Here is a 112072-nt window from a genome sequence, read left to right on the forward strand (position 1 = left end):
TTAGTCAATTTCTGATAGCAAAATTGATCTAAATAAGCAGACACCCATTACATCCAGGGTGTCCCCTGCTGGAGGCAATTTGTTTCTGCATCCAGATACCCCTACACTGGTCAAAAGTGATTACTGATGCATTTAAATAGGAATAAACAGAGGATTGTGTCTGAAAACAAAATTATTCCAACAGTGTAATTCTGAGCCAGGCCTTATGTCAGAACTGTGTTGTTAATGTCTAATATGTATGTATAGTGTATGTTCAATGTATGTTTGTGCAACATTTCAGACTTCTAGACTGTTAAAATAATCTGTTATTCTGTCTCTTTGTCTGTCTTTGTGTGGTGAAGGTCACTATGCATGAGTAATTCACTGTGTGCCCTCTCTCTATGCATTTATATATTAATCATGTAAGATGCTTTTGATACAATGATCATGTGCTAATATTGTTTTAAAACTATGATTACTTTAAATACATGTATCTCAACTGCTTAAACTTAGTAAGATTCTATAATCACAAAAATATACTGTATGTTTCATATTTTCTGTTTTATAGTTTGTGTGCACATTGCAACATCTGCGTCTCCAATTCTATCTCTGTAAGTCATAACAAGGCAGGAGGTTTTGTTGAATGTTTTGGGGAACAGGCCAGGTCAAGGACACAGTGTGCTGGGGAGAGGAGGTAACTATCTTCTCTGCCCGGTGACATGGCGTGTCCCTAGATTGATTAAAACTGACGAATCAGCGGATCAAGAAGGCGGCACTTCATGGAAGAAAAAGAAAAAAGTTGATAGATATGCATCAAAAAATGGAAAATAAAGCAGTATTTTTTTGATCTTCTTCACTGAGATTATAGTTAAGTTCAAATATGTGAGTATCACCTCCAATCTGCAGTACAATCATGTGTCAAAGTGTGATCATGTTAAAGAGACTAAACACTGTACGTGTTCGTGACTTTATGACAGATGGTAGCCAAAAGGTCAAAGACACACATGGGGCTCGCTGCAGAGAGATCAATCCAGTAAGATACCCCTGTGTGTCTATGATGGATCCCCTCAGGAGACACGGCACCAAAGGCTTTTTTTGAACTCAGCAAGCTACAAAGACAGACCCACCTACTTCCAGTCCTGATTCCATGAAGGCAGACAGCACCATGCATATAGCGACCTACACTTCATTCATTCACTTACAGGCTCCCAGGAATCCATTCAGTGCTGCACACTGGGGACAAAACAAATTTAACATCCAACTAAACACATTTTAGTCAATAAACCTCTGCTGACTGTGTAATCTGTAAAGTGACAGACAACAGTGTATTAGGCATGAAACTAGATAATCACACAATGAGGAAAAAGTCACAACAGCCACAGGGGAGGCATGGTTTTCCACACCTTCTCACCAGATGAGGTGATGACATCACATGTGCAAAACTGGTGGATTTTTGTGTAGTTAAAACTTATAATCACATTATTCTGCTGGTTTCAGCTGTATCGTTAAATCTCTTGGTGAAATGCATTTAAAAATGAGATTAACTCCTACCGGACATCCGTAACACCGACTCTCTCCCCCTATTCAAATTTCAGACTCAAAACTCATCTGTTCAAATTAGCTTACTCCGTATGTTTGCATCTCACTTGTTTTTTTCTTTGTTATATAGTTTTTTGTGACTGCACCGCACCTTTGTTTTGTTTTATTTCTTGTATCTACATTCCGTTTCCGTTGCGTTTTCATTCCGTTTTGTCTTGTTCAAATTATTATACCGTGTCCTTGAGTGTTATTATTATAAATACGGTACAAATTACAGCAAGATTTTGAGTATGACTGCAGACCCATTGTTTGACCAATGTGAACACCATATTAAAACACTTGATATCTAGTATTTAAATTTGTGCCTATCTATGTTGGTAGCATTTGAATGAAGACCCGTGGAGATAAAGTAAAAAACTGAAAAATAAAGTAACAGACTTCTGAATTGGCCACAGGTTGCACTGAGGAAAAATTCTGTCACAATGCAGTGTTTGTGCAGAAAATCTTATCAGTAGGACGTATGGGTGATTTAATCTAGAAAAGTTTGATTAAAGTGGGTTTTGCTTATTACAATCAATGTATCATGAATGAATTTCATGCATCAACAAGAGTCATGACCCTAAATTGTGCAAACAAAATTTTTGTACGAATTCATGGAGCCAATTATGAGAGATTGGCAGAATATCCTAAAACAAACCCAGCATCTGATCACGGACACCGAGTTACAATCACATAAGCCAATTCTGATTCATGAGCATTTATAAGAAATTGAACTTTAAGTGACACGTCTAAAATTGTTTACCGTTTACTTCAAAGCGGATCAACATTAAAAAATTTAAAAAATTGATGATTGTGACAAAATTTCATGACCGTTGCCCAATGGTTTCAGACAAGTTCTCAGAAATAAAATTTTGAAAAAATTGAGAAAAATTCCCCAAACCTGATTGTTATATCGCCATGTTGAGGTCAATGAGTGTGCCTGAGTAGTGGGTGGAACTTGCAACCAATCTGTCAATTTTTGATGACATTTGGTCATGCTGAACACATAAGCTGAGAAACAGAAAAAGGAGGGCTCTTGCAGCATCACTTACTGCTTTAAATACTGTAAACCAACTGTCATATATGTGAAATTGCATTGTGTGCCAAGATCATTTGTTCATGTGGAGAAATGCCTCAAAAAGGAATACAACGTGGCAAACGTCTAACCTCCGAGACTTGAGCCAAGCAGTTTCTTCTCGATTCAAATGAAGCAGCGTTTCATCTGACAGAGAAATCACCCAGGAGCCCCACTGCCTGACTCCCGCCTCTCACTGGATGTTCTATGATCTACTCTTTACTTAATGAGGTGTCATGTACAGTTTATATAAAAGGTATGACCTTATTAAACTGTGAGTGAAAGGGTGAAGCAATAGCTGGGGAAAGATAAATGGCAAGGCTGTATGGAAACTCATTTTGCCTGTAACATCCATGGGACAAGAGGCCCTCACTCTGATTGTTCTGAGATGTATTACTGACATTTGTGACTCTATTCAAATGGTGCTTTAGAATAAAACAAAGGTCATATTAAGAATTTGAATATTACATTTACTGGTTTTATTAAGGCTGTTTGAAAAACAAACTCCGTCAGAAAAATACCTCACACTTCATTCAAGATCTGCAGATTCACTCTGAAATGATTAGAAAAATACAGAAACAAATGGATCAAGTCAATATTTCTTGGACTGGAATCACTTACAGCAAAGAGCCTGAAAAATGCATTCACGAACCCATTATGGAACTTTATTGTAAAAGCAGTAGGTAAGAGATTATTTCCCAAAGAGCCAGGCTGCTCTTTAAATCAAACCGCCTTCCTGAGACCGCTCCAAGCTTTCCAAACCCTGTTCTTGTTATTCTTTTCCTTTAACTTGATTTCTGACAGCCAATTCAATTAGGCCGGATATGTGTGGGTGTAAAAAAAAGGCAACATGACAAACTCAGAAGATGGATGGCAACCTTTGCTTCACCATTAAAATCACAATTGCGTGGTATTGAAGCTCAATCCATTGGCGAATTACCAGCAGCAGCAAAATGAACACAGCGCATGACAGGGTCATGACTAATCACCCTCTGCAGTTCAGTTGTTTTTAGAAAAGGATCTGCAAGCTAGATTGTCATTTTCAGCTGCCAGTGGTGGAGGCCACATTTGGAATATTCACCACTGTTGATAGAAACTTGTCTTACAAAAAAATTAGCTAAAAAATTATTTGTTTTAATTGAGTTTTGTTTCATATTCCAAAGACAAGGCACGGTGACTCATCAGCCACCTGACCTTAACGGCAGTCTGCAGGGACGTGATGTCTGGCCGAGCCCCTGTCGGAGTCATCTGGCGCCAGGGAGGAGCTGACCTGTTGGTAGATGAAGGAGTAGAGGCTGACGTCAGGGCGCCGACCGAGGCAGCTCTTGCACACCGAGCTATAGTACTGCCCTAGGAGATTATACACCTCCCCTGTGAGGGAGACAAGAAGATTGTGTGTTATCTAGTCTCTACCATGGACTCATATCACAGCAAGCACAATGTGGACTTTGCAGTAAGTTTTCAGGAACAATAATTATCCATATCATTATCTCATGAGATCACACACAACAAAATCCTAAGAGGACATTTTCCACAACATAATTAACCATGTCATTATTTCATTATTATCACACCCTTGGCAGTGAAATCAATTGCAAAACAGCAGGAAGCAGACACTGTGGTTGTTTTCCTTACCAACACTGATATTCCTCTGAATTAGGAAAGAGTGCATCTTGTAGACATCTGTCATGAGCTGGCTGTCACCAAAGGTGAAATAGGCCACATCTCGACCCGCCTCAGCAGCTGCCAGCATCTGGAGCAGAGCTGCAGGAAAAGAAGCCTCTGTTAAACCTCAACAGTGAGAGGAGCAGAAAATATGCAGTACAAATGTCCTTTTAATGCTTTTTGGAAGTTTAGTTCACATATCTTAATTCTCTTGGAAAAAATACAGAAAAGTTTAAATACACAGTGGTCTGAACAGTAGCTGATGTTACCATTTAACGTGTGCAGCACCAGCCTTTGTAGCATGTACAGCAAAAGGCAAGTGATCGGGGGAATAGGTCTAACCCCCACTGAGAACTCTGGATTAGATACAAAGAGAGGCCAGGTCTGGCCCCAGAGAGCTGTGAATATTTTAAGAGACTGGAAATATGTCTGCTGATTAATGAAGGTTGGGACAGTGGCAAATTAACGAGCATAACTGAATCAACATTTTCTGAGGGGGGCTAAGCTGGATATGTCTCCACTTCAGCAGTTTCTTACCCCTTCTCCGTTTCAACTGTTTTTCCTGAGAATTATCTGACAATTAAAAAAATAGGTGGCCATCTGAGGCCACAGAAGGTAAACCCAGGAGGGGAACAGCAACTGAATTACAAAGCTCTTCCCAGGAGGCATGTCATTAAGCAGACAGTAGGCGATTGTGCCTATAGAGAGCTGTACCTTGCTACAGCTAATTAACAAATATGTATGTATATTTTCCAAGCACAGTGACTCCAAGTCAGGTAGAAAGTAAGAAGCAGAGCTTTTAGCATAAACTCCCCCGAAGCTCCCTACTCAGTGGCAGTGATACAAGGCTGAGACAGAAAGCTGTAACGGATTGATGGACTCGAGCAGACGATCAATTTCACTATTAATGAAACATATTAACTTTGTCATTTGATCAATAGAAGGAAGGCGACGAATAGGCCTTAACTAAATGAACGCATTCCCGCAAGACAAATGGATGCCCACACTGATCTGCTGACGCCTTTCAAGCTTAAATTTATTCTGTCATATCCAAGAAGAGAGTCCGCTTGGACTGCCAAGTGCGCAAAGATGATCAGAGCATATTTTTTCACAACATCTTCTGACGGGAGTGTTACGTCAGTGCTTACCTTTCAGACGTGTGTCACCTCCAAAAACCCCACATCCCCAGTTCCCTGTAGCCACTGCCGCAAGGTTTTGGCTTTGTTCTTCAGGGCGAGCAAAACCACAGTATGCCTAAATGGAGGTAGAGCAATGAAAAACGTATTAGAAATGGGAATGTAAATATAAAGCATAACAGAATTTAATATGATTGGACAAGTGTTCTGCAGCAGACACAAGGACATAAGTACACTGTAAAACATTTCCTAAGTTTGGTATCATTCTCTGCATAATGAACACTTAATAGTTTAGCATAAAGTGAGCAGGACACTGATATTTTGGACATTTTTTTGTTGCATTACTGTTATTCAAAGGAAAATAATTGCACTTTGGGATTTATTCAAGAAGTAGTTTGCATGCTATGAACACTGCATATTTGTGAGGGCTTTAATCATAGGGTCTAACTGGCTTAAATCTTAAAAAATAGACAGCTGGAGAAAGCATTCTGACAGGAGATATTACAAACTGACATGAGATGGTGATTAAAACCACCCAGAACATCACTTGTACCCATTTTGTTGAGCAAACCTGTTGTACAATGGCAATAAATTAACCATAAATATTTCAAATAAAGTGGCAGAGAATAAATGAAATGCAGGGTAATTTTAGATAAGCAAAGCCCTTCCATCATCAAAACTGTGAGTGAACCAGTTTCTTGGGGTGACATTAAATCAAGTCGTCAGCCACATGAGGCCGGGCCGTTCGAGTAAGTTGGGAATGATATGTCATTTGGTACATAAAGGCTGAATCAGCTCTGATGAGCCTCAGGTCTTGGGATCACCTTATTGTTCCAGATCACTGGTATGTTTTATAAGAACCAGACCTAGAGAACGTCTCCATACGATCAAACATAAATGGAAAACAGCAAAGTAATTCCATTTGCCTGCAGGCTTGTGTAGGCGACATCATTCATTGCATGAACACATAAAGGTTGGTTGGCCTGACTGAACATGCATTTTTAACACTGTGTCATTTGGCAACATTGTGTCGTTTTATAACTATTAATTAAATGACAATGGTGTGAAATTGTCATTGGTTTTACATAGGAACAATTGCACATTATGGACTAAATCCATGTGCATTAACAAGAGCATCTGACATGACAACAGGTCAGGTGGGCTGTATGTCACATGACAAATCATTTCTAAAAGCAGGAGATGTTAAATGAAAGATCTGAAGGAGCTCTGGACATTAATTCGCCCACCCCCCACCTGACCAGTCATAAATTTTTCCTGTGAAAGGGCAGATGTGACAGTTAGCTGAACAATATCTGAAACGGATTGCAAAGGATTGATCTATATGTTGTGCATTCTTCACACCCTTGTCAGAGCTGTCAGACTCCTTCATGCTTCCTGACTTGACATCATCAACATCTTGATTTTTTTTATTACAAATGGACATCTCTGACTGTGAAGACTGCACACACACACATACAAGTATTCCTATTTAAAAAAAAATGTGTGATGTAAATGTAATAATTGTGATTTATCGCCCTGAGGTCAATTGTATTCATTAAAATTAATTCTAGGCCTAATGGACAGTGTAATGAAAAAGATTAAGCTTATTCTCTACAAATATGACAATCCATCAGTCTTTATTACATACATAAGGCACTGATCTATAATTTAAATATTTACCAAGAGAAAAGAAAACATGAGTCAATGTCCCCTCAGCTGACATTTGTTTTGAGACTGTTTCCCAATTATCAACCAAATAGACTGACACTAGAGCGATTAAATCTGAAATGGCAAATTAAGTGAAAAAATAACATTACTGCAGTGATGCACTATGGGAAGATCAAAGTGTAACATCAAAGAACAGATAGATTGCCCCCACACTTCCCCTGTCATCAATTATACAAACTTTGTCTAAAAAAAAACCCAAAAGTACTTTGAGCAGCACTCACCATACATTTACTAATACCCATTTTCCAAAGAGCTGATATGTTTTGTTTTGTTCTCAAGTGTTTTTTTCCCAAAGGCAAACCTCAGTATTCATGTTTTGTGACATGCAGAGCAAACTCACTTGACAGAAAGAAAAGTGAAAGCAACACTCAAAGAGAGCAAGCAGGAAATGATTTATAAAAATTTAAGATAACCTTGTTGAGTTCTCTGTTTAGTTTCTCTGGCTGAAACTGCTCTAGAAAGCTCTTGAACTGCAGCGCATCGATGGCCACAATCTCTGTGCATCTTCTCTGCCAGTCATCTCTGGAACAAATCAAAATAAATTATTTTGCACCATTTCATGTACAAACAAGGTTTGGTCAAAGTGGGGCAATCTATTCTTGTCACTACCTTCATGACAAAATAGGAAGTTCAAAGTTCTACAAAATAAATAAAATAAAACCTGACAGTTATTGTGCTTTATGTCCGTTTTTTTCTGTTATGTCATGAAAAGACTGAAAGTCTGAATTTTACATCTGAAACAACCCTAATGGTGGTGCTATTGGATCCCTCTTTTAAAGACCATGAAGGTCTGTACAAAATTTGATCGCTGCCCATTAATAGCCTGACGGACCAAAATTACCCTCGAATGACCTAGCATTGCTAAAAATGGTTGTTAAGACGAGGTTAAACAAAGAATTTAGTTATTACTTAAGCATTTTAAGGTCCTTTTAACAACTAGGTGCAGTAAATACCTTGGAGTTGTGTCCTGATGGCTGCCATCCCACTGGTAGGTCTGAGCATACCCTGAGTATTTACTGTACTGCTGTGTACCTGGTAATAACAAACAATAACAATAGTTGCACACCACTGTAAAGCATTACACATTACACACATATCTGAAAGGCAGGTAAGATTACACTGTTAACAGGCACACATCTAGTTTAGTGCAATCTAATGATGCCAACTTTTTAAAATGCATGGTTTAGAGTAATAATTGTCATGTAGCTAAGATCAATGTGTTTTTGATTCAACTGAGATTTACAAACTGCCATTCATAAATGGATAAACTATGCTAAAGGAATGTGTTGCAGATTAAATACTGCAAAACCAACAACCGGCTTTTAAGGAACCAAATAAATGCATTTTAATATAGAAACAATAAATAACAAAAATACAACGGGTAACTCTAAACGTTGCATTAGCATCCAACAGCACAAATTGGTTTAACATTCATTGTAATAACACAAAGGTTTTTATGGGGTTCGTTTGTCGTGATCCTGCCTGATACGATGGGATGAAACAGTAGCAGCTGTCTCCTGACAAGAGGAAGGTCAAGTTATTACCCCCCCTTGAAACAACGTGAGAAGCAGCGGCTGACCGCCAGCCCACAGGGGAACACTCAACACCAGTTAAAGGGGGGAGCGGAGGGTGGGGAGGCAACAGCACAGTCAAATAAATGAGGCCACAAATTAACTTCCCATTCATTAGCGCTCATTAGTACCTGGCTGTCGAGAGCACTCGCTGAGATGCTTCATGCTGCAAAGTGACTAAACCAAGTGATTAGTAGTGGGGCCTTGGTCGGCAGGTATTAGGAGGTGCACATGTGGGGGAGGGACTCTCTTGAGCACTCCACTTGACAGACATTTCACTAATAATCAGCCTGCCTTTCACTTTTTTAACTAACAAGCACAATCACTGCCCGGATAAGACACTGAAGTGCCTAATCTAGTTCACCAGTCATTGTCATGCTATTAAAACTAACACATATGAGCAAAAAGCATTGTGGGCAATTTAACACACCTAGCCTAATATTTACTTTGTGGTCTGCAAAGTTAAACTGAGCATTTTTATGGTGTTTAGCATCATTCATGGACATAATAATTCTATATTCTTGTGGTTCATACCATTTCTGGATAATGAACTGGCATAAATCATAGATAACTGCACAGTGAAATATCTTCACTCAGAAGATAACACAATGTTTAGTGTAACAAACCTAAAGTGGAAATGGTAAATATTCTGCTGAAAGCTTTAAAGTTTGACGAAAGCATTACTGAAGCCAATTGGCCAATAAATTATGCCCCTTTTATTTGAGTTAAGTCTGATGAGATGCATAAAATGAGTTGGAAAAATCAACACTAAATAAAACAGTTCCATTATATATATATATATCTATATAGATATAGATATATATATATATCTATATCTATATATATATATGTATATAAACACTAAGTAGCTACAGCAGAAAGCATGCAACAATATGGTCAATACTTAAGTTTAATTTAAAAAAGAAAGTAGAAAAAAAGGACTTTAAGCATATTTAAAAATATTCTAGCCATGTCAGAAATAAAATATAGAAATATTGGCATTTTTTGCCACACAGCTTTCTTTTTTTATAATTAATTGCAAGCCACTTGGCAACACAGTAATTAGATTATTATATAAGTAGATACCTAATTTATTGATAGGATATTTCAATATATATCAAGTTCATTACAGTGCTACACTGACACATGGCTCATCTCAGCCACCACGCTAATGGGGTAATGTTATAACTAGCCGGGACTCGATTAAAAAAAATAATCTAATTAATTAGAGGCTTTGTAATTAATTAATTGAAATTAATAGCATTTTAATCGCATATAAATATTTGACCTGAGAACAGTGAGAAGTAATTTTTTTCACATGGATTTTTAGTATACCATTGAATAATGACTGAATACATAAGCTTAAGCAACAAAAATTATTTATTTTAATAATAATTAATATATTATTATTTTTGTTGAAGTCCAACAGACCAGTGCAAATTTTGCCATTAAGTGTAGCAACAGCATATTTAGAAATATAGTACATTTCAGAAATTCAGGTAGCCTATAGGTAGGTAGACCTTCTGTAAACTATAATACTTAGTTTTTTTAAGTAAAACACAATCCATGCTAGCTACCACACTAGCCGCTAGCTGCTATATGTTTTGCATTGAGGTGATACTTGAGGCTCGATGTGCTGCGGTGATATGCAAATTCCTTGTTGCATAGCAACACAACCATGCTCTTTATCGACGCTTCCATCCGTTCGTTTTTTGTAACAAAATTTCCCATCCACAGGGCCAACCAAAGCTCTCATCAGCTTCTTTGTTCATGTTCACTGTGGTTTGTTGTTGTCTGAACTCATGAACGCTAGTTGGTGCTCCAGTATAATCCGTCCGCCTGAAACTCATCCAGTGAGAAACGTTCCGCGGTGCAAAAATAAGTGTGATTAAAATGCGTCAATTTTTTTAACGCATTAATTTTTGTGTCATTAATTAATCTTAATTAACGCGTTAAAGTCCCAGCCCTAGTTATAACGCTTTAAAGACTTGGAACACGGTCATGAATTACTTTTAGTATGATTGTTTTGGCCACATATAACAGTGCAGCACTGCTGGGCTACCACACAACCTAATTCACCACGTAAAGTTAGCTGTGGAAGCTGTATGAATATTTTACTCATAAAATTATGGTTAACTGGTAAATTTGCAAATTTCTGTTATGTTATAACATTATTATCACATTACTTGCAGCTATTATATTAGAATTAAATTACATAGGGGAAATATGGTAAACATGTAAATGTAATGTAAATAAAACTTTGATACATTAAGTCATCCATGAAGATTATTTCTGCCCCAGTCTGGTTGTATAAAAATTAAAACAACAACCCGCACAATCTCACATTACTTCACCAAATCATCTGCATGCACCTGACCTTTACTGGTTCTCCAAGCATATCAAACTCTATGATCAAGCATATTTGCGTTTGAAAGAAACAACCTTCAGGAACAATATGAATCATGATTTAGATTTATTTTTTTTGTCATTCACAAATTATTTGGAGTGGGAAGGAGATCAATCTTGGCCAGAGAAAGAAAAAAGATGTGTCTGGTTATTAGAAATTTTATCTAAATAACAAATAGCTTGCATGAAAAACAGCAGATATAATTCACAATGTTCCTGAAGGTTGTTCCTTTCATGTGTAAATACATCAAAACAAAGTGTCTTATATTTGTGGTGGACCAGAGAGTGTAAAAGGTCAGAAGCGCATCTCATTGCCATGTCAAGACAAAAGTGGGCAATTGAGGAAGTTTTATTATTGTCAAGCATGGGAACACACAAGGATTACAATAAAAAGAAATCATAGCTGTCTAAATTTTTAGCAAGATTTTATGCAGAGTCAAGAAGAATGTCTCTTTATCCTGACTGTGTCAAGCTTGCAGCACATTTATGGTCAATACTTCTATCAATGAATCAAAGGACTTCTCCTTGATACAGTTTATACTTTTGACCGCCCTGATGGCAGCCACAGATCTAGCAATCAAGAAAAATTAAATTAGGCCTGGGCACTTTTGCAAATTTCAGTGCAGAGGTAAGATCCATTAGCTTCCCTACTGTATGCCAAAACATATCACTGGGGGATATGATTTACCACATGGCCACAATGCAGCTAAGGCTTACACTTGGCTTTTACAACGGGAACAAGAGATACAGGCAGGGTTTAATAAAGATGATGGAATGGAAGAGTCCATTAGCAGAGCGGGTCTTGGGCAGGTCTTCCAGCTATAATTAATTCTGGGCCCGGGTAATAAAGTTAAGTGGGGTAAGTGGAGGCGAGGGAGAGATGGCCAGCAAGAAGTCTGAAGGTGACTCCGCCAAAGCGAGTAGACCTGATGCAGCGGTATGATTGCTGATCAGGAGGGCGGAGGCCCTGCTGCCTCCCTTCCTGTTCTCGTCCAAGCCACTTCATAAAGCAATGTTGAGGCTATTTATGGGTGGTTAGCATTTGCGTCATTACAGTGGATCACGTCATGGAATTGCATTTATTAAAATGTACAGCTTTAATAGTCATAAAAACGTTAAATACATTTAGTTTTAAAAGTGAAGCCAATGCAGTAGCGCCTTTATCCTACATTGTTAATGGCTAGCAGGGGGTGCTTCCACTGGTTGCAAAAAGAAGTCTGGTCACATAGAAGCCTATGAGAAATTGATCCTACTTATGAATCAATTTATTACATCAGAAAACAATTTCCTAATGAGTTTATGGTCCAAATGGCTCATTTCAAGTCGTCCTCAATACAGTAAGATGTTCATTTTTGCGAATGACAAATTGTTTCAGAATAACATTGAGATTTAAGTAGCCATCTGTGTGTTTTCATAAACTATCACTGTCCTATACAACATTTGTTTTATAACCTCTCCATCAAATGCAATCAAGCAGCTACAGAAGTCTAGACAAACAGCGTCAGACAAATAAAAAAAGACACAAAAACAGACCGACAGGAGCCATCAGCCACCTGCTGAGTCTGAGTAGGGCTCTTGTTACTGGGTTTACCAGCTGCCCCAACCATGTTTGTTGCGACCACTCAGTCAGAGGGAATTAGTCAACAGAAAGACACCAACAGAGCAATCAGGACAGCCCAATCTAAAACTCCAGATTGATGCAACTCTCTTCTTCACAGCCAATCAAAATAAAAGGTGTGACAAGGACAGATGCAGAAAAAGGGGCCAGAGCCTGAATGGGGTAAATTGAAGGTGTGTACTTCATGCTGTGTGTGATTATAAACACCTATGATGTCTCTTCTGTCAAATTACAGGTCAAGCATGAGAAAAGTCAACCCAGGGGCATTATTGATCTGATCTGGATCAACGGATTAAATCATGAATAATTGATAGTGGGATGAATTCAGTAAAATAATTTTTAAACAAGGTGAGGTTTTTGATCACTGACCTGTGATGATCAGACATTCATTATGATCCAGCGCTTCAGTGAAGAGGCGAGAAACAATAAGCTCCGGGTTGATCAGAAAACGGATTTCCTCTTGGACTAGACCAGAACTGGTGACTCCTCCTCCCACAAACTGATTGGCAAAATCCACCTGCAAATCAAGACAGATGACTGATGATGATGAAGAAGAACCCATGCAGCATTTACTGAATTTTGTAGCCATGTGCACATGTTCTTATAACTTAACATTTTATGTGAATTTTCCCAAACTTGGACAACAGAAGGAAAACACTTCATGAAAGGGTCTCAGCCCTTTTTTTCTTTTATTTGTGACAAAGTCCCTGACAAGCTGAATGGGAAGGCGGCTTGAGGTGCTTGCATTACTCAGACATGTGTCCCCCATGCCAAAACGAGTTCTCCCCAGGAGCAGCACTTAGGTCTGCTGCTGCCAGTAGCAAATATCAAAACAAGAGAGCAGTCCTGCAGTCCAAAGTAAACATCTCCCTCCAGTCATAACATGCTGCTACATTGACTGCTGACTGATGCCTGTGATATATCTGGCTGCTTGTGTTCTTTGTGGGCACATCTATGGGTGACACTGATTTACTTGTTTATTTGTGGTCTGTTTATGATTCTAAAGAAAATATGCACCTCATCGTTTCAGCTCAGACACAGACGTGACAACTCATTGTTTTAGTTAGAGAGCAGCCATGTGGAACATATAATCCATTTTCCGGAGTGACAGTTGTTGCTCATTGGCCTATAGACAGCCCGGACCAGCCCCAGCACAACCCCCAAGAAGAAGCTGCAATGGGGTGAGCAGCAGTCTGAGAGTAGATCTCCCCAAACTGGTCACTCAACTCTGGGACAGCAGGCTAGCCTCCAAAGTCTGCTTTGACAGGCTGTCAGCAAACCACCACCTCCACCCCCCACCCCAGCAGAGCATCCATCAATCCGGGCCCGCAGCTTGCCCCGGAGTTGGTCATGTGTGCACATCAACTGTCAGCTTGTGGCAACTGGAAGCAAACAAAAGGTGAAAGGCAGAGCGGGCCATTCTGACAGTGTACAGGAAGCATGGCCGACACAGAGAGCAGAGGAGGATCAGAGGCCTCGACCCCAGTCCCAGCACACCCTCCCTCCGACGTGTCACAGGCTCCCTCAAAGGCCTTTTCAGCAGCCGTAAGCATTCTGGGTGAAAGACTCCACAATGTGGTGGCTCAGTGACTGACTACAACAGAAGGGGGAAAAGAGGATGGGGAAGCAACCACAAAAAGGACTCTCTCTCTCAAACTAAGAGATCTTTCAAGCAAAAGAAAATTATTCTGCTGGGTAAAGTTCCTCTAAATCACACCATCATGTTGTCTATCCACAAGTGAACACTAGTGGTATACTTTTTCTCCTCCGTGTCTTACCTGAAGCATTCCATGACCATCATCCTCAATGGTCCCTTCACACGTGATGTGGAGCTTTGTGAGCTGAGTCTGTGAGCTGAAACACAAAGAATTTATCGTTTTGCGGTTATACAGACTACAGCTTAGTCTATTGGATTTAACAGAAACAACTGACATATTACTTCTGATAAATTTGGATTACAGTGTCAATTAACAATACCTTTTCCAATTCAGAGGTTTATCCAAGCTTTTTCTTGTGAATGTTACAAGTCCAGTGGGTGCTGAAAAACAAGAAAGGGAATTTTTTAGATTGCATCTTATTTTAACAGAATATTTTAAAAATGAAATATATACACCTACTTTGCTCTGTGACACTTTTGAAATAGCACATTAGGGTTTTCAGCTTCTCAATCTTCCTTGAAGATACCCCCTCAAACAGCCTGAAGGCAAGAACAGATTATGAGTAGGGGTGCACGATATATCGGACAATATTTGCCTTGTTGACTCTCATCGGCCTATTGATAAATAATATTACATTCCACAATAACATTGGCCGATGTTTATCTGATGAGTCACATACATTTTACGCTGGCTGAATGTTGTGTTGGTTATGTGCAGTTCAGTTATTTTTTATAATGAAGATTTCTTTGTTTTCCCAGACACAAAGGGAGTAATAAATAACTTCAAAAGCAAAATAAACAACAGAAAAAACATCATTATTGACACCAGTTATAGACAAATTGTAATTCTGTCTTGATACTAAGTGCATGTTATGTTCTTCTTAAACTATTTTAAGCAAGCTATGTGCTATTAGAGGCAACCACCAACTCTTTCAGTCCACCAACTAAAGCCAAGACCAGGAAAAAGACTCTCCAGCGCTGTCGAAACACAAAACCTCCACTTTAGCCATGTGAGTTCAGTCATGCTTTAACTTTTGATATGAATTAGTTCAGCTCTCACTCAGCTTCCCTTTCAGTCACTAGCCGATTATGTAGGAGTTCCTTCGCTGTTACGACAATGGAGTTGCCCGAGGCTTGCCATCACAGAGTCACACTCATGTGCCACTTCATAGCACTCACACAAAAAATGAACAGAGAGAGAAACAGGGCTTCCTCCTTGGGGGTACATTAAGAAGCCCTGTGTCCCTTTTAAGCAACTAAGTCCTGAGGAGGCAAAGGGTCAATCCCTTAAAATAACACACAAACACACACACAAACTGGTGGTGGTGAGGCGCAGAGGGTGGGTTTGGATGCACTTTCAGCATTAAGCATCTCCGTCTCAAGCAAACTCTATAAAAGAACCCCATAGCCTGCCTCACATGCCATAATAAAGAAAATGAAATTTCATGTGAGTTAAATGAAATAACGACAAAAGCTTGATGCACTGAGAGCCCTTTAGGGGCTGAAAAGCTCATTCAACCAAGTCCGCTCCTGCATTCATTTCTATTTTTTGTCAGTGTGGCCTCCAGAAACAATCGTGTATCATGTAGTCCTCGGGGCAAATGTCTTTGACATCAGCTAGCCACTGGTGGAGCGGGGCTTTTAGTAACAAATTGCAATATGGCCTTTGAGGAATAGAGAATTAAAACAGAATTATATAACATCAATATACCCCCCACCGAGGTGAAAAAAAGCTATGATGTAACTCAGGAAAGAGGCATAAGTGATTACAGTATGTATACTGGCTAGATTTCTGCATCATCAGCACAATAAAAACATTTAAAAAGCAGGGAAGTCCATCCTGGAAGCACTTTTTGAGCTCAATGCACATCCTGGTAAAATAATAGAGTTAGTCTCTGAAGAATACTTTGAATGACAGCGCCAATCAAACCAGGAAAAAACAATCTTAATATTCAGCTTTACCTCAATGCAAATTCGATTTCTGCATTGAGATAAAAGAACATCTGAAGATAAACAACTTAACGTTTTTTATTTTATCTACCCTCTATTTCTGTGAAACAAAAATGCAGGAAAAGGAGTTTGGAAATGACAGACCTAAATAAAGAGTAATCAAATACAAATAAATTAATGATAAGGAGCACAGATTTCAAAGCTTCCTCGTCCCAAATTGGTTGTTCGGAACAATTGTTAGCAGCAGGTTAAAGAGATGACACTGGCTTTCTTCTTTCAAACCACAGCAAAACCCTTTGTGTGAATGAAATGCTGATGCAACTGAACTCGGTTACAGCCTTCTGCAAAACAGCCAATGGCCTTCTCCATTGTCAAAAGCAGCCATCTGAGTCAATGTTAATCTAATTCCCTCCTCCATTTAGGTAATTACACTGTGATGCCAACAGAGATGGGGGACATGACTGAGCAGTGATCGGCAGACTGTTTTTGCATTACACCACCCAGACAATCGACATAGTGAAAGCTTGCAGGGATAAAAAAAAAAAAAAAAAAAAACCTTTCTGCCCACCTCTTTGTCATATTTGATGCATTAAGGTTCGGCCTTGAACTATGCATAAAGAAAGGTACGGATGCCATAGAAAAGAAAGGATTACGAATACTGTAGTGTGAAGTTGTAGTAAGTATTGCAGGCTAAAGAGAAAGTCTGCCCTACACATTTGAAAGGTAAAATCTTCTGATCAGTGTGTAAATATGTCAGAGTGATCACTGTTTCTGATCAAAATACTTGTATGTTATAAGATAGTGTTACCTGCTGTGTAATTAAATCTACGTACAATGTAAAGCCTCACCAGAAGATAAAATGATTAATGAAGAAAACGTATACAGTAGTGCCCCCTCATGGAAATCTAACTAGTTTTCACAGCAGCATCATTTCCAACCTGATTATGTAACTAACTACCATAGCCTTACATTACCTGAAAAAGTTGATGTCTGGGTAGTTCCAGTACTCAGTCCTTCTGGAGTTTCGTCGGGGGAACGTGCAGAAGAAGGCGTTGGCGAGCAGACATGCCACCTGCTCCTGAGACATGGTGATGGAGTGGTTCATGCCTCTCTTGAGGAGGGGTATCGGCTAGAGGAGGAACAGAGGTACAACTGAGGAAGGTCATAATAATTTGTTTTGTCAATTTGCCAAACGAGACATTGAAGTATGTTGCATGAATGTACTAATTTTGCACTACTCTATGCTTCTTGAATCAGTCATTATAATCACAATCAATGTCCATCTTTGCTCACAAGTGATCCGTACTACTTACAAAGACTATGTGCTTATGAAAAAAAGCAGTGCGTCTATGCAAGCAATTCTGTAATAACAATAGGGTAAGCTTGTTGCATTAAGACTATAGACGAACAGGTAGTGATAGCAAACTACTCAATATTCTATCTATTAAAAACATATATTCTAATGCAGTTCTGTTAGAAAACAACAACAAAACAAAAAAAATCAACTTTTACAGTACATCACATACAACTTTCTATGCTACTCATGCAGACTAAAGTTTAACTTTGATGGCCTACAGCACCGAGTTTGCTACACTCCTCACTGCATGCAATTTTCTTGGGTAATGATTTTAATGTGTGGGTAATCCAACTAGAAAATAAAATAAAATACAGATGTAAAACTGGGTATCCGGATTTGGGTATTGGCTGAAACCAAGTACCAATCTGATAACAGTGTTTAATGTGTAAGGCTTAAGGTAGAAATGTAACAAATAAACAGATATACATTATTGTTAGTTATTATTAAAATAATAGATGGTGTACCAGCAACTTAAAAAAAAATTAACAGGAATTACAATTCAAGTGTTAACCTTTATACATTAGATACTGATTTTGATCAATTTGTTGCTGCATTTTCGAGTATATAAATCCTCCCATTAGCACTAATAGCTAATCCAGCTATCTGAGTCCCTATTGGCCAGATGTGTGATATTGGTATCACTGCTTTCCTAAAAATTAGACAATTTACATTTTTGCCACATTAATTCACACATGCAAAAACATTTTAAGTGACTTTTTTGGCCACAAACACATCTCGCTCTTCATCATTCAAACGGCAAATCACCAGACGACCAAGAGGACAATAAAACATCGGACAAATGACCATCAATATCTACGTGCCTTGACCTCACCATTTTTACTACCATTTCACAAGATATTTATCATGTCGTGACCTTTGGGATCAACCTGCTGCGGTGATCTACTGTGTCACAGACCAGTGAGTCAGTGTCTGTTGGTTAGTGATGGCTGTTACCTTGGTGCAGAGCTCAGATGCTCTCAGTGCTAATTGCACCATGTCTGGCAGCAGGGAGCCAAACAGATGTTCAGCAGCATCAGGCTCCAGGACCTTGGAGAGAGCAAGAGATCTGTTTATGTTTGTTGTTTTGCCACAAAACTCAGCTGTGACATTATTAGCTGTTTGGGCTGATTAGGACGGATAGAGGACAGATCAAATTACCAGCTCTGATCCATATCAAAACATAGAGGACTTATGTAAAATATTACGGGGAAACAAACATTAATAAATGAAGATGATGGTGCAATACATCATACATACATACACAGTGCAATACAAAATGAAGCAATACATATAAATGGCACCTTCTTTGTAAAAAAAAAAAAAGAAAGAAAGAAAATTCCTATCCTATACTATCTAGGTTTTAATACTGTGCATGTAGATGCAAATCAGCTAGTGGAAAATAAATAACTCACAATTGCCTCATATTGGACATTTAAAAGGGATTGTGAAAAATATGGCTTCATATCATTAAAATACATCTGGCTTTAGCTGGACAGTTTGTCGATAATAATAATACAAGAAACAAATATTTAAATAACGTACCAATCATCAATGACTCGACAACACTGCTTAAGTGCACTAATGTATCTTAGACAATATATACTACCCATATTTACACCCATATTGGCTTCAAAATGTCAGAATGATCAATCACAGAGCAATTTCATCAAGGTTGCACTGCCATGCCAGCTGATTAAACAGTCTTCCTGGAAGAGATGCAAATCGCCCAGCGTTTGAAATAGAAAGGACAGTGTGTTCTCAGGACAAGGAGCCTTGACTTGTGATTTCGCAAAAGGACATTTATATTATAGCAAAGGAAGCCTGACTAAACACTGTCATAAGTAATGACCTGGGTGACATCATAAACTGCTCCTATGGGTGTAATAAATGACGGCAGTTGACAGGGTGAGATGGTGGATATAGCTGAGGTAGTATAAGCCAAGCTCTTTAAATCAGCGGAAGACAGTGCATCAAATCAACTGAACTAACACTCTGTATGACTTGATACAGGTCTGTACATCACACCAAACTGACAAAGTAATCAAGCAAGATGCGAGGGTGTGGGCTGTGAAAAACCAGAGCTCCCATACAGATTTAACACAACTCCTGATGTTCCTCTTTCTATTCCCCACCGGTCTGGGCAATAAAGCAATCTGCTTGACTGCGTCTGTGGATGTGTGACCATGTAAAAATAAAACGCTTGCATGCTCATAACCGTAAATACAACACTGGTTGGGCTGGAGAAAGAGAAATTGACAAAACCAATGCTGTCTGTCAACAGCTTTTCAGTTATTCATAAGATGTGCGTGCCGAGATGAATATTCAATGAGGGCGCCTGGCCCGTCACTCTATGCCATTCATGTCGACTTTTCTCTGACACTCAAAATAAGCCTGCTCTAGTGTCTCCAATCTGGCCTCTTCAAAAGAAAAGTAACAAAGTGAAAAATGGGGTACATCACATTGCATTCTTTGCCATTACCCATTTTGCTTGTGTGTTGCACTGGAAATACGATGTGGGATCCTTTGTGATGGTTTTTAAAACACCAACATTATATTCTATGGGCTATATGAGCTATTTTCTATCAATATGTTAGAGATATTGTACATGTAGCCTAATTGCTACTGCCCATTTCGATGACAAAAACACAGATTTATTATTCAGTCAAGCTGTGAATAAATTCTGTGAGAGCAATATCTTTGTTAGGAGAAACTGTGTATGCAAACTTTACAACAAATAGAGGATAAATAAAGAAGAAAATGTAAAAAATAAAAAAAAGAAAGAAAAGAAAGGTATTTTGTGTGAGCTACAATGACATTTATGGCTTAAAAAAGTAACATACAATTATCTAATTTGCAATACAATTGTGGCCATTTTCACATACTAATCAACAAAACAGTGAATGAATAAATGTTATAAATGTCTATAATTACCTAAAAAAATTTAGCACCACATTCCAAATCCAACTTAAATTTGATAGATGTAATGGCGCTGGACATTTTTTAGTCTGGCAAAATCAAATTGTGCAATCCCAGAAGACCTGACACAATTCAAATCCAACCACCACAATAAAACTTGGCTTCCAGCTAAAGCCTCTCAACATGTTCAGATTTTATCTAATACAGTTCCCATTCAAACATGATTTATGACATACATATGGCTCACAATGGATTCAACAGTATAAGGCCGGAGTTAAGCGTTGTCTGGGATGTAATGTCAGCCGTTTTCATTTCTGACAAGTTACTAAACATGACCTTTTGGCAAACGATTAAATTATTTCTCAAGAGTCCCACTTTGCCTCTCAAGGGCTTCAGCATTCTCCTGCGAGAAATCCATTACTATACTTGTATAGAATGACAGCAACACATTTGACATGCTGGCATTCATGAAAAAAGCGCTACATGTACTTCTTTCCTGAAATATGAGATATAATAAAAACATGTAGCTGAGGTATTCTAGAATATGTCACGCATATTGAGTGGTCTCCTACTATAAGGAAAATAAAGCCTATTATTTGTATTGTCTTACAGGTTCAGGACTTCTTATATCAAACAGCCATGTCACAACACGGCCCATCTCTCCAAATGGAAGATTCCCATCCCCTTGAGCCAGACAGTAGTACAGCCCCCCTTGATTCTCTACAAAGGATGACGCAGATTGCATCAACACAAAAGATGATGGATGGCCTCCAAACAAGGCTGGAGAAGACACTGACAACTAATAAACCAACAGAGCTCTGGCCATCATGATGCAACTCAGGCCTATACTTGGCCCATAATGAAAATGAGTTAGCTGGGGACAATAAAAAATAAATAAAAACGGCATAAACACCCTAAAATACATCCTTATAATAATCTGAACTTCAGACCTCCAAACGGCCAGACGTCCAGACAGCACAAGAAAATAAATATGAACAAATGAATCACGTTCTATTGAGCAAGTCTTTTGACTTTTAACGTAATGCATGAACATATTAAAACTTTATACGCAAGTACTTTCGACACAAGTATTTACTCTAAATCACCCTAGATGACAGGCTCATTATATTTTGTATGAAGTTATGACAGGGTTTTTTAGAATAGTAGAGAAACAAACACAAGAAAAAATGTGTGCACAATTGGCTTATCTATAGCTATCAATCCCCAGTACCACAAAATAAATAAAATACTGATTACACCAAGCTTTATTTAATTTGGTGTGAAATGAGAAGCACCAACACTGGTTTATGATGCCTTCTGCTTGACAATTATGTGTCATGATTGGACATTTAAGGTGTAATTAATAAACTGCTAACCCTCTGACATCTTCAACATGTGTGCCCATGTCTTTCTGTCTGTCTGCATGCCAGTATTAATTCAATTATTCTGAGAACATATATACTGAGGAATGTACTACTTTAAGGATCAGTGATATTAATTAAATCAAAGATTTAATCAAGATTAAATCAATAATCCCAACAGCTATGTATATTGTTTACCTTAGTGCAGTATAACCGTAATGCGGTGAAGTCCCATTTCTTGGCTTGTGAGGAACTGTATTTCAACATTGCATTCTGTAAGAAACAAATTAAATAATTATAGAAAATTGAGAAGCAAAAGTCAGTCAGAATTAATACATATGCACAGTCAAACAACAAACAAATTGAAAAAATAGGGAAAAAAATTCAGAAACTGAGTGCCATTCAGTTTCTGGTCTTATGACGCCATCTTATGGCATAGTCTGGTAACAACAACTACAGTACACTGTGCCCCTCATGCTAAGAAGGAAAATACATTAGGTCTTGCAAATAAAATAACATAGGTGTTAAACTTGCCTTCAACTCAAATGGACTTGTAAAACTGTTGTTTAAAGTTTCCTCGATCAGCTCCCAACGACTCTTATTCTGCAGTTCTAGTGTTTCCTGTGGAGGTGCAAGTTTAATTAGTGTGAATTCACTTCAGCTTTTCACATGCATACCTGAGACATGACAAATGAGGATGGATGGATGGATAGTAACTAATGACTGTATTCATTACCAATTAATGTGGCATAAAATGTCAGGAAAATAGTGAAAAATGGCAATATCACTTCACATAAAATGTTTTCTTTTAATGTCTCGTTTTGTTTAACTACGAGGCCAAAATGCAAACATATTACCTTTTATATTACATAAAACAAAGAAAAGCGGGAAATCTTGCAGCAACCAGAGTAATTTGAGTTTTTTTGCTTAACAAATTAGTAAAAAGATGAAATGAAGTTGAATTATATATCACTGTGTTCTTCATATCGTCCTCTTTGGTAACAATTATAGAATAAATATGCCTTCGGTCAGTCATATAATGTAATTGCACTAATTACATGACCCATACTAAATCACAATTGTACAATCGAAATGCATCATTTATATATCCATTACTACAATTGTTTTTAAACTAGCAGATCTGTAAATACTTGGACCGTCACCTCATCCAGTACAGGAAACAGGCTGCTACTGGAACAGGGCATCTTGACATGGACATCATCCCAGGTATCCTTAAACCTAGCTGGATAGGGAACAGGAACTTTTCCATTCTGAAGAAGGTCTGTCTGTCAATGGGAGTGAATAAAAAGAAGTCATTATAACATGTAATTCCTGTGTGTAAATTAAACAATAATTGATTGACAATAAAATATAGATATGTGAAAAATTCAAAGAATAATCATCATATTAAAGATCATGTTTTATGTCAACACTTTGGCAATGCAAACCTACAAATGACTCTGACATAACTGGGATATAAAAAATAATATATTTAAATTATATTACATTTTTCTGAAGTAACCACCTTAAGTTCTGTGAATAGAATTTAAAAAATCCTCAAACCCTTATCATCACAGTGTGCTGGTCAACAAGGTCCTTCAGCCGAGGAAGTGGTGCACCACATTCAGGCATTCTCTTTAGTTCACTGATTGGTGTCCCCAGCCATTTGACGTCAGACTTGCCCCCACCAGAGGTAGTTTCCTTGTCTGCATCTCGTCTCCCTGGAGATTTATCAAACCTGCCCTGTCTCACAGGTAAACCTGACGATGATGACGTCCCAGAAAAGAAGTCTGTTATTTTGGTATTGTGTTTGACAGAGCCCTCTGAGTTTGCTGGACATGTATTCACTTCTTCTTTCTCAAATTCATCATAATTGCAGGATAGTGTCTGCGTAAGCTCACTCCCCGCAGAATCTTTTGAGGCTGGTGACACAGGGTTGACTTCAACTAGGTCTTGTGGTGTCAAAGGTTGTGTTTCTTCATCAGAGTCAGAGATAGCAGGCTTTTCAGCATTTTGGCATTCCAGAACCTGAGCCGAGGTACTTTGAAATCCATTGTCATCATCGGCCATCTCTACATCCTCTTGGGTTTCGTTAACTTCATCTGTACTTGAGGTTTTTTGGGGCTTAACCAACCATCGACTAAGAGTATTTCTGGATTTCTCCGTCTGTCTGGAGATGATTTTTTGTTGGGGGCCTTTCTTCTTTACACCTCGCAAACCACCTGCTCCAGTCTTCGGCCGTATATCCATTTTCGTGTCTGTGTTGTTTTGCCTCCTTTCTTGATCTACTGCGTCATTTTTTCTGCTCTGAATATGAAAAGATGGGGCTGAAGAATTAAAAAACAAACACAGTTTTACAAACGGAAATACTGAAATCAGTGTCAATGACATATACTCTGCCAGAAAAACATTGTCTACCTTGGAGAGAAGATGAAGGGGACGTTGTTGGGGCACTGATTTCGACCCTGACTCTCTTTGCTAATGGTTCAAAGTCTGTCAGAGCAGTCATTCTACAAAAGCAGAAAGCAACACACAAGACATGCTCATATTATTGTGAGACAGAGGTGCATCTTGGCAGTTTAATAAACATTAAAATACACTAAATGTATACTCACAATACAACTTGAGCTGACACCACGATTGAGGTGTTTTTTGATTTTATCCAGACTTGTTTCTTGGGCAGTCCTTTCTTCAATAAGTGAGCAAATCTTAAAATATGGTATGCAGCCATACATGCCAATATCTATTTCAAGAGAGCACACATGTTTACCGATATTTTAGTTAGTTCACTTAAAGGCAAACTTCTCCGAGTATCCAATGATAAAGGAAAATGTTGTTTTGCCTGCGGTCGTAATAAGTGGTTGTCTAACGACGCCTGGTTGACAGATTGTCAACAAACCAAGCGTTAGCTAGCTTACATGCTAACTATCTTTGACTAAAACGGGTCATGAAAACAACCGGAAAACTAATTTAGAATAGCGTCGGAGCTACTGAGCAGGTATTTTGTAGAGTAGCTAAGAAAGTTGGTTGTTTTGTTGACGTTAAAACGCAAAATGGTACTTTTAACTTTAACGAATTGGTACTTTGCTAAACCGTTGTTCAACACAAAACACTTCCGCGCGCGAGTGACGTAGAACATTCTAAAATAACGCGATATTTCCAAGGCAGTTCTCGTCGAAGTTTCTGACGGCCAAAATTGTTTGTTTTTGTGTTTTGTTTTGTTTTTGCTGTAGAAAGGTTAATTCTCTTATTTTCACAGTGTTGATGATAAAAATGATAAATGTTAAATACTTCATCCACCTAAATTGTATTTAAGTGGACTTATAATATTACTCCATTTCTACATTTAGGCCTACACATTTTCGTCAATATTGAGCAGAACCGCAGAACATATTCTAAAAACTACCATTTTTTTTAGTTTTGACAAATTATGTAACATTTGTTATATACCACAGTGTTGCAATCAAACGTGGATTTTATTTTTTTCTCATTTTAGTTCACATTTATTTTCCTGTATATAATCAGATTTTTATGGGGGGATATGACTGGTTACACCAACTGACATTGGGTTCGATGACGCCATTGACGCAGTTATGCATGAAATAGTAACTGATTCAAGGAACAAAACTTTTTTTTATTGTAGAATGTAGACTGACTGTGTCTTTATATTTACCCGAGAAATAGAGGATGTGAAAAAGTCTAAATGACCAGAATAAAGTTGAAATATCATGTCAAGAAAAAAGTCTTAATGACAAGAATAAAGTTAACTAAAGATATTTGCAGATTCGTTGGTCCCATGTCAATAAAGCAGGTAGACTGCAAGCTGAAACCTGATTTTCATCAAAAAAGAGAGATAACCACAATATTTAGAGGTGTAGTAGTACTAAAATCCCCCTACACATAAATGAGAAATTCTTGGTAGTAGCTACTACAATTATTTTATTGGGAAACTCTGCTTTTATGTGATTTTTTTTTTTTACATAAAAGCAGAGTTTCCCAATATAATAATTATAGATTAATGTGATTTTTTTAGACATATATTAGACGTGTTGAAGCAAATGTCTACTTTACTGAACTCCACAAGTTGACTTTATTCTCAATATTGTATTTCAACTTTATTCTCATAATTTCGATTTAATTCTCTTCCGTAGAGAAATGACAGGGCGACAGAAGACTGAAAATCACACAATTGAGACAATAATGCAGTAAAACACTAAATACAGCATATAAAGTCTATCGTATCGCGTAACAGTTAACTGTCCTCAAACTGCCCTTACAGATATTTACAGTATTAGTATTAGTAGTCGCTCCACCTATCCATTTTGTTTGCTTCTCAACCGGTGTAGCATACCTGTCGTTGCCTCCACCCACCATGACGCACCTGAACTGAAGGAGGAAACAGGCACAAAGCTTGCATTGATAATAGTCGACATTACGGAAGGTTAATTGGGATATAATCGTATAATCGCTACTTTAAGCAGGATCATGGTCAGGAAACACACTTTATTCGCTGTTTTATTGCTGTGTTACGTTTCTGGGATTGGCAGCAAAGGTGAGACGCGGATGATGTTGTGTAGTATTTCGATTGAGCAGGAAAATACGGACGATTTGGGATTTTTTTGTCTTAGAATTCACAACAACTCTGCTTGTTGTCTGTGGAACTGTGTTTCTGTTTAAAAGCACTTAAAGGGTCATAAGAATACAGTAACTCCTTAGAAATATGTCTCAATAATTCTCAGTTAATTTTGCATTTTTGTATGGGGTTGAATTATTTGTGATTGCTCTGTGTCCTGATAATAAATACCATTAGTTAACCACAGATAAAACTCCCCAATATTTAATGTTTTCCTGTGTATTCACTTTTTCATCCAGAAATTATAGATGGGTTTACATCAAAACTCTCCAAGTACTCCATTGTAAATCCTCAGTTAGTCCACAGATGGACAAGGAGCATCAACAAACCACCACAGTCACAAGAGGTAGATAACAGTCCTGATTAAATCTTTTTTAATGTATATTTAAATATGACAGCATCAAGAAAGCTTTCCTTTTTTTTGCTTTCCAACCATTCCAGAAATATGTGGAGGAGACAGTATCATATGCGATCACCATAAACAACAGAAAACACCTCCTTCATCTAAAAAAGAACAGGTATGCACAGAATTATGAAATCCCTTTTTTATTGTAAGTCTTAGTTAGTGCTTCAACTGAAATACCCCATGTGTTTTCTCCTTCTTGTCAGAGACTTTTTACACCCAAACTTTGTACAGTATTCATATGATGCCACTGGTAACCATGAGTCATCATATCCAGAACAGCACGTGAGTTGGCACTTGATAATTTTTGGGGCCTGTTCCAAAAAGTGGGTTTACCTAATAAACCTGGCATATTTGGGTTTGGCTTTTTGATTTTGGTTCTATAAAGCAAATCAATAAGTTATTGTGGCAAAATTTACACCTTGAAACTATACTGAGTTTGCTTTATAAACAGAATCAACAGAAAACGAGTCAGACAAGCTTGGCTTATTTGGTAAACTCACTTCATGGAACTGGCCCCAGGTTTGTTATAGGTTAGCTTGAACTTCACCTCTTAAACCAAATCTTCCTTTTCCTTTCCTAGGTGCATTGTTATTACCATGGAGAGGTGGAGGGACATGAGGATTCAGTGGTAGTGCTCAGCACATGCTCTGGCCTCAGGTATGAACATTTCTCTTGCTGTTGCTAGTTTCTTCTTCAAATTAGTTCTGGGATCTGATTCAATATTGAAATGTATTGACTCATGATAATAATGTTTACATGATAATGTTTTTATTGTTTTCCAAATTAATGAGCCAGAGCAGCATATGCCCTTTTATTGAAGTTCTGAACTTAAATAAGTTGTCAAATTTGTTCACTTATAATGCGGAAGTGTATTGGGTTTATTGGTTCAAGGGTTTTATTAGTCAAACATTACAGAATAGATACATGCACCTCTGTTACTCAGTAATTAAGGGCTATGAGGTAATTTGGCAATGTGCAATTATAGTGCTACACCCAGGCTTTGGCACAGTTCATCTATTGTTGTATCTGCAATGCTCTACTTCTCTGTAGGGGTGTGATCCTTCTTGGAAATGAGACCCTTGGCCTTGAGCCTGTGCCACAGTCTGCCACCAACGAACATCTTCTGTACCAGCTGAAGGACGTCCAGTCTGGGCCCAGCACTTGTGGGGTGGTCAGTGAGGCTGCATCAACCCAAAGCCATGAACCCTTTGAGGCTGGCCAATCACTGACTTCACTGCTGCGGGTTAGGATGCCCACCACCTTCTCCTGAACTTGTGTTTGTAGTGTGAGCATGTTTTGAAATGGAAAGTGGTTCTAAATGACTGCTTTTTTCCTTCTGCACTGTTTGTTGTTTAAACAGAGGAAGCGCAATTTACCTCAAACCAGTTATGTGGAGCTGGCGCTTGTTGTCGATAACCTCCGGGTGAGTGAATATATCTGTTTATGGATTCTGTATATGGTATGTATTGGCTCCAATGGGTTTGCTTTTTTAGAATTTACTTTCAGCCTTGTAACTTTTAGTTAATGTCCTTTTCCATTTAAATGTTAAAATATAATGCCAAACCCATTGATTCATAACTGTTAAGGAAATCATCTTTTGTAATTGTATTTACAGTACAATTTTAAGGAACAAAATGAGACAGCGGTACGAGAAGAAATGGTGGAAATGGCTAATCTACTGGACGGGGTAAGATTTCTAGGATGCTTGTGTCTAATTTGAATATTGTTTTGTGTCGTGGATTGCCTTAGAACCTTCTGCTTTTATTATCTGTTGTATTCTAGTATTACAAGCAGCTGAATATCCGTGTGGTGCTGGTGGCCCTGACGGTTTTTAAGGATAGTAATCCCTTTGATGTGGAAGGCTCAGCAGGACAGGTGCTAGGGCGGTTTGTCAAGTGGCGGAAGAGTACTCTGTTGCCAAAGATCAGGCATGACGTCGGCCAACTCATTGTGTAAGTAATGTGTGCTCTTTGCCTTTTCTTAATGATGACATTGGCTTACATTGATGTCCACATAGTCTGTATTGTTCTGAAATGCAGAGTTAGATTTGTGACTAATCTCTTGGTAAACTTGTTTCCCAGCGGTCGGCCCAAATCGTACGATGGAGGTGTATTGGGTATGGCCTTTGTGGGCACAGTCTGCTCTGTAGCATCCTCTGGAGGAATCAACGTGGTTAGTTTAACTCTTTGAACCTTTTTAACTTCTATCAACCAGCTGACATCTTTGGCAGCAGGAGCTTTTTAGCAGAATCTGACACTGTCTGCATTATTAATGGCTGCCGAACTAAGTAGTCAAACAGGTTAGACTTGAACACAGTCTTAAATTCCTCAAGGTGTTTTTAATATCCTTTAAAGTTACAATGAAAAAACTAATGACTTTTTAAAGATAGGTTAATTGTACCATATGCTAGTTTGAGAATTTCTATACAAAGCAATTGCACAATTCAACCAAATAATAGAATTGAACATTTTTGCTCTTTTTTGCTCTTTTCCCTTCTAATAAAAGCAGTTTCTTTACGCAACCATCTGACTTATATCCATTTGGTTTACACTTACACTGCAAACGTCCTTTAATGTCAGATCTGTTAACCCTATATATTAAATCAGTAGATAAATAAAATGAGTCAAGATGTGACTTAAAAATAATTTTGTTTTAGGGAAAGTTTAGCCAAAGCTCTATTTTTAAATATTTATTATATTGATGAATAATTTATCACTGATTTTAATCTGTGTTCACAGTTTAGTAAAAACAACCTAGTTTATGTCTCCACTGTGGTGGCCCATGAGATGGGCCATAACCTGGGCATGAATCACGACAATGGGCGCTGCACCTGCAATGGAAAAAGCTGCATCATGGCAGCCTCTGTAAGGTAACCCATCTTTTAATTCAATTATGATTATATTATACTGTATATATTAATTTTTGCCCTTTACAACAGCCTTGGTGTCTTACACAGGTTGTTTTTTACCAGCTGCTGCAGCATGTGGCTGGTATTGTTTTCACCTTGTGAGTCTGTGTTATCATGGCAAAATATATCATGGCCTTGAGAAACAAGCTGTAGTGGGAATTACTACAGAATTAGTACTTTGCCACGTGTTTATTTATCTGTCTGTGGACAGATTTTGTCAAAATGATAGTGCAGTATGCTTCCGTATGATGTTGATATATTGTACTGAAAACCACAGTTGCATACACACTCAGTCCATTAATCAAGGGATAAAACTTGTCATTCAGGATTTAACACTGTGGCCTAATGATTGTCATATGCACAAATGGTGCTGATATTGTTTGGTAGGCAGCTCTAGATGTCCACGAAAGCTGTTTTTTTTTATCATCTTTTGGGTTTTTGTTGACCCCATACTTAAGTTATATAATCCTTTATTTTTTCATGCTTTTTGAATAGGCTCTTAAAATGCTACATGCCATAGAAAGAACTACTAATCCATAAAAAAAAATGTTATCTGCTCTATGGTCAAAGGTTGTTTTGTAATGTGAGTCCTGTCCAAGTGGATATTTCCATTAATGGTTTTTCCTGCTACCCCGTAGTGGTTCCACCGATTTTAGCCGCTGCAGTGGAGAAGACTTTGAGAAGCTGGTTCTTCGTGGGGGAGGCATGTGTCTGAAAAACCCGCCAGACCCATCAGACGTGGTTGGTGTTGCTGAGTGTGGCAATGGCCGGCTGGACAAAGGAGAGCAGTGTGACTGTGGCAAACCAGAGGTAGAATACTGTCAATAACACAATCAGACTAGGAGGCCAGCATCCTCCCCATAAATCAAAAATAACTATTTGGTGTTTGCTTGCAGCTTTACAGGAAAGAGTGCATGCATGTCACATTACAATTATTCATCATTATTCATCTCATTCATCTGAGAACAAAAAGTATCTAGTGGAGTAAAATTCTCATACGTAATTTGATGCTGAACATTTTTCTTTGTAGGAATGCAACAATAAATGCTGTGATTCTGCAACTTGCAAATTTACACGTGGGGCCACCTGTGCTCAGGGGGACTGCTGCGACAACTGTCAGGTCAGCATTTTGTTGGACTTAAGGCCAGAGTCAAGTAGCTTATGATTTCACTCAATAGAGGCAGTAAATTGTACTTGTTGGTCTTCTTATAATCTTCTCTGTAATTGTTTTTTGTTTTAGCTCAAAGTTTCTGGAACACCATGCAGGAACTCTGCAAACACCTGTGATCTTTCTGAATACTGTGATGGTAAGACTGCATTCTGTCCCGAGGACTTCTATATTATGGACGGCCTGCCCTGCCAAGACCGTCAAGAGGCTGCGTACTGCTATGAGGGACGATGCCAGTCATATGATTTTCAGTGCAAACATCTCTTTGCACCAGGTAGTGCTTCATACAAAGACTTTTGCAGCTAATTAAACCATGAGTTTGTGACATTTTGCCCCTAATTTTCAAACAGTTTGTGTGAAACACTAACTATGGATAATAAGATATTAAATCACTTCACTGAATTCATTAATGTGTTATCTTGGATATATGTCTTTTTGTGCAGATCCAGCAACAAAGGCAGCAGATCTTTGTTTCAGGAATGCAAATACTAGGGGAGACAAATTTGGAAACTGCGGAGTCGACAGTAAACAAAACGCCCTCAAATGTTCTGTAGCGTAAGAACTCAGTTTTATATATACTGGTGGTGATAGATTCGCTTCAATTATTTAAGGTATGAGCAATTGTGGCACCTGACTGTGTTCCCTTGAACCTGCACTGCAGAAATTCCATGTGTGGAAAGTTGCAATGTGCCAACGTGGACAGCAACAACCCTCCTCCTGGTGCCCAAGTCAGTGTCGAGGATGTTCAAGGGTCAAAGTGCATAAATGCACATTTCAACCTTGGTTCGGATGTGCTAGATCCCGCCTACGTCAACCCTGGCAGCCCTTGTGACAAAGGAAAAGTAAGCAGACAAACTATTTTAAGAAGAGTACGTGCCATAGAGAAGGAATGTAACCTGGAACAACAAACAATCACACTTGTTCCAGGAAAGTACTGTCATTGTGAAAGTGGAAATAATGATGCCTAATGGCTAGAGCTGGGTTTTGTTTAAAATATGCAATACCAGTAACAACACCGGTTCCTGAACGATACTTTTTTTACCAAATTCATGTTATTATTTTAACCAAGGTCCGTAGGTGTTAAAGTTTGCTATTGAATCACAAAACATTTTTCTCTCTTTAATGACTCATTTCGATTGCATCAATAAGTTATATATTTAATAAAATATATATAAGAATTTAAGTTATTATTATTAAGTTATTATTATAATTCTTCCCTCTCAGACCTGCCTGGAATTCCAGTGTGTGAATGCCTCTGCTCTGTTGCCTCTGCTCTTGGACTGTGATGCCCAAACCACCTGCAACAGCAGAGGGGTGAGTCGGCATTTATTTAGACTTTCTCACTCAGTTAACAACAACAAATAATGACAAGTCTGACTTTACTGTTAAATTGTTTCCTTCAGGTATGTAATGACCAAGGACACTGCCACTGTAAAGACGGATGGGCACCACCTAACTGTGACAAGTCTGGGCGAGGTGGCAGCGTAGACAGTGGTCCTGCTCAGATAGGTGAGTGATTACTTTTATTAATTTACTTTTCAAGAAAAAGCACACGGAAAGTCAAAGGCACTCTACTACAGTTCACATGATGCCACCAGCTTTACAAGGGCCAATGTATGGAAATAAGGTTCTCAAAATGCACCACTAAATACACTGTAATTGAATGCAGTCGTCCTTGTTAGGCTTCATATTACTCATATATTATTCATACTGTCTTCTGCTGGCATGGCTGGAGGCAGTGTTTCCTTTTATCTGTTGTTGTAGAGCCCACATGTAAATGTGTTTTGGCCTTTGATTGTTTGAATTATATAAAAAATTCCCTCAACTGTGCGTCATCAGACACAGTGTGTTCATTCACTGTTAAATATCACCATAAATACACCAATCATCAACAACGTATATATTGTTTATTTTGTCACTATTTGTATAAATGTACATTAGTTTTCTTGTTTATTTGTGCACTTTTACTTTAAGTAATTGCTCCATTTATTCTGTGCGTAACTGTTTGTCTTTTTGTCTATTCAAGTACCTTTGAGACCATTGTAAAACCCAATCATCATCTCCTCAGGCTTTAATGCCTCTCATGATGAACTTGTGTTGTCAGATATCACCCTGGACGGCTGCTGTGTCTTGACTTAACTTTGCTCTTTTTCTTGTTTTTATTTTGTTTCATTTGTTACTTATTTTTGATTAACCCTATAATGCAATATTATAGAGATACACTTTTGCACATCAGACCATTGGTGTACAGCACTTTCATCAAGTTCAACAAACAATGAGGAATGTCAATTCCTGGGATTACCTGTTGCCATATCTGGAAAATGGAGGAGACAAAGGAAAAGAGGGGCGTGGGCCTGGGGGCTTTGTGAGGCTGAGGAAACAGGAAGATTACTCTGCAGAGGAAGATGGTTTGCACACTTTGTTGAACTCCTGGCTGAAGATGTACAAAAGGATAAGACCCCCTGCCTGCTGGTTATATCGATGGCAGATGTGTGGAAATATTTCACGAGGATTAACCCACGAAGGGAATCTGGACCTGATGGCATTATCAGTCAAAATAATCTCAATTAGATATTTTTTCTGAATCGTGCAGCCCTAGACTATGGGTAAGCATTCTAAACTATTGTGCACTCAAAGCTCATGAATAAGTGTCCTGATGGGCAGGCCTCAGGTGGTGCAGATTTGGGTATGGGAATCACCACATCCTCCAACTTGACTTTCAACACCAGTGCCTCAGAAGGCTGCATGCTCAGCCCTCTCCTGCCCACGACTACATGGCCACTACCAACACCATTATTAAGTTTCTGATGACACGACCGCCAGTCTGTTTACCAACCCCATCGAGACAGCCTGCTAAGAGGAGGTCAGAGCCCTGACTTCTTGGCACAATCAACATCTCAAAGTCAGCAAAAACTAAGGAGCTGATTGTGGACTACAGGAAGCGACAGGTAGTGAGAACCTGACCTGGGTTTTACCGCACAGGCACAATAACGAAGACTGCAAGACCGCAGTCTCACTCTGCAGAAAGAAGGTGGTGAAAACTGCTCAATACATCACCAGAACGGAGCTACCATCCATGGAGTACCTCTACACCCAGCACAGTAGTAAGAATTGAAAAAACAGAATAATTACAGACCCAAAACACCTCAACCAAAAACTGTTCTACCTGCTGCCATCAGAAGGTCCTGCACCACCAGGCTCAGTTACAGCATCTTCCCTCAGGCCACAAATCTCTTATCACTTCGACTTAACCATTATATTTTCACTTTACATTTATATACTTTTACTCACTGTTTTAATTACACCTCTGTATATAAATATAGTTATACTCCAGATATGCATATACATGTACTACATTCATGTTTACACCCCTATTCTAAATATATTCAAAGTTGCACTGTTTTATGTCTTATATCTCATTTTTACTTGTGTGATTTTCTTTTTTTAAAATGCATATAAACACTGTTGGAGTGAGCCAGAGAGCAAAGATTGCTTTTGTCATTGTTGTGCGCTTGATAATAAATAACTTAGACTAGAAAGAACCAGATATTTTTGCTGCTATATTAACATTCTCTATATGGTAAAGTTGTCTTTTCTCCCCTCCGATCCAAAATCACTGATGTAATTGTAGGGAGTCTGCTAGAAATACATGTTGACTTATAAAACTTTTTTTTTTTTTTTACTGCAGATTACTCCCTCAGAAACGGCCTTTTGATCTTCTTCCTGTTGGTGGTTCCTCTTCTGGTCCTTGTCATTCTGGTGCTGCTCTTCTTCTTCAGGAGAGACTCTCTGGACCTGTGTCTAAAAAGACGCCGCCACAAGTAAAAAAAAATTACAACACATTTAAAATAAACTCATAGATCATTTAAAGGTTGCAGTGCAATGTTCTGCATTTTATTGCAAATATTATTTCTTCTCATAAGTGTTTTGCTTTCCCAGGTCAGACAATGCTCGCAATGGAAATACAAATGGGCAGTCAAACAGCAGTGTTCCAACAACTTCCTCAACCCAGCCTCCAGCGCAGGCAACTTCTGATGTGGTGAATATTATTTGTTTTTCTTCTAATAGTCACTGCAGGGAAATCAGCTCAATTGAAATAAATGTTTCCACACCATGAAAATTGTCACAAGACAATCAAAAGGTACATTTTGTTTTCAGCACTACAGATTTTAAGTTGTTTCTTCTTCTAATTCCAGTCTGGATATCCAGCAGCCACCTCAATTCCAATTTCTGGGTATGTACTTTGTCATTAAATTAATCCATATTGCCCTCTCACACAAGTGGAAATTGAAGTTTTCAATGCACAAGCTAACCTGTTAGACCAGTTTAACGGCATGCACTCAACCTCTCAGTTTCAGGTATGGAGAACTGGATTACTGGAATGCTGAAGCAGGCACTGCCCATGCACAACCAGAAGCCCCTCAACAAGGCCCCGGAGTGCCCAAACCAATCCCACCCAAGCAGACATAGAGTTGATTCTCTTTTTATATCAAGTATTTTCATTTGTTTTGTGTATGCATGGAGTTTACTACAGATCAACACCGTATAATATAATATATGGGAACAGTTTCAAAACACTGTGACAACTTTAACTTGTTTCTAGCCCCTTATTTTTATTTTTTAAGGTTGACTGTAGTAATGTGGTGGTGGATGAGGCTGTTAGACATGTAAATATTTATTGAAAGATGTTTGTTTTATTGGTTTCCTGTGTGTCACTCATTGGAAATACATGCACATAAAATATATTTTTTAAGTATAATCAAATGTTTTGTATTATAATGTATTAAAATATCGATTTATATTGATGAATGTTCATTGTAATAAAGAAATGTATCAAGCAATAGGTTTTCATGCTCTTATTGTAAGCAAATGTGGGGGCAAGTCATTGTTTTGCAAGTATCTGTACTCAAGTCAAGACAGGCAAGTCCTGAGTCCTGTTCCTAGTCTTAAATTATTAGGGACTGAGCACTAACGGTGCGAGGACCCTATTGAAATTGGTCCGTTTCTTATCATTCTTTGGAATATACATAAATCTCCGATGAAATTTACATATTCTAGTGGTCGCGGGAATGGGCGTGGCAAAATGACTCAACAGCGCCCCCTTGAAAGTCAAGAAAATTCAGCCCCTCGCACAGGAATGTCATATCGGCATGAAATTTGGTACATACATGTATCATGGCAAGACGCACCAAAAAGTCTCAAGAACCCATACCCTAAAACGTACAGGAAGTCGGCCATCTTGGATCGAAAATGGCGTTTCCTGCTGTTTTGGCCCATTTCCACCCTGCATACTTTAACAAACTCCTCCTACAGAATCAGCGGATGAAGAAGGCGGCACTTTCCTGGAAGAAATCTACCTTCATTATATAATAAATATTGTTAGTTTTGGAACTGGGTTTTTTTTTTCCAGGGGAAGAGACCTGGTTCAGACTTCATGACCTGTAACCAGTCTGTGTGTATCAGGGACAGCTAAAAAGTGAACCCAGAGCTCTGTAACTTCACATTTCTTGACGTATTGTAATAAACTTTTGTTAAACTGAGAGCTTGGATATCTGCTGCTCATCATTCCCCATCAATGACTGCGCAGAAATAATTGGTGAGGATTTTTTGTTGTTGGAATCAGATTATTCAATTTTCAGGGTTTCCTCATGCAATTTTTCTAACACTTGGTACAATTATTGTCAATGTCCTCCTGAGGATAACCCTTTAAGGTTTTATTGATCGGGCCGAGGTGGCACTGTGGTGGCAGTCTAATTTCATATTTGGTACCGTGACCACACTATAACACTTAAGGCAATGAAATTCATAGGGGTGGTGTAGACTGGCCCCTGTAACGCACACACCCTGACGGCAGCATGCCCCGACACACGTGTACTGCGAGGGCCCGTTCAGTACTGCTTGCAGTCCTAGTTAAACTTGAATCCTTAACAAGTCATAATGTGCTATTCACCAAATGTAATACCATTTTAACAAAAAGGTAGAATGAAACAACATCTTTAAGGCAGTGGTTGTGCTTTTTGCATTGCACAGAGTTAATACAATTTTTTGTAAATGACCCTGAAGTGAAACTTTCTTTTCCTGTTTCTCCTTCATGTTTAAGTTTTGACATTTTAGACACATATCGGTGTTTAGCTGCTCTCCCTGAATAAATATTGAATGACTTTAATAACCGCCATTTATGCTCTGGTTTTATTGATAATGATTTTGGTTATTACCAAGAAAACCATGGAAAATGGCTAGATATCAGCTCTTAAATTAAACTCTTATGAGCTATTTTTGTTGTTATCATTATATTTGCCCAAACAAATGTACCTTTAGTTGTACCAGGCATTAAGATCAACAAGAAATTGGAGAAAACAATGGTGGTCTAATATATTTTTTCCCATGAGTGTATATGTTTGTTGTTCTCGCATCGCTTCGTGGGGATTTTATTTTGAAAGGATTTTTGGCCGGAAGTCACGTGTTTTCTTCATGTTTTGACGATGCATGATGCGGAAAACAGTTGTCAACTGCATCAACATGTAAAATGCCGAATTTTAAAGCAGCTCTCCGGTAGCACATGGCAGCAGAAGAAGCCGGAGGTGTCGGCCAGGCTTCGGCCTGTCTGTGTGTCCTCTGCGGGCTGCCTGCTGCTGGGAAGTCCACGCTGGCCCGTGAGGTCTTCCGTACCGCTGCACAGCACGGATGGAGAGCCGGTGTTGTGGTGTATGATGACCTGATCCCCGAGCATGCTTTTCAGACCAGAGTGGTGGAAGAAGGGGCCGATCTTCAAAAAATGGTAAACACAGTTTACCAATATTAGCCCGTATCTTGTAGCAAAGTCAAGCATAATCTGTATCCAAAAACTAGTAGTATATATCAATGTAAATTATTTAAGTGGACTTTCCCTATTATTGTAATCTTGAATTGCAAATATAATGTTAATAACATTGGGATGAAGAGTAACAACTGTTTGTTATTGTGGGAATAATTGATAAGCATTGCAGCAAAGTTCAGATTTTCAGATTCATTTTTGCAATTTTTGTACATTATATTCACCATCATGTGCACTATTATGTTTAACGTTATGGGCTATAGGATGTTCACTAGCGTGTGCAACATTGCATGTGCAATTTTGCTTCTTATGTGCAGTACATTTAAGATAAACTTGATATTTACACTCATATTTTTATATTCACATAACTGATTCCCTTATCTGATTATCTGTTGTTGGCACCACAATTTCCTTTGGGATAATAAAGTTCTATCTTATCTTAATATAATGCGATTATTTTATGTTTATGTAAAGAGGGAAAATGAATATTATTTCCATCATTGGACATGAGAGAGAAAAGTATTATTTAAAGTAAAAGTGCCACAAATCACAGGTTGCAGCTTTTCATGTGACTATTAGTTTTTATGATATTTAACAGAATATTTTTGGGTTTTAGTGATTTAAATGCATGCTTGAAATATGAAGTTGAATTTACAAGTTTTTACTAACTGGTTGACTTCTTTTTCTTCCCTTAAGCAAACTGAATGGAAGTCACACAGACAAGCAGTTTTGCGAAGCATTGAGCAGTTCTTGGAGAAACCTAAAGTTTTGGCGGAGCTTCCGAGCAGCTGTCAGATCAACAAGGCTGCATGGGAACGATGCATTCGAGCGCTACTGCAGCCTGAAGTTTTGGACCACTCACAGGCTGATCAGGCGCCTCTTCTCTTTCTACTGGATGACAACTTTTACTATCCAAGCATGAGATATGAGGTGTATCAACTTGCAAGAAAATGTAAGCACTCTAGTTCTCCATCTAAGGCCAAAAACTTGAATGTTCAACTAAGGACTTCAAGACTGCAAAAAAGTGATAGTTGTGGCGTTAATCAGTGTCCCTTTGGTTCAATTAATTTGTCAGTTTTCTTTTTAGGTTCTCTGGGTTTCTGCCAGGTGTATCTGCAGTGTGATTTGGAGTCCTGCATGAGCAGAAACCAGAGCAGGTCTGAACCCATTCCCACTGAGGTGATGTTGGAGATGGTGAAGCGTTTGGAGTCTCCAAATCCACAGAAGAACTCGTGGGAGACAAACAGCATTATGCTCAACGCCACAGATGATTTCACCAAATGTGACATGTAAGACAGCAGAATAATTAGTTATTAACACCCATTACTATTTATAGATGCATTTATGTGTTGCTACTGTCTTTTTCTCTTCCTGTCTGGCTTGACCTCAGCCAGAGGGTGATGGAGTTGATCTCATCTGCAGTGAGCAACCCGCTCAGCCCAGCTGAGGACAACACTGAACAAAAGGTGTGTCAACATGGCTCCCATCAACTCTATTAATAGTAGTAAATATGCAGCTGCAGAATGTATTTGTGACGTGGTGTCATACTGTGCAGGAGGCAGACCGCGTAAAATGTGCGACAAGTGTGGTTCACCAGACCGACCAGGCCTGTCGGCGCCATATATCTGAAGCCATGAAGACTGCCAGAGGTCAGTTGTGAGCTACAATAATGCAACAGATGTGACATTTTTACTCATTGTCATATGCTCAGCTTAATGATCATTTTGTCACCTTAACTTTAGACAATCAAGTACCCCCTGTGCAGATGAGGGCTTTGGCCGCCCAGTTGAATGAGTCCAAAGCAACATTTCTTCACAATCTGCGGAGACAGTTGCTCCAGGAAACATCTTTCATCCAAGAGGACATTGATGTGGAACGTGTGGTGAAAAGAGCAGTGGACATTTTTGATTGTGAGAAAAAGGAAATCCTGTCAAGAATCACGAATGAAAATAAATGACTTGAATCTTTTCTCTAAAGGCAGATTTAATCGCATTCAAAGTCACTGAAGAATGTGTGACTGACACTGTATTAAAAATAATAATGTAAATAAATTTTTTGCTGGTCATTGTGACATTAAGTGAAACAAAGAAAATGTATGTATCCCATTATTTTGTCTTGTAATTAAAATATTATTTTTTAAAGCCAAACTTTCCTCAAAACTTATTTAGAACACAAGATACAGTGATACACTCATGGTAATCTAAACAGTCTCTGCAATTATAGTGTCAGTATACAAATAATATAGAAAGAAAAACTAAAGAGATGAGCTCAGTGATCTAAAATTTTCACTTTCTGTCCATAATTAGATAATTACATACAAACTAGTTAATCAGTCTTTACTTGAGACCAAGATTTACACAAGTCAAAAGCTATTAAATAAAATAAAAAATAAAATTACTTCACATTACTTCTTCAGAGTTTAAAGTGTCTTCACATCTGCTACTATACACATACAAAGTGGCTACATTTTTTTAACAAAATTATACGTGACAATATAAAATTAAACTAATTTTACTGAGCCAGAAAACTTTGGTGTGTAATTACTATCATACAGATAGTGGGCAAATGACAGTATAACAGCCACACTTCACAGCTGCTGCATTAGCAAAGAAGGACAGTTGTAACAATGCCTTAACTAATACTGACTGTAAGAAAAAAACTTTCATTTTTATGTTTACTGCAGAGCTGTTGTATTGCAATATGGTTCTGATGTTTTGTTCACCCTTTGTATGTATCAATTTAAAAAAAAAGCTCAAATGGAAATGGAAAGCACCTGTAAATTAACAATAGTAAACGATTAAAAGAAAATAGTAAACTGTACATAACAAACGTATAAAATGTAAATAAGTCACGTTTAGATGCTGTGCAAGCAATATACTGAAACACAAAGATCTCTATTTGCCCCATTGTTGCTTGGAATCACTTTTTATGTTGTCCACGAGCAAAATGGCATGAAAAGTCGTATTTGTCCGTGCAAATGTAACCACAGACGTTGCACTGGAAAGGATGTTCGTAGCCATGGCAGCCCATGTGAATTGTGTAGATGATGTTGTCCAGAAAGTGAATATCACAGTGCTGGCATTTATGGAACTGCTGTTGGTCTGATGTGGTCAGGACAGGTGCAGGTGTGCTCGGCTGGCTGTTGCTAACACTCGCTGTGAGAGTATTAACGCTGTTCTCAAAGCCGAGGCCGGGAACAGGACTGCAGCTGCTGTGGCCTGAGGTGGGAGATTCATCTTTAGGTGGTGAAGTCTGCACTCCATTTGAACACAGTGCCATGTGTTCACTAGAGACCTGCTGTATGAGGATGGGCTTCTCGTCTTTTAAGGACTCCGTGTCTGGCGATCCCGGAGTCTGAGACTCAGGATGTAGGTCGGCTAACTGGCCAGCAAGAGTAGACAGCTGGTCCAGTGGGTTATTAAAAGTCAACCCATTAGCACCTCTGTTGCGGCTGTCGTTATCATCCAATTTGGGAAGGTTCTTATACTCGCTGCTATTCAAATGGTGGTGGAGTTTGTGAGACAGGTCACTGAGATAATCTGACTTTGGCATCACCATGGAGGGAGGGTTGAAGTTGATGAGGAGTCGCCTGCTGAAGCCCAGCGAGCCTGTCCTCTTCTGCAGGGAGCTCAACATTCTCTTGTTGGCGAAAGGAGAGCGGACGACCCTCGTGGGCAGGAGCTTGTGGCGACGGCGACGGTGGTGCGACAGGTTGCTGCGGTCGCTGCATCGGAAGGTGCAGAGGTCACACTTGTACGGTTTCTCTCCTGTGTGCGAGCGCATGTGGGCTTCCAAGTGGCGCTCGTAGGCTGAAGCAAACGGGCACAATTGACAGCGATGAGGCTTTTCCCCTAGTCGACAATAAGGAAAGGAAATAATTATTGCAGTTATAATATTGATATGACAAAGCATACCTAAATGTGAAAGAGTAAACAGCTATTAGGCAACAAGTACAATGTACAATGTGTGCTGCACAAGGCGTTATACAAAATAGGGCATGGTAATATAGACAAAAAAAACATCCTCAATCAGCTTAATGGATTTTTGTAAGTATATGCATATTCTGAATATGATGCCAAATAAATGGTTATAAAGTTGCGTCATTGCAAAATACAATGGAGACCACGGACTGTTGGGCAATTGAAGTAATATATAAAGCAAGAATGGGAAAGAATTTCACTTTCAAAACTTAAACAATTAGTGTCCTCAGTTCCTAAATGCTTACAAAGTGTTGTTAAAAGAAAAGGTGGTGTAACACAGTGGTATAAATGCCCCTGTCCCAACTTTTTTCAAATATGTTGCAGGTATTAAATCCAGAATGAGTGTATAATTACAATAAACAATAATGTTTGAACATGAAATATGTTGTCTTTGGATAGTTAATCGAATACATGTCAAAACGAATTTGCGAATGATCACACTCTTTGTTTCTTTTATGTTTAAGACAGTGTCGGATTGGGTTTGGTTTGTATTACACCTCTACTGTTCATCCTTTATTGTCTAATATGTATGTGGGGAAACTGGCATGTAGCTGATAGGGAATGGCAGTTGATTGGGATTGTTTCCAGTAAATGAAGTGCTTTTTATAAATGTTTCATTTGGCTGGGAATCACCTTCTATTCTCTGTCCCTATAGGATTACCTGCAGTGTTTAGGCATGGTGTTGCCCTAATGAGTGAATGATATGTCTGTGCAGTGTAAACCCTGACCTGTGTGGATGCGGATGTGCTCTATTAGCCGAGCCATGCCCTTGTTGGCATAGCTGCAGTAGCTGCACTTGTACTTTCCATCGCAGGTCCTCTCCAGGCCGTCCATCTGAACTTCTTGCCCATCCTCCATTGGCAGGCTCACCTCCACAGACGGAGGGTCCAGACCATTCTGCTCACTCCTGGGGGCAACTAAAACCAAACGCATAATGACTTTAAGATTAGCCTCTTTACTTATGAAAGATGTATAATTTATTGTACTGCAATCCCACCGGCTTGAAACGGCTCCCCTGACTCTTTCTCTCCACAAACAGAGCCTGAGATCATGTTGACATGCTGGGTTTGCTGTGTCAGGTATTCTTGGAATTCCTTCACAAAATCCACGGGCTCTGTCTTTATCTCTTCCATTTCCCCTTTTCTGTATTGAACCTGAAAAGATCCAGATGAGAAAAATTAGTTTAGTTTAGCTTTTTGAATTTCGAACATGTGCGAGTAATACAACAAAGTAAACTGAAAAACAAACAAATCCAATGAGAATAATCAAAACAACAATAGCAATAGTCAAAACAAAAGTAATAATGTGACACATGTCCGAAAAGGGGTAGGATGAAGCATATGCTTATTTAAACCGACCCCTTCTCCACTACTCAATTAACAATTTTCCCCCTAAACATACATATTTACATCATACATATTTACAAAAAAAAGAAAATAAATAGATTAGAAATTGATGGCTTAAAGCTGATAACCTACAGTCAGTTAGCTAACGTAGCCGCTTTAAAGTATGTTTATGGTCAGTTAGCTAGCTCATAGCTATGAACAACAATGCTAGCGTTGCCTAGCTAGTTCAACTCGTTCAGCAATTTTCACTTATATTAACAATGGTTATCTGACGCCAACCATTAAAGCAGTTCAAACCGTACCTTTCAACACCAAAGTAACATCGCTAAGCAAAGACAAGTGTGAAAATTAAGCCCTAGTGATAATGTATCGCTCTGGAATTGTTGCCAGGTTAACACTTCCGTTTCTGCTGTGTTCCGTGTCCCTTAAACGCAACTGCTGCCTTCTCAACTATTGGAAAAGAAAAATACATGAATCAATTTAGCACATACAAACGAGCATGGGTGTACAATGAAACGACTCTTTCTATGGCGTGGTTATTTTGGGTATATATCATATCCATACTTGTAAGTGGAAAGGCAGTGCTCCCTATTTTACTGTATTCATTTCAAATTTTGAAGACTACTTTATGTCGCTTAAATGTATGGCTAAATGAATTTTTAAAAAGCTGTTATTATTTTTTGACACTTCTACGACTCCCAACAACTTGAATTTATATTGTGCTTATTCAATAGTGTTATCATTAACGCTCATAGGTATCATAATCATAGGTATCGAGTATCATTTTTACGAGGGACAGTTGAAGGCGGCATCGCTCTGTCCTCTGTAAGCAAGGAGAGTAGCAGGAGGAAAAGACAGATATCAAACGGCGTCAGATGGAGATGGAGCGCTCTCACGCCCCGCCCCCACTGGAGGGGAAAACTGTTTAATAATAATGTAATATTTTATACAGTCTATGTGTTATATGCTTAAAGCTATAATGTATTATCTTTGTATTCCAGGACATGCAACGCCAATCCAAGGTTTACTATGATCTTATCAAGGAGACTCGTTTATTCAAAACAAACTCAATGGTGAGTGACTCCGTGTCTCCTCCTCCTTCTACACTCCTTATACGTATGAGTTCATCTTACCGAGCATTTGTGTAACAAATCATGGCTGCAGCGTTGGCGAGGGTTTGCTCAAGGGTGAGACAAATTTTTATTGTCGCATTTATTGACATTTGTCGAGTTTTGGCCCTCATTTTTACATACTTCCAACTGTATAAATCCTTCGTCGTTTAATTTCGTAACGTAACCCGGCTGGCTCCTGTTGTAGGTATTGGATAACAGGCAGCTAATAACACTAGCATGATAACACAAACGCACTTAGTGCACCACAAAATCTACAGTAGCTGAAATAGCCAGTTAACATAACACAAGTGGTTTGCATTTACCGTAGATTGATATTTCCTTGTTTGCAATGGTTTGATATTTTACTCCACTACTTTTAGCTGTTAGCTTTAGTTACTTTTCAGTTCAAAATTTAACATGAAAAACATGATCAACTTAAAATGATCAAGCATTTTTACAAATTAAACCACATTAACAGTATATTAAGTAGTCAAAGTGATCCCTACCTTGTCAAAAGTAAAATGGTACTTACATAAATGCATCGTGTGATATTAGTATTTTTACTTAAGTAAGTGATCTGAATACTTCTTCCAACTCTTTTATATTACTTTATTAATGTTAGCATCTGTTTTAGCTGTTTCTATTTTCTCTTTCCTGCACATTGTCTTGATGTTTTGATGTCTTGTGCAAATAAACAAACTTGTCTTAATTATAGGCATGCAAACAGATTGCTCGGCCATCATGTGGAGCCTATCAGACAAGTTGGAGATGCCGCTCAGCCCATGCTGCCACAGACATGACCTCAGACCAGGCGGCTGGGGTGTTCTCTTTTCCTCCCCTACAAACGTATTCAGAGGAGGAGAGCATGATGAGGGAAGCAGGTGAGCTGGACGTCTTGTAACATATGCCCTACTGCTGCTGCTGACAGCTGGAGACAACAACAAAAAAATCCCAAAACACTAAACACATGTCTTGTTCTTTGACAGTTAAAAAATATGCACAAGAGCGAATTGCTCCATTTGTGTCAAAAATGGATGAAGATTCTGTCATGGATGAGGAAGTGCTCAAATCTCTCTTTGAGCAGGGTGTAAGTTATTCTTTTAATTGTAATTTTGCAAAAGTTTAGTTCTGCAACTCTTGATTTCGATTTTTTTCCTTGACAGCTCATGGGCATTGAGATTGACCCAGAATACAACGGTACTGGGTCCACATTCTTCACCTCCATCCTGGTCATTGAGGAGCTGGCGAAGGTGGACCCCTCTGTGGCTGTGCTCTGTGACATTCAGAACACACTGATCAACACACTGTTTGCCAATTTGGGGACAGCAGCTCAGAAGGAGCAGTACCTCAGCCGACTGTCAACTGACATGGTGAGCAATCTGACATTTTCGTCTCACAGTGTCATAGATACTAAATGGTAAGTTGAAGAAGAAGACAGCTTTGACAGAAAGATGTTGATGTGTGTCCTGTCACACAGATCGGAAGCTTCTGCCTCTCTGAAGCAGAGTCGGGGAGCGATGCCTTTGCCCTGAAAACACGTGCTGAAAAACACAAGGACTATTACATCATCAATGGATCCAAGATGTGGATCAGCAATGCAGAGCATGCAGGTGTTTTCCTGGTGATGGCTAATGTAGATCCTTCTGCTGTGAGTAGCTTTTTTGACATTGTCATGCTTTATTAAATAGTGAACTAGGATCCACTGCAACAAGGACTCGTGTTATACTCTCTACCAATCAGCCACTGGGACACTCGCTGCTCACTGCTCTTTCTATTCATGTTTACTCCTCTTTCCTCTTATTAGCTTAAACAAATTACCCACAAGTTAAACAACCAGCTGCTGAATAACATTATGTAAATTTCCCGGGTTCTCTAACTCAGTCCCTACAATAACTATACCTCTGTCATACCTCAAATGTAAAAACAAACTCACTTTTCATTGACAGGGGTACAAAGGCATCACCTGCTTTATCGTGGACCGGGACACAGAGGGGCTTGAGATTTGCAAGAAGGAGAACAAGCTTGGCCTGCGTGCATCCTCGACCTGCCCGCTCAACTTTGACAATGTGAAGGTACTCCCAAACATGTTGTACAGGTTTTCTATGGGGGGGTGAATGAAGTACTTGAAACCGTTTGCCTTTCAGGTTAATAGGATGCCAACTCTACTCACTAACAGGTGACACGTTTCAAAACATTAAAGTTTGTTGTTTTAATGTGTCACCTTTTTAAAAAAAAAAAAAAAAAAAAAAAAAAAAGTTTTGTTTATAGCACAATGAAATGAAATGTAATGTGTTAATGTGATGGGAAATTCATTCACATGATAAAAGAAATTGACAGGTCTTGCATCATCTGACAGCATTTGTTTAGTTTCAGTCACACGTTTGTGTTAACCCACAGTAGGTTTCGGGAGAGTGTGTGTATGTTTTTACTTTGAAATAAATGGCTCTATTGTTGATTCCATTATACGATATCACTCCCTTTGATGACGGTCACAACTTCCTCTTACCTCAAATCCCAATTTGGCCTGGTTCCAGGGATGGGGACGGTGTCACAAGGGATGTTTTATTAGTTTGATCTGGGAGTGACCATGTACTGTATAAAAGAATATCACAACAGATTCTGGACGCTTCAACCTACAACACTCTGTGGTGTGGGTTGATCAAGTCTTAATAAACCAGAAATACCACTCTCCTGTTGTCAAGTTCTCAGTTCTTCTGTGTATACTACACGTACTCTACGTAAATACGCGTATGCAATATACTGGAAAAGCTTGGAAATGCACCTTGGAAGTGTTTGAAAAGTGGTAACAGGAAACCTGCTTGTACTGCACCAGATCAATGTGAAACAACTGCATACTGTGGTATTACTGACTCTCTGCTTTTCACTGAAGGTACCAGAGAAGAACATTTTGGGACAGATTGGTCACGGCTACAAGTACGCTATCGGAATGTTGAACGAGGGCAGGATTGGAATCGCTGCTCAGGTAAAGCACTTTTATTTAAAAGTAGATGTTTAAAACACGGTAAATGTGCTTTTTTTCAAGACTGCATAAATGAAAATGTTTCATGTGCTGACTTTGTGTGTTTCAGATGCTCGGGCTGGCACAGGGTTGCTTCGACAACACTATTCCTTACACCAGACAGAGAGTGCAGTTTGGGAAACGCATCTTTGACTTCCAGGTGAAGATCCACAAAAGACTCAACTCTTTTAACATGTGATTACTGACATTATTCTGGTGGCCAGTGTTTTGTTCAGTGGGTTCTCATGCCATCATGGTGCTCTTTTTTTATTTCAGGGCATGCAGCACCAAATCGCCCACGTAGCAACACAGATTGAAGCGGCTCGGCTGCTGACGTACAACGCTGCTCGTCTGAAGGAAGCTGGGAGACCTTTCATTAAAGAGGCCTGCATGGCTAAATACTTCAGTGCTGAGGTGAGCCTCCTGATTCACTAACTACACTTCAACACTAGGATGGTGTTGCTGAGGGATGTGGAGCTGTTTATGTGTATTTTCTAGGATATACACTCTAGACATTGTTAATGTGGTAAATGACTGATTAAAAGCTGGAAACGGCTGATTTTTTTCTTATGGAATATCTATTATAATTTGTCAGCAACCATCACTCCTGTGTTCCAGTGGCACATTTTGTTGATCCACATTTATAGTGTTGAAAGGCTGATTGATCATTAAAACACCTGAGCATTATGTTAGCACAGCTGGAAACTGTTATGTGCTGATTTGAGAAGCATTAAAATGATCCTTCCTCAGGCTAGTTGAGTATCTGGAGGTAAAGTTTGAGATTTGTACAGGATAAAATTATTATTTCTACCCTTGTCAGTGTCTTCACTGTATTTCCGATTCATTTTGTAACTCATTTCATGAATTCTACAGTTTGCTTTATTGAAAACAACACAGACATTTTCTGGATGACCCCAAACTTTTGAGCATTAGTGTATATATGTAAAGTCTGTGTTGCGATTTCTATGATCTCCACTCACCTATTCCTGGTTGTATTAAAGTAATTATAATATCTGTTGTGTTTTATCATCCACAGGTTGCAACCTTAACCACATCTAAATGCATCGAATGGATGGGAGGGGTAGGCTTCACCAAAGACTATCCCATAGAGAAGTACTACAGAGACTGTAAAATTGGTATGTACCTGCAGTTTTATAAAAGGCTTATTTTAGAGCAACTGTGTGGAATTGTTCAGAAACACTACAAACATATTCTGTAGTTCAGTGAGTTCAAATAACTGTATTCATTCGTCAGACTGAATGCATGGACAGTAGGTTCTTGTGGATACGCTATGCATACAGTTTGTGCTCCTGTAATTGCATGTCTTTGCTTGCATTGCTGGCAGCTCTACAAGTTTGCATACATAACATGTTCCCACAGCTGAGTACTTAAAGACACTCCATTTCCAAAAGAGTTACATGCCCCCACTTATCTTGATTCATAGTGCAGCCCTGTTGTTTCTCTGACTAATACAATGGAGAAAAGGACACAACTCATGAGGACTGCAGGAAGGTCAGGTGTAGCTGTTTGTGATTGGACCAAAGTGGGGCGGAGAGAGTGGCTGTAATCTGACTCTGCAGGAATCCCCCCCCCCATCTGACTCCTCAGAGTTCCATTATACCAACACACAGCCAAGGAAGCTGCCAGGGCAAAATGTCACTTTTCCTGTCATCAACAAAATTTTGGCTCCACAGTTCTTCAGCTGTAGCACCGGCTGCATAATAAGCACCTTTTGTCTCCTAATAGCGAAAGCTGCAGGCTGCAGGGGAATTTTTAAAAATGACTTGTTTTGTACAGCAGGAATTTATCCTCTTCTTCTGTTTTGTCTCTGTGTGCAGGTACCATTTATGAGGGCACAACAAATGTCCAGCTATCCACTATGGCCAAGTTCATAGATAAGGAGTATGATCACTGAAACCATCTGACTGGAGCCTGAAGGATTGCACTTTGCTGTGTCACACTCCATATTGTTCTTCCCTAAATGACTCTGGGGGATGCAATGCTGTCGATCTGTTTTAGTTATTTCTCCTCAATGTCACCAACTTTTACTGTAATTTATTCCCATTACAGTTGTTACTGATGTTGTTACGTTTCACCAGCTTAGGGGTTAAAGTTCCTCTGGTGCAATGGTGTTTATTTTCCCCCATTTGTTGTCTATTTAACCTTTTTCGAAGGTATAGGAATAAGACTTTGTATATGAAATAACACTTTCCTCTTGTCCATGTCTCTTGTTTTAGAGTGCTGCAGGGATGGTTAGACTAAACCATGTCCCCACCGCATCCTCTGTAGTCCCATTAAATCACTTGTTAGTAACCACCTTTTTACAAAAAAAATAATGAAAGGGGTATTCACTGGTGTAGCACATAAGTTAAAAACTCTTAAGTTTGTGTTAATTACGGACCTTATTCCAGGCCTCTAACTCAAAAACTAATTCAAAAAACATTTGCTTCAAGACGAGGGAACCAAAAGTGCAAAAACATTAACTTGTTTCCAGGTTTTAGGACTCATTCCTGCAGGCCTCAGTTGAGAAATGTTGATGAATCATGTCAGAATAACAGAAGTGATCTATGTGTTTCAATAGGATCATATTTTACATATACTAATTAGGCATTTCTTTGAATGTTTCTGTGCCTTCAGGTAATGGTGTGTCTTCTTGGCAGGATACTCTCAAATTGTAAAGTTTTACTCACTAATATGCTCCATAAATACTGTACAGTCCCTTGTAGGGAAAGAACGTGATTTTACATAAAATATGAAGATACATCTATTGATAACTTTGACGATGTCAATAAATGTAAAGTATGCTGTTTCAATCATCTTTCTTTGCTGGTTAATACCAAGTTCTGCCACTAGATGACAGCATTCTCCAGAGTGACAACAGCGCTGCAATCCCAGGCAGGTTTTCACTGAGAGAACAGTCAATTACCACGTCATTTAACAGCCTGTCACCTCTAATGATATTTTATATCAATTTAATTATGCAGGTGCTTCACATGAAAAGAGCCTGCCTTGCATAATTGACTCACAGCTAATTTTTCAGGTGAGATTGATCACGTTTCCACGGCCAATGTGCCGTGTAAAATGAGGTCTATTGTTTCACACAACACAGACAAGCTGAGTCCAAATATACTGACCTGTAACAGCCAATAGATGTTTTGACTGCTTGAAGAAATCAATCTTGAATGCGTTTGTCTGACAAAAAGCCATGTATCACTTAAATTACTTAATATTTATTAACAGGGATGGAAGCTGTCAGATTCTTAGCAGCTGCAATGATAGAGACACTATAAATCCTAAATATTTACACCATCAGATTCCCATTAAGTTATCCGTTATATTTTTTTACACCCTTGTCATACAAGATTATGTCATTTTTCATTACATTGATCATACTTAATTTAAATAGGAAATAACAGATCTCTTTGTCTTTGATGTCCCAGAAATTACAGGGAGGAGAGCAGAAAACAATAAATTGGTTTATAAAAGAAAATTGGACAAATATTTAAAATAAAAAATAAATTATGTTGACAAAGTAACTGATAATTTGTGCCATTTTCATTTTATTTCCCACTTGAAATAAAACTAAATGTTGTCAAACCTAATTCTGATTGGCCATAGGATTTTATTTATTAATTTATGAGAAATATTCACTGTCACCTGTTGACACAGGTTTAAGATTTAAAGAAGAATAATTTAGGCATAAATCCTCACTGATTAAACAAATAATCTTACACAAGTAGAATCTCTTTATGTGATGTAATTAAAAACATGAACACAACTGGTTCACAAAAAAGACAGACAGAGAGCAAAATGTGACTAACAAGATCAGCAACATGTGTTACCCAGACATTTTAAAAATCATTCAAATTAAAAAATTGGCCTGCGTTTGCATCATTGATCGAGCATTCGTCTCCCCCTCTCTGATCCACTCTGACTTGTTCCGTCTATTGTTCAAGCCCCTTTTTAATGAACATAATCTGATGAAAACACAGCTATCTGCTTTTCACTTTGCACTGGCAAACGCAGCTCAACTGGCCTCTTTCTCCACCCCCATCTTTAACACAGCTATGAGACCTCTAATTATGCAGGGATTCAAGTAGCTTTTCACAAAACACAGTGTTGTCCTTTAGAGCTGGAGAGTGCTCTGTGAGCTAAAAGGACAGGCTGCATGTTTGCAGGTTGAGCAAATCCAATTGGTCTGATTAGTCCTCTGCATGTGCTTCAAGTTTTGGTGTAAATGATGAATCTTAAATGCATTTTTGGACATATATTTTAATAAGTGTGGGACAAATGTTACCTCAAAGATAAAGAGTAACAGGCATACATTTTTGTATGTGTTTGCTTTAGGATTACACATACAAATTCTGAAAAACAGACCATTGATTTGATTAAAAAAATCCTGAATATATCATCATCCTTACATTTTAGACACTCATAATAACCTTAATCTTACAGTAAAAGCAGTTTGAGGGCTCACAAATTTAAACTCAGTCTCCCTATTGTTCATGTGTTTTTATCTTCTGCCAATTATCATCTAATCTGACCACACTTGATCACATGAATGTCTTATTACACAAACAAATATAATTTGTTGCACCCAAGCAGCAGTGATAATATAATATGTGACTGAAACAATACTTGTGTCATCCTCATGCATTGCATCACCTGCTGCCCCTGTGGCTTATTGTAAAGGTCTTTATCACAGTGGTAAGCATTCAATTTGAGGTCTGCCTGAAGCACTTCCTGACTAATAAAATTACAGTGAAGTCAATGAGCTCTGGTGCAGGAGAAATGCAGGTATTGCTTTCCAGCAGGTAGAACAGAGGCTATTTAAAATAACAGCAGGTCACAGAGTTCAACAACAGCTTTGACACATGCAAAGTCATCTATGATCTTGTTTAATATTCTTTCTTGTGCTGTAAGTAATAAATATTATACATTAAAAGTCGAAATCTCCTATTTTCTATTAGAGTTTGTTATGTTTTGGGTGGCTTACATTAGTGCGTAATATATGCGTAATTTGCGTAATTTCTGTGCCAAGGCCAAGCTGCTTACAGCTCGACGTTAAAAGGGTGATAATCTCTGCATCGTTTATTTAATTTACTGACAGGTGATTGCGGCTCGTGCACGCCCCCCAAAACCCTGAGACATTCTCCTCTTTAATCTAATTGGATGATAAGTGGGTGCGTACTGTTGAGCCCGAAGCCAAAACGCTTGCGCGGCCTTTTTTTCCTCTATTCTCGTCACAGCTCCTCGCGGTTTCATCTCAAATCCCATTTGCTCTTGTACCTGCCCAATAGCAGAGACCGAGCGCGTTTTAACTCGGATGGCATATTTTTTATTTCATCATTACAATCCGGCGCGAGTTTGACGCAGTGATCTCTGAGCTCTCACTCTGCTTATTCTCAGGACAGGAGCTGATCTTTCTCTCTCTCTCTCGCATAGTTTTAACTATAAAATCTTCTTTTTCAGGTGCTTTTTTTTTTCTCTCTGATAAGTTTTGATGGTGATCCACATCGGACAGTAAAGCGGTGATGGCAGACTCTGACGCGCAGGAGACTCGCCAACCTGCAAAAGACTCGCCTTTCTCCATCAAGAACCTGCTCAACATTGAAGACAAACCCACAAAGCCGAAAAGCTTCCTCGGCTCTTCCAAAGGAGTGTTTGAAGGCAGTTTCTTCTCTCGGCTGGGTGACCTGTCTTTCCCTCGGTTTGAGCTGCCCACACAGAGAATTGGACTATCAGCGCAGTATTTGGAGAGAGCGTCCACCTGGTGGTACCCATACACACTCGGGACACATCTGAGGACTGGAGGTAAATATTATTAACTTTGGAAATGTTTTTGGGAATTTAGGTTAATTTTACAGCAAAAGACAAATTATGAGAGGGTACCATATGAGTTATATGGGATTTAAAATAATGCCTTTATTAATGGAATTATGTCCTTAAACAATATATATAATATCAGTTTTATAACAAAAGGAAAAACGCTGATTCCATCAATCAACTGACTGTCGAGGATTAATTAAAAATACTTGTTATTGCAGACCACACGTTTATTGGCTTTAAAGGGTCACAATTGAATAGAGTATATCTTTTTTTCTGTAGGGTCTGAGAAGGCCAGTCTGAGGGAAGCATCACCGGCACCGGACAGGCGCTCCCCGGATCTCCAAAAAAGTGACCAAGATGCCAAAGATGAGAGCGCAGACGACGATATCGCGCTGGATGAAAGTGACTCGGAGGAGCAAAAGAAAGAAATAGACCAGGAGGACGACTGGAGGAGGAAAACAGACGAGCTGGACTCCGACAGGAAGCCCTGTCGGAAGAAGAAGACGCGCACGGTGTTTTCCAGGAGTCAGGTCTTCCAGCTGGAGTCCACCTTCGACATAAAGCGCTACCTGAGCAGCTCGGAGAGGGCAGGCCTGGCCGCGTCCCTGCACCTGACAGAGACGCAGGTGAAAATCTGGTTTCAGAACCGGAGGAATAAGTGGAAAAGGCAACTGGCTGCGGAGCTGGAGGCGGCCAACCTGAGCCACGCGGCGGCGCAGAGGATTGTGCGGGTTCCCATACTTTACCATGAGAACGGAGCCCCAGAACCGAACGGGGGCCCCGCTGCAAACTCACCGAGCAGCCAGTCTCTCCTGGCGTTTCAACACCACATGTACTATTCCCACCCAGTCCCACTGCTGAGGCCTGTTTAACACTGACTGTGTACATATGTTTTTAAATGAGAGTGATCTTCATTGGAAAAAATAACATTTTGTATATTTTGTAGATTCAACAGACACAATGTAAGGTCATGTTATTATTATTATTATTATTATTATTATTATTATTGTTGTTATTATTATTATTATTATTATTATTATATCCTTTATCCTGCTGAAGCGTCCTTAAGCACGTCCCTATTACGGCACAAGAGGGACAATCGAAAATTATTATTATTATTATTATTATTATTATTATTATTATTATTATTATTATTATCATCATCATTATAAATCTTGGTAAAAATTGTTACTAAGCCTTAAAAGTGGGTGAATATATTTTAAGGTATTTAATTTGAAAAAAAGAAGAAGAAGAAAGAACTTGTTTTGAACAGGGTTGACTGTCCATATGTATTTTACAGAGATTTGTGTCAGTGTTTGTAGAAAAAAAACATGGGAAATTTAATATTTTAATATTTTCCAATCTTGTGCAATAATGTTGGCTTCACATTAGGGCTACCAGCCATTGTCACCTATAGTTCACTTTTACATAAGAAGAAAAAATCTCTTTGTAATAGTGAAGACAATCATGTGATCCTTAAAAAAATCCCCGAAAAGCTGCAGGTGATATCATTTGTTTTTATGACGCAATGTCTTGCCGGTAATTTCAAAGCCATGCAAAGAGCCAAAAATAGCCTCTGTTTTGTGTATGTTTTTCTCTGATATTGTTATTAAATTCTGTACATTATATGGTCTTACACTCAGTAAAGATTTCGTTGCAAAAAAATGCATCTGTTTTTAATATAATTGTGATGTACAGTGGAGTCGTGTCCTAAAGATCTTTTTTTAAGATCATTTTTAAACATTTGTGAGGGTGGAGTGATGTTTTTTATCTTCTTTTTTTTAAACGAGGCATTAAGGGACGTTTAGTTTCTGCAAAAATAATCTCTCCAAGGTAAAATAGGCCTACTAAAATTTGACAATTTTACCTGTTAATCCAGGATGGCTATCATCTTCAATCTAATGATTTTGCGCAATGATAACCGAATTTTAAACAACCTCTGAGACACCATTATTCTGAAATTCCCCTATTGGTTTTACGTCAACAAAATAAACTACTATTTTGATCAGCACACTAACACTTTAATGTCGAGCTGCAGGACTGCTGTTTTGGTGCATACTTTTCTCAAATAACCAATCATTGTGCAGATAAAATTAGTTATCTTACACAAACAGAAGATAAAACAAGATGAAACATTAATTATCCAGAGGAAAAATAAAGATGCAAAAATAAGTGTAAAATAATAATAAGGTGCACATAGGAGTTTATAGGAGTCAGTCATTAGCCTACATTGTTATTACAAATTACAAATTTCTTTTTTGTTGAAGTCTGAGAAGAAGACTGAAATAGCGAATGACAAGTTGGCCTAAGAGACTGTTATTCACTCCATTAGATTTGACCATTCAGTGTATTAGCTGGACCTCAACCACAACAACTATGAAGGAAGTCAAATATACTACAGATGTATAATACAATTGCCTTTAGCATCATAGATGAGCCCATGTATTGCACCCTTGCTTGTATAAAACTCAGCTAGTTATAGAAATCACTATTACGTTAGTGCTGTAAGGATTTCCTAATTGGTAGTAGGCTATGATAATACTAGGTTAATGTATCTTGATTTGTAATATGGTGCATCAAAGTGTTTTTATGATACCAAAATCAGAATCAGCTTTATTGGCCAAGTATGTATACAACCTGTATGCAGCATGCAAGGAATTTGACTCCCGTTTTACAATGCCCTCAGACGTACTAAAATAGAACAGAGAGAATAAACAGAGCAATACGTTTAAGAGGAAAGTGCATAAGTAAACAATAATCAAAGATGTACATGCATACAAATAATGACCAAATAAATGATCATTATGATATGTGCAAGTAGTGAATGGTAGTGGATATTAAATAATTAAATGTAAGACACATAATTACACTGTAAAAAAAAACCTGTTGTTTTTATGGTAAAAACCGGCAGCTGTGGTTGCCAGAACTTTATCGTAATAAATACGGTGCAACTTTTTCTAATATTAGTACTGTTGATTTCACGTTTAAGATTGCCATTTTAGTCCATATTTTACCATTTTAAAAAAATCCATCAAAAGAAACGCTGTTCTGCCACATAATTGACAAGAAAATACTTTATAAATGCCTCATGAATTAAAGATTTTACCATTAAATATTACAGTATATTTTGCTAGAAATATGGTGTTTAGTACATTTAACAGTGAGAAAAAGTATTTTTTACAAAAAATAAGTACAAAAATGATGGCTTGTAATATATATTACAGTATATGTTTTGCTACAAACACGGTGCCAAGTGTATTTTGCAGTGGGGTAATGTATTTTTAAAAAAGTAAAAAAAATACTGTTTTGGCTGATACATTTACGGTGTTTCATTGTTACTGAAACTGAATTAACCTATTTATCATTTTACGGTCTTTTACTGTCATGGTTTAGCAGTTTTTCACCGTAAAATCTACAGACATTTTTTACAGTGTACTCAGCGTCAAACAGAAAATGGTTTATGAGGACGAAAGCGAGAGCGAGATGGAGAGAGAGAGAGAGAGAGAGAGAGAGAGCAATTAATAAAGACTGAAGACCCAGGTCACGTGATCTACCCTGAGACAACGGAAATATCCTTTTAGGTTAAATCAACCAATCACATCACAGGCGGGAACTTGAACATTCGTCTCAACCAATCAGCATCCTCCGGAGCATCGGCAGCGCTTAGCTAGAGGTTAGCTTCACAAGCAGCCACATTGCTTTGCAGCAGTTTACACATTATATCATTTATATATTTTACAATTGTTAGGCTCGTTAAAGGAAAGAACCAATTGCGTCTAAAGGACACCACACTGATGAGGTAAGTAAAGTGAGAAGGCTAAAAGCAGGGCTTGTAACTTACGTTGTCCTAAGCGTTACAAGCTAGCGTTAGCAAACACCGGTGGCTGTGGAAGTGGGCTCAGTGTAATTGCTGGATGTAACGGAAGAAGTCCTGTTTTCAGTGTGGGACAAGAATAAATGCAATTGCTAACACACAAAATAAACCTAGTGTTCCATCAGCCCTCGCAACAGAAAAGCATGTTATATAGCTAGAATAAGTAACTTACTCGGTGCGGCTAGTTAGCGAGCTTAAGCTACAACCGCTGTCACTAAGCTAAGCTAACAACAAGCTGGGAAGCTATTGATCCAGTAGTAAGCCAGTTTTTAGTGTCTGATATATATACGTTAATTTGGAAAGATGATTTTCACACACGTTTTATAACATGATTGTAGGGCAATGTGTTGGAATATAAGTTTTTCGTATCAGATAGTAAAGGACCAACCTGCCATTATTTACATCATAAAACGACTTTTGTTAAGCTTAAAGCAATCCTTTTATAATCACACACCTTTAATATCGTCACCCTGTTAAAATAATCGCCTAACCATTTTTTTCAAGTTTTGCAGGAAACACAAAAAACTTCACCAAAAGTATAACATATGACATTTATTGATAATTTCACTCAAAAAGGATGTAACAAAGGATGGCTATTGGCATAGTAATAACACTGTGTGTAAATATGTAACTTAAGTGAAATAAATGACTTGGGCAATTTTTTTAACATGCCTTTGGGACTTAAGCAAGATATGGTAACAGTTTATTTTGAAGGTGTCTACATAGAGTCACACAAGCCTGTCAGAAACATGACATGACAAGTATCATGAGCATTAATGTTACTTCAAAGTGTCATTAATGTTCATTACACATCCCATGTCATGTTTATGACACGCTCATGTCACTCTTATGTAGACACCTTAGAGTAAAGTGTTACCAATATTGGTGTCAGCAATAAAACACTGATAAATTAAACTGATACCTAAACAAGCTCTTCTTTGCTGGGTTCTTATCCGATGCCTATGAATGTGATCAACTGAGGATGTAGGTGATTTTACCATAAGTGGCTGGCGTCATGAGGAGATGATTTAGGCAACAAAAAAAACAATTTTGACAAAAAATGACTTAGGCGACAGTGTGACAATATTAGGATTTTTAAGATCACAGCAATCGACCTGAATGATCCTGAACATCATAGCTTCCAATTAGTATAGTCCGTAGCAGCTGCAGTGGTCTTGTTTGAGCTCATCTGGATCTAAGAGCTCACTGTAATGTGTCTACAACAATTATTGCTTTTGTGAATCATATTATCTTTTACATTGTTGTGTTTCAGCTATGTCAGTGAGGTGTTGATTATGGACATATTTGAACATCTGGTTTGTGGTTTTTCTAATAGAGGTCATTTGAATATCTCTGATAATGCTAGATATCACGTTTTAGCATGTATTCTGTTAATATAAAAAGAATAATCTGTATGAAACCATCACATGGTTAAGTTTATTTTTGTATACTCCATATGAGTAAAATAGCACCATTATGGTTTTCTCCAACGTCTCTTCTGTATGATGGCATCAAAATGTAATGCCCTATGTGTTTTAATGCATCAATTATGTCTCATTAAAGACACAGAGTCTCACTTTCAGACTTCATATGTTTTCTCTTTGCAGATGACAGGCTCAAACGAGTACAAGCTAAACCAGGGACCAGAGGATGGCATCTCTGCTGTCAAGTTCAGCCCCAGCGCAGCCCAGTTCCTGCTGGTTTCCTCCTGGGACTGCACTGTCCGTCTCTACGATGTCGCAGGGAACGTCATGCGGATGAAGTACCAGCACACAGCTCCAGTTCTTGACTGTGCTTTCTATGTAGGTCAAAGTTTTTAATATTTGTTTGGGTTCCTTATTGCCACTTTAAGGCCTTAAAGTCTGCTTCACACAGATAACATTCCTCTTGTACTTGCAGGATCCAACACATTCTTGGAGTGGAGGTTTAGATGCACAATTAAAAACTCACGATTTGAACACAGACCAAGGTATGTCACAAACCTGCTTGGACAGTAGCACCTAAACCTCATAGATATCATAGATAGATCTTCGCAACTATGCCACATATTTGCTGTATGTGTTAATTGATGCTGCTCTTTAATATTGTCTTTAAACAGATACAATAGTTGGAACACATGATGCCCCCATTCGTTGTGTGGAGTACTGCCCAGAGGTTAATGTAATGGTAACGGGTAGCTGGGACAGATCAGTTCGGCTGTGGGACCCAAGAACGCCCTGCAATGCCGGCACCTTTACCCAGCCTGAAAAGGTAGAGCAAAAGAGACGCAGTATAGTGTTGTATTATACAATACAGTAACAGTGTATGCAATAGTTTATGAGTGACTTTCTTGCAAGAAGATCTAAACGGCTTACTAGTTTGTCTGTGCATGTTTTCTTGTCCTAGATTTGATTTCTAAACCTAAATGATATGTTAGAAGTTGTGACAGGGCATTTTGAGTGTTTCATGTCTTGATTTGATGGTCATGAGACCACATTTTTATAACTTCAATACAGTACCTTGAAAAATATCAATATTTAATTGGATTTTAGCCTGAATACAAAAGAAAACAAGACCTTCTAGTTTTGTTTATTTACTGTCAAACAGCTATGTATTACATTGGTGTAGAAGTTGTTATTCCATAGTGACTCATTCATTGTTACATGTTTGTGTAGGTGTCAAGTAAGACTTTCGGCATTTCTAGTGTTGTGTCTCATCTTGTCTCTCTCGCCTTTGTGAAAGGTGTATACGCTCTCTGTGGCTGGAGATAGGCTGATTGTTGGCACAGCTGGAAGACGAGTCCTGGTGTGGGATTTGAGGAACATGGGCTACGTGCAGCAGAGAAGAGAGTCCAGTCTCAAGTATCAGACACGCTCAATTAGAGCCTTCCCCAACAAACAGGTACACTTTGAATTAGAATCGACTTGCGCCGAAGTGTGCACGATTCTACCGAAACAACAGTTGAAACTTGTCAGATAACTGACTCTTTTATAGAGCACTGTGTCACAGATACAGATTCCTGTGTTAATGAAAAGGAATTAGAGGGTAATTTTATATTTTCTGTCTTGGCTCCAGGGCTACGTCTTGAGTTCAATCGAAGGACGTGTAGCTGTGGAGTACCTGGACCCAAGCCAGGAGGTTCAGAAGAAGAAGTATGCCTTCAAATGCCACAGGCTGAAGGAGGAGGGAATTGAGCAGGTCTACCCTGTCAATGCCATCTCCTTTCACAGTATTCATAACACCTTTGCCACAGGTACGATATACTAGTTAGTACTTGACAAAAGACAATTTGTTCCTTCCTACATTTAGTTTGTGACTGTAATGGAGCAATTTGTTTTTATAATAACACTCAGATTTTTCCTATTACCTGTAGCATTGAACCGCCAAGGTTGCAGGAGGAACACAATTATTATAGATCCATATCTCTGCAGTAACACGGCATAAGTCTTTTGAGCTTGACCTTGAGCTTCTCCTTCCCCCAGGTGGCTCAGACGGCTTCGTGAACATCTGGGACCCGTTCAACAAGAAGCGCCTGTGTCAGTTCCACAGGTACCCGACCACCATTGCCTCACTGGCCTTCAATAACGACGGCACCATGCTCGCAATCGCCGCCTCCTACATACACGAGAAGGGCGACATCAGCCACCCGGAGGATGCCATCTTCATTCGCCAGGTCACAGATGCGGAGACGAAACCCAAGTGAGTTTTTTCACTTCTTGTGTCTTTCAGCGTGACTGTTTGCAGCTCACTGAATCTGTGAGCAGCTGCATTTACAAGGAGCACGTCCAGCTGCAGCATATGCTGATCTGTATCTCTGTCCATCCACTTTTCAATATCCGACAGTTGAAAGATAGACAGATGAGAACTTGGAAATCCTCCCACCTGTTTGTGTGTCTATGCTGTCATAAATAAACACTCAGTGACCAGACAACTGGAAATCTGCTGTCCAGTGTAATGCAAACCAATATACTAGCAACTACACCAGTATAAATACTACATTTGTCAAACTAAATCCGTATTTGACCTAGAACTGTAATAATACTTTTTATAAATGTATGCTTTTTTATATGCAGTATATGGTAAGAATTAATAGCAGTTTAGAGTAGGGGTGCACCGATGGCAATTTTTTGGCCAATCATCGATTTTTAAAAAGCCTGACCTGCTGATTAATAACTCACAGCATACACCTTCAATGTTTCAATCTTATTTTATTGAAAAACAATAAAACAGCAGTATTTTTCTTTAACAAATAAAGGAAATCACAATGTCTGAGGTAGTTAATAAAATATTGAACTTAAAATAAATAGCAACAATTTACAGGACAAACTAACAAAAGAACTGCAACCATAAATAAAGTGTTTTTTGTTCTGTACAACATACAGACAACTAGGAGGGGCATCGATTTTCGATTAAATCATTAAGTCATTAAATCATAAAAAAATCGAATAGTTCATATCTGGAAGAAAAAAAAAGTATCAGCATTGAGATTCTCCTGCAAAGCGTAGCCCTGATCGATATGAATTAGTTCAGAAGACAAGCATTTTCAGAGTTGTTTGTCAGGTCTGTCTGCAAGATGATAAGCGGAAGCATGAATTTATACGAATTAACATCACCAATAATGAATTTAGTTGTAAATTGCTCCATCTTTTGGACTAAATGACCTCTAGTCATTGATGATACAAGTGCAATAAACGTCTGTTTTAGCAGATCTTTGTATTGCTGTGTTGAACCTCCAATTAAACTCTATGAAACAGTTTTCAGTGAATTAAATGAGACTTGTCTACATGCATTGGTTCCGTGATTACTTCTGAGTTTATTGAATAATTTCTCTCCTGTTTTTGGTTTACAGGTCAACCTAAGTCCGCCTTAGACTGGTTCCCTCTGCGTATGAAGCTGTCATCACATTTGGGTTATCTGCTGGCATCCAGTGTACCATTTACCACATTGTTTTCTGTCAGTTTTCTCTATTCCAAAAAGTTTTTCTGTCTTGTAAGTAGTGTTTGTTCAACATTTTCTTCCCCTTTGTGTCTCTTGTTAAATATTTTATTGTTTCATGTATGTTCGGGCAACCAACTATAATTTTTCTTCAATAAAATTGAATTTTTTTTTTTTTTGATATACAAGTTTTTACTTTTTTTTTGTTTGCTTGGTCATTTTGAAGTCACCAAATGTTAATTTGTTGACTCTAATGATGGAGTTATGTTTAAAATCATACTGAAGCTGTCCTTTGATCAGTCTTTTAACACTGATGAGTTTGACACTTAAACAGTATAATAAAACATTTTTATCTCAAACTTTGACCCAGTGCATTCAGTTTTTGTCACATGCACTACCTGCAATAGAAAACCTGAGAAATGCTAGGAATGTGTCGGGGCAGAAGAGGCAGTTCTCTTGATGATGTGTTGAGGGAAAGCGATGATCCACTCGTCTTGCCCAGGGCTCCACTTGCCCTCAGACAGTGACCTGTGTTGATAGACATCAGAGGTCTGCGACCAAAACCACAGTCTGACTTATTATTGGGCAAAATTGGGAGAAAACTACTAAACTGGATGACCTGGCTGCATCTGGCAGACCGAGGGGGAAAATGTACACTAAAATAAAATTACCATGAGGTAATACATTTTAATAATGTATTATCAGTTGGATACACTGGGTGGTAAATTTAGGTTTAACAGGGTGAAAGCACTGCAGACCTGCAATTTTACTTGTGTATTGTGAAATAAATATAGAGAAACTAAAAGAATAAATATTATGATAAAGGGTGATAGATATGTTTTATGGGCAAATACTTTTTTTTTTTAAAGAGCCCAACCGAGTTAAATGGCAGCCAATTCTTAGCTGTATTGAAAATAGACCTTTTCTATGCGGAGTGTGCATAGATTAATGCAAATGTACTCCTAAGGCTGCTTTCTCAAATAACTTTTTTTCAATCTTAATTTTCTCAGTATTCATTTTTAGAATTAGTTGACAAGTATAATGTATAATAATCTTCAATAAATAGCTAAATAAACCAAAAAAAAAATATATATATCTTCATTATCAGTCAAATGCTGACCATTAAAAAATAGAATAAATATAAAAATGTGTGTTTTGTACTAGCCATTGGTGAATATTTAAATGAGTAAATAAAAAAATAAAGTAACATTCTCAATATATATCTGTGTATGATCAGGATCAATCAATTGTTGACTATCTAAATTTATAAAAAGGCTAATAATACTGTACACTCAGTATCAGTCAATTGCTGACAATGTACAAAAAAGAAAAATTAATAATAAAATAAATAGCAATAGGACGCCATTCCAAATCATCCAAAGCATGCTTTTCTGCATTATTTTTTCTAAAGAAAATGTTTTTATATGGGAAATCATACACTGATAAGGATAGATACAGACATACGATATGGGACAAGTCGATCAGACGCTATTTTTTCACCATTTATCGCTGAATTTATCTGCCGCTGTTTAGCAAGTTGCCACTCTGGTGACAGAGCTAGATGCGACGCAGACCTGTTTAATGCAGCATTCAGCATTATATGAATGGGAATAGCGAACACAGAGGTCTGCCCTGCAAAAGTCTAAGTGGTGTCTTTTCCCCTCAGTTCAGATTTTCAATTGCAACTAATGCAATTTCTGAAGCCCTTCAGCCAAAGCAGCAGAGAAGATATAGATGTCAATTATTCTATTTAAGAGCTCCAATTTTTTCTAATGGCTCTATCTGCTTCTGCAGTATCCTGGAAATGATTAGCTCGGATTGGTTAAATGATGTAACTAATTCCCATGATTGTTGATAATGAGTCCATCTTTGACGTTAGATTATGACTGCAGCTTAATATGAAATGGCATTCATTTTGGGACATGATTACTGTCCATGAAGCAGGCGGGGAACGGCCAGGGGTTTGTTGTTGGGGCTACAGCGAATTACCTTGTTTCCTGTCATCTTTGGCTTCCTCTAAATTGGAAAATTGGGTTCTTTGAGCGTGCATTAAAACTGTTAAGGTTTTCTTGTCTGTATTGTTTCTCTGTTGTTATAAGTTATTAGCAGACAATTTGTCAGGCTACATGAAGCAATTTGCATTATCTGCAGCTTTAACACAGTTTGCAAAGAAAACATTCCCTTTTTATTCAAAACCTTGAATGATTTATTAAGGCCTGTAACTTAACAAATTGCAGTAGATAAATCTGTTGCATTATCTATCAGTTTCTCCTACAAGCCCGTCTCCGAAGATCTCTCTCCAGGGCTTTTTTTTTTTTTTCCTTTAGCCAAGGCTGAGTCAACCACATCTGTGGTTGTGTGGCAAGGCTCTGGTTTCCAACCGCTGAAGTGTTGCAGACAGTTTGGCTCTACATGAAACCGTTACATGACAATTAAAATGGGTGATTGTGCTCCAACAGCCTGTCATGTGCATTTAACCCGACCACAAAAGGCTCTTATGTTCACTCAAGAGGGCACAGATGACCTTCAACCAGACACCTTATCAGGACCGGTTTCTAATATTATATCGAGCGAATGATACCGTCCTTCATGAGCTGTGTAGAAACGGGGAAATCACATGATGCATCAGGAAAATGTTGACAGCATTCTATATTATGGTTTGTCTTCTGTTTCATGACACCATGCAATGATCTTCTTCTTCTTCCTTTGTGATAAAGATCAAGCTATTCATTCATTCATTATACAAACTCGGGTCGCAGGGGCCAGCTGACATTGTGCAAGAGGGGGTACACATTGAACAGGTCGCCAGACTATCACAGGGCTAACACTCATGCCCCTTTTCCACTGAGGCAGTTCTAGGGCCGATTCGGAGCTGGTGACTAATCTGGAACCAGTTCTTCATGTTTCGACAGCCAAAGAATCGTCTCTCAGCCAGGAAAACTGGTTCTAGAGCAGCACCAACTCTTTACTGGTCTCGAAACCACCAACCCCCTACAACAGGGACTGGAAGTCAACAAGACCAACTAAAACATGTATCATTCAATTTATTTTTTTGTTTAACTGCAATGTGATTGATACAGGCTAGCTTTAGCTCACAACAAAGGCTGACATTAAGGCTGACTTATGTCCTGTGTTAATAAGAACATAATTGCCTTACGTGTTTGGATGCCAATGTAGCGCAAAGCCATGAGCACCATTTGTAAAAAGACGATGTGGGCCGCCATTGTTACTATTCTTGCAGAGAGCGGAGATGTATGCAGATGTATACAGTGGCTCTCAAGCCTGTGGAAAAGCAAACAGGTTCTGAGAAGGTTTGCAAGTTGAACCAATTGCAAACAACCAAACAAGCACCAGCACCAACCCAGCAAAAAAAAACTAGGTTTGGTTTGGTCGAAAAGACAACCATTCACTCCCAAGGGTAATTTATAGTCACCAATTAAACCTAGGCTGCATGCCTTTGGACTGTGGGTGGAAGCTGGAGAGAACCCACACTGACAACATGCAAACTCCACACAGAAGAGCTGCAAGCTGGATTCAAACCTGCAATCCTCTTGCTGTGAGACAAAATTGCCACTACACCACCCCGTAGTAGACTTACTTGAAAGCCATAAACATTTAAAAGGTGGTGCATCTCATACGGACGCTAAGAGGTGCCTTGTGCACCAGTTTTCGAGGTCAAAGGTCGTTACAAATGGTCAGTATTTGACAACTCAGGAATTAAAACGGTTTTGAAAGACCCTTTCTAGAGACAGTGTTTGGTTTTTGTCCATTCTGGGCTACTGTAGAAACATAGCAGTGCAACTAAGATAAGATAATGAAAAGACAACAAGTCTGAGTTTCAGGTGATTATGCACTAATTAGGAATATTATAATCCACTTTACAAGTACCTCTGAAGCTAGTTTAATCCCTATAAAACCAAAATTTAAAAAAGGACGACTTGCCAAAGTGGTCTGAACCACCTATAATGGGCAAAAATGAAGATCCTGGTCTCGACTTGGCGTCCTGTTTCCAGTACATCCCAGCTGGGGAATGAAACCTGAGCTTTTCACTTGGACGTGGCTGTGGCCTGCCACAGCACCTCACTCAGAGCTCCCCCTCCTGCCCCGAGGAGGCTTTTAAAGAGCTTTTGGTGGGCAAGACAACATCTCCTCGAGAGCATTGTAGTTACATTAGAGTCTAATTAGACGGTAAAGCTTAAGGCCATGTAACCCATTGCTAGGCTTCACACTCGCAGCCATCCATCTTTACAGGCCGGGCAGGCAGGCAGGCAGCATGGGGCTGACTGGTGAAGGGGAAGCTCACCTGGGAGCTGCACTATAGTAAATCAAAAATCTCAGAGCCTGACAGGAGGGTCACAGATTTTGGGCTTGAGGTTCCTTTTCGGCTCCTAGGCTTCATGCTGAAGATTAATCATTTTGGTAAAGAACTGTGTGGCATTGGTGTGTTAGTTTCAGGCCTGTAAAACTATGAAACCAGACTGAATATAGGTTGTTATTCAAGTGTGAATGAAAGATTGTGTGGTGAATTTAGACTACAGGTTTGGACACTAAAGAATGGGGACGTATGTTGTTTTTAGAGCTGATGTATGACTCTCAATGCTTCTTCTTAAAGGCACACTTTGATAATCAAAGCATTGATCAATACTTCAACATTTAAAAGGTAAATTGGGGAAATTGATATCTGTGCGACACTTCTTTTCTTTTTAACTAAAACATCAGCTTTCATGCCAGCTGTCTAACTGATGAATGTGTGTATAAAGACAGCAGGGGCAGTCGGTGCATCAGGGTCATGTTTGGAAATGTATGGCCAGGGGGCACCAGAGCTGCAGAGATTAAAGGTGAAAAAACTCTAAAAAGTGAACTCTTGTTTGTTTTTGCTCACCCAGAACATTTCAGGTATACTTATTAATTTATTCATGTTTTGTTTTGATGAAATGTTTAAGTTGTTTCCTACAGAACAAAGGGAAAAGGCTTTTCCCCTCTCCCATGGATAGAGTGTCATATCCAACCACTGCTGGTTTGTTAATGTACTCCAGGGGTGAAACCACAAGTACTTAAACCTAACTGATCCACATCCTATAGAGAGCCACCTGTCAGGCTCTGATGGCAAGCCCTGCAGATCACACAGCATACAGTATTCTACTTGAAAACATAGAACCTGTTGCATTGTGTCGATGATTTGCGGTCAGCTTTCGGAGTGACAGTCTTCTTTATTCTGTCAAAAAAAATGCAGCGATTGAAGCTCCCAGGGGGGACTTTGCAAAACTTGTTATCCCCATTTAAACCGACATCAGATTGCAGGCCTTTTCAGGTCAGCCTCTTTGTACGCTCGCCGTGTCTATGAAACCCTCTGTGCTGTTTAATGGGTTCATGGCCACAGGGCAAGGGTTACAGTTTGTCCTTCCTGCAATTAGCATTCACGGTTAGCTTAGCAGAACTAATGCACCACATCTTTGAGGCTCAAGTTCCCTCTGTGCCTCCAAGTGACTGCGGGCAAGATTTAACTTACTCCTTGTATCCATTTCAACCTGCTTTATTAGATGTTATTGGCAAAATCCCCTGAAGAGTCCCATTTTAAGCCAGCTGTTATCAGCCAATTAAGTGTAGGTGTCACATTGTTACACTCAGGAAAAACAGAGGCGATGGATAAACTTGTATATATATACTTGTGTGGTGATAAATAGCACAGCTCCAGGTTATAAGTTAAAAGAAGAGCACAAGGATTGCCGAGCTGTATTTGTTTCTTGTATTTTTCTCACATTTCTCTGCTTTGTTATTATTTTTCTTGTCTGGTCTGTCCTGTGACATTTAGGTCAAGTCACTCTGATCTCATGGCATTTTTCAGTATTCAGGAACATTTACACCAACTCTTTTGTGGTCCCAGTTGTAGGCCGTGGGGATCTCATGGGTCTTAAGTGACAACACTGTTCAACTGAAGCAGCTCGGAGCTGTTTTCTGCTATTAGCTTTCTCTGTTGTTGTGTAATATTACAAAGTTTATGTGTGAATCTGTGGATGTTTATGTAGGTTGACTGCAGTATTGTTTGAGAACTATAGCAAATATGTAGGCTGCGATGTGAATGCATCTTTTTTAAAGAAGCTAGAAGGAATTTTTAACTGAATGACAGTCTCACTTTAATACTGAAGCCTCTACATGACCTACATAATTAAATGAGATCATCAGTGATTAGTTTGGCTATTTCTATATTGTTAATGCCTGTCCCCCGGTCAGATTAGCAGCAAAATCTGACGAAACCACAAAGCCCCAAATATCAACCGCATCAATGTGCATCCTGCAAACAGATGTGTTATAAAATATATTATTAAAAATAAGTTGCATATTTTTCTCCCTTCCCTTCCTAAACAAATACACGTGCTAGCCAGATCTTTAGAGAAGAGGCGGTGGTGCTCATGGAAACACTTCCACTGTCCACAGGGGTCGCCAAAATCATCATAATGAAACTTACTTATAGTTGCTTTAAATGATGGTATTAACACACTATGCTGAATAGCTAAATGTGAATAATTTAAAACAGCACAGACCCTCAGCCAGGCCATTTATAAAACATTTCTCAAATACAAGTTACTAATTGCTTTACAAAAAGGCCCAAGAAAATGTACTGATATGAGCAATATAACAAGTTAATATAACACGATAAATAAATAAGGTATGAATAAATTAAAATCACATTTAGACATCAAGTCTGGGCAAAATGACACAAATCCCAGGTGATAAATTCTCCTTTAACATCCCAGAACTAGAGAGTACTGAAAGGGAATGATCAATGCTACTATTAGTTAATGTCTATACTTATTATGGATGTGGAAATGTGTGTTTAAACTCCAACCTGTGGTTAAGCAGGGACAAATCTATGTTATTGAATATAAAACACATTTGTCATTTCCTAAGTGCATTCTGTCTGAGTGATCAGAGACCGCAGTGCATTACAGTCCAATCAATGACACACAAAAAGAGGTGCTTTCATAAACAGCTCTTGATTATTGGACATTATTAACTTTTCTGAATTCAGTGAAGTGAAACAGTGTGTTGTCCCATCGACTCAAATGCAGATTAAGCAAACTAATGTGAATATAGAGATCAATGCATTCATCTGGTGATGTTTCTGTGCGTAGAGCAGCAATGCAATGAGGAGCCTGGCTCTAATTCATCATCGTCCACACATTATATTATTATTGATGGCTCTTGCCTTGGGCTAGTCCATTTGTTTTTCAGATTTGTGACAGGCGGCAGAATGCTGGATGGAGGTTTATTCTGCAGCCGTGCCAGCAGCGTCACACACAGCTCTCTTATTTATCTATTGATCATCATACCTCCCAATAATCTGGCGCCTGACACATTTGACAACATTATGTGGAACAGGTCAGAGGACAGCGCTAATGAAACTGAATGATGGATGTTGTTATCCGCAGCATTAACCTTGCTGATAGTTGTCACAGGCAGCACATTTACGCAAAGGGAGCTGTGACCCCCACAAAGGCTGCTGGGATTGCCATGGAAATAAAGAGCCGAGGATTCATTGAAGTGGTCCAGAGGCATGTCCGTGAAATATATTTTTTTTACAATTAAACATAACAGTGTTGAAGCCAGGATTTTCATGACAAAAGATGTTCAAAATGGCGTGATGCAGCATTTAAATGATCATGTTTCAATGTTAAGCAGGTCCAAACTACAAGATGAAATGTAGTCAATGAAAAATGTTCAAGTTTCAATCAAATTTCCCTATGTTTTAACTTCAACTGCAAATCCCTAAAGTCATTCATACTGTGTTTGAAATTAGGTGAAAAACAGATTGTTTGGGGGATAAAAAAAGAGTAGCAGGGCATCTTGAAACAATAAGTGTCAACAAATCTGAAAATTAATTTAATTTCAGCACAATTTAAAAAATAAACCACATATTAATGTCATTAGTGCAATTTATCCAAACAGGATAAAAGTGAGATGATATTTTCCGTGCCTGAATTTAGCTCAAAGTCTTAGAAAGCAGATAGAAAATGACATTGTAATTTAAAAAAAAAAGAAAAAAAATCACATTCTGTGTGAGCACTGTGAGTGAAGTCATAAGAGAGGTCTGTAACACCAGGCGTGAAGTGAGCTGTATGACTGCGAACGCTCCTCTTCACTCCATCCATCCCCGCCTGGCTAATGTATCCCTCTCAATAGCTGGGGACAAGGGGAGAAAAGACTGCCTGTGTGTGGAGCACAAAAAGCCCCACCGTGGCCACGTTCGCCACAGTAATTGGCAAGGAAGCTTCATTTCATTCACTCCTGTATGTCTTTTGTTGTCCTGTAGGTTTTTACAAGTGTGGTGCTTTTGAGGGTTGTTTAAAGGCTGGCTAATTTCTGCAGCCCCCTGCCTGTTGCAACCCATGTGCCCATTTATTCATACTTTTGTGAATACACAATTGAAAGATTCTTTCTTCTTTTTCTTTGTCGGACACTGAAGTGTATTAATAACTCAACATTTAATTGAGTCTTGATGATACTTTTGAGTACCCTAGTTAATTTGTACATCTGCAAGAGGTGGAAAAACATTTAATCTCTCCTGAATCCTGCTGCTTTCACACTCTGAAAGCTTTGTTGCTGTTCAGTAAAGTAGTGGTCACAGAATAGAGGTTGGTGGGCTTTAGAGGGACAGCCTTTCTCCTTTCATCATCACATTGTAGTAGTTGTATAAAAGCCTGCAAAATGTAGCTTGCCGTTATGTTTTTGCCACAATTACACTTCACGCTGTCGTAAAATGCATTAAAAGATTTTTCACTATGTTACACCGGTGCATTTTTTTCCTCATGAGCACTCTTAACCTTCTGATACATCAGCTTTATATGAATACCGGTGCTTAGAAAGGTCTTAGGGAAATATCTGATATTTGCTTTTTCAGGTGTAATTTAGCCAGTGTATGTATTTTTTCACAGATCCTAATGTAAGTATTTACATGTTCACAGCAGTTTAAACAGCTGTAACTAGACCTCTGCCAAAGCCATGCCCTATCTCACAATGTTAACAAAAAAATAATAATTCTTTTATCTGTTATTACACAGAGTGGGGGAATTGGAGTTTGCTTTAACCAGGTTAGCCATTGTTATGTGTGTACAAATGCCACAGCAGCATGTCCACAGATAATACTTGGACCGTATTGTGTGTACGACCTTTAACGAGATGCAAAAAAAGTCACTTGTGGATTTGCAGACCAGCCATCTTGGATTTTGAGGTTGGGGTTGGTCAGCTGTTCCCAACTTTCTAAGTCAGACTTTAGGGGACGTTCCAGCCAACATTTCAGACTGGGTGCTCAGAAATTTCGACTGCCCAGTTCAAGTGGAACACACCATTAGCGCTTCAGTCTTACTGGATCGGTCGTACACAGAGTACTGTCCAACTTTTACCTGTGGGCATGTTAAAACGGTGTGCAAAATACCACATAAAGCATTGTTATCAACTGGTATTATTAAAAAAATACTTTCAAATACATACAAATACTTTCTCCATCCCATTGACCACTTGCACAATGTAGTATGTTGTATAAAACAAAGAAAAGCACTGTCTGGTGTGTTTTAGCTCTACAGAGTTTAGTTTGGTCCCTTTTTACCGGTTCAGTTTTATTTCTTCTCCATGAGCTTTTACTCCTTTCCAGTTGATGCTGAGCCAGAGTGAGCTAACGTTAGCTTTGCTGTGAAAATCAGTTGGTTCTATACCAAGTGACTAGCTAGTAACGTCGCTAATGGTTATCTAAGACCATCACTGAGGTGATTAGCAAAATTATCAAAAACACTCATAAAAACTAACTATAAATACTATGAACAATATGTACACAGCTAACTGTTAAAAGTGAATAAACTAACTTTAAGTGGAAGTACAACACTGTTCAACTAACGTTAGCTAAAAGAAAATGTAGCCAACTTATATGTGATCACTAGAGGCTAAGATAACAGTAAGGTATACTGGACATTTAGTGATGTGCAGTTTGTTAAATGGATATACATGACACTACATTGTGCAAATAGTCCATAAAATAATAATAATAAAATCTAAATGATAGTAAAAGGGGTCATTCTTGGTTTTCCGAATTGTTGTACTGTAGGCGATCCTCCACTGTGAGTATGTTAAAGATGTATTTTTGAGACATACTTGTAAAACGGAGGGATTTGAAGTTGCTGCCATGATCATAGAAAGATAAGAGAGGCAAAGTGATTGTTAACTGCTTTAATGCACTGAAAGTTTCAGTGCATTTTGGTGTTCACATTGTGTTTATGTAAGGGCACAATTAGAGCCAAGAGTCATCCCTAACCGTTTCCCCACTTACAGTAAACACAGCTTTTCTACGTGGGGTTAGACTCTCAGTACAACACAATCTCATCTGTAGGGCCCTTTACAGATGAAACAGGCTTGTATCTCAGAAAATATTGCAGTTAAAAAGAGCGTATTGACCTCTGCCTGGTCAGAACCTTTGAGCGGTGTCAAGCTGAAGCAGCGAAATCACAGAAGATGAGGGTTCATATAATATGGTCAAACTGTTTGTTGAGTTTGTTAAGCGCTGGAATTTGGCTGTCACGCTGCATCTGTATTCAAGCAGGTGAAAGGAAGTGTTTCAAACATTTTAGAGAGATAAAACAGTTATGTCCTCCACTACTGACCTGCATGAATACAGCACTGTGGTGCAGGATTTCCAACTTACTGGCTCCCAGCTTCCAACAGTGGCTAGTTCCTTTTGCGTGTGTCATTCGAGAGGGATCTGTCCTTCATGTTCAGGCTGCTCTACAGTTCCATGTCCTGTATAAAAGGAAAAGGTCAAACCAGTCACCTGACATGACAACCCTGGGGACCGTAATGAATGTCCAGAGGTCAAAGTCGGACACCTGGCCTTACCGAAGGGTCAAGAGTTTTAGCTGATCACTGCCTTGTTCAAGTGTTTCTATATGTCAAAACATTCACTTCCAGATGGTCAGCCATGCTATCTGTAGGTTACATGACGCACATGTTTACTGCAAAGGAAAACATATTTACAGCTGATTCTATTGTGCTATAGATTTACCTGAACTCGATATCCGGGAGGATTTCCATTTTAACAGAACCCTCATTGATTCAGTTTCCAGAGGAATTGCAGCCTGGGATCAGTTTACCTTGTTACCTTGTCACACTATGTTCTGGTCTGATCTCCATGTCCATTTCCGCTCAGCTTCCCCTCCCTCTCGCCACCATGCTGCCCAACAGAGCTCGCTTTGTCCCTGTGGCCAGTCATCCATTTCTAATATCCAGTCTTTTACCACACTGGAGACGTGCTGCATGCTTCCAAAGAGCAGAGTGAGCTGTTGATGGATGACCTCCATCTCCAAAGTGAAGAAACCTTGTGGCCCAGCAGTGACAGGTGATTTTGAATAAGAAGCATTCAATCATTAAATCTTTTTATTATGACACCAGATAGTACAAATACATGTAAACATAAAAACACTTGAGGATACCATGACTAAAAAAACACACACACTAATGAATAAAACAACCATGTTTAAAACAATCAACTGAAGAGTACGGTTAACAATCATGCTTCTTAAATATATAGTTTGACAGATTTACTCAAGTAGGGTTGTTTGAGGTAACTACCTATAGTCATTTGTATGTGTATGTAGTGTATTACAGTAGATCACAGTTGGCATGCCACCAATTAGGAGAAGCAGGCAGGAGTACCGGCACAAGTAGTAGACGAGGGCAGCAGGAAAAAACATGCTTTCGTGTGTATGTTTTTAAATTCTGGTGTTTTTTTCCTATTCCAGTTTCCTGCACATATCAGGGTTAAATTGATATATATATTTTTAGGTGGCTAATAATTTTAATGCTGCACTCATCTACTGTAGTACATTGCTGAGCTTTGGTGTCGGTACTCCTGCCTGCTTCCCCAAACAGGGACCGCCAACCGCCATCTACTGTAGGTAATACAGCAATATAAGTATATAATTACCTCATACCCCCCCCACTTGAAAACAATCTGAACTATCCCTTTAAGGTTGCTTGATGCTGAAAGTGCTTGAAGTTAAAAAAAATAATAATAGCGAAACATTCATCTTAACCTGTATGCACCCATCACTCAGAATTACATATCGTAATTTCTCATCCCAAGTTGTCAGATATTGTCAATATAGTTTGTCAAGTGCTGGAGAAAACAGTTCCTGAGTACACTATTTAGTACTTCTGTTTAAATATGCAAAGAAAAAGTCACTTGTAATGTCGAAAACTGTAAGAAATGTGCATGTACAAATGCAAACAACACAGTGCTGTTTGTACAAAACCTGCGCCTCAGGTAAAACAGTAAACAGACATTTGAAAAAGGGTGAGGAGCTTGAGTACAGTGTAATGATGTTTCAGGTAGAGAGATGCCAAGCAAAGAGATAGCATCAACACAGAGAGCTTCTTCTATTGCATTAGCTAAAGGTTCTGATATCTTGATGGAAATAACTTCATTTTGGCCACTACCAGACACAGTAAATACAATTGCTAGCTGTTAGCGCAGCTGTGTAAGCCTGGTAACTGATGTAAAGTGACTCAGACACAGTCATGAATGGTGCTGGTGGCTGCGCCTGTGCGCTCTTGAACATGTTATCATCCCCTCTGTGCAGTGGAGCATATTAATAAAGCACCTTACAGTTACACCGTCTAAACAGACCGTAAATCACTGCCTATTAAACCCACAGAGGCAGTAACATGCTCTGCCCCTCATCGTACTAGAGGCCACCAGTTTTAAACCGCTACAATTAACACATTAAACACTTCAATCCTGAACTGATGTGACACAATCAGCTAGTATAATGATTAATTAATGGCTGGTGCAAAGTGTGGGCCAACCCTAGAAACCCAAAACAAGGGAAAGTTAATCAGGCTAATTGTCTGAAACCATCTTCATTAACATAATATTGCCACTGATGATCGCATAATGAGTGTAATTGGCCTTCTTTCTTTCCTTTTTTTTTTGGTTTTACAATATATGCTCACTTAAAGACATTCTTAACTTGCAGTACAATATAACAAAATACAAACACTACATAGTAAAAGGCACTCAGTAAAAATGTTTTTTTGTTTTTTTTAGGTTTGAGCTAAGAGGTTTTTTTGCATGTGCATACTTGTAATTCAAGAATGCGTCCTTTCCTCCTGTAGCGCCATGTTGTGATGGCTATCCTCTTCATCGACTGACACACACTGTCAGTTGCTGAGTGTGATGCTGTGAATGGTGTTTGCTGGGATTTTGGCATCTGCTTCCTCCCCGCTGATCCTGAAGATCACGGAGGTGTTGGAGGGGATGGTGGTGGTGGCGTTCAGGGACTGACCCAGCCAACCCCGAGATCCACGCTTGTACATTTTAACTGTTACCTGCGGAGAAGGATCAAAGAGATGTAATACAGATAATGAAGTTGAGAAAAGAGGAGTTTACACAGAAGTGGCTAAGTGCTTAGATATTCAGGGCTTTTCCTGAGGCCGTGACACAGACTCTGACCTCGTGACTTCTGCCTGGAGCGAAGCAGACGCTCATGACTTTCACATTTGACCTCTACATGAACAAGCTGTTGCTCATTCTGTGGGCTTGGAGACTGAAGAACCAGTATAAATGTATTGATACTGGCATGCTCGAAGAGTGACTAATAAAAAATCCTCCCTACGAACCAATTAGTCATGCACTGAAGTGGGCTTAAAAAAAACAAAAAAAAACCCAGAAATATATTCCATAACCCAACTAAAACACTGTGCAACTCTTTCTGCAGAATGATCCAAACGGCAGTCTGAAACAGAATAAATATTAAATTAACCTTGTTCTCACTGTGAGCTTTTTTAATTCCCCTCTACATCTTGAATGGAGTCATACCTCTCTTGATTTTATGTAGGTTGTAGGGCATAATACGCTTTAACACTACATCAAAACTGCCTGTTATGTTTGAGCCTGACAATGGAAGCCTTAACTAGATTTAGACATGCAGGTAATTGAACCACATCCATTTCAAAAAGAATGCCTCGCTGCATCTCTTGTTTGGCTGCATTTACAGGGGATAACAGAATATTACAGTGCCTTTTCACAGTTCCATTTTCTTTCACTTTAGCATTAGGCAATTTTTCAATTATTATTTTTTTCCGTGTTCTTTCATCCCCAGCTCTCCATAATGCCTGGGCCTTTTAGTTAATGGTAGCGACAGTCAGAGCCCAGTATATCGGCCCTTGTCCATTTTGCAGGTCATTGTGGAAGCCCAATAGGCCTTTTATTACGCCGACATCAAAAGGCAGATAAGCATTAGAGGTGGGGAGAATACCCTGCACTAGATATGTTCCCTCTTTCCTTTGTCTGCTATTGAAAGTGATCATTTTAATAGTGAAGAGGTTGGTGAGCTTTGGGGCTGATGGGAAGTGCGACACCCCTGACAGCCTACGAATATGAGCAAGTCGATAACACAACACGAGCGCACAGCACACCCTCAACACCTGCACACTCTTGCTGCTAACCTAATTATCTGCAACAAAGGCTACTGCGATTTCAGACACACATTTTTCCACCATTTACTTACTTATTACTGTGCATTAAAACAGCGAGAAAGAGAGAAAAAAGCTGAACAATTGTGTCTTATATTGCAGCCTTGGCTGGATGCCACATGGCTTGTATTACAATAGCCTCAGACACTTCAGAATGAGTGTCTATTAATTTGGGATGCATGAAAAAATAGCTTCATGACAGCTGGTGGCAGGGAGACACATAAACCAACACAAAGAAAGCAAAGAGGAATTATTCTAACAAATCATAGACAAACTTAATAGTTAGTTATCAGCAATTAACTAATTGAATGGAACTAAAGGTGAATATGGACATAATACTACTTCTGCATTGTATTGAAACCAACACAAAAGTAAAATAAAAGATTTGCTTCATATAGCAAGAGCAGCAGGAAAGGCTGCCTATGAGGGAAAGCATCTACAGAGAACCACTACGGCTGCACAATACAAAAGAAAATGTTCCAAAATCAGTATCTAAATTCAGATCTGCATGGAAATATGTGTGGAACAGATCATGCAGATTGACTGATGGCAGAATATGATATTTTAAGAGAATATCAAAATCCTTGTCTTAGAATATTATGTTTTGGATGAATTGTGCAAAATTGAATTTATCGCAATTAAAATGTATCAGAGATATATCTCTATATGTCGATATTGGCGTACATGTTTTCCGACATGCACCGATACGGGAACTTTCAGAATATAATGCAGGAAAAAGGTACTTTACACAGTTCGTCCTGCAGGGCACGCTCTGCTTTACTGTGGCAGTGCTCCACAATCTTAACCCTATAGTGTCATTCAACAGGGGACAAGAACTAAGAGTCACTGAGGTCAAATACAGCTGGTGTCAAATAATGTAACAGCCACATTTCTAGTGGTTAAAACTATAAACCAGCACAGAAATGACCAACACAAGTCACCCTGTTGGAAACAGAAACATTACAAATATCAATGAAATGTAGGTATAAATTTGCATTTTGGAATTTAAAACCACTATGAAACAGCAAATTATATATATGAATATAGGCTATTATATCAAAATCAGAAATCCCAAATATTAGTATCAGCATTGGCCAAAAAAATCCATCCACCCCTTGTTTGAACCAAAACATAAAATGCTTCAAAACCTTCTTGATGAAGTAAAAATGGCACATTGACCAAGCAGAAAAGCTTCAGAGAAAAAATCAAAACAGGTTTGATGAACGGCTACATTGACCGTGTTTTGCCACACACAGGAAGGAAGCATGCAGCTATCTTTGGCATAAACTCAAAGAGGGGTGTTCTGTGTGGTCTAGACAACCTGCCTGCCAGGTGTTGTTCAGCAGAGATGGTGTGTCAGGTACAGGAACTGTCGCTGCATGTTACCCTCACAGCCACTTGAGGGTAACAAGTGTCTGAGGGTGAAGACGATACTGTGTTTAAAGTGTAAAGGAGCTGCTGAAAGAAAAAGTTATGTAAAGGGCTTCCTGCACTTCAATTTAGCTAATCACACCAGCAAATAGATCAATACTTACTTAAAATGTCTCACTTTTGACTGTGTACAAGAATCACACATATTTCAAGCACAAACAGGCCTGAATGTGTGTGTGTTGAACACTTAATGGTGAGGACAGGACCCTTGGGGCTAAGGTTGGGTGTCAAACAAAGGGCTAAGAGCTCACCTAACGGTGTCTACCCCTGATCTGCCTCTCACTTTCCGTGTCGGGGGAGTGCTGTGAATGACATCACTCCTCACATTTCAACGAGACAAACTCCATTCTCTTATTTACCGTCTGCTAATAGTCATAAATCCTGCCTCTGGTTTACTGTTCACCTTTTAAACTCAAGACGACAGCTCGTTCTAACATCTCCTCACAAGCAGCTGATAGCGATCCCGCTGGTTTCCTTGTCTTCTACCTGTAGGGATGTTTATGGCAGTTTGGTTCAATGATGATTGAGAAATTACCTGTTTTAATTAGAAAATATAAGACATTGCATTGTGACTGCACACTGTAGATCATCTAATTGTTTAAGTATAAATATGATTATTTTTTGATTAAATGTCTGACAGGTCTGACAAACGTGGATAATGTGAGGAACTGTGTAATTGGGTAGGGACATGTCACCACCTGCGTGTATTGCCATTCACAAAGTTCAGATTCTTCCCTTGATAAAGTCAAAGAATCCCAGCGGGGTATCAGTCAGTAGGAGCTGTTACCTGGAGCCATGGGTGCAGTGTTTCAGGTGAACTCTGAGTGAGCGTAACGCCACACCAGCTTCAGACGACGGGCTCTTTGTTCCACGCCGTGTCTCACCAGACACAGACGGGGAGGCACACTGAGTAACACACCTCTGGTGCAGCAAACATCTTTGTCGACGAGCCAAATGTGATGGAAAAGGACCAAAAGTGGTTTGCCATCATTATGGATGGATCTAACAAGGCAATTAGGTAAACACGGTGTGGCTTGGCTCACCGGGTGAATACATTAAGACCTGCTGAGAGAGGTGTGAATCACTGAATTATCAGTAATAGCATCCAACTGATTGGTGAAGTCAGATTATTATTTTTTAATTCAATGTTATTTATGCCTGATTAATCATATAAAGATGAAGGTATGGCATCATATAACTGGGACTGCTCTATTATCAATTAATCTGTAGATAGTTTCTTTTTTCAACTGTTAATTAAGTGAATAAAGGAACACATCACAACTTTCAGATGCTTAAATTTGACTAACAGAGAATAAAAAAACCTACAGATATTAAATTTACAGGGTGTATAAGATGTTTGAGAATCTTGAACCAAACGTGTTTCAACCTGGAAAGATTTAAAGGCACTTCACCCTAAAATAAAAAAAGACATTTTTCCTCTTACCTGTAAAGCCATTTATCATTCTCGATTGTTTATATGTGAGTTGATGAGTTTAACAGCAATCTAGAATCGTGAATACCACTGCAGGTATTTTAGATTTTCTGACGAACTGTCCCTTTAATTGAGTAGTCGGTAAAATTAATGTTGTATAACTTCCTGTTGACCAACTAATCTATTTATCTACAAGCATGTCAGAAAAAATGTATTCCAGTCCATTAAGTTCTTGTTTGAAGAATCACTACAATATCGTCTCCATGAAATACCCAAACATCATAATTGAACTCCAGATATGAACCATCCATCTAGATGCCTAAACTTTGCTTTGGTGACATTACCATCTACGTCAATAACTACATTTGTCTAAAGTCATGAAGGCAAAACATGGCTGGTTAAGTTCTGAATAGCAACGTCTCTGGCTCAGCTAACAGGAAGCCATTAGACTCTCGGCAATAACCATTTACATCCATTCACCCAGCTCTGACTTTATTTCCATCCGCATAAGTGCATTTTCTGCGAGAGGTTAAAATATGAATCCCCCTCCTTTTTTTTTCCTCAATGGGTCTGGTAGTCTGGCTGACTTGAGAGGGCACAATCTATGACTGATTTAATTTGCTCTTTACGAACATCTCTAACAGGATTACCCCCAGAGCATACACTGACTGCCCCCATCTGACTCCATTAACTCCCAAATCAGGTTTAAAGACCATATTGATGCCGTCTGTTATTAAGGGTGATTATCAAAACAACAGACAATGGGCCAAAGTGTCTGTTAACTAGTTTATCCATAATTTCACATAACTGTAACAGATGGCAGGGCTGTCAATTACATACTGTATCTGCTGCACACAGCGGCCACACACTGTCTGGATATGCAGCGTATTAACCTTCACATTAAAAGAACGATGGTCTGCTCACAGGTGGTCGGAGAAAAACAGACAGAGCACACAAAATAAACTATGATATAAAATGACAAATACAGAAATGCAGCGATATGGGAACACAGTGAGAACCTAGCTGTCATTCTGTATAATAATAATAATTTAAAAAAAGAAATTCTCAGATAAAAAAATTCTAATGTCGCTGTTCAGTCCACTTCACCACCTTTATTCTCCTCAATTAACGAGAATGGCTTTTGAAACTGTAATTAAGTGTCTCTGCTCCACTCGGCCTCTTCATTATTCATGAATCCCTATTGATCATATCTTACAAGCTATGCTGTGGGGATCACTGTAATATCCTGAATCCCCAAAACAAATAGCTGAGCTTCCCGAGTTAAAATTAACATCTTGGCCAGTGACCAAAGAAAAGTTTCCGTTTAGATACTAAATCCAGTATTTGATGCTAAATTGGATGATGTCAGAGAATCATGAATAGGAAAAATCCTGTGTGAAGCTTATGTGGTCTTATTAAATGTACCACTGCGAAGGTCTAGTCAATAATTAAATATAATTTATTAACCTTGGGTGGAGCCATATTAGTATGCTATGATCATATCATTATGGTTTCAATTTAGAGTTATTTTAAATACCAATAAAACTGCACATTATTTTCCTAATTCCCTATTTCGTCTGTAAAATGTCAGAAAACAGGGAAATGCTGATCAGTTTCCTAAGAGTCCAAAGTGATAGGGATGCATGATATATATTGGGCCAATACATTATTAATAATGGGAAATTCATATTATTATATATTATTAGATAATTAAATTCAAACAGATAAATAAAGCCTATAATATGAAAGCAATACAAATTGCTTTTTGTCCTCTAATACTGTCCATTTTTAAATTCATAAATTAAGCCTAACAGTTTACTATATGAAGTGTTACTATGGGTATATATATATATATATATATATATATATATATATATATATATATACATATACATACATACACATATATATCCATATATATACTATAAACTTTTTGCATGTATCATGTATTTTCATGTCTTTTTTCTGCAGACTAAGCAGCTACATGCTTGACAGATTAGTATCCGTACAAATTATTTGTTTAAAAATTCTTAAGCAATGCTCTATAAAAGCCAAAATATCTTTATGAAGTTTTTTGATATACTTTAAAAGAAAAAACAGTACCTTTATATAAAAAATATTCATGCATAATAGGGTATAATGTATGCAGCATACAATATAACAGCATGAACATATTATATTGAGGGTATCACTGACCTGCTATGTATATTGCACAACCACAACTCATTCCACATTCAAAGAAATTATTTTGTAATGAATATTAATGGATTGGAGCTTTATTTTAAACATGTATTCAAATTTACTGAAACTCAATCTCCACCTGTGTTAAGTAGGAATGTGTAAAACATGAACTCTAGCGGTTGATGTTTAACTAAATTAACAAAAGAGCGCTTGAAGAGCCCTCAAAAATGACTGGTATTACATGCTGGGTGATGAATTTGGAGGAAACACATTGAGTCATCTTCAAATTGACAGATGCAGAATCTCTCCACGGGACTCTTCACTGTGGCTTAGTGCTCGAGTGAAAAAATAGATTTTACCAAGTTTAATCACACGCTATTACAAGGCAGCTTTTATCATTGCCTTCCACTGTGTAAGTGCTGGTGTCTTCACTAGTTCATTACAGACACTTGTGATTCTGCAGCACCCTTCTCATGTGTAATTGCATGGTTAGCTTTCCTCTGTAGCTTCCTACACACACTCTGCTGCAAATTATTTCCAATTCCAGCTTCTTTTGAGAGCGACGCTGCAATTACAGAAATCGCAACGTCCTGGTAATTTCCCCACGATTTTTCATTTTTGTTGAAAATTGCAACGAAGAGATCTTTTATTTCTGTGAAATTCTACAGAATTATTTTCTTTAATACGGAAATCATCCTTCAACCAAGTGCAGCTGGGTACTTTATGAACCCGACGAACACTGAACTCGTGGAAGCAACTTTTAAGTATCTTTGTTCGTATTTGGTAACTAAAAATACACACCTGTGCTGTTTTTTTTGTACACAGGCTTTCAGAAAATGACAGACATTGCCATCTTATATTGTTAACAAACTGCATTAGACAGCATACATAGTATTCTGTGAATTATCATTGTAAATGCTTTATAATCAAGAATAATGGGCAATGCATATATTTTCTTTTAATGGCTAAATACCTTTTTTCTCCACATAAAAAGAGACCAAAAAGCTGCAGTGGCTGACAATATTATCTATTTAGACAGCAGAATTTGTAGGCTTTGTAAATGGCCAGCTCCTGGCCTTTTGTGTGCCTCCATTCATTATCACCACAAAGCGGTTGATGTCTCCCCTCTCTGCCTTTTCTGTGCTAAGCACCAGACTGTCCATTACAGGCCTGTGACGCGTGCAGCCTGGGAGATGGCCAAACAGAGAGGAATGTTAGTGTGGAGTTAAATTAACAAGCAACATCCATGTGGAATCTGCAGCCAGTCAGAAAGACAAGATGTATCTACGGTGACCGAGGTCTGAATTATTTGTGAGCCGAGATGTTGTCGGTGAATTTGCAGCCTTTCGCCTGGTGGCTTTTCTTCTATTAATCAGCTGACGGGGTGGAGTAGTCAAGTTACAGTTATAGGAACTCAATTGTTGTTTTTCAGCTATGCAATTAGTCGACACTCTATATGCTGACGGTGAGTAAGGAGGCTGTTGTTTTTTTTAAACACAGGGGCTCCATTTCAACTCCTCCTGAATTAACAGGATTATATAAACTGCTACAAAGACCTCACGAAACAGTCATATTTCCGAGCAGGAGACGACATGAAGATGAAAAACATAAGTAACCTGCACTTTAAATTATGACATGAATAGATTTTTAGCTCTTTCTCGGTCTTCCTAATACACACACACACACACACACACACACACGCACACACAGAACGTAATTACCCCTCAATCCATACAAATTGAATGAAGCCAGAACCGCGGTCTAAGAATATAGACCATAATTAATAAATTACAGCCACTCTACTCAATCATTCTCCACTTTGGGGACATGTAGACATCCCATTCTCTGCAGAATAATTGACTGAGCCCGCAGAAAACACACCTAGTTCCCTCCACGGTGGCTTTGTGGATGCATCTGGTGCCACTTCTAACAACCAAACAGATGCCCGAGTGAAACTGCGGCTCATATCGCAGATCTTCTCTCCTCTGTGTTTACAAGTAACAAATCAAAAGCACGCATTATTTCTGGGCTCGGAAAATACGCCTGGGGGAGCTATCAAGTTTCGTTGCCACCCCCAAAGCTTCCCCTCGCAGCTGCTGCACACGAGCAAAGATCTGTTTCTTTCCTAAGAACAGAGAGGGGGACACTGTCACAAAGTCCAAAGCAGCTGTAGTAAAATTTAAAATGGCAAAATCTATTTTTCCTGGAGATTACTGCGGCTGAATGCTTGGAATCTGATAATGGGAAACAAATAAATATCCCTGTCTCCTGTATTTGAACAGTGGGATAAAACAGATACCGTATTAACCATATAGTCCCATTTCTTTGTGAAATAAGGGGTGGGGGTTCGCCCCACACTGCCTCCATTTACAAATCTTTGAAAATAATATATTTTGTTGTCGCCGTGTGTGTGTCCCCTTGGGCTAGGAAAGGGCCCGCTGGAGACTGTCTAATGATTGTTGGGTCATGTATCAAATACACAGCAGCTGGAGGCGAGAGGGGAGAGTGTATACAGTCTGGATGTTCGGGGTGGGGGGTGTGAACTAAAGCCTGAGTGGAGTCTGTAAGGAAAGCCCAGGCTGAGTGTTTGTGTGGGTGTGACATCTGTAATGGATGCTGACCAGGGGTCGCACCCACTGGACCTTAAGAGCCCTGACCTTTGTCTGTCTAACAATTAGCTCATTCGACTAATTTTCTCTAATGAGCACCAGTGCACAAGTGAAAAAATTCAATTTGGGATAGGTAAAAAATGTCACCTAAAATCAGTTTTTGTAAGCATTGAAATCAGTGAGATTTTTCCCTTCATGTCACCTGGTTAACACGTCACTAATTAGCCAGATAATTATCCTGCAATAACATAAACAATTAAAGTCCAAAACATCAACTGATCTGTTAATGTGAACAAGCTCAAATGATGTGCAATTGCCTTGATTCAATCAAATGAGCTAATGAGTATCTTGCAGGCAGGCGGAGTGACTTACCTCAATAAAAAACCTGCAGTTAAGTCGGTAATTAACACTTGGAGTGATGAGTGAATGATTTAAGAGGGCATACTAGAGTGAAGGTACACAAACAGGTTTTTAAAAAGCCTCAATCAGCTTTTCCTAGATTGTGAAATAAAGATTTTTATCGTAAGTCTAATTACTTTACTTCTTGGATCTACAGGTGCATCTCAATACATTAGAATATCATGGAAAAGTCCATTTCCAATAGTTCAAGTCAAATAGTCCCAACCAAGTATTGAGTGCATGTAGATGGACATACTTTTCAGAGGCCAACATTTCCATATTAAACATACTTTTTAAAATTTAAAATTTTAAAATCTTTTGTGATATTCAATTTTTTTTTGAGACACTGATGTTTAGGTCTTCATTAAATGTAAGCCATAATCATTATAATTAGAAGAAATTAAATAAATTGACATGAAATGTTTCATTCTGTGTGTAATGGATCTATATAATGTGCTATTTCCACTTTTTAAATTGAATTACTGACATAAATACACTTTCTACATAATCTAATTTATTGAGATGCATGTAAAACTTGAATGAATGTCTCTCGACCTAAGTTTGATTGCGATCAACACTTACTCTGATGTGCATACAATAACATCCTGGTATTCTTTAATTAAAAATTGCCCAAATTGTTTTCAAATAGCTGTTAACATTGCTTTAATGTTTTGCAATATTCTGCCTAAATCAAACCTGTGTTTTTCCAGTTCCCAGAACAAGAGGGTAATGCCTGAAACCTGAGTCATAAAGTACTACTGCCACCTGCTGGTCTTCTGCTTCACGTTGTGCTTTTTTCCTGACATGTGAAGCAGTTGACACAGTGTCTGGCTCTTATTTACAGACCGTATGTGACTGACCTGAGGAACGTGTCCCAGCAGGGCCCACAGTGAGTCAGCTGACAGGGTCTTGACTCTTGAAAACTCGAGCGTGTCTGTCTCCTGGCGGTTGAGAGCGATGTACTGGCAGCCCTGGTAGTCTCCTTTCAGCTGCTCGCCACAGTGCAGCCGCACCACATCCCACGTCCCCACCCTCCTCAGGACCTCCCGCACTGACTCCATCTGCCTGTACGACAGATGACCTGCAGGACAAAATAACATTTTGTCTTAAAAGTTGCATTCCTGATTATTTAACCATCTCCTGTGGTGGAATTCCTTACAATGTGTTGAGTCTTTCAAGTTAGTTTATTTCAGCCAATTTCAATTTATACAACTGAAATACACATAGAAAAAAATATCAGGGCTTCTTTTATCCCTGTGGCCATATTTTTTTAATTTTCATTTAATCTCTTACAGCACTTAATGTAGCATGTAGTATCTAATTTGCTGTTTATAATGTTTTAAGCTTTTTTTTTAGCTACAGGTTTAGTTTGGCAGGTGTACCTTGCTCTCATTTGTGGTGTGGAAATGTGTTTTTTGTATTTGTTACTGTTGTAAATATTTCATGTTTGTCATGGTCCTTGATGTGACGTGATGCCGGCTGCAGATCAAGTTTCCTTCGGGATAATAGTCAAAGTTGAAAGTTAAAGTTGATAAACAATAATAAGTATTTACTTTCTAAACAGTGACAAACTTCGACTGGATTGGATGGAAGGGGGGCTTAAAGAAGCTCTAAAATGGAGCATTTCAGGGTGAATTACAAGTACTTTCAGACCAGACAATGAGACAATGTGTTTTTTTGAGCAATAAAGCAGGTAAACATGTTTTAGTAGAAACCCAAAATAGAAAATGAGCATAACAAAGTCCCCTTTAATGTTTGTCTTTTAAGGAACTGCTCACCTGAGAGCCAGGAGGGAGTGAGAGCATCTGATATCCAGGCCATGTAGCCCTCCCTGAAAGATTTGAGGAAGTCGTCTATCTGGCTGTGGGAGACCAGCTCCCTCCTCTTCTTCAGCTCCTCGTCCAGCTCACAGTCTGGAGAAAGGAAGATCACCCTGGGGAAGAAGAGGGTTTGCCGCACAGACACTCCACTCCTCTTCAAATGGCCACATAAGCCAGCCGTCTTGGTCTAGAGGAGGAGAATCTAATTAATGACAATTAGCTTTGAATCATTTAGTTGAGAAACTGTCAATCTAACCCTTTAAAACACCAAAATCACAATATAATAATATATATATATATATATAATATAATAATATAAACAAGCTAACGCATTGAGGCAGCACTAAATGAGCTTGTTCTACGAGGATTTAAATTGTATTCTTTAATACATTTATTTATTTATTCAGTGAAATTTGACTATTTGACATATTTTTTTATTACATTTTAGTTCGTTTTGTAAGAACACAATATTGTTATTATTTCAGTTAAACAAAATGTTTTTCACACCTCATTTTATTTGTAGTCAACAATAATAGCCTTGGCTAACCTTGGATGCCGCTGTGTTTAACAGTTACATAATGACCTAAATGACACACAAATGCAGATGTCTAATTTTCAATTTTCTAAAAAAAAAAAAAAAAAAAAAAAAGGACCCACTTTAAGAAATTATACAACTTTAAATTGGCACAGGCGTTTGAGCTGCATCTGCTTTGTGTAGATTAATTAAGTTAGTACGTCCAGTTGAAGCAGAGCTATTTAAATAATGCAGTGTGTGTTTGCCATCAGTCCAAATTGAGCATCTATAGAGATGGAAATGAATGACTCCTAACAGAGGCAGGCACATAAGGTGACAGCTGTGTTTAGGCACCTGCCTGCTTTCACCCCTCCCCCTCTGAACATAATTATGGCCTTTCAAATGAAGAGCAACCACTCGGGAAGTTTAGGAAGCCGGGCTGTAGTGTTTGAAATTTCCATATAAATTGTTCGGATGACTCAGAATCTCTTAACCCGGCTGGAGTTCGGATGAAAACAATGTCCTGGACAATTGATTGGACCTTGGACACAAGTGTGCCAGACAGTTTGACATTTAGGTTTTCACGATGATATTTCAGCGTTTTAACTGAACTAAACGGTCTTTTTACCGTGATAGCTTTGAGGGGATCTTCAATCTGCTCAATGCAGGTATTGGTAAAGTTTTGGTCCTCTTCCTTCACTTGCACATGCCAGTTCTGGTTGGGAGCAGACACTGTGCCTCTCCAGGCTTTTACATCGATGCAGAAGATCCCCTGACCTTAATGCAAAGAAGAAATAAATTAGTAAAGATTTACAGGCTCAGAACTAACAATTAAATACCACATATTCTGTAGCTAATTCTTTCCTCAAGGCAAAGTGGATGAAATCTCACACCAGTCTATGTGAATGTTTATCTGTGATAAACAAATTATTGGTATTTAGTCTGAAGATATATGCATGTCAACGCATTTCTCCTTCCTTTGCTTTGAATATTCAAGACAAAAATAGTGGTGCCAAATGTTTGGTATGACACAAAAATTTAAAAAAATGAATGGATCAATGTCACGATAGCAATTCATATATGCTGTGATATAAAACATAACGTGACTCAAATATAGCAACATTTAGGGACTACTGCATCAACTCATATAATATATAATGTGTTCATTTTATATGTAATTTTAACATCACACTAGGAAACAATATAATTAAGGATGGCTGAGTTGCTTTTAGCTGCTTTAGATTGAGTGTGCTGCCTGCTCCAGTAGTATTATGCAAGCTGGCTCACTGCCATCGTTAGGCTGATAACTAACACCTGTGCTTATCCCACTCTGACAGACAAAATATCTACTGTGTAAAAGGTCTTTTAGAACTAAAGTTGTCAAAATAATAGATACATTTTTTAGATACCACATATTTACAAGTAACCAAAGCTATTAAAAAAACAGATCTACAGTCAGATTTGAATCCCAGAGCTGCACAGGTAAAACAACAGGTGAGAAAACTGTATGTTGTTGTGTTTTCTGTGACTTTTTTTATAGCAGCGTTAAAAAATTATCTTCTAGCTAGGACTCTTTTTTTCTTTTTGCTTTGGTATTGAATGAGGTACGGAGTAAATTTGTTTAAATACTGGTATATTATCGAAGTTTAAAGTTCTGGCATTGTGACAACCTTATTTGGAACTCACTGCTCACTCAAAATATTACTCAGCCTTAAAATAAATAAAATAAATTGAAGCTATATCTCAATATCACAAAAACGAATGTTCAGATAATATTGAATCCAATACCATGCCATAAATGCAATTTTTTTCTAGATACCAACCTGTGAGGATAACAATATTGATGTCATCTTTGGTGGTCTTAAACTGGTCGGGGATACGCAGATTGCAGTAAACATCTTCCTTTCTCAGCCCGGTGAGTCTCCTAGAAAAAGAAAAGAGTAGAAAAGGTATTTAGGTATCGTATAAAGTTATTACAGCATACGTGTTGGCATGTCCAGCCGACACAAAGTAATATTAACATTTGTTTGGAGTTTTGTTTATGTTTATTCCATGAGTGTAAGTCCATTATTCACTCTCATTCTGGCTCTGCTTTAGTCTTCACAAACGCTTGAGGAAAATATTTCCCCCGCTATGTAGACCAGCTTTGTCTGTTTGGTGCTGGGCAGGTAGTGTACAGCAAGTTCATCAGAGCTTTTTCAGATAAATCAGCAAAGTTTCTGAGAACTCAGGGGAACTGTAGAGTTAGTTGTCTGACGGTTCATCGCTACAAACAATCCCTTTCAAATTACACATCATTAGTATAACACATATTTATTAATGCAGATTTAAGTTAACATTACTTACCTGACATGTTGTATGAAGTCAGGTAGTGTTGGTGTCTGATGTGAGCTCTGGCCTCGGGCACTTTCTGAAGCTTTGGAGCTGAGATTAAACTGGGTAAACAGGTATCCAAGCTGAGGCATTCTGGTATTTATCTGAAAAAAAACAAGACCATGTTGTCTGAGAACGCAGTTTGAGTCAGAGACAACATATTTAGTAAATTATATTACTTTAAGAAATAAATCCATACATATACAAGTTACTGTATGTAAATACAGATTCAAGATCCTTTAACTTCATGTGAGTATTTCCATTTTCTGCTACTTTATGCTTCTCCTCCACTTCATTTCAGAGGGGAAATGTACTTTGCACTCCACTATATTTTTCTGACTGTTTTGGTTTTTAGCAGATGCAGTAATAAACTACTAACTAGTACTATACAAAGCAGACATGTGAAGTGGTCATTTGCTCACACAAGTCACAAGTCATTTTGTCTTGGCCAAATCACATCAAGTCACAGGTTAAGTCAAGTAAAGTCATAGTTAGTAATTTTATGCAGCATTAAATGACACATGAAAGTTTTGAAATGCAATCAATATATTGTGTTAGGTTTCCAGAAACTTAACGTTACTCTTTATTAGGCCATCTTTCGCTAGATTTATCTGGCTAACATTAGCTTACACCCTCCCTCACAGACACTCACTGATCCAACAAAGTTTAATGTAGTCCAGACATGTAATGTAGCACAGACACTTGCAATGTCAACATTAACAACACTGAACATTTCTTAGATTAATTAATGTAATATTTAAACATGAAATGAACACAGAGAAGTCATTTGAGTCATCAAGTCTCAAGTAAAGTCAAGTCACATGTCTTTAACTTCCAAGTCAAGTCTCAAGTTATTTATTTTTTTGTCAAGTAAAGTTGCTTGGCATCAACAGAGACTTGAGTTGACTCAGGTCCAAGTCACAATGACACGGGTCCACATGTATAAAACAAAATGTCTAAAATTGACAATTTCCAACACTAACTGTAGTGTTTGTTAGTGAAAGAATTCTTTAATAATATAATCCTTTTAACTGAGCTGCTTAATACTGTACTTTTACTATACCATAAAAGACAAAGGTTGTATATTTTCTATATATTTTGTATTTTTCTACTACACTGTTGCTTATAAAGTTGAAATAAAAAATGTATTTTTTTAACCTCTTTCTATGAAATGATTGTGACAATGTGATTTATTCTTGACAGATAGTGTATATCTTCTCAACACTTTTTTAATCAATCTCTTCCAAAGTGAATACTTATGCATTTAAATAGGAATAAACAGAGGATTGTGTCTAAAAATAACATTATTCCAACACTATGGGCAACAGTGTATTGTGCGGATAATAATCATACATATGCCTTAGTAACATTTTGAACTTTAGACTACTTTAAGTTCAGCAAAGTACCTAAGTACATCTTGTACCACTACAGATAGCTTCAGATGTTTGGCTTACATACTGCAGTACTGTTAAAATGAAGTCAACATGGTGTTTAGCCTTCATGAAACATGCTTTTCTAGCCAAATCCAGTTATAAAACTAAACTAATTGAATGTAAAACGCTTTCTTTGTTGCTTCAGCATTGTTGTTGTGCTTTGAAAGCTTCTTGAAAGCATGCTAGCTGCTACATTCCGGCTCTGCAGCTTTGTTGACTGCACTTGAACTTCAGGACCCTGTGGAGAGAACAAAGAGCAACAGACAGGACCAACACGAGCTCTGAAACAACAACAATACATACTGATGAAGTCTCGCGCTGTTCAAAGAGCCGTTCAAGAGGGGAAAATGAGGGGCTTCAGCTCGACATTTTCCTGGCGTTGAGGTCTCTTTCCCAAATGCTGAGCAATGAAACTCTATCCAGGAAAGCTGTTTCACAATTCCTCCGCCTCCCCCCTCCTCTCCAGCAGCACTTCATGTGTTCCTGGAAGAAGTAAACAACAGACCACGTGCACGACCTGAAGCGTCGGATTTCACCCACAGGGACGTGACGTCAGAGCACGTCACTCAGCCCAACCCGCAGTGTTTGCGTGGTGATCTGATGCATTAAGGGAACTATTCCTGTACCTTTCATGTGATGTTCAAGTGATGCCTTGGATTGGGATCTGCATGACAAGCTGTGGTGGAGGAAATTCACAGTGGTGCCAGAAATTCCTACTAGGAACAGTGTAGAAATACTTATTAGAAGAAAAACACTGCAGTTTTCTGTAAAAGTACTAGTGTTAAAATAGCCTAGACTTAAAAACTGAAAGTACTTATTATTCAGAATGGCCTATTTCACAATCATATATTATATAATTGTATTAAAATTACAATCATGTTGGGACTAATTATTTTTTATACTGCTGTATAGCTAAATATTTAATAACAAGCCCTAATTAATTAGTTAATTATATTTTGGATTAATAATCTGACACTGCTAAGTAACTAAAAATAAATGTAGTGGAGTAAAAAGTACAATATCTTTCTGAAAAGTAGTGGAGTATAAATAAATAAAAACAGCATAAAATAGAAATACTCAAGTAATTGAAAATAAGTGAAAATAAGTGAAAGTACTTATTATATTATAGTGAAAATAAGTGAAAGTACTTATTATTCAGAATGGCCTATTTCACAATCATATATTATATAATTGTATTAAAATTACAATCATGTTGGGACTAATTTTTTATACTGCTGGATAGCTAAATATTTAATAACAAGTCCTAATTAATTAGTTAATTATATTTTGGATTAATAATCTGACACCGCTAAGTAACTAAAAATAAATGTAGTGGAGTAAAAAGTACAATATCTTTCTGAAAAGTAGTGGAGTATAAATAAATAAAAACAGCATAAAATAGAAATACTCAAGTTAAGTACCTCAAAAATGTACTTAAGTACAGTATTCAGTAATTAATACAATAATTTCACAGCATCCCGGGTGAGGCTGGGGACATGGAGTCCGAATGGGCCAGGTTCAAAGCCTCAATTGTTGATGCGGCTGGTAGGAGCTGTGGTCTGACAGCAAGAACCTGCTGGTGGACACCAGCGGTGAGGGAGGCCGTCAAGCTGAAGAAGGAGGACTTTCGGTCTTGGCTGGCTGAGGGGTCTCCGGAAGCAGCAGACGGGTACCGTTCGGCCAGAAGGGCTGCAGCTGCGGCAGTCGCTGAAGCAAAAGCTCGGGTATGGGAGGAATTCGGGGAGGCCATGGAGGAGGACTTTTGGTCGGCCTCAAAGAGGTTCTGGAAAACCGTCAGGCGACTCAGGAAGGGAAAGCAGGGCTTGGCCCAAGCTGTGCTCAGCGGGGGCGGAGACCTGCTGACCCGACCTGTGGATGTCCTCAAACGATGGAAAGAACACTTTCAGGAACTCCTTAATCCAGCCAACACGTCCTCTGTGGAAGAGGCAGAGTCTGGAGACTCAGGGGAAGACTCATCAGTATCCCTGGCAGAAGTTGCCGAGGTAGTCAAAAAGCTACCCGGCGGCAAGGCGCCAGGGTTGGATGAGATTCGCCCTGAGATGCTGAAGGCTCTGGACACTGTTGGGCTGTCATGGCTGACACTCTTCAGTGTCGCGTGGAGGTCTGGGACAGTGCAGTGGAGTGGCAGACCGGGGTGGTGGTTCCCATTTTTAAAAAGGGGACCGGAGGGTTTGTTCCAATTACCATGGAATCACACTGCTCAGCCTCCCCGGAAAAGTCTACTCCAGGGTGCTGGAAAGGAGGCTCCGGCCGATTGTCGAACCAGCTCTTTACCCTTGCAAGACTCCGGGAGGGTTCATGGGAGTTTGCTCATCCAGTCTACATGTGTTTTGTGGACTTGGAGAAGGCCTACGACCGTGTCCATCGGGGAGTTTTGTGGGGGGTTCTGCGGGAGTATGGGGTACCGGGCTCGTTGCTACGAGCTATCCGGTCCCTATATAACCAAAGTGAGAGCTGTGTCCGCATACTCAGCACAACGTCAAACACGTTCCCAGTGGGTGTTGGCCTCCGCCAGGATTGCCCCTTGTCTCGGATTCTGTTCCTGATTTTCATGGACAGGATCTCACGGTGCAGCCGGGGGGAGGAAGGGATCCAGTTTGGTGACCTAAGGCTCTTGCATCTCTGCTTTTTGCAGATGATGTGGTTCTTTTGGCTTCATCAAGCCGAGACCTCCAGCACTCACTGGGGTGGTTTGCAGCCGAGTGCGAAGCGGTTGGGATGAGAGTCAGCACCTCCAAGTCTGAGGCCATGGTTCTCTGCCGGAAAACGGTGGACTGCCCCCTCTGGGAGAGAGGTACCTAGCGACCTGGCCCCGGATAATCATAGGAAAATGATTGAATGAAAAAAATGAATTAATTGATGATATGTACACATTTATTATTATTTATAGTTAGAATATATTTGATGTGGACTTATTCAGTACTGATCTGTAGCTGTACATTAACATGAGATATATATATATATAAAGTATTCATTCTGTCAATGAGTTGATTTGGGATTCCTGTTTGAAATCATCTTTTCACATAAAATACTTATTTTTTTCCTTTCTTTTATTCTAGAGGAATATGAGTCAGTACGAGTTACATATTCTTAGTTACATATCTGATGATAATTTCCAAATATTTGATCAATTTGTGCTTCCTACAAAAACAGCACAGTGATGGAAACATAGATATTGATAGTACAGTATTGATATATTTCGGTCTGGCCTTAAAAGAGACACATGGAATAATTTAGAGAGCTGTTACTTCAACATTGAGGAATATTTGTATTATATGTAATGTATTAATTGAACTAGGGTATAGAAATAATATTATGCTATAGCTGTTCAAGATGAATGTGAAATTAAGTATTAAAATGTTATTCACAGGTGACCCTATGTATAAAGAGCAGACTTATCAGAACAGTGTAGAGAAGTTTAGTTGACTGAAAATAATAACTTTTCATAGCATATGGGAGGACACCAGTGAAATGTACCGTATATTGTTTTTTCCCCTCTGAGCTCATATAGTCTACATAAGGATTTGCTTGCACATCCAGAAGAATTCTCACATCCTGCATGAGCCTACAGAGAGGATATTACAAAAGTGATGAAGAATATTTAATTCAGCAGTAAATACACACGGAATATCTCAATGTGGTGATAAACAATATCCGGATAGCACAAAATACCATAAAAGAGCTTAATATCAAGAGCAGATAGCCAAATCAGCTCATATGGGCTCAATGGAAGCCAATAAACAGAGGCACTCTGCCTCTCCTGACCTTCACTTCTGGTTGAGATCGGGGCGATAAAGCAGGCGCAACCTCAATAAAACCCGTACAATGGAGTAAAATAAATAGATATTAAATTAAAGCAGAGGCAATACTGGCTGAACTGCTGCAGGAATTCGAGAACAAAAGCTTCTTTGTGCAGTTTAATATTGTCCACAATCACCGCCTCATGATACATTTCCAATCATTTTCATCTCTTGCCGCCACGTATCAACACATATAATCATCTTGTATTGGAACTTGCAAATGACTTGTGTGTGTGAGCAGCCACGTTTAGATATTAAATGTGTCTCATGCTCCTAGTTTGGCCTTTTCGGTTCGAGTTAATATCAAATTCATAATCTGTCTCATCTCTGACTGTCCGCCGGGGACGAGTTTCTGGTGTCAAACATTCTCATGAGTGCAGGTTTGCCTTGCACAAACTTTACCTCAGCTACATGTTCTGTTCTCACCGAATACTCAGAAGAATATCTTGCAAAATGAATAAGCAAATTCTGTTTTTGGTGCCATTATGCACACTGCTGCTTCAAGACCCATGTCGCTGTCTTCAGTCTTTTGTCCTGGGCTGAAATCCAGGCCCTCTTCAAGTCCGCTGCATGCTTCAAGTGCTTCCTGAAGCCTTGCGTTAATGCCATTTTCACCTAATGCACCTGAAGAGCTCTGCTGTGTGTCTGAGGAGTTGCTGAGGGGTTTTCAGGTTCCCCTCTGAAGTGTAACTAGACATCAGAGTTCATACTTAGGGGGGCTTAGCTACTATCGTATAGAGAGCTTAGTAACCTTAGAAAGAAACAAGCATAATCTGAAGAAAGATAGTGGTATGAATGTCATGTATTTGTACAAGCAGATGATATTCAGTTTCTAATGCAGTAAAAAAAAAAAAAAGATAATTTTTCATGCTGATAATATTTCCATTTTCAGTCTCTCAAATCAAATATCTCATTTGCAGAAGTAATGGCTACATGACATCGCTGATGCTCTGCTCACTAATTTTTGCTCATTCTCTTTGAATTATTTATACGAGAGATTCTCCATATGCTCTCAGAGGATTCTTGTCCATTCCTTTCGGAGAGAATTAGCATTTTACAGTGAAGAGTATAAAGAGCTTAACTGCCCCAATCAAACCGAGTGATTTAAATCCTGTCTAATCAAGATGTTTAATAGGGGTTGCAGCTGGATGACCTGAAGTAAATGGTCTGAAAATGTTCCTGGGTCTCAATCACCTGTGTAATTATGGCCATTTCACCTGAAAAGGCATGGGTGCTTTGGAACAAGAAAAGCTCTATAAATGCCTTTTTTGCAATGTGGCTGAATGAAAAATTACTAACAAAATAGAATAACTAATAACAGCAATGATTTATTAAACTCAGTCAAACCTGGGCTCAAAAATGAAGCGTGAAAAACAGTTTTGGTGTCGACCCCGGAGAGGCTTCTTTGTGACTGGCCTGCCTCAGTAATTAGTTATGCCATATGAAGAGGTAATTTGTATGCTAAAGTTTAATTGTTCAATTATCCCTGGATGTGAGAGGAGGCCTTGATGCCATTTCATCATGTTTGGAAATAGTGTTGAACCCCTCATGCCACATATTGTAATAGTTGGCAATTACAGCGAGAGCCCTCTAACTAAGTTGATTGATGCAGGCTGGCCCTGCTGAAAAGCCTCTGCTACCTGCCGGGTGCAGTTGTTGGCAGTAAAGAGTTGGTCCATTCAGCCTGCAGAGCTGAACCAGCCGGCAAAGGACCCCAACTAGCTGCTGACAGACAGCGTAAACACCAACTGTATAAGTACTGAGGAGGACAACATGTTAAAACAACATTATTACAGAAAAAAACAAGACAAGCTATGATAAGCAATTATTTTAGAAAAGAGGCTCACTTTTGTTTCTTCAGGCTATAAACAGATTGAGAAACTACAAGATCAATAATGCTCAAACATTTTACTGCCTATATGCCCCAACTTTGCATTTCAGCCTGGGAAGTTTCATGTGTTTATGCCCTCTGAATGCAGCTTTTATTGGGGCCAAAATCTGTATACTGACCTCTCAATATATGCCAAAACAGTCCTTTATTATATAACCAATTTTTTGAAAGCTCTACAGAGACTTTGTACACTGCCTCAAGATCACGGCTTCTATCATACACTGTGTCTGCAAAAAGCCAACACATAAAATAGTTTTCAGAATGATGGGACCATTTGGGGACCTTTCTTGGCACAGAGCCATATTTATCTGCATCAATAGGGCCTCTGATCTGACTGGCAGCCTTTTTTATTTAGTTCTGTTTATATTTTAGTTCACTTGGTGTTGTATTTTCTATTTTATTTCTAATATATTGTCATTGTAAAACTTAAAACTGTCAATAGAAGTAAGTTGTAAGTATAAAAAAAAAATGAAAAATGAATAATCAACATAAAATAAGCATACTTTTTTATTGTTACTGAAAAAGAGACATTATTGTTTTGTTTTTAAAAATCACTGTCAATGTCAAACAAATATTATATATTTTATTTGAAATATTTTCATAGTAATGAAAATTAGAAGTGCGTACACTCAATGACAACAATTACTCAATTAAATTGCCATTACTTTTGTTGAACAATACATTATGACTTCCTGGGACTCGAAATTTAAAGTTTAGGTCTTGAGACTTGACTCAGGATTTGAGTGCAAAGACTTGACTTACTTGTGACTGGTATAAAGGTTTTTAATCAATAACTACAACTACTATATAAGGAATTAAGAAGCTTAGTGTTGCCATCTACAGGCTGCTATTAAACAAGACAATAACAGGCATCTAGCATTGAGATACAAAGCTGGAGAGGTTTGTGCATAGCAGTATAAAGTAAAATGAATATGACAATAGACTGCAGTGTGTGAGCCAAGTTTAATAAATGCTAAAGAAAGAAAAATCCAGTTAAAGAGATATTGTGTTGGACACTGAATTGCATTTGATCAGTATGTTACATGTAATCTAGACTCGACAGGAAGAAGTAAGAAATAAAAGCATGTCTGTGTTTTGGATATATATGTAATACATTTATCATGCAATTACAGCTCCACAATCAGTTAATGATGACCAATGATTATGGTACATTTCATGCCTTTCAGGGGCCCAGATGGGAATTTGGGAGACAAAAGGGCCCCCTTCACTCTCACCCAGCAGCCTTTCAAGATTCTCATTAGCGTGCTAAATTGAACCATATGTGTCCAATTTGTAATTAGCTCCTCCACAACAAAAGGTGACAAAAGAGGTCGACTCTGTTCTCCTTTTAAACAACAGCAATCACAACACAGGAAGTGAGATTATTTTGGCAATTGCTCATGTGTGATTGTATTTCTCTTTTTCATTTCAACGTATAGAGGAGGGGAAGACTTTGGTAAATGTAGGACACACACTTGAAGCTTTACACAAATATACAGAGCTTCAAGACTCAATAAGTCAAAAAACACTACAAGCTTACACTCTAGCAATTAATTAACTGCAAAAAACAACATTAAGTGCAGAGGACCACTTGAACTGTATGAACCCTTCCTGCTTTGGTTTACATCATTTTTCGTTCTGCTCTTCCTGCAGAGAAGGGTACAGTTCAGGTGTTTACAGTCTGTGGTTACCCCAGACACTCATGCATCTCATTCTGATTTAGTTCTGCAGCTTCGGTGACTTGTTGCACATTCTTTTTTAGGTTAAAGCATCCATTATTTTTTGATACATCATCTTAACGCATTTGGCACATTTGGTTTATATATATTTGACTAAAGAGCATGCAGTTTAATATATCTGAGATCGGGTTTTAAGGTTTTAATTAGTTACTTTTTACTAGTGCCTCTCTAACTGAGTTGAGTTTAGAGTCTAGAGTGTTATGTGGCCTCTGGTTGTATGGTGGCTAATAATTTAGGTCATCCCATATCTGGTGTCTTTTATGCCAAAAAATGGCAAAGTAGTTAACGGGATGTGCTGGTTTTGGGGCCCACAGGAGATTTTTAGGAGTGAAAGATAATGTCAGCAGAGGGTTTTAAGCATAAAGTTGATGTGTGTGACTTTGCCTGTTCCAAAGGAGGTTCTTCACTTTGTTAAATTCACCAAAGTGTTTATGTTGTCCGCCCTGTTTGTTGATTATTTAGCATGATAACTCAAAAATTAATTATCAGAAATATTGGGTATTCAGGCCTTTCCCTAAGAAACAGCTGATCACACTTTTTAACTTTATTATCATGAAATACTGTGTATTTTTATCCTGATCCAGATCAATATACTTAAAAACTACACATATTCTTTATTGTTATTATTATTTAAAAAAAAGATTTAGCAGCTTTGGTGCAGTTGTTGTTTTTTTCTTGTTAAATTTCTTGTTAAAAAGTTGTTAGAGCTCTGGGTAATATAATACTGTTTCCTTTTTATTTAGGTGATGAAATGCTATAAACACTGTCCTTCACTTGAACAACATAAGGCAGCAACAGACCCTTTGATGAGTGATTTGTAAAACCAGTGGAATAACAACAGATATTTTCCAGCTCTCCCCAAAGAAAATGCCCCTTTCATGTTCCTCCAACTTGGTCCTCACAATCTGAAACAAGGGTGCAATTGTGGTTGTCACCAAACAATGACATTTTTTCTTTCTTTCACTCTCTAAATTCCCCATATCATCCCTACACAGATGAGCAATTTGTCTGTCATGAGGTCTGGGGCATCGACCCACTCTGGGCCTATTTCCCTGACAACACTGTTATTAGCTGTAAGCCGAGCCAGCGGCAAATGAATCTGCCTACTGTTCAGAAGGCCGGGGCCCTTTTCAGCGATTAATTTGATAAATATATTAATTATGAATCTGGATGACAGTACAATCAGATTGTCAGGCTTCCAGACTTGGCCTTTGTGATAAGTCTGCTTTGAGACCGGGTCTCCTCGGGTTTCAGGAGCTGTCATCCCCGGGGCTCAGCCTCTTATCAGCGCCTGACCCATTCACTCGGTAATTTCCTGTGTGTTGTAATTAAATGGAGGCTTTCTGATTGCAAGTGACTCTCTTTAAGAGGTGCTTCTTGGGTTTCAGGTGATATGGTTGTTCAATGGACTAGCTGTCTCCCCTGCTCTCTGCAGGGACTCGGCAGCAGTACGTGTCCCTTTATCTGCTCTAATGTGGAAATCTTGTTTAGGGTTTATGCTGAAGAAGATTGCAGATCCTTAAACAGAAGAAATCCTGTTTAAGGATCCGCAATGTTTGTCTATCTTTGCATATTCCAATACACAAATGAGTAAAACAAGCTGGTTTGTCTGATTATCAAATAACCCGATGGAATACAAACAGCATGTTTAATCTCTACAAATCTGAACAAACAAGTAAAATGCAATATTTTCCTTCATGTTGCCCCTCAGGTTAAATCAACACAAGTATAACATTTACTGTAGGTGCTGAGTCTGATCATCCATCTTTGTTTGGATACTGTTACAGGACTGGCAGACAGACATCCTGAGCCTGGCCCAGGGCCTGCAGCAGCAGCAGCAGCAGCAGCAGCAGTATTTGTCAGTGTAGTCTGACAAAAAATAAAAGCGGAAATAATGCTAGAGGTGAAGCAGAACCGAACACAGAGAAGACTAGATGTTTATCATAAGGTATAACAAACAAATTCTTAAAAAAGTTTCTGTTTCCAAGTTGCACTGTTATACCTCATATATTTGAGGGAAAAAAGAAAAGTAATGTGTGATGAAAGCTTGAGTAATTTAAATGTAAAGGCTTGAAGGGATTGTTTTGTGGGCTAAAAGCTACATAATTGTACTTCAAGTCTGCAGTAAAATAACATCTTTATCCTGACTGTTCAACTCAGAATTTCAAGTTAAAATTACTTAATATTCCAGTTCCAACTTCCCCAGCTTTTTATTTACATTAAGACAATATTTTTTTGCATTACAAGTTTTCTAAAATGTTTAGATATGCAAATGAGGCGTGAACTCTTAAATATGCCCTAATTTGCATATATTTTCAGGACATAAATCTGAATCTGTTATTATTTTGTTTTGTTGATATATTAGATTGAAAGTTTTCTACTGAAGGAAATTGGGATATTTCCTTTTATCATTTCATATACCAGAAAATACTGTCAAAAGCCATAAAAAACATTTTTTTTCCTCAAATTTTTAGGAACAAAATGTGGTATAAATCAGGGTATTAATGATATATAGACAAACTCCTCTCTAAAATCCTTCAGAATATAGTTAGGAATAAAACTGGTTAGTTTGGTGAAGTGGAGCTGAAGTTTAAATGTATGGCTCAGAGTGAGAAAAAACTGTTTTTGAGAAAACGGCCTTTAAAGGTTTTTAAACAGTCTTAACAGAAATGAGTATTTGAAGACAAAATATTGAATCTAATAAATAAAAACAACAATAAAGAACATCTAAGACACATGATATTGTGCAGGGGAGTGGGAGCTTTATAATGATGCCTATGATGACGAGGTTTAGACTACAATTTGCAGTACTACACACTGCAATAGTATGCTTTTTAGTGAATTTAAGAGAAATCTACAGGCAAAAATGGATCAAATCTAATAAATATACATCTAAATGTTTGTTTTGTATGTTTTCTTACACCTATTCTGAAAGAAGTCATGTTATGGGAGAAAAAAAGCCCAAATTCTCGCCCCAACACATATCTTATCTTTGGTAAAAATGTATGACTTTAGAGGGACACTTTACAGATTTTCTGCGTTTCATAATTTCCCATTTGAATTCACCTGTGGTAAAACCTTCTTCAGGAGTGGGATCCAATGAAAGCTTGAATGAAAAAGCTGTGCTGCCTCTGGAAGCACAAAAGGTTTCCCTGCCACCCTCTTTCAGTTTCCCTCTCTGGTATCACCGAGGCCTATAATTAAAATCATGTTTTTTTTCATACGGCCGGTGAGCGCCATTAATTCAGAGAGTGGGAGCCATTATGGAGCTTGTGGCTCCCGGGGTAACACTAGGGAAGAGGTGGGGCAGTGGCTTTTCAACATTAATGGCCCCCGTGTGTGCCTGCCAGTAATCTCAACGAGAAGTGAAGTGGCTTCATCCCAGCTGCAGAAGCAGGACAACGGCTCCCAAAACACTGCAGAGATTAAATGGCGCTTTGTCTTGGGCCCTTTACTTTGACCTGTGACATTTAAATCGGCTCTAACAGTGGGCTCACCTTTACTTGCCATTAGTTTGTCCATAAAATCAGGAAAATTGTTCTCTTTTAAATCACTTTTCATTTTTTTAGAAGATCCAGTGTTTGCACTTTGTGCAAGTGCAAATATTTGGACAGAAACTGATACAGCATATTGTTAAACATGGACGGATTGTGATACAGTGGATGGACATGCAAAAGGGCCCAACATCTGAAGTTCATACAACACAGACTTATGGTATATTTTTTTAAGATTCTTTTTGTTACGCATCTGTCTGTGGTTTTCTCTTTGTCTGCAGTTGCAGAAGAGTTGCATCTCTTTGTTGTAGTTTTGTGTCTCTTTGTAGGTTGTGTAGACCCTTTTTGTAGTTGTTTTGCATCTCGTTGTAGTGCTTTTGTGTCTTTTGTGGTAATTTTTAGTCTCGTGATTGTTTTTCCCTTTTTTGTACTCATTTTGCATCTCTTTGTAATTGTTTTGTATCTCTTTGTGGCCATTTTGAGTCTATTTGTAGTCTTTTGTCTTTTTGGGGTCATTTTGTGTCTCTTTGTGGTTGTTTTGCCCCTATCTCTTTTAGGGTTGTTTAGAGGTCATTTTCACTCCTTGTTTTTATTGGTTTTATCACTTTGTGGCAGATTTGCCCCTTTTTATAATCATTGTGAATCTCTTGGTAGCTGTTTTATGTCTCTCTGTCTCTCTGTGCTTCTTTATTATTGTTTTTATAGTCTTTGTGGTCTTTTTAACTCTCTTCCTGGCTGCTAAGTCACTTTCTTTGAGTGACACTTTGTTGGTGAAGGAAGGACCCCTGACACTTTGTGCCCGGTAGGCGTGTTTAATAATCCTTCCATGTTGTTATGTCTAAAAAAGTAGCTTGTCAAGCAGCCTCTTGGCAGAAAACCCATTCTGAAAGGTCACCTCTTTCTTACATTTAAAGGTGTTAGACTATTTTTATATCCATGACGAGCAGGACATGCAATTTACAAATGCCACTCAACAAGACATGGACTATAAATAACATGAAAAAAATGACACAGTAGATAAAAACAGCACTGACCTTGCTCTGCCGCCAGGAGGAAGCACTGGTTTAAATTTGTTGCTGCAGTCGTAGTTCATCGCTCATTCATGCAGTAACAGTTCAGGGGCTTTGAGTGTGACTGTGATTCTGCAGTGTGTCACTAGATGGCAGGAGTGCATGATTTAATGCTTGTGGCATTATGACAATGAACTTCCAAGATAATCTCCTTTGTAACCCAGCCACCTGAACAAACAGGAGAGTCCCTGCTTTTGCTTTTCATTGCTAAGCTGCAGAACAGGTTTTTATATAATGTGACTATGACAAATTGTTTGGTGGTAAATCTCAATGCATCACATTCCTGCAGAGAGTTAATAGAGCTTATCCTGAACTCCATCTAGAGAGCTTCATATCATTTATCATATCATATAAAACTAATAGTTACCATAATGATACATTAATGGTTACATCAGTGTGAGAGCTGCTGGAATGGGGACACCAGAGGTTAATTGCTCTCTCCTGCAAGCAAGGTAGAGTAGCTCCATGCAAACACAGGGAAAAACAAATTACACTCTCATATTCATGTAATCACGCTGATATTAAATTAATTCTCTGAAGCCAAAATCTGCCGTCATCCCCTTGTTGTATTCCATTCATGCTGGCTTTGATAAGCCGGAAATAAAGGAATAATTATGCATTAGCGTTTCTAATTAAGGTTTCTCTCAAAGGTGAATGGAACGCTGATGAAAATTTTCTGGGATTTATTAAATTACTGTGAAATCAAATTAGGGGAGCAAATTAATCCTCGCAGTGAATTAGATCAATGAATGTGACAATTGACTTTCCAATACAAAAGCAGGGGATGAGGAAGCAGGAGTGGAATGAAGCTGCAGACACACAGCAGGTTGCTGGGCTCAGATGGTTATCAGGGGTGGATGATAACAGATCTTTTATAACTAAAGATGTCCACATGGGCTACATTTACATGCAGTTAGGAGGGCCATCCAGAAAAACATCACATTATTATCATATTTCTTATCTCAGAGAGACAAGGAAAGTGCCCTTGGCTCCTCAGTGCACATGGCTTTTATTCCTGCTCCTGCTCATTGATTTATCCTCTGTGATTCACCGCCTCCCACCACTGTGTTTTCCAGGCATTCCCACATCACACCCTGATCTAGTTTTTGCAGTGATTCACAAATGCACCCCAGAAAAAAATTCTTAAGCCATCATACTATTCTTTCTTCATAGCATAAGATGCACTTTTTTTCAATTTAATATGAACATGAAATACATTCATTTGCTTTCTTCTTGATGAGAATATCAGACTAGTAGCAGAAGGGTCAGGTTCTGTCTCCTCCTGGATCAGCTGGAGAAATAAACTCCACAGCTGTAGTGGATTGAAGTAATTAGGAGAATCATCCACAACTCATTCAAAACACAGATTTCAGAGCAGCTCCAGTTTACAAAGAACAGTTCCTGGAAGCCAGCAATAATAAGCAAATTTTAATTTAAGACAAAATATTTACTATTGCTTATTAAAATGAAAAAAATATACATATTTATTCTTGCTTTAGTCACATATAGCCTTTTCTAATTGAAAACCACTCATCCTGAAAACCGGTATGAGTGTAATGAAAGCAACCGTTGTGAAAAAAAAGTCAACATAAAAAGAAAAAAAATCCAAACTAGTTTTTAATGGCTGAGTGAATTTCCTTGCTATGGCAGAACCTGGACATTATTCTGGATGCTGCTTTAAACCCAAATATTTAAAATTCTGTACACTGGCTCACGCCTGCTGTGCTATAGTGGTTTTAGGTAAGATTTTGTAAATACAATAGCGTTACAACCTTGCAAGATGCAGTCACTGAATTTTACAGGTGTGTAGTTGAATTCACAATGAAGAAATTCGTTTCAAGAGGGGTGTGGTCTGAGCAAAGATGCTGCAAGTTGGGGGGTAGGAAATGAGGAAGGGGCCAATGCCAACCTGTTCTTCTCTTATATGTTCTCATTTAGATTTTTTTTAGAAAGTCATCAACATGCATGAGACCAAAACCAGAGAATATTTCAGTGGAACACACATATATATGCACAACCACCATATGGTGAACCCTATGAAGACTTTGGCTGTTTAGTCAGTTTTGAATATTTTTCATTGGACCACTTAGAAATGTCGGATATATGAAAGGTTTTTTTTTAACTTTCAAAACAATCATGCTCAATGAAGAAGTTTTAATGTTGCAAATGTGAACGCAGGGTGCAAATATAATATATAAGAGGTAAAATTAGCATAACATCTAGTTCTATGCTTTTATACGTATGTTTGACATTATCTTTGGTTTTACTTATTATCATCAAACAAAAACTGGCATGGAGTTTTAAGCCAGTACTTTAGAGGGAAACTGACTGCAGGGCAGGACACAGCTTTAGTTTTTAAGTTGTAACATCATGAAGAAATAATGATCCGGTGCTTTTGTGGACACCAGAGGCTTAAAGGTTGACTCTGCAAGGTAATTAGGCATATTGAATAATACTGTTCACCTGTCATGTGTTCCATTGCACAATACACAAAGATTTGGAGTCACAGCTGGTTGGATCACTGCAAGGTGGTCTATGTTTTTGTTTTTATTCAGTCAATATTTTATGGTGGCTTACTAAAAGTATGAAGCAAAGCATTTTTATTGTGCATCTCCGTTTGAATAATTGTTGTATTTTAGATTTGTTTACTTCATGGCCTAACTGAGCACTGAGGTGCTCCACCAAAGGGAACAATAGCTAATTATTCCTAAGCAATACTACAGTTTATGGATTTTTTTGGATACCTGCTTTGATACTCTGGCTTTGGGGGGTAAAACCATTAATATTGACAAATACTGATTATATTTTTTGGATTTAAAGAAAAGATTTTTGAAGGATGATTTCTAACTATCAAATACGATAGCTGATCTATGCTTTTATTATTCACTTTGTATTGGACACAAAATGAGCAATTGATTGTCATCACAGTCAAAATGGATGGATTGTTTTTATTAGGGTCAAATAAAGGTCAAAGTTCAAAGGCTCTCAGTCAGTCGCTCCAGGCTCTCTATCTGAATTAAATGGCACAAGAGCAGACTGATTATTTGTCATATCTGCTCTTTCATTATCTTTGGGTTGTGCTGACTTATTAAACGCTGGGTGCTAGGCAGCAGGTACAGCAGCTTTATTAGAAAACAGCATTGCTTTCCCTTTCAAATACTGATGTGTTTGAATGACAAACTGATACTGGTGTGAAGATTTTAATTATCCACCGCAGCATGGAGGAAAAAATCTAATCAAGTCAACTGCATTAGAAAAAATACAGTTTGAGCATTTCAATACATTGAAGCTTGTACTCTGGAAACACAGGACACAATATAACCCACTGCTGTATGATAACTGAACATTATTGAATCCAAAAACTCTTCAGCAGCTTGACAGTAATTCTGAGACTTTGCTGGAGAATTGCTAATACGGAGATCAATGCATCTCAGATTGTGTTTGCGTTCAGGAGTTTGATGTAGCACAGTCTTCAAAAGAACAGCTGATAATGACACTGTGAACTCATCTGTGAAATAAACAGATGAAATGGAGAGAGAGTCGTATTTGAGTTGCTGTGTGACCTGGATTGACACCTTCAAGGGTGAATGTACAAAGACATCTGTCCTTTATGTTGTAATGTGGTGAAAATCTCTCTACGATCAAACTCAGTGGCCCTTTTTCTTCTCTCAAAATTGGCCAAAAATGCAGGTCTTTCCTGTAAGGTTCAACCGTTTTACATAATTATACTATAAATCTGACACCATATATTTGCACAATACTGTGCAGCTACAGATAACTGTAGCTTGATGTTTTATGGTACAAATATTAACAAAAAAGCTAAAAGCAATTTGTCTATGGAGGACAGAAGCTGCCCAACAATAAATAAACAATCATACATTTAAAGGTTATAAATAAATGACTCAATTAACAAATTAATATGCAACTGAACAAACCAAAAATAATATTATAAATGAATGTAGTCAATGGGCAAAAGGTTGACCCCATGATACACTTTTAATGGAGCCTTCTTATTTGCATAGGGAAGAAGAAATGCATAGAAAATGTATTTTAAAAAAGTATAAAGAAAGTAAGTTTAAGGGTAATTAATTAATTAATACAAAGGTAAATAAATAAACATACAAATGAAAATGCAAAAATAATAAAAATTTTATATGAATGAAAAAATTAAAATAAAACAGGAAAGAAAGAAAGAAAGAAAATAGGGAAATTAATACAAAGGTAAAAAAAAAAATAAAGGAACAAATGATTAAGATTAATTACTTTATTAATCCCACAATGGGGAAATTCAACCTCTGCATTTAACCCATCCTTTTCTACACACAAGTGAACACACCATGCAAGGAGCAGTGTGCAGCACATTACTGCACCCAGAAATAAAAACAAAAATTCCGAAATAATTAATTAAAAATTAAAATTAATACATAAAGAATAAAAAAAATAATTTTTGGGACATTTGTTGATATATATATATTTTCTATATTTGCAGCTTCTGTCCTGCACATGTGTCAGCAGGTACTGCAAAAACACTAACATCATGTTATACTAAAATCTTTTGGTTTTGTACTTGCGAGTTGCCTGTCTGCAGCCTTTAGCACGTTGTCCCACTGCCAAAACGCTGCCGGATCCATAATGAAAATAAGCTTGTACTCCATTTCCCGGGGCCTGTATTAACAGTGTTCTAATTATAAATTGCTGATGGCGATCTCAGGCCTCGGTGCTGGGTTTCCTCGACATCACCACAGCTAATAGGAACTGACAGGGCCCTCAGATTGTTCAGGAGGGTTTGGTGGTGCATTGCCCAGCCAGGCATACAGATGGAGGACATGGCCAGCAGCCTCTTATCAGGACGGCTTTTCTAACAATCACATACAGCACTCAGAGCGTTAGGTTTTGCATTATTGGATTATTGTTACTACACCATTTTAATGTAGCTGGTCGAGGTGGAGCTAATTATGGCTCATGATGCATCAACACTTTTTGCTCCTATTTTTATTCATGAGCTGAAAAAGACTATAATAATATAATAATAATAATAATAATAATAATAATAATATATCTATTCACACAAAAGGCTTTTTCTGCTCACATTTTGTATACAAATGTTTTAATCTGGATTACTGAGCACAAGATAACTCCTCCACTGGACAGGTGTGGCATATCAAGATGCTGATTAAACAGCATGATGATTACAGGTGTGCTTTGAGTTGGTCACCATAAAAGGTCAGTCTAATGGTGCTTTCCAAACCCAAGTCTGTTTGGTTAGTCCGAATCAGGGTGAAATTGACACTTTTGGTTTGTTTTTTTATTTGGTTTGCTTTCACGGTGCAGAAATGTAAGCAGACCAAATTTAAAAAAAAAAGATTGGCAGAGGGGCGTGTACGAAGGTGGAGGGCTGGAAATCTACTCTCAGTATTTCTTATTGGTTGGAAAGTTGGAGGTGCAAAATGTAAACAAGGAAATAAACAAAGCAACATAGAGCCAAATGCACTGTAAATATTGCTGTCTAAGTTTTTTTTTACCTTGACTCTGCACTGATCTATCGTGACAGTGAATCCTTTCTCCCCCAGTTGATCTTGAATGATTTTTATAAACGTCATTGTTTTTGAGGACTTTATTCAGCATCTCCTGAATGTGTTCTTCGGCCCAGATGTCAAGCAAAAGTCCAAGTCAGTCCGCTCCGCAGGTAGCCCACAAACCACCACTGCGTTTTGGTTCTTTTCCTGCAATTGTAATGACAGTGCAATCGAACCGCACTAGCTTGGAAATGGGCCTCCTTTTGCAAATAGTCTTGGACCAGTTGTTTTGGTCCGCACCAGAGTATGTTTGGAGCATGCACAAGCAACCAAACAGACCGTTCCAAAGATTTAACCGGACCAGAGTTCGATTAAAATGGACTTAACTTTAGCTTGTGAAAGCGGCCTTAGTTGGACAGTTTTATCTTGAAAAAAGAAATGTAATAATTTTAGATTCTACATGATTAGGCGTATAGATATAAATTCTTTGGTCACACTGGATTCATCCATGAAGAAAACTCTTCTTCAAAGGTGAGCATTCGCCAACTCAAGTCAGTTACAATAACAAACTGCAGTCAGGCCAACACCCTGTGGAGGACAACGAGCATGCCGATGAGCTTCCCTGAGATGGTTTCTCAGATTTTGCAATAATTATATGTTATCTAACCAGCTGTTGCATCACTTGTCCAAATGCCTGGTCTTAGGTGAAGAACCAGAATGTGAAGATCTTGAACATTGGATATACTGTACTGCCAAAATTCTCCAAAACAAAAATGGCTTATGTTAGGAAAATGAATTCCAGGTCTGCTCTGGTAAACATTTCCAGTGCCACGCTCCCTCTCACTCATACATGTTGCATTGTGTTGTGTGATAAAACTGCAATTTCAGAGTGGCCTTTAATTAGGACCAGACCAAACGCACCTGTGTAATAATCATGCTGTTTGATATGCAACAGCTGTCAGCTGGAGGGATTATCACTAACACAGAATTTAATATATTTGTACTTAGAGAAACAAGTCTTTTGCGTGCACAGTCTTTTATTTAAACTCATGAAAAATGGGACCATAAACAAAAGTATTGCATTTATATTTTTGTTCATTCTAATCTATAACACTATCTGCAATGTGACTATGACCTATGACTGTAACATTAATGTAGTGTGGTAACATCTTCATTTAAAGTGACATAAACTGAAATAATTAAACCTTGTAGAAAGCTGGCATCTCAGCATTATCGTTAGCAGTGTCAACACCTTCCCCTTGCCTCACCTTCACTTGCAGGTTGGCATTTCACTGTTTTTCTGAAGAGTCCTGTCTGAGTGAGTCTTCCCTCCTGTCTTCACCTGTGCAACCTTTATGAACTATAAGGCCGCTGTGCTACCAGTCTGCTCATAAAGTATGTATGCATTCCTCTGAGTTACATAACATGCAGCCTCAAGTCTGAGTTTTACAAGTTTTCCAATTCATTTATACCAAAACTTTTTGTTCCTCTCAACATAGAAATCCTGCATCCCTAGTTGAGATATTTTCAAAATATAAGTGACAAGTCTATATTCAAAAGGTGAGTTGGGGAAAACGTAGAAGCTAAAGCATACATCTTGGTTTAAAATTTACGCCAGCCTGCCAATCCGAAGGGAAGTCAAGTGTGGAATTGGAACAGGCAGCAAATTCAAATCCACACAGTCACAGCAAAAAGGAGGAGTGCTGCGGGCTTTCTCTCATCCTACCGTCTCTCACAGTCAAGCCCTGCACTTGTTAAAGCTTCTGACAAGAGGTATTATCTTCAAAGTGCAGACCTGCAGACTTGAGATGTCTTGACTTGTCTCAAACACGGTAAACACAAAGGATTCTCCCTCAAAATTCAGATTTTGGGTGATGCAAAAATCCACCTTTACATGTTTATACAGAAGTGCACTGCCTGAGATAGTCAATGCACAAAGAAGCTTAGTCACTTGCGTAACTACAGTACATCACATACTTAATTTGTGTAATGTTACAAATGCACTTGTTTCAAGTGTAGAAAAGTATAGTAGAAATATTTTAACCCAAACAACAACCTTTTACCAAACTTAACCAAGTAATGTTGCCTAAACTTAAATAAACTGCAGACTAAAAAAGAATATACACTAAAGCTCAAAAGTTTGGGGTCACCCAGAAATGTCTGTGTTGTTTTTATCATGGAAACAAACTGTTTTATTCATGAAATGAGTTACAGTTATAGTAAAGACATTGACAAGGGTAGAAATAATAATTTTAACCTGTACAAATCTATCCTCCAGATACTAAAGTAGCCTGAGGAAGGATCATTTTATTGCTTCTCAAATCAGCACTATTATATACTTCATAAGATAATCACCCGTTTCCAGCCTAGTCATTTACCACATTAACAATGTCTAGACTGTATGTCTGTTATTTTAATTTTAAAAAATTGTGCTTTTCTTTAAAAAATAAGGACATTTCGAAGTGACCCCAAGCTTTTGAGCGGTAGTGTACATTGTCAATGAAAGACTGGTCTCCCATCGAAAACGACCCCATAGGTTGTTTGTACAGGCAGCAAAATACAACCGATATTTATGTTTCTGATCGCCCTTAAGTGTCCGAAGTTGTAATGAATGACGACGATGCAGAGTTTAAACTGTGGGATTCGAAATTGTGTAACGCAACAAACACACTTGTTTCAAGCTTAGATTTTAAGTACCCAAACCATGATATTTTCCCAAACTTAACCAAGTATTGATGTTGCCTAAATGTAAACCAAACTGCTATCATTTAACAATGTTAACCATGTGTTTAAAACTGTGATAGTTACTTGTTGATCTGCTGTGGCATTATTTTTGGGAAACTTGTGGGTCGTATTATAGCATAGAAACAAACAACTTATGTGATTATATGGGTTCAATATTGGGTTTACTGATTCTTCTTTTTTTTTTTTTACACACACACACACACACACACACACACACACACACACACATATGTGTGTGTGTTTGTGTGTGTGTGTGTAAAAAAAAAGCTGTAAACCCAATATTATACATATACATACATATATGTATATGTATATATATATACATATACATATATGTATGTATACACATATACATATATATTTATACATATATATACATATATATACACATATACATATATATACATACATATATATACATATACACACATATATATACACATACATATACATACATATATATATATATATATATTCTATGAAAATAGTTGTTAGTAGCCCTAAAGTCAGCAGTACTGCATGGTAAAAACAAACTAAACCTGGTTCAACATTAAGATGCACAATATGAACAAACTCATCAATGTTGATAACACCATTAAGGTTTAATGGCTTTTTCCTGGACTGACTTCATTAACGTTTCCATCCTCAAAAAGTGTTTTTAATATTTATTGTCTCTCTGATTAACCTGTGAGACACACTCTGCCAACAGCAGACAAAAGAGCTGCCGTCATGTATTCATTCCAGGTGATATTACCTGTGGCCAGGAGGCATCAAAGCCCATGTGTCCACCTCCAAACAGGCCTCATTTACATGGATCTGCTTAGACATAATGCTCTTCCACAATAAAGCCTCTTTCAGGTGGAATGAAAAAGGACATTTTGTATCTTTGATAAACACCATCCATATTTATCAAAAGCTATTTCCATGCACGTCTGTCCAATGTGGCACGGCGCCTAATGGGGATGTTTGTGTGGCTTTCTTCTGACTGATGCATCTTCAGCAAAAAAAATCCTCAATTTTAGTCACTTTCTAAACAGAAAGTTTGCCAGCGAAAACAACAAGATCCATCACAAATACAATCCTTTCA

General features: G+C 38.4%; 8 protein-coding genes across 10 annotated transcripts; 5 read left to right on the forward strand and 3 right to left on the reverse strand.

The window, feature by feature from the left end:
• Positions 1-3076: 3076 nt before the first annotated feature.
• LOC131960058 (poly(ADP-ribose) glycohydrolase) lies at positions 3077-25139 on the reverse strand. 2 transcript variants are annotated; one of them, XM_059325272.1, is made up of 17 exons: positions 24613-24655; positions 24416-24507; positions 23561-24304; positions 23161-23283; positions 22532-22618; positions 22196-22270; positions 18675-18767; positions 17338-17492; positions 14874-14953; positions 14734-14794; positions 14535-14610; positions 13126-13273; positions 8115-8193; positions 7575-7683; positions 5446-5551; positions 4268-4396; positions 3077-4003 (listed from the first exon to the last, which is right to left on the reverse strand). In XM_059325272.1, the coding sequence occupies exons 3-17, from the start codon at positions 24245-24247 to the stop codon at positions 3828-3830; spliced, it is 2184 nt and encodes a 727-aa protein (XP_059181255.1). In that variant the 5' UTR covers positions 24248-24304; positions 24416-24507; positions 24613-24655; the 3' UTR covers positions 3077-3827. The 2 variants fall into 2 exon arrangements, with proteins under 2 accessions (XP_059181255.1, XP_059181254.1); XM_059325271.1 differs by having other exon boundaries at positions 3079-4003; positions 23561-24324; positions 24613-25139.
• A 1251-nt stretch (positions 25140-26390) lies between these two features.
• On the forward strand, positions 26391-35925 carry zgc:174164 (uncharacterized protein LOC570656 homolog). Its single transcript, XM_059324832.1, has 22 exons — positions 26391-26549; positions 26870-26976; positions 27072-27148; positions 27240-27318; positions 27617-27693; positions 28087-28279; positions 28397-28459; positions 28652-28723; positions 28819-28988; positions 29118-29208; positions 29775-29905; positions 30583-30754; positions 30975-31064; positions 31185-31386; positions 31556-31667; positions 31774-31954; positions 32337-32426; positions 32516-32621; positions 34801-34933; positions 35052-35151; positions 35309-35346; positions 35465-35925. The coding sequence occupies exons 1-22, from the start codon at positions 26483-26485 to the stop codon at positions 35580-35582; spliced, it is 2469 nt and encodes an 822-aa protein (XP_059180815.1). The 5' UTR covers positions 26391-26482; the 3' UTR covers positions 35583-35925.
• Positions 35926-37570: 1645 nt separating this feature from the next.
• Positions 37571-40045, forward strand: LOC131960108 (L-seryl-tRNA(Sec) kinase-like). Its single transcript, XM_059325338.1, has 6 exons — positions 37571-37890; positions 38623-38878; positions 39014-39215; positions 39317-39392; positions 39482-39575; positions 39669-40045. The coding sequence occupies exons 1-6, from the start codon at positions 37672-37674 to the stop codon at positions 39881-39883; spliced, it is 1062 nt and encodes a 353-aa protein (XP_059181321.1). The 5' UTR covers positions 37571-37671; the 3' UTR covers positions 39884-40045.
• LOC131960107 (zinc finger protein Pegasus-like) lies at positions 40027-43665 on the reverse strand. Its single transcript, XM_059325337.1, has 4 exons — positions 43555-43665; positions 42904-43060; positions 42635-42823; positions 40027-41777 (listed from the first exon to the last, which is right to left on the reverse strand). Exons 2-4 carry the CDS (start codon positions 43037-43039, stop codon positions 40846-40848), a joined length of 1257 nt encoding a protein of 418 aa, XP_059181320.1. The 5' UTR covers positions 43040-43060; positions 43555-43665; the 3' UTR covers positions 40027-40845.
• A 704-nt stretch (positions 43666-44369) lies between these two features.
• On the forward strand, positions 44370-49700 carry acadsb (acyl-CoA dehydrogenase short/branched chain). Its single transcript, XM_059324992.1, has 11 exons — positions 44370-44439; positions 45080-45245; positions 45351-45451; positions 45528-45734; positions 45842-46012; positions 46311-46436; positions 47255-47347; positions 47454-47543; positions 47660-47797; positions 48420-48519; positions 49222-49700. The coding sequence occupies exons 1-11, from the start codon at positions 44407-44409 to the stop codon at positions 49296-49298; spliced, it is 1302 nt and encodes a 433-aa protein (XP_059180975.1). The 5' UTR covers positions 44370-44406; the 3' UTR covers positions 49299-49700.
• A 150-nt stretch (positions 49701-49850) lies between these two features.
• On the forward strand, positions 49851-54892 carry hmx3b (H6 family homeobox 3b). 2 transcript variants are annotated; one of them, XM_059324994.1, is made up of 3 exons: positions 49851-50423; positions 52856-53197; positions 53492-54892. In XM_059324994.1, the coding sequence occupies exons 2-3, from the start codon at positions 52918-52920 to the stop codon at positions 54082-54084; spliced, it is 873 nt and encodes a 290-aa protein (XP_059180977.1). In that variant the 5' UTR covers positions 49851-50423; positions 52856-52917; the 3' UTR covers positions 54085-54892. The 2 variants fall into 2 exon arrangements, with proteins under 2 accessions (XP_059180977.1, XP_059180976.1); XM_059324993.1 differs by having other exon boundaries at positions 49851-53197.
• A 1944-nt stretch (positions 54893-56836) lies between these two features.
• On the forward strand, positions 56837-62365 carry bub3 (BUB3 mitotic checkpoint protein). The gene is made up of 8 exons (XM_059324714.1): positions 56837-57011; positions 58694-58888; positions 58986-59055; positions 59185-59336; positions 59808-59966; positions 60141-60318; positions 60548-60764; positions 61915-62365. The coding sequence occupies exons 2-8, from the start codon at positions 58694-58696 to the stop codon at positions 61922-61924; spliced, it is 981 nt and encodes a 326-aa protein (XP_059180697.1). The 5' UTR covers positions 56837-57011; the 3' UTR covers positions 61925-62365.
• A 12251-nt stretch (positions 62366-74616) lies between these two features.
• si:zfos-911d5.4 (uncharacterized) lies at positions 74617-91131 on the reverse strand. The gene is made up of 7 exons (XM_059324019.1): positions 91013-91131; positions 89250-89380; positions 88727-88827; positions 87532-87680; positions 86348-86576; positions 85430-85650; positions 74617-75371 (listed from the first exon to the last, which is right to left on the reverse strand). The coding sequence occupies exons 2-7, from the start codon at positions 89366-89368 to the stop codon at positions 75204-75206; spliced, it is 987 nt and encodes a 328-aa protein (XP_059180002.1). The 5' UTR covers positions 89369-89380; positions 91013-91131; the 3' UTR covers positions 74617-75203.
• Between the last annotated feature and the right edge of the window lie 20941 nt (positions 91132-112072).

The sequence above is a fragment of the Centropristis striata genome, chromosome 21 (genome assembly GCF_030273125.1).
Source record: "Centropristis striata isolate RG_2023a ecotype Rhode Island chromosome 21, C.striata_1.0, whole genome shotgun sequence".
NCBI lineage: Eukaryota > Metazoa > Chordata > Actinopteri > Perciformes > Serranidae > Centropristis > Centropristis striata.

Excerpts from the sequence above, each read along its gene's own strand:
- LOC131960058 (XM_059325271.1), bottom strand. The coding sequence starts at position 24,728 with ATGGCTGCATACCATATTTTAAGATTTGCTCACTTATTGAAGAAAGGA. Across the intron at positions 5,552-7,574 it reads TAAACAGAGAACTCAACAAG|GCATACTGTGGTTTTGCTCG; the intron begins GTTATCTTAAAT and ends ACCTCCATTTAG. Across the intron at positions 4,004-4,267 it reads TCAGAGGAATATCAGTGTTG|GGGAGGTGTATAATCTCCTA; the intron begins GTAAGGAAAACA and ends TCTCCCTCACAG.
- zgc:174164 (XM_059324832.1), top strand. The coding sequence starts at position 26,483 with ATGGTCAGGAAACACACTTTATTCGCTGTTTTATTGCTGTGTTACGTT. Across the intron at positions 27,694-28,086 it reads AGCACATGCTCTGGCCTCAG|GGGTGTGATCCTTCTTGGAA; the intron begins GTATGAACATTT and ends ACTTCTCTGTAG. Across the intron at positions 29,209-29,774 it reads CCTCTGGAGGAATCAACGTG|TTTAGTAAAAACAACCTAGT; the intron begins GTTAGTTTAACT and ends CTGTGTTCACAG.
- LOC131960108 (XM_059325338.1), top strand. The coding sequence starts at position 37,672 with ATGGCAGCAGAAGAAGCCGGAGGTGTCGGCCAGGCTTCGGCCTGTCTG. Across the intron at positions 38,879-39,013 it reads GTATCAACTTGCAAGAAAAT|GTTCTCTGGGTTTCTGCCAG; the intron begins GTAAGCACTCTA and ends TTTTCTTTTTAG. Across the intron at positions 39,216-39,316 it reads GATTTCACCAAATGTGACAT|CCAGAGGGTGATGGAGTTGA; the intron begins GTAAGACAGCAG and ends GCTTGACCTCAG.
- LOC131960107 (XM_059325337.1), bottom strand. The coding sequence starts at position 43,039 with ATGGAAGAGATAAAGACAGAGCCCGTGGATTTTGTGAAGGAATTCCAA. Across the intron at positions 42,824-42,903 it reads AGGGGAGCCGTTTCAAGCCG|TTGCCCCCAGGAGTGAGCAG; the intron begins GTGGGATTGCAG and ends GTTTGGTTTTAG. Across the intron at positions 41,778-42,634 it reads GCACATCCGCATCCACACAG|GGGAAAAGCCTCATCGCTGT; the intron begins GTCAGGGTTTAC and ends ATTGTCGACTAG.
- acadsb (XM_059324992.1), top strand. The coding sequence starts at position 44,407 with ATGGCTGCAGCGTTGGCGAGGGTTTGCTCAAGG. Across the intron at positions 45,452-45,527 it reads AATCTCTCTTTGAGCAGGGT|CTCATGGGCATTGAGATTGA; the intron begins GTAAGTTATTCT and ends TTTCCTTGACAG. Across the intron at positions 46,437-47,254 it reads TCAACTTTGACAATGTGAAG|GTACCAGAGAAGAACATTTT; the intron begins GTACTCCCAAAC and ends TTTTCACTGAAG.
- hmx3b (XM_059324993.1), top strand. The coding sequence starts at position 52,918 with ATGGCAGACTCTGACGCGCAGGAGACTCGCCAACCTGCAAAAGACTCG. Across the intron at positions 53,198-53,491 it reads GACACATCTGAGGACTGGAG|GGTCTGAGAAGGCCAGTCTG; the intron begins GTAAATATTATT and ends TTTTTTCTGTAG.
- bub3 (XM_059324714.1), top strand. The coding sequence starts at position 58,694 with ATGACAGGCTCAAACGAGTACAAGCTAAACCAGGGACCAGAGGATGGC. Across the intron at positions 59,056-59,184 it reads CGATTTGAACACAGACCAAG|ATACAATAGTTGGAACACAT; the intron begins GTATGTCACAAA and ends GTCTTTAAACAG. Across the intron at positions 59,337-59,807 it reads CCTTTACCCAGCCTGAAAAG|GTGTATACGCTCTCTGTGGC; the intron begins GTAGAGCAAAAG and ends CCTTTGTGAAAG.
- si:zfos-911d5.4 (XM_059324019.1), bottom strand. The coding sequence starts at position 89,368 with ATGCCTCAGCTTGGATACCTGTTTACCCAGTTTAATCTCAGCTCCAAA. Across the intron at positions 88,828-89,249 it reads GACTTCATACAACATGTCAG|GAGACTCACCGGGCTGAGAA; the intron begins GTAAGTAATGTT and ends TTCTTTTTCTAG. Across the intron at positions 75,372-85,429 it reads TGCTGGGACACGTTCCTCAG|GTAACAGTTAAAATGTACAA; the intron begins GTCAGTCACATA and ends CCTTCTCCGCAG.